This window comes from Photinus pyralis, unplaced genomic scaffold, assembly GCF_008802855.1.
Source record: "Photinus pyralis isolate 1611_PpyrPB1 unplaced genomic scaffold, Ppyr1.3 Ppyr1.4_LG9, whole genome shotgun sequence".
NCBI lineage: Eukaryota > Metazoa > Arthropoda > Insecta > Coleoptera > Lampyridae > Photinus > Photinus pyralis.
The window spans coordinates 8586678-8730856 of NW_022170878.1; the positions used below are offsets into that span (position 1 = coordinate 8586678).

Consider the following 144179-nt stretch of genomic DNA (forward strand, 5'->3'; position numbering starts at 1 on the left):
ATAAAAGTGGAGGAACACGTCCAAGTTAGGAGGTGTTTCAGATGTAACAATTTCGGACACTTAACAGCCAGTTGCCCTGAAAAGGATGACACATGCTCACGGTGTGCATAGAAACAGCCTAAATCAGAAACTTGGGGGGGGGGGGGGGGGGGGGTTTTAATAATGTTTCCTAAATTTCCGGTCTACGGTCCTGTCCTTGGTTCGATCTGTTCTTCCTTAATTCTTCAAGCCAACGATCCTGCCCTTGGCCAAAGTCAATTCCTTATCTCCTCTCGAGCCGATGTGACGATCCTATCCTTGCCCTATGTCCTGTTGAACCCACGCGGGATGTAGTAAAGATTGAAGGACCAAAAGTTACGTCCAAAGGCGAAATAAAAACCTTTGAGTATATCTTTACTACCCTAAGCAAGGGGTAAATTATTGTTGTTTGCACCCGTCCACTACTAAATCCTTGTTTTTGATCAAACATTTACTGTTAGCCGTTTGAAACTAATAATACTAAACTGGTACTAAAGTTATTTAATTCGCCCGATGAAGTGTTCGCAATTAAACTATCAAGAGTCCGTTTTTCAATTGGGAACCAACCATAACTATAATATGTTCGTCAGAGGAATTTTGTGAAGAGAACCGAAATAAATAAACGCTCGAAAAGAATCTCGTTAACATTTCGAAATGAAAGGCAAATTTCCGTCGTCTGAACCTACGTGTAATGAAACCTTTTATTCGACCGGGTCGAGTTTGACGAGAGGAACTTCTTCGAAATGAGCAAACCGAAACAAAGCGCGTGGTAAAAATGTCAAACTTTGTGGGAGAGGGCTTAGAGGCTTTTGCAATTCTAATTAGTCATTCGGCCCAAAAATTTTCCGCATTTAAAATTTTAATTTCCTTCGCGCCCGTTTTGCATCGAACAATCGAGAAACGCCAATTAAAGTGAGAACAACACAATCACAGAGAGATCGCTTTTAATTATTTTCGACGCCACTTTTTTGTGTCTTATTCACGTTTCCGAACCAAACATTCAAATATTGTCGCTTATCAAAGCCAATCAATTTTATTTACACTCGAATGTATTTGCCGAATTGAGTTGCACTCTTGATGAGCGGCACCACACAATTTGTCCGTAAAAAGACAGTGATTACGAAAGTTTTGAGTGAGTACTAGTAGAGGAGTTTGCTACCATGGCGGCGGTCCCTCGTCTTAAAACGAATATTATCTATCACTCAGATATCGACAATTTATAACAGCGTGAACTATTTTTTACTTTGGCGTTGAAATTAGAACTGACCGAAACTCAACTTGATCCACTTATATAGCAAACGACAATTGTTCTAGAATGTTGTTTCGGAATGTCAATTTTCCCGGAAGAATTTTGTGACACCCGCCTTCTTTCTTCATCTCTGATGACTAATACTTCATGACGATTTCTGGAATGTTCGCTACAACACCTGGTTGCCAACCTTTCTTAATTGATTATTCGTTAATTCGAAGGTATTTTTTGGTAATTAAATAAGATTTTGTGCATACGTATACGATTAAACAAATTGCGCACCGCTTCTCTTTTAATTAATTAAGCATTAATTAATACCTGCTTTTATTAATTTTTAATTAAGCGTCTTTTTATGATTAAAATATTAAGCATCGGCACCTGATTGGGCCAATTGCGTCTCGAGTCGTAAAGCTCACAGTTCTTAATCAATGAATAAGTTTGTTACCAACTTTTCATAATTACTTAAGCGTCAATTGGAGGTTGTTTTTGAGATTCGTTTAGCTATTGATCGTCAGTAAGACTCATCTCTTTTAATTAATTATGAATGATCTCATACCTTCAGTTTTACGTTGATTGCCAACTTTTTTAATTAATTAAGCGTCTAGTGGTAGTCTTTATTAGATTAGTATACTTAGTAATGCATCAATAAATAAATAAGTATAGGCGCACTTTCGTTTCTAAATTTCTGTAATTAATTAAGCGTCAATTGAAGACATTTTAATTGAAATTGCAGCATCCGTAGACGAATGGACCAATTATGTATCGAGCCGTAAAGCTCAATTTCTTAATTAAAAATTAATTAATTAGGAACCTTTTTTAAAAGTTGAGTGGAAATTTGTACATTAATTAATGATTGAGCTGAGTGCATATACAATCTTCAAGCGCGCTTTTATTTCCGATTATTACATCAATAAACTGTTGAATCAATAAATAATTTCATGCTTTTGTTAGCAAAGTTTTTTAATTAATTAACGTCAATCGCAGGGTGTTTTTCGTGGTTAAATAAGATGGCCGTGGTACATCTTTGTCCAAATTGTGTATCGGACCGTAAAGCTTACTTTTCTGAAGTTTACACGAAAATGGGGTAGTGTGACGTGTCACCTTTTCTCGTAGTCCTAAGAAACCAAATGTCACAGTACACTTTGCAAGGACTCGAAAAGGACAAAAAACCATTGTGGGACATGTGATCAATACTATCAGCAGATGCAATTTACAATTAGCCTCGCCATGAATACAATCACGCAATTACGTTTGTAATCAAATTTCATTCATCCATTAATAATTATAATGTAAAATTAGACAGCGGAGATTGCGATCTGAAAACTTGATAGCGCAACTACTAATGGCAATTTTTTCCACAATTGAAACAATGTTGCGTCGACTGTTACTGCCGTTGATTTTCACTATGAAGATAGTTAGGGGAGGACTGTGTCTTTTGCAGCAAAACTCCTACCGGGTCGAAGAGGAACGTTTCGACACCGAACTCTCCCACCTGCAGATGCTAGACGTCGGTATTGGCATGTACCAATACCTGGTGGTGGTAATTTCCGATTAGATGCTCTATTTCTTTAAGCAAAAGGTCCGAGATCACTATCACAGCAAGGGAACATTTCGGGAAGCGATCTATCGCGCGTGCAATTAAGTACTAGCAAGTCCTTCAGGACAGCAATTGGGCGACTTTGGAACGATTCAAAGGGTCTCGTTTCCGTTTTTTAAAATTTTATAAGCCCTTTTCAGAGTGCTGTAGGTAATTTTCTGAAATGGGATTTCTTAGACCAGGTAGCAATAAAAAAATGTTTGGAAATTGATTTAGGAGGCCAAGCAGTCTCTGCAGAGCACTTTGACTCTGGAAATTGCATCACTAGGCCCTTATAGAAGTTTTCTAGAACTTAGGTTTTGAAGAATCCTCTGTGCCTTTTAAAACAAGTTATGTTCTCCTCCCGATACAGATATTTAATGAAAAATAAAGTGTTGGAATATTTCTATTGGGCTTACAGAATTGCCTTCTCCTAGAATATGTTCTCCTGGTAACTAGATTCCTAATCTCGTTCGGGTAGCATACTCTCCTGATACAGAAACTCAAGCGGGAATAATCTTTTGGGACGCTTTTGTTGAATTTATGTAACTACTTTTTTATACCTTATGGTCTCCTGGCATCTAAACAAAAGTTACAACAGTGTTCTGGCGGAAATTTGCGCACTATGAGCAGCAACACCACCCCCTAAGTACCACATACTCTCTTGATCGAGCACTTTAGATTTGAATAAAGCGTTGGAACAGTTTTGTTGAGCTTAGCAAAAGGTCTCCTCATAGAATATATAGGACAATGAAGAACACAAACCTTATATTCTCCTGATACAAAAGTCTAAATGAACATTTTATTGAGTACAAATTATGCACTCCTGGTAGACAGACAACATTTATAACCTTATCCGAATAGCCACTAAGACATTAAACAACGGAATCACTTCCTCGCTCATTATGCTGTCCTGATACAAAAATTTAAATGAAGAATAGGGAGTTGGAATATTTTATTGAGCTTGAATTGTGTTTTCCTGGTAGACAGGGAGTATATTCTGCTGATACAAAAGTCTAAATGAACATTTTATTGAGTACAAATTATGCTCTCCTGGTAGACAGACATTTATAACTTTATTCGAATAGCCACTAAGACATTAAACAACGGAAACACTTCCTCGTTCATTATGCTGTCCTGATACAAAAATTTAAATGAAGAATAGGGAGTTGGAATATTTTATTGAGCTTGAATTGTGTTTTCCTGGTAGACAGGGAGTATATTCTCCTGATACAAAAGTCTAAATGAACATTTTATTGAGTACAAATTATACTCTCCTGGTAAACAGACAACATTTATAACCTTATCCGAATAGCCACTAAGACATTAAACAACGGAAACACTTCCTCGTTCATTATGCTGTCCTGATACAAACATTTAAATGAAGAATAGGGAGTTAGAATATTTTATTGAGCCTGAATTGCGTTCTCCTGGTAGACAGGGAGTATATTCTCCTGATACAAAAGTCTAAATGAACATTTTATTGAGTACAAATTATGCTCCCCTGGTAGACAGACAACATTTATAACCTTATCCGAATAGCCACTAAGACATTAAACCACGGAAACACTTCCTCGTTCATTATGCTGTCCTGCTACAGAAATTTAAATGAAGAATAGGGAGTTGGAATATTTTATTGAGCTTGAATTGTGTTCTCCTGGTAGATAGGGAGTATATTCTCCTGATACAAAAGTCTAAATGAACATTTTATTGAGTACAAATTATGCGCTCCTGGTAGACAGACAACATTTATAACCTTATCCGAATAGCCACTAAGACATTAAACAACGGAAACACTTCCTCGTTCATTATGCTGTCCTGATACAAAAATTTAAATGAAGAATAGGGAGTTGGAATATTTTATTGAGCTTGAATTGTGTTCTCCTGGTAGATAGGGAGTATATTCTCCTGATACAAAAGTCTAAATGAACATTTTATTGAGTACAAATTATGCGCTCCTGGTAGACAGACAACATTTATAACCTTATCCGAATAGCCACTAAGACATTAAACAACGGAAACACTTCCTCGCTCATTATGCTGTCCTCATACAAACATTTAAATGAAGAATAGGGAGTTAGAATATGTTATTGAGCCTGAATTGCGTTCTCCTGGTAGACAGAGAGTATTTAGAACCTTATGCTACTTATATTAAGACAATGAACAACAAAAACATTTCCTCGCGCCATATACTCTCCTGATACAAAAGTTTAAATGAACAATAAGGAGTTATTTATTTTATTGAGCTTGGATTATGTTCTCCTGGTAGACAGAGAGTATTTCTAACTTTATGCCAACATACACTAAGACAATGAGCAACAGAATCACTTCTTTGCACATTATACTCTCCTGATACAAGAGTTTAAATGAAAAATAGGAAGGAATATTTTATTGAACTTGGATTATGCTTGCTCTCCTGGCAGACAGAGAATGTTTGTAACCTTAACTGACACTAAGACAGTGAAGAACAGAAACACTTTCTCAATTGGACGGCTCGCACGAAATCCCAGTCGCCTGTTGGACCCCCATGTGCTTGGACGGCGGTCTCTAGCAGGGCAGCTAAGGGTGGTACGCTGCCCGTGGGCTCAGAAGTCTGCACGCCCGCTTGTAGATGGTACTGGGTAGACAGAGAAAATTACAAAGTTTTCCTAGCGGATACTTAGGGAATTAGGAAGAACAAGACCTTGTCATAGCTATCGAGCCCTTTTTCATAGTGATAAAGGTATTTTTAGAGCTCTCCTATCATAGATGCAGAAGCTTCAAATTAGTGTACGCTTTCATAATGATTTAAACCCCTTTGCATCCCCTTGCGTTTTAGAAGTTTTCCAGAACTTTATAACTCCTTGTCGGGGTCCTTTTTAAAACGCGTTGGGATCTCCTGGCCCAAGAAAAGTTTAAGAAAGGTTCCGTACCTTTGAAGGTCTCCGATTTCCTCTTATCCTTTCCACAGTAACAGGAGCACAAAAATGCACGAAGTTAATCAGACTAACAAATACCTTCTCGTTTATTTAAGACATCAATTTAATACATTCTCGTTTATTATGATCTCCTGGTACCAAGTTATGAAAGTGAGGTCTGGGAAAGATTACCAGGAGTGTGAAAAAAGTACTCAGTCATCTTCCATCTTAACCTTGTACTCCAAGGCGACGTACCAGTTGATCGTGGCAATCTGAGTCTTATCGGCCTTAATGAATTGTAATGACAACTTCCACCTTCCTTCGGGCATACCCGGCGGAAATTGACTACTCTCAGGAACCCAATCGCGCATTTTGTACTCGATCTGTAACACTGGCGGTTACCACTGAGGGCTTGGGGATGCGCTCTCACCCCCCTCTGGATCGGCCACTCCAACGGCGGATCGGTGTGGTTGCGCAGCAGTCGACCGATGTCGAAGTACTTGATGCCGATGACGTTCTTGATGGTGTACTCAAACTGCAGGATGTCCAAGCGGTACTGGTTGCTCATCCACTTGAAGCCTCTCACCACGCACTGCAAGTATCAATTTCACTTTGAGTCGTTCGGCGGAAATCGTACCATATCTCGCTCAGTTAGCTCCTCGTGTAATGTGAACGTGATATTAATCGAGTTAGTGGTGCGATTGAACTTGTAGACGCCCGTCGCGACGGTGACCAACTTCGGATCGTAGTATTCCGTGTCGAAGCGTTCCTGCTTGACACGGTAGGAGTTTTGCTGTGGGAAAATCGGTAATTTCCACTCACTTGAATTGCCATACTTACGAAAGCTTCCACTGCGACGATCCACAGCAGCAGAACTGTTGCACGAGCCATTGGAGAACTGCACGCCCAAACTTGAGGGACCTCATTTTATATGGGAACGTAATTACGTTGTTTAATTTGTTTTGCACGATCACATTAAATTCGGTCAGTTTTATCTGATTGTAATTTGTCACGCAATGTGAACAGAAGGTTTTGTTTTTCAGGTCTACTTATGAATGGTATTGGATCCATATTGAAAGGGATCGCCCTATAATAAATTATTCACGTCTCCGTCTTCATTGCTCCGTGAAGAACTCTCACCTCCTTCGCGACTCCTGTCTCTTGTCACGATTTATGTTTGTTCGCAACTCACTTTCCCGCCGCCTTCTTTGTTTTTGTAATATAATATAATATATAACATATTATATTATATTATATTATATTATATTATATTATATTATATTATATTATATTATATTATATTATATTATATTATATTATATTATATTATATTATATTATATTATATTATATTATATTATATTTGTCTTTACTTTACGTCTCCACCCACTGCACCTCTGCTTCTCCTCTAGGATCCTTTGCAGCCTTTGAGCATTTAATGTGTCCCTGTTTCAATGGTTAACAATCCGAAAGGATATCGGTAATTCTTGCAGCTAAAACGGAAACGCTCAGTAAGTAGGTCAGAAGAAACATATCACGTGACCCCAAAACTCAAAATGGCGGCTCTGTATAAAAATCATGTCATGGAAATTCGTAGATTGTAACGAGAGCGATTATTTCCGCTGTAGTTATAGACTCGGGTATGGAGTATGGAATTTTATTGGGCCTTTTTCTTCCTGGGGGATATTCCAGGCCGCCCGGGTCTACATTTTTCCCCAAAAAATCCTTAGCACTTGCGCCATAATTTTTCGGAAGAGCCTTTAAGGCTGCACATTTTGAGGGTGAACGTATGAGGGGCGGTCTGAAAAGTACTAGAATACCCTCTAATGCTCGAAGGTCTTATGCCATTTTTTAATTAAAATTTTTAATTTTTTTAAATTTTTCTTATTAATTTTGGTGACATCTCAATCAAAAGTTGTAGACTAGAAACCAATTTCGAAAAAAAATTCAAAGGGCTGTAACTTTTGAACTAGTAGCCCAATCTTGGAACTGTTTGAAATTATGGATTCTACAGGCCACATTCTATAAGAAAATGTTTTTTCCGGGTCGATCTGAGACAATTTTTTTTTCGGGGCTCAAAAAAAGGCAGAGTATAACCTTCCTTTTTTACCAAAAATCGACTACATCAAAATTTCTCGGGAAAACACTTTTTCTTATTAATTTGGGTGTGTAGAATCCAAATCAATTCGTACTTTTTCGATCAGACTTCTCAATCAAAAGTTATAGACTAGAAACCAATTTCGAAAAAAAATTCAAAGGGCTGTAACTTTTGAACTAGTAGCCCAATCTTGGAACTGTTTGAAATTATGGATTCTACAGGCCACATTCTATAAGAAAATTTTTTTTCCGGGTCGATCTGAGACAATTTTTTTCGGGGCTCAAAAAAAGGCAGTGTATAACCTTCCTTTTTTACCAAAAATCGACTACACCAAAATTTCTCGGGAAAACACGTTTTCTTATTAATTTGGGTGCGTAGAATCCAAATCAATTCGTACTTTTTCGATCAGACTTCTCAATCAAAAGTTATAGACTAGAAACCAATTTCGAAAAAAATTCAAAGGGCTGTAACTTTTGAACTAGTAGCCCAATCTTGGAACTGTTTGAAATTATGGATTCTACAGGCCACATTCTATAAGAAAAATTTTTTTCCAGGTCGATCTGAAACAATTTTTTTTGGGGCTCAAAAAAAGGCAGTGTATAACCTTCCTTTTTTGTCAAAAATCGACCACTCCAAAATTTCTCGGGAAAACACTTTATCTTATTAATTTTGGTGCATAGAATCCAAAACAATTCGTACTTTTTCGATCAGACTTCTCATTCAAAAGTTATAGACTAGAAAACAATTTCGAAAGAAAATTCAAAGGGCTGTAACTTTTGAACTAGTAGCCCAATCTTGGAACTGTTTGAAATTATGGATTCTACAGGCCACATTCTATAAGAAAATTTTTTTCCGGGTCGATCTGAGACAATTTTTTTTTCGGGGCTCAAAAAAAGGCAGTGTATAACCTTCCTTTTTTACCAAAAATCGACTGCACCAAAATTTCTCGGGAAAACACTTTTTCTTATTAATTTGGGTGCGTAGAATCCAAATCAATTCGTACTTTTTCGATCAGACTTCTCAATCAAAAGTTATAGACTAGAAACCAATTTCGAAAGAAAATTCAAAGGGCTGTAACTTTTGAACTAGTAGCCCAATCTTGGAACTGTTTGAAATTATGGATTCTACAGGCCACATTCTATAAGAAAATTTTTTTTCCGGGTCGATCTGAGACAATTTTTTTTCGGGGCTCAAAAAAAGGCAGTGTATAACCTTCCTTTTTTACCAAAAATCGACTACACCAAAATTTCTCGGGAAAACACTTTTTCTTATTAATTTTGGTGCGTAGAATCCAAAACAATTCGTACTTTTTCGATCAGACTTCTCAATCAAAAGTTATAGACTAGAAACCAATTTCGAAAGAAAATTCAAAGGGCTGTAACTTTTGAACTAGTAGCCCAATCTTGGAACTGTTTGAAATTATGGATTCTACAGGCCACATTCTATAAGAAAATATTTTTTCCGGGTCGATCCGAGACAATTTTTTTTTCGGGGCTCAAAAAAAGGCAGTGTATAACCTTCCTTTTTTTTACCAAAAATCGACTACACCAAAATTTCTCGGGAAAACACTTTTTTCTATTAATTTTGGTGCGTAGAATCCAAAACAATTCGTACTTTTTCGATCAGACTTCTCAATCAAAAGTTATAGACTAGAAAACCAATTTCGAAAAAAAATTCAAAGGGCTGTAACTTTTGAACTAGTAGCCCAATCTTGGAACTGTTTGAAATTATGGATTCTACAGGCCACATTCTATAAGAAAATTTTTTTTCCGGGTCGATCTGAGACAATTTTTTTTCGGGGCTCAAAAAAAGGCAGTGTATAACCTTCCTTTTTTACCAAAAATCGACTACACCAAAATTTCTCGGGAAAAAACTTTTTCTTATTAATTTTGGTGCCTTTGGCATTTGTGGTCATTACACTTGAGTATCCGATGGAAATTTTCTCTGGGGAGGTCTTTTCCTAATCACATGAGAAATTTGTCAACACTTTATTTTTGCTTACACTTTCGGAGATTTCACTGTCTCTTTCTAGTCGCAGCAAAAATTGATTACAATTTTGGGTGCTTGAGGAGGTCTCTCCTAATACTGCGAGTCTCGCCTTTGGCTCGCTCGACAACGATACCTTCATCCATGAAATTGATCAAACCGAATAAATCAGCTTTAGCAGAGTCATTTCCGAGCGAATCGAAGGCGTTTTTTCGGGTTACCAGGAGAACATGGTAAACGAGAAGGTCACATGAGAAATGTACTTTATTTTGCCTTGCAGATTCGTGGATTTTCTTGCGTGGAGGTGTTTTGGACCCTAATGCTTTGAGTATCCGATGAACAATTTTGTAAAATGCGTTTTTTTATAAATTTTCTGAATGTTTTTACAGTTTTTCATTTTTCCCAATATTTTTTCAATTTAGCTTACCTACCTACTGAATTTGAATTTGTGCATTTTAAATTTTATGGTTGCTTCCCTCTAGTATCAGGATCACAGGGATCAAAGCAGTTGCAATATTTGTTATCAGACACCTTCTCTTTATTATGTTATCCCGACACCTATTACTCTTTGAAAGATTAGCGTAGCAGGATCACAGAAACGCAAAAAAAAGCGTAATATTATGTTCTCCTGTTATATATCTCCACTTTAAAAATTTGAATAGCAGAATTACAAAAACGCGAAGTGTTCTCACTGATTGAGTTAGTAAGATGACAAACACGTAAATTGTACATAATCGTATTTAATTATAATAACTAATTAAATTAACCGATACAATTAATTAGAATTTAGACGTAATTAATTGGGTCAGATTTTTAGGCAATTTCGTCAGACTCGATTCTTTATTAAACAATGATTTAGATATTAAAGATTTCCTCGTGGGCCTATGATATCATCGCCATTTGGACGTGACATAATTTGGGCGAGAAGCTTTTGTGTTTGTAAATTCTATTTCCGCGCACATGTTTTCCTTTGAAAATATTACGAATATTTAGATTTCATTCTGGTCCATGCATCGGGCGACTTTATTAATATACCTAATCCACTTATTTTGCGCAGAGGCGTTTTCGTCGATGCCAAATTGAGTAAGTGTGATTCTTAAATGAAGTGTCTAATTTAACAGGAGATAATAAGTGAGGACACGGTATTAGGAGAACATGATAAGTAAGAAACATTTGTATCAGCAGTAAGATCGGACCTAACATTAAATTTTCCATCGTATACAAAGTATTAGCATCAAAAATACCTCCTCGCACTAAAACCCCCGAAAGTGTAACCAACAATAGTGTTGACTCATGTGACTAGGGCAAGATTTTTTCGTTTATAATGTTCTCCTGGTCGCCAGAGAAAATTTACAAAATTTTGCGTTGCTTACAATTTTGGGAACTTCAGTTTATCATGTTCTCCTGATAGTCGGAGAAAATTTACCATCGGATACTCAAAATATTAGGATCACAAACACCTCCTTGCACCAGAATCGCCTAAAGAGTAAACAAAATGAAGTGTTCACACATTTCTCCTGTGACTAGAAAGAGACATTGCCGCTTATGATGTTCTCCTGGTAACTAAGATGAGATTCAAAATATTAGGGCAAATGAAATGAAGTACGAAATAGTAACAGAAATTCATAGATATTAAACAAATAAATTCTCTCAGAAAAATTGTTAGTGGAAATCATTGCTGGATTTTGCTAGCGAACCGTTCAGCGAGTCACTACGTCAGTGTCTACTTTTCAATTTCTGTTGCCACAAATCTCACCGTTAGACAAACCAACATGAATTTGCACTTTTGGGGACAGTTTCCGACATGTGAGTGTGCCCTTCCTTCCACTTGCAGCAGCCGTCAAATACCCCGCACATGTGAGATTAATTTCGGCCTCGTCTTGCGTCTAAAATCCTATAGGAAAAAAACCCACCCCATTTTCGTAAACCGAAAGCAAATGTGTACAATGCAGACATTAGCCAGGTGCGTTTTCAGACGGTCATAAGTCACTTATGGCCCCGCCGATGCCCTCTGACCTGCTCTATGGAGAGAGGGCGAGATTTCGGGTGCGACGCAGCTGCCCGGCACGAGACATCCACGAGCGTCTCGCTTCCTTCCTGTGCGAAGAAGAAAAAAATTCGTCCATCGGGTCGAAGATGAAAATTTCCGTGACATGTGCCTAATAGGGCGAGATGCGGTGGCGGTTGCGGTGGAATGAGAAGTAACGCACCGCGCGCACTGAATAAACAAAGCGACAATTGAAGCATTACCGACACCTGCCGCCCGCACCACCTGCCTCCCGCCCGCCCCCACGTGGTACACGGCAAATTTCTTCGGCAGCCTCCTCGCCTAGCAATGAGCAAAATTGAAGACGCGGACATTTAAAGGTATAACCTAGCGGTAATTGGAAGAGAAAGAAATAATCCGGCGTGACAGCTGGCTGGCGGCGGCCACGCGGATCACCGCGCACAAATACACCTGCCCAAACACCCCCCTGACCCCCCCCTCTCTCCGCACCCCAAAAACTTAAATGTTTGCGCATTGCTTAACATTAAATAAAATCAACCCTCTTGCGCTCGATCTACGAGGGGCCAACCGAAATTCTAGGCACGCGCTCCTTACCGAAATGTAAGCAGGGGAATTTACATAATTTACTAAGCGCAATCAAATCTGTCTTGCCGGACGTCCCTAATTTGTTCATCGGTGGAGCTGCTTCCGGCGCCTTCCCCCCGCCGCCTTATATGATAATTGATTAAAATAATCCATTCACTAATGCGTATTTTGCACTTTCATTGTGTTTGGCTTAAATTTATTGCTCTGGCCGCGGCGAAGGACACCGCGCCGTATTTATTAATAGAATATTTATGAGGAGAGAAAATTGTGTAAATTTTAAAAGTGCCTCTCGAGTTGCTGGGATCCTGCTACATCAATCTTGAGAGGACAAAGTTGTATCTGGATAACAGAATGCTCTACTCGTAATGGTGCTACACTTTTTGAAAGAGAGACTTGTATCAGGCGAGCAGAATGCTTGAGAACCTTCTCGTCTTTCTGTAATCCTGCTACTATGCACGTTTTTTAAAGGATAGGATAGGATTACACTCGGTGTTTTCTGTGACCCTACTACCACAATTTTAAAAAGGGAAATTTGTATCAGGACGGCAGTGGACGTTTATGTGATCCTGCTACAACAATTTTTAAAAGAGGAATTTGAATAAGACGAACAACAATCACACACCTTTTTGCGTTTCTATAATTTTAGCATCAGTAAATACAACATTTGCATCATGAGAACATACAAAGTGATAATGCCTCTGACCCCTTTTCAGGAAAGAGGTGTATCAGGAGGACAGAAACCGTGCGAATCAATTTTACACCCTCTTTAGTTTTTGTGATTCGGTCACCATCCAACGAGAAATTGTTATCGGGAGAACATAAAAAGGTTCACAAATTTTGCACTATCTTTCTGTCTTTTCTCGCATTCTTACAAGACGAATAAATTTTAAACCTTCCGTTTCGGTGATGTCGGTACCTGCAAAAGAGAAACTAGGATCAGGAGCATATAATAAATAATCTGTATCTTGTGTTTCTGTGATCCTGCTACCACTATTTTTAAAGGAAAACACTAATCAAGTCTTTCGCAACAAATTTGACGGATTCTTCTGCTACAGCAATTTTTAAGAGACATTCGAATCAGGAGAACATAAACTGTGCGAATGTGTATCACAATATTTTACATTACTTTTTAGAAACGACTACCAATTACGGAGTGTCGAAAATGGGACACCCTGTACATCTTTTTGTGCTTTTGTAATCCTACTATCACAATTAAAAAAAACTTGAATCAAAGGGCATCGTTTATGAGGAGGTCCTTGAGAAAAGTGAAGTTTGAATCAGGAGAGCATACTCAGTGGGAATGTGTCACATCTTGCATGTCTTGTGTGATCCTACTACCGCAATTTTTTAAAAAGAAACTGGTATCGATAGAAAGAGGGTCGTAACAATAAGCTCTGCATCTTCTTGGTTTTCCGTTTCTGTTTTCTGAAATCCTACTACCACTGATTTGTGAACGAGCAATTTGAATCCGAAGAGAAGGCCCGTAACAATAAATGTTACAATTTCTTGAGATTCTGTCGTCCTGCTACCACTATCATGTATTTGTATCGGGAGAACATAATGAGTGAAAACGTGTGTCACTATAAACTTAAAATAAGTCCTTCTAAACTAGATAGTTATACAAAATTCAGAAAATATCTGAACATTCATGAAATACCGTCCAGGAAAACAAAGAATGGGTTTTGCAAATTGCAGATTCTAGAATAGAACTTTGCCGAGGAGAACCTACGAATCTTCTCCCTTTCCTCTTTCCATAGCGTCTTTGTTTCCTGAGGGGCACCACACCTCTTAGCAAAGTTCCCTTTCAGAACCTGCAATCCTCTTCCCCTGGCTTGGGAGTATTTTATATCCCCCACACCTCACTGTACTACATTTTAGCCGTCACTCCCCCCCCCTTCCCCCTCTCCCCGCGTAGCATGATCACAGCAATACAAGAGTCCTGAAGATTTATCAGGACCACAGACGCGTAAGAGTAAAATTTTCAGCATGTCTTCCTGATACATTCCCAGGCGGTATGTTCTCCTGATGCAAATGTGGTGTCAGTAGCAGAGACAAACAAGGATGATTTATGACCAGAAACCGTCACTCCTTTATTCTTTGAAAATGTGACATGGCAGGATCCCAGAAATGCAAGCTTTAAGATTTATCAGGATCACAGAGACGCAAGAAACCGCGAAATATGTGGTTACACGTACACTCCCAAAAATGTTAATTTTAAAAATTGTACCAGGGTCACACTTTGTACACCTTAGAAACAAAGAATTGCATGAAAGTGTCTTCTTCTAAAAGCTGATGTATCAGGAGCATGGAAGCGAAAGGAGTGTTTTTATTAATACAGGTATTCTCCAGCAGATACAATAATGTTATGTTTCTTTACGCAATCACAGAAATGCATTTATTGGTACGAATTTCTCTTTTCGAGATCATTCTATCAGGAGCAAAAAAAAATGGTAAATCCAATATCTTCTGTAAAGAGGCAACATGGCGTATTTTGATGGGTCAACATCTTGCCAAGCTACGTAGGTGTAAAATTGGTACCCACATTCTTCGTGTTTTGTTCTCCTGATGAATGTGGTATCAGGATCACAGAAACGCAGAATGTGAAATTTATGGCCATAGACCTTTTCACATGGAACCGCCTTTCTCGTTTATGTTCTCCTGATTTAGATCTCTTTTTAAAAAAAAATGTGGTAGTAGCATCAGAGAGATGGAGGTCGGACAATGACCGTTGTATTGTTTGTGTTCCCGGTACTTCAGTTAAATTTGTATATGGAGAACATAATATGCATTCAGGGATTCTGATGCAATTTTTAAGACAGAAATGTGTCATCAAGAGAACATAAAACGTTAGTCTTACATTTATGTGACCCTGATACAAATCAGATTTTATTCTGTTTCCGACACTCGCATTTCGATCACGACCGACATCAAATCGACGACGTACCGCAAAAATAAAACGGGAACCGTCCCCCAATCAAGATTGTGTCGTCGCAGGAAAACAAATGATGCGCGTTAACTCGAAATTTATGACAGTAAAAATTTCATCCCCCAAATGTATATTTAATGCGATTTCCCTTGGGCAAACATAAAAACGGCGTTGCACCCTCGCCATGTTATAAATTCGAGTTTAAGTTGATCGCTTCCTGCAATAAATTTGATTGAGGCACGTGCGCGGCGGTGGTTATCACTTATCACAAAGTAGGAAACAGGTAAAATGGCGGAGGAAGATGGGGGTCAACGGGTCAGGGTGTTTCGCCGTCTGCCTTCGTGCTAAGTTTAGAAGATTTCGCCCTTGTATGGGAAAAATAAGGAGCGTCCCTCGTATAGCTTGTCACCTGCCCTTCTGGGACCATATGGATCGTATGTGGGAAATTTCGTCATTCGAGAGCGGCCCGAATTCCTAAATTGAGTTGTAAGAACTTGACCCTCGTTTAGTTCGACGGGTGGTTCATACAATTCGACGTCCGGCTCTGTGTTTGACCATTGGGGTGTGCGAAAACGCCGATGTCGGCACGAAATTGGGTAGCTCGAAGTGGTCAAGCACTGGACCTATTAGGGGTAGCGAACGCCCCCAAATTACGGAAATTAGCCCGAAGAGTTCGGTGTGTATTTTTGGCGTGTATTAAGAGAAGTTTATGGCAGACACCTTGTGCCACTTCCGAGCAGGGGAGTGTTTAGTTTCAGTTTACGATGTTTGCGTTTCGACAGATGCAGTCGCACGCGCCGCCCGACGCCGCCGCCTCCGTCGAGGCATACCTGCACTGCCCAATTTTCTACGCGGCAACGTTTCAGATATAATTTTTATGAATAGGGGATGAAATATTCCTCGCTTAGACGGATGTGGCGCAGCGGCCGGCAGCTGCGTCGTGCAAGGTTCAAGTTACCACCGCCACCGTTAAGTTCGCATTTACGGCAACAATAATCCAATATCGAACGCACAATGCACGCATTTTTCAATACATTGTAAATATTTTACCCGATTGTCGAAAGGGGAACAATAAACCTACGCACATTTTGTTCCCCAATTTCACCACTTTAGAGAATCGCTTAGTATCAGTTCAATAGGACCATTAAACGTTTTCTGTTTTAACAGTTATTTTATCAGGAGCACAGGGAGACAAAAGAGGTATAACATTTAATTGCATTCGCCTGATACACTTCTGTATCAGAGCAGAAGGCACACTACCTTTGCGCACTTTACTCTTTACAAAAATGCATCTTCTCATCTCATTGATCTATGCTCCTGGTACATCAATTCTTCATAGAGAAATTTATATCAGGATCTACGTCAATTTTGAAGAGAACAATTTATATAAGGGGTGTTTGGCCACAAATCTGAATGCTCTTTGCGTTTCTGTGATCCTGTCACATCAATTTTGAGAAGAAAAATGTGTATCTGGAGAACAGAATGACTAAGATGTCTACTCTTTATAAAAATTGCATCTTCTCATTTGTCTATGCTCCTGATACCACAATTTAATAAATAAAGGAATTTGTATCAGGAGGACATAATGCAAGAGAATGTGCGTAGAACATTGTACCATTTGTTACGTCTCTCTGATCCTGATAGATCCTACAGGTTCTTGTATTTCTGTGATCCTGCTAGAAGAAAAATGTGTATTTGGAGCACGAAATGACTGAGAAAATGTCTACTCTTTATATAAATGCGTCTTCTCATTTATCAATGCTTCTGATATCGCCATTTTTTATGGAGAAATTTGTATCAGAGCGAACGTGCGTTTAATCCTGATATATCCTAAAACGTCTTATATGTATGTGATCCTTTTACATGGATTTTGAGAAGAAAAATGTGTATCTGGAGAACAGAATAACTGAGATGTCTACTCTTTATAAAAAATGCATCTTCTCATTTGTCTATGCTCCTGATACCACAATTTTGATAGAGAAATTTGTATCGAGAGGACATAATGCTTGAGAATGTCCGTTGAACTGAACATTGTGCCATTTCTTACGTTTCTGTGATATTGATAAATCCTAAAGCTTCTTGTATTTCTGTGATCCTGCTACGTGAATTTTGAAAATAATTTATCAGGGGAGAAGGTGTCTGGTTACAAATCTGAATGCTTTTTGCGTTTCTGTGATCCTGCTAGAAAAGAAATGTGTATCTAGAGAACAAAATAACTGAGAAAATCTTCTTATTGATGTATGCTCCTGGTACATCAATTATTTATAGAAAAATTTATATCAGGAGCTATGTCAATTTTGAAGAGAGCAATTTATATCAGGGGAGGTGTTTGACCACACATCTGAATGCTTTTTTGCGTTTCTGTGATCCTGCTACATCCATTTTGAGAAAAAAATGTGCATCTGGAGAGCAGAATGACTAAAATACTGTCTATTCTTTATAAAAACGCGTCTTCTCATTTATCCATGCTTCTGATACCGCCATTTTTTATGGAGAATTTGCGCTCTTATGATCCTGCTACATCGAATTTTTAAAAGAAATATGTATATCTGCAAAACAGAATGACTGAGATAATGTCTACTCTTTATAAAAAATGCATCTTTTCATTTGTCTATGCTCCTGATACCACATTTTTATAATAATAATATAATATAGCTTTATTGAGTGATGCAGCAGTTCACAAATACGATTAGGTAGTACATATGTATAGAATTTAAATGATGCAGAAGCACGTATATGCAATAGACTGCAACTACAAAGGCGAAGTTCGGTTGAAGAGCAATACTGAACGACTGCTCTTCTCCGCTCTACCACTTAACCTCAAAATTGCTGCGAAAGAACCCATAACTGACAGAATGTAAATAATATATAAAGGAATTTGTATCAGGAGGACATAATGCAAGAGAATGTGCGTTGAACATTGTACCATTTGTTACGTGTCTTTGATCCTGATAGATCCTACAGGTTCTTGTATTTCTGTGATCCTGCTACGTCAATTTTGAAAAGAATAATTTATATCTGAGGAGTTGTCTGGTCACAAATATTAATGCTTTTTTTCGTTTCTGTGATCCTGTTACATCAATTTTGAAAAGAAAAATGTGTATCTGGAGAACAGAATGACTAACAAAATGTCTACTCTTTATTAAAAAAATGCATCTTCTCATTTGTCTATGCTCCTGATACCACAATTTCTCATAAAGGAATTTGTATCAGGATGACATAATGCAAGAGAATGTGCGTTGAACTAAACATTGCACCATTTGTTACGTATCTGTAATCCTGATAGATCTTACAGGTTCTTGTATTTCTCTGATCCTGCTACGTCAATTGTGAAAAGAATAATTTATATCAGAGGAGGTGTCTGGTTACAAATCTTAATGCTTTTTTCGTTTCTGTGATCCTGTTACATCAATTTTGAAAAGAAAAATGTGTGTCTGGAGAACAGAATGACTAAGAAAATGTCTACTCTTTATAAAAATGCATCTTCTCATTGATCTATGCTCCTGGTACATCAATTCTTTATAGAGAAATTTATATCAGGAGCTACGTCAATTTTCAGAACAATTTATATCAGGGCAGAATGTGTTGGCCACAAACCTGAATGCTCTTTGCGTTTTTGTGATCTTGCTAAATCAATTTTGAGAAGAAAAATGTGTAACTGCAGAACAGAATGACTAAGATGTCTACTCTTTATAAAACATGCCTCTTCTCATTTGTCTATGCTTCTGATACCATACTTTTTTATGGAGAAATTTGTATCAGAGAGAATGTGCGTTTCATCCCGACAAATCCTCAAGCTTCTTGTATTTACGTGATTCTGCTACGTTAATTTAAAACAAAGCATAATTTATATCAAGGGACAAGGTGTCTGGCCACAAATCTGAATGCTATTTGCGCTTCTGTGATCCTGCTACATCGATTTTGATAAGAAAAATGTATATCTGGAGAACAAAATGACTGAGATAATGTCTCCTCTTTATAAAAAAATGCGTTTTCTCATTTGTCTATGCTCCTGATACCACCATTTTTTATAAAGGAGTTTGTATCAGAAGGACATAATGCAAGAGAAAAAGCATTGAACTAAACATTGTACCATTTGTTACGTCTCTCTGATCCTGATAGATCCTACAGGTTCTTGTATTTCTCTAATCCTGCTACGTCAATTTTGAAAAGAATAATTTATATCAGAGGAGGTGTCTGGTCACAAATCTTAATCCTTTTTTCGATTCTGTGATCCTGTTACATCTCATTATAAAAAAAAATTATAAAAATCTTATTTATCTATGCTCCTAATACCCATTTTTTTTAGAAAAATTTGTATCAGGACAACATAATGCTTGAGAATGTGCGTTTAACTGAACATTGTACCATTTTTTACATCTCTGTGATATTGATATATCAAAAAGCTTCTTGTATTTCTGTGATTCTGATACGTCAATTTTGAGAAGGAAAATGTGTATTTAGAGCATGCCTGAGGAGATGTCTATCCATAAAAATACATCTAATTTATTTATGCTCCTGATACCACAAATTTTTTAATAGAAATTTGTATGAGCATGAGATAATGTTTGAGAATGCGCGGTTAACTAAAAATTGTACCGTTTTTTATGTTTCTGTAATCCTGATAAATCTTGAAGTTTATCGTATTTCTGTGATCCTGTGATCCATTTTAAGAAAATGTGGACTTGGAGAACAGAATGACCGAGAAAATGCCTCATAAGTATACACCTTTTTGTTTGTTTATGCTCCGAATACCACACTTTTTAAAAAAAAATTTGTATCAGAAGGACATAGGGTGTTTAAATTATACCGTTTCTTATGCCTCTGGGATTCTGTTCACTCTTAAGGTTTTTTGTATTTCTATAATCCTGCTACATCCATTTTAAGATTAAAATGTGGATTTGGAACAGTATGATTGAGAAAATGTCTACTCATAGAAAACGTCTTGTTCGTTTATGCTCCCGATATAACAATGTTTAAAGAGAAATTTATATCAGGAGTACATAATGCAAATTCGTATGCCTCTGGTATTTCTGTGATCTTGCTACGTCAATTTTGAAACAAAAATTATATCAGGAGAGAAGGTGTCTGGCCATAAATGTTAATTCTTTTGCGTTTATGTGCTCCTGTTACTTCGATTTTGAGAAGAAAAATGTGTATCTGTAGAACGGAATAACTGAGAAAATGTCTACTCATAAAAATGCATTTTGTTTGTGCTCCCGATACCACAATTTTTTGACGAGAAATTTGTATCAGGAGGACATAATGGTTGAGAATGTACGCTCTGATAAATCTTAAGACTTCTTGTATTTCTGTGATTCTGCTACAGCAATTTAAAAAAAAATTTTATCATTGTTTGAGGAAGAATCAAAATATGTAAGGAGGTTCAATATCGTAATAAGACATTTCTATCAGGAGAACATAGTCTGCCAAAAATGAAGAGGTCCAGAGGCATTTGGGTCCATTTTCGCTCCGTCGGAATTTTTCAACTTTCTTTGAAGCCGTTTAGATCGCAACTTTTCCATTTAGCATCCTTACCTCTCGTTCTTCCTGGGATTTTCTGGTTCTCGTTGGCTTCATTCAATTCCTGAATCTCTGTGTTCTTCGTCTGCTTTAGCGGTTGTTCCAAGTCACGTTTTTGAGCTCCCTCAATTGATCTAATAACTACTGCCATTCTTCTTTGATTTTCGAGAATCGTTCGGTTTTTTGAATTCTCCTCTTTTATAACTCTCCAAATTCACTAAATATTAGAATTCAGTCTTGTTCAGATTGGGTTGGATTCTTCCGATCTTCGGATTCTTCAGGTAATTCAGATCCATATTATTTTTTAAATGCTTCCGTTTCGTTGAAATCTTCAAATCTTCGTAGTACACTGTGGAAGCAATAGTAGCAGCGTCCCCTGAAGTTTCATAGAACCTGAGGCTTTTGAAGAATCTGATGGATTTAAAGAGGCAGAAGTGACTGAAAGAATCTGAAACAATCGAAGAAACAGGAGGATACGAAGTAATTAAAGAATCCGAAACTGAAGAATGGGAGTGATTCGAAGATCTGAAAAAGCAAAAGTGCCTGAAGAGAGGAATGTGAGGTTTCTTCTTTATTGTGGTATTTTTTTGGTTTTCTTCAGCTTTCTCATGTTAGTCGCTACAATTTCTTCAACATCATTGCCCTTCTTAGTTTCTTGGGCATCTTTTTATTCTTCTCTAATTAATTATCATTTCATTGCAGATTCAAATGCATTTAAGTGATTCAATCGAGCAGTCGTAAATGCGTCGTTCATTCATTTGTTTCGGTTGGCATTTGTCTTTGAATTGAAAATCGTTTTTTGTTTCAGGGATTGAAACGGTGCTAAAAATGCAGCGGGCAGTCGAAGAAACGTTGTCGCTTATTGGGACCCATGCGAGTTTGTCTGTTCTGGTAAGTTCTGAACTTCTATCGCAATTAAAATCTCGACGAAAAGCACGATCCGCAATCGCGGGTGGGCCTGACACACGACACCCTCTCAAAAACACTCGAAAGTCGACGAGCATCATCATCTTCTGCAACGCGACACCACTAAAGCGCGCCACACACGAAATTCGTACTTGGTTGCCTCAAGGCGCGCTCTCGTCTGTCACGGCTGACGTGCCTTAATTAAAATTGAACATCAGAATTGTAGATTTATACTCGAAACCCGTTGCGTTTGTCCGCGCAAGTGAGATACTACGGCATGATATCAGATAAACGCGCTGAACCCGCACGCGCAGCCAGATTACATTGATATGAACCATTAGACAACTTTTTTTCACTAAATTACCTCATTTATGTAGGCATTCATTTAACAATTTTAAATTGCTAATTTTCTCTCTACAATTTTTAACAACACCAAGTCATTGTTTTGGGTTGTGTCTGTTTTTTGGTCGAAGTTCGAGTACCTCTCGGTCCTTGATCTACTTTAAGCTCCGTTCAATTTTTCGCACTATTCGCGCAAATATTTGTTATAAAACGTCAAAATACATTAGTTCTGTAACGGTAAATAAATTTTTAGATCTTTGAATAGATGAAAGGGGAATCTTTGACATTTTAGAGGTTATTTGAAAGAATAAATTGGTCATCTTCTGTGCAGTGCATTGTTTCTTTTCTATGAGGCTTTGTTTCTTAATTGCCTTCGGAAACTGCTAGAGCCATAAAGTCTGGAATTTGTATCCTGTTGCATCTTTTTTATTGGGACTATTGGGTTACATTTGCAGACTCATCGTGATAGTATTCTCAGCAAACTAAGTAGAAAAGAGAAAATGGCACGAGACATGATTGAGTAATAGAGAGCATAAAACGACAGTGTAAGGTAGGAGAGTGGTGTAGAGAAAGAGTTGCATTAGGAGTGCGCACACGAAAGGCCAAGAAGAGCGCGAAATAGCAGGGGCAAACAGAAGCGAAATTTTTAGCAGGAGGCCACGAGTTGTATGAGACCGCAGAAGAGGACGGCTGGTCGCAAGAACAGAAAGGCCGGGTCAAGAGGCAGGAACGATCAGAGGAGGATAGGCAAAAGAAAGCACGAGATGGCAGAACAGAAAGCAAGGGAGGATCGGAAAACGCTGGAAGGAACAGGGAGAATGTAGAGGGGACAGAGTAGAGCAAAAAGTGCGCGAGGGAGGTCTGGAGAAAGCAGAATATGGCAGGACAACTGGAATTGGCAAGGAAGATTATTGTACGATGGTAATGGGAGAGAGTATGAGAGAATTGGAACTAAACCTCTCGCCAGGAAAGATTGCCGGTCACAGAAGACCTGATCCCGGTCTACAACCTGTGTTTTTCTAAAGATGTGAGCGACTTCCGGGATAGGATCGTGCCAATCTTGAACGAAAAGTCTTTTCGTTCAACATTGCCACGATCCTACTCCGGAAGTCGCTCGCATCTTAAAAAAAACATAGATTGTAATTTGACACAAGGTGTGCTGTGACCGGCAATCTTTCCTGGCGAGAGTTATAGCAAGAAAGTGGGAAATAATGGATTTTGTGATGTCACAAGGGTTTGGCCCAAGACAATCTCCTTTAATTTTGGTCCAAGGTTAATTGAGGCACAAATAAGCTCACCCTAGTTTCAAAACCAGTGCCCTGGCACAAATTGACTTACTAGTTTTATAACCATCTTTTGTTCGAAAAATTAGGAACAGATCTATTTTATTGTCTAGCGATTTAATTAGAATTTCGGCACAAATAGACTCGCCCCATCGGGTATTAACTCTGCCTAGGTTTGTGCCGAACTAGCCTTCGGTTCGCTCGGTTTGTTTTGACACTATTTTTTGTTTGAAAAATCTGTAACGGATCTATTTTATTGTCTAGCGATCCCAGGACAATTTCTGCACAAATAGATTCGCCTCATCGGGTATTTACTCTGCCTAGGTTTATGCCGAACTAGCCTTCGGTTCGCTCGGTTTGTTTTGACACTATTTTTTGTTTGAAAAGATCTGTAACGGATCTATTTTATTACCTAGCGATCGCAGGACAATTTCGGCACAAATAGACTCGCCCCATCGGGTATTTACTCTGCCTAGGTTTGTGCCGAACCAGCCTTCGGTTCGCTCGGTTTGTTTTGACACTACTTTTTTGCTCGAAAAATCTGTAACGAATCTATTTTATTGCCTAGCGATCCAAGCACAACATGGTCACAAATAGACTCGCCCCATCGGTTATTTACTCTGCCTAGGTTTGTGCCGAACCAGCCTTCGGTTCGCTCGGTTTGTTTTGACACTATTTTTTGTTTGAAAAGATCTGTAACGGATCTATTTTATTGTCTAGCGATCGCAGGACAATTTCGGCACAAATAGACTCGCCCCATCGGGTTATTTACTCTGCCTAGGTTTGTGCCGAACCAGCCTTCGGTTCGCTCGGTTTGTTTTGACACTATTTTTTTATTGAAAAATCTGTAACGGATCTATTTTATTGTCTAGCGATCGCAGGACAATTTCGGCACAAATAGACTCGCCCCATCGGGTATTTACTCTGCCTAGGTTTGTGCCGAACCAGCCTTCGGTCGCTCGGTTTGTTTTGACACTACTTTTTTGCTCGAAAAATCTGTAACGAATCTATTTTATTGCCTAGCGATCCAAGCACAACATGGTCACAAATAGACTCGCCCCATCGGTTATTTACTCTGCCTAGGTTTATGCCGAACCAGCCTTCGGTTCGCTCGGTTTGTTTTGACACTATTTTTTGTCTTGAAAAGGATCTGTATCGGGTTATTTACTCTGCCTAGGTTTGTGCCGGACCAGCCTTCGGTACGCTCGGTTTGTTTTGACACTACTTTTTTGCTCGAAAAATCTGTAACGAATCTATTTTATTGCCTAGCGATCCAAGCACAACATGGTCACAAATAGACTCGCCCCATCGGTTATTTACTCTGCCTAGGTTTATGCCGAACCATAGAATCGGGTTATTTACTCTGCCTAGGTTTGTGCCGGACCAGCCTTCGGTACGCTCGGTTTGTTTTGACACTATTTTTTGTTTGAAAAGATGTGTAACGGATCTATTTTATTGTCTAGCGATCGCAGGACAATTTCGGCACAAATAGACTCGCCCTATCGGGTTATTTACTCTGCCTAGGTTTGTGCCGAACCAGCCTTCGGTTCGCTCGGTTTGTTTTGACACTATTTTTTTATTGAAAAATCTGTAACGGATCTATTTTATTGTCTAGCGATCGCAGGACAATTTCGGCACAAATAGACTCGCCCCATCGGGTATTTACTCTGCCTAGGTTTGTGCCGAACCAGCCTTCGGTTCGCTCGGTTTGTTTTGACACTATTTTTTGTTTGAAAAATCTGTAACGGATCTATTTTATTGCCTAGTGATCCAAGCACAACATGGGCACAAATAGACTCAGTCCATCGAATCTTTACTCTGCCTAGGTTTGAGCCGAACTAGCCTTCGACTCGCTCGGCATTGGTTTTAACTACTTTTTTGTTCGAAAAATCTGTAACGGATCTATTTTATTGCCTAGCAACCCAAGCACAACAGGGGCACAAATAGACTCACTCCATCGGGTCTTTATTCTGCCTAGGTTTGAGCCGAACTAGCCTTCGACTCACTCGGCATTGGTTTTGAACCTATTTTTTTGTTCGAAAAATCAGTAACGGGTCTATTTTATTGCCTAGCGATCCCAGGACAATTTCGGCACAAAGACTCGCCTCATCGAGTATTTACTATGCCTAGGTTTGTGCCGAACTAGCCTTCGGCTCGCTCGGTTGGGTTTGAAACTATTTTTTTGTTCGAAAAATCTGTAACGGATCTATTTTATTGCCTAGCGATCCAAGCATAACATGGGCACAAATAGACTCACTCCATCGAGTCTTTACTCTGCTTAGGTTTGAGCTGAACTAGCCTTCGGCTCGCTCGGCATTGGTTTTGAGACTATTTTTTGATCGAAAAATCCAAGGACACTACAGGCACAGAGACACCAGAAGATATCCTGAGAGAGAAATACAGAGCTAAGGATACAACACGAGTAGGAAGGTATCAGGAGTCAACATAAGTGAGCAAACGTCGACAGAGGATAAGAAGAAGAGAGAAGCACGAAGAGGGCTAGAGACGACAGGAGAGAACACGAGCAGATAAGGGTGGGTGATAAAGGTCGGGAGAGAACAGAAACGAAAGAAGGAGAGCAGGATATGTCAGGATGGCAGGATCGAACAGAAGCGAGCAAGCGAGACAGATCGCAGGGGTAGCAGGAGTGAGCGAAAGAGCACGGGACAACAGTACAAAGGAGCCGGCTGGGAGGGCAAGAGATTAAGATAAGCAGAGGGAGAGGTCAGAGGAGGATAGGAAAATAGAGGAGCGAACAAGGGAGGACAGGAGAGAACAAGAACGGATCGGCCTGCAGGAGCGGGGGAATTTTCTAATTTTTCCGAAGGGATGATTTCATTTACTTTCTAATTCAGCGCAAATCGTAATTGCTTAATTAAAGGGCGCTGCTGGCACCTAATTGGAACGTTCAGGAGTGATTAGAATCGATCGCGCGAAACATGCGACAAAATTAACTCAATTCGAGGTAAAAGAGATAAAGTGACTTTATTGGTGAGATTGCCAAGTCATTTGTTGTTCATAAAACACGCTCGCGCGTTTGTCGGAATGCCGTCGCTGTCGTCGTCTATCGCATTTTTTTCGATTTTTTCGAGTCGGTCTGAGGGTACTTAAGCGATCAGCTTAAAGTAGATTTACGAGCGCGCTCGTCCCATAAGCGGTCCGCGACGTCAAAATGGGGAGAAAGAAGAAATTCCCGCGTGCGAGAAGGGCAATTTAGACCGTTTCTGTGAATACCTCGAAGGTGGCCCGCTAAATAAAGAGGTCCGCAAACGAGCACGTCTCGGACGACGACACGATCCCATTAATCTCAGCGGTCCCTCAAATGCGGTAGTCGAATATCGGGGCGGCATTCCTGGACGGCGCACGAAAATGTTTGGATTCCCACCGATGACTTTCCGATACCGGGCAATTGTAAAACCACCCCCGAGACTAATTCCGAATGAATATTCAAGAGCACGTAGCACAGAGCCATTTATTACACGTCGAGGTCCTTTCGAATTTTTTTTGTTGAAGGGGTCGCGAGGGGGGCGCGTAGGATTATTACAGTTTTCAATAAAAATATTTTATATTCCCTTCACGGGACAATCGGCAATAAATTCGTCTGTGCGGTTTCGTGTCAGTGCCGAGTTAAAAGCACGCTGGCTCGATTTATGAATAATAAAATCTAATTTTCCTCCTTCGTAAATATGACCTTTCAGATACCGTGGGAAGAGGTTTGCTTAATGCCAAAATTATTACCCCTATTTGTGATCATAAATTTGCAAAGGGCAGCATGAAAGGCACTTTCGTATCGGTCTTTTACCTTGGGATTGTTATCGGACAGATTTTGTGAATTTGAAAGAATTTGCACGCAATACTAAAGCTCTAATTCACAAATTTTGCTCGGACGCTTCGATGGCTACTTCCTCGAGAATCCTGATGTCGAAAACTGATTGTAAATGTCTCGAGGGACGATCCATCACCAGGTAACCATCTCAGTTTTGTTTTTCTTGGGGGGTATTCCATACCCACCAGAAATACGTTCTCGTTGCAAAGCTGTGATGGGCCCGCCTTTTTGACCTGGAGGGTATTCCATAACGAGAAACGAGAACGTACCACCGGGGAGTCTGGGGGTATGGAATACCCCCCAGGAAATGCAAAACTGTGGTGGTTACTCGGTGATGCATCCTTCCCCTGAGACATTTACAATCAGTTTTCCTTATCATGATTCTCGAGGAAGAGCCATCTCAGCTTCTTTTGGCTGGGGGGTATTCGATACCCCCCAGACCCCCCCGGTAATGTATGCTCCCTTCGTGATATTCACATTCCTCAGTACATGCGATTACTTTTTAGGAAACACCCCCAAGCTACTTTTCCTGAGGGAGATTGGTGTGCAATACTCCTCCGGAATTGGAGCTTCGATAGCTCTCCCTCGAAGATGGTCACCACAAATCTTGGTGGTTATAAATGTTTTGTAACGAGAACGTACCACCGGGGGGTCTGGGGGTATGGAATACCCCCCAGGAAATGCAAAACTTTGGGTGGTTACTCGGTGATGCATCCTTCCCCTGAGACATTTACAATCAGTTTTCCTTATCATGATTCTCGAGGAAGAGCCATCTCAGCTTCTTTTGGCTGGGGAGTATTCGATACCCCCAGACCCCCCCGGTAATGTATGCTCCCTTCGTGATATTCACATTCCTCAGTACATGCGATCACTTTTTAGGAAACATCCCCGAAGCTACTTTTCCTGAGGGAGATTGGTGTGCAATACTCCTCCGGAATTGGAGCTTCGATAGCTCTCCCTCGAAGATGGTCACCACAAATCTTGGTGGTTATAAATGTTTTGTAACGAGAACGTACCACCGGGGGGTCTGGGGGGTATAGAATACCCCCCAGGAAATGCAAAACTGTGGGGGTTACTCGGTGATGTATCCTTCCCCTGAAACATTTACAATCAGTTTTCCTTATCATGATTCTCGAGGAAGAGCCATCTCAGCTTCTTTTGGCTGGGGGGTTTTCGATACCCCCCAGACCCCCCCGGTAATGTATGCTCCCTTCGTGATATTCACATTCCTCAGTACATGCGATCACTTTTTAGGAAACATCCCCGAAGCTACTTTTCCTGAGGGAGATTGGTGTGCAATACTCCTCCGGAATTGGAGCTTCGATAGCTCTCCCTCGAAGATGGTCACCACAAATCTTGGTGGTTATAAATGTTTTGTAACGAGAACGTACCTCTGGGGGGTATGGAATACCCCCCAGGAAATGCAAAACTGTGGTGGTTACTCGGTGATGCATCCTTCCCCTGAGACATTTACAATCAGTTTTCCTTATCCTGATTCTCGAGGAAGAACCACCCAGTTTCTTTTGGCTGGGGGGTATTCCATACCCCCCAGACCCCCCGGTAATGTATACTCTCCTCGTGGTATTCACATTTCTCAGTACGTGTGACCACTTTTTAATTTCTAATGACTATCGAGCCCATTTAAAATATGAGTAAATGTAAGTGCTGTCAAAAGTTCGAAATTGGACTTCAAAAAATATGCTGTAAATTTTTTTAACACAATTGCTCTAATTATTGGATTTACCCCTGGAGAAAGTAATCCACGTGAAAATGCATTTCAATTACTCTAAATTCCGTTAAATTAACGCACATATCCGCATTGACGAATGAGTAACTCAGTTACCTTGCCGATGCTCTATAAAAGTACGAGAAAAGGTTCCCTGCAACTCATGCGGTGAATTATTTATAAATTTCCATTTATTATTATTACGATGAATGGTAAAATAAACGGGCAATTAAGACATTATAACACAACTTTTACGACGCAATGTCATTGGTTTCGTGGGAGTGGAATTTCATTTAAATTACGGTCGTACTATGCTTTTTAATTGTTGCCTATCCAATTTAATTGCCCCCCTTTTCTTGAAGAGTAAGTACTCCCAATTTCACCTAGATTTCTCGTAATTATGTAATTAATTTGTGCAAATTTTTGGATTCTTGCCATTATTGTGTTTAGAGAGGAAGGTTTCTCCCTGAAGATAAAGAGGTAGGGAGGAAGCCAAGGTAAACCGAACGGATATCAAGCATTCAGTTTGATCGATTGTATAATATTTGAATTTTTTTAATTATGTGCTCCTGATAACAGCAATTTTTGAGGGATATTCAATCCTAGAGATCGGCGATTGGTCGATTATGTAATATTTTAATTTTTTAATTATGTGCTCCTGATACAGCAATTGTTGAATGAATTTGACACTTTCGCGCGTTTCTGTGGTCCTAATAGAAGCATTTATAGTAGTGGAACTTGCATCCTTGGTCCTGGTACAAGAGCGCTTGACGAGGAGACGTATATCAGGAGAGCATAGCAAGTGGTCAGAAGCATATCAATCACTTGTTCAGCTTCCTGTTTTCCTGTGATCCTGGTACGTCTATTTTTAAAAGAGAAACTCGTACCAACAGAACATACCACATTTCTTTACAAGAAGATTGCTACCAGGAGAACATAATACATTCCATACTGAGCCTTATACCTCCTGTAAAGTGTAGAATGTGGGAAATTACGATATAACTTTCAATGGGCGTTTGCGATTTAGTAACGTGGTCATTATGGCACCGCTCAGGTTGGGGGGTCTCGCATGAGTAAGCAGCGGACAAAGAATGCGAATGAAAGGTGCGAAAAAGGGATGAAGTTGACAATGGCCCAGCGGGCGTTCCGTCTACCAAAAACATTGCAAAAATGCGATTCTCCAGAAATATTTACGTCTGTCAGATATCAACTTGACGTGCCAGGTACTGGTCTCGATGTTCCCATTTGCAAAACTGATATAACGGTAGGGAAGACCCATCGGAAGATGCTGCGGGACGGGTTGCGGCCCATAATTCATTAAAACAATAACTTTCGGACGGCATTCCTGAGCAGTGCAAACAGGTGTACCTCCGAACGAGATGCCATTAAATATGTCTACTCCAATTTTCGAATTTTCGTTTGTAAAAGTTGCACGTTGTTAGTCGCCGGTAAATTGGGCAATCAAACAATTCAACGCGACTGACTCACGAGAAACTGACAATTGCGTAAATTGGGACCGGCGCTTCACTATCGCACTGACGCCATCGCTAATTTGATAAAAGCGACGTTTCGGACATCACGGATATCGTCAATTTTCGAATTGAGATAACTGCCTCGCTCGCGTTAGCGTCACGTGCTGCAGGTCGTCGTGATTTCCAAAATTTGCGTGCGTCACCGCAATTACAAGGAACACCTGCGGAAATGAGTACCAACTCCCTACTCGTAGTGAGAAACGCTTTATCATCGATCTAATATACCTACCTCGAATTCGATCCTAAGCGATCAGCAGTGAAATACAGCAAAAGGGTTATGTCGAACTCGCCTTCGGTTCGTTCGTTTGCCTCCAAATCTTGCCCTTAGTGGATCTTTATGAGTATTACACATTTCAATCTTAATAATTATATAGCGAAGTTTTTTTTTTCATGCTGCTCTCCTGATACAAATTTCCTTCCACAAAGTGACCTGTGTCAAGACTACATAAACGCAAAAAGTTCAATGCTCATTCATTTCTGTCAGACCTAGGTACTAAAAATTATCAGGATTGCAGAACCGTAAAATGTAAGAGGGTGTCATTGTCAGTGTTAACATTTTTATGTTATGTTCACCTTCTACAACTGAAAACCTTCGGAAAACCTATTGTCAGGTAAAGGCAAATCTTCTACAAGTTATCAAAATCAGGAACACAGAACTGCAAGAAGATCAAAATTAATTGTGATTGTGAATTTCTTAAAAGGTAGGTACTGTATTAGTATCTCAGACATGCAAAAGAATGTAACATTAAAATTTCTCACTTATACTGTTCTCCTGACAGACTTCCATCTACATAGGCAGTGGAAGATCAGGAACACAAATGCAAAAAGATTCAAAATTGATCCTTAGACGTACTGAGGACCTCATAAACGTAAGAGGATGTAAAATTCATTGTACGGCAATAGTTTTCTCCCCTAATGCAAAGTCCATGTCTCAATTTGTGAATACTAGGGTTTGAGAAGCTCAAGATCGTTTAAAACTGATGGTCGGACACATGTTCATGCCTTCTGACCTCCTGGCACCAAGTCTATTTTTTGAAAATGAATGTATTAAAACCACAAAATCGATAAAAGGTGTAAAATTCCTCCTCAGATGTTTCACTAAAATGAATGTCTCATTAAAATTACTATAAAAGGATCGCAGAAACGTGAGAAACTCGGGCAACCCCTTACTTATTCTGTTCCCCTGATACAAACTCTTCTTAGGAAATTTGCAATCAGGAGCGCAGAATGCTACACTTTCTTATAATTTATCTTAAGAATGATTTCGATGAACCAGATTCACAAAAAAAACCGGAGACCATTTTCTCATAACCAAAAAGGAGGCAAAAGTCATTGTCAGAGACAACATCTTGTTTATTTTGCTCTCCTGATACAAAACACCTTCTGCCAGTAACTTACAACCCCGAAAGTGTAAAATGCTGTCAAAATTCATTACCCGACATCGTGCCATTTATTTTGATCTGCTGAAACCTCCTCCTCAGGATTACAGAAACGCAAGATCGTTTAAAATTTGTTGTCTCAAGAGTTATGTTTCCCTGGTATCAATTTATCTAATACGAATTATTGTAAAATTTCCTCAGAAACTAGTGCGGTTTTTAAGTTCCATTTCGAGCGATTTTCGATTGGAAGGTGAAACGTAAATTTGGGGAGGTCATTTTGTCCCAAATTTAGTGACTTCTATTGAAAATTATGTGATCCAACTTTCCTTAAGGATCTTTTAGATTAATAGACTCTTAATGCATGTGTAACATCTTTTTAAGAGCTTCTAAAAGTCTCCAAGAATCTTTTAGTCTTCTTTCAGGGTTGTAGCGAATATTCTAAAATATAGAGCTCCATCCGGGCGCCATCAGGTCGCCACTATGGCGTCGTAAAGTCGATAAATGATTAGTCACCGGCGGATGTGACGAAGTGAAGTGAAAAATGAACATGTGCGGTGTTGCGATAAATAATAATTGCCTTTTATAAATAAATTATCTAAGGGCTCTTACAGATACATAATTAATTATTATGGAAATAAATAAATCACAAAACTTTATAAGTCTGTAAGAGTATCTGATAAACCAAAGTGTCTCCAGGTGCATTTGAGAGTCTTTCAGATTAGGCGTCCTTTACGAATGCTGCCATAGTGGTAATGATGATACTAGGGAAATGGTCAGTGCATTCTCTTTTTACTGGGAGGTATTCCATACCCTCTCGGACCCCCCGGTCTTACATTCTTCCCCAAAACCGTCTGCCAGACCACTCTGATTCCAGTTTTTGGTAAAACGTTAGCGAAACTATCACCGGGGGGTTTGGAATACCCCCCAGCACACGTTGACTTTATTTATATGAGTACACGAATGATTCCATAGTGGTAATGATGATAGTAGGGAAAGGGTCAGTGCATTTTCCTTTTACTGGGAGGTATTCCATACCCTCTCGGACCCCCCGGTCTTACATTCTTCCCCAAAACCGTCTGCCAGACCACTCTGATTCCAGTTTTTGGTAAAACGTTAGCGAAACTATCACCGGGGGGTTTGGAATACCCCCCAGCACACGTTGACTTTATTTATATGAGTACACGAATGATTCCATAGTGGTAATGATGCTAGTAGGGAAAGGGTCAGTGCATTTTCCTTTTAGTGGGGGTATTCCATACCCCCTCGGACCCCCCGGTCTTACTTTCTTCCCCAAAACCGTCTGCCAGACCACTCTGATTCCAGTTTTCGGTAAAACGTTATCGAAACTATCTTTGGGGGGTATGGAATACCCCCCAGCACACGTTGACTTTATTTATATGAGTCACGAATGATTCCATAGTGGTAATGATGCTAGTAGGGAAAGGGTCAGTGCATTTTCCTTTTACTGGGAGGTATTCCATACCCCCTCGGACCCCCCGGTCTTACTTTCTTCCCCAAAACCGTCTGCCAGACCACTCTGATTCCAGTTTTCGGTAAAACGTTATCGAAACTATCTTTGGGGGGTATGGAATACCCCCCAGCACACGTTGACTTTATTTATATGAGTACACGAATGATTCCATAGTGGTAATGATGCTAGTAGGGAAAGGGTCAGTGCATTTTCCTTTTAGTGGGAGGTATTCCATACCCCCTCGGACCCCCCGGTCTTACTTTCTTCCCCAAAACCGTCTGCCAGACCACTCTGATTCCAGTTTTCGGTAAAACGTTATCGAAACTATCTTTGGGGGGGTATGGAATACCCCCCAGCACACGTTGACTTTATTTATATGAGTACACGAATGCTGCCATAGTGGTAATGATGATAGTAGGGAAAGGGTCAGTGCATTTTCCTTTTACTGGGAGGTATTCCATACCCCCTCGGACCCCCCCCGGTCTTACTTTCTTCCCCAAAACCGTCTGCCAGACCACTCTGATTCCAGTTTTCGGTAAAACGTTATCGAAACTATCTCTGGGGGGTATGGAATACCCCCCAGCACACGTTGACTCTATTTATATGAGTTCACGAATGATTCCATAGTGGTAATGATGATAGTAGGGAAAGGGTCAGTGCATTTTCCTTTTACTGGGAGGTATTCCATACTCCCTCGGACCCACCGGTCTTACTTTCTTCCCCAAAACCGTCTGCCAGACCACTCTGATTCCAGTTTTCGGTAAAACGTTATCGAAACTATCTTTGGTCCATACCCCCCAGCACACGTTGACTTTATTTATATGAGTACACGAATGCTGCCATAGTGGTAATGATGATACTAGGGAAATGGTCAGTGCATTTTCCTTTTACTGGGAGGTATTCCATACCACCTCGGACCCCCGGTCTTACCTTTCTTACCCAAACCGTTCTGCCAGGACCACTCTGATTCCAGTTTCGGTAAAACGCTGTAGAAAGTACCATCGGGGTGGTCTGGGCGGGTATGGAATACCGCCCCAGCAGCACGTTGACTTTATTTATTATGGTTATACGAAGCTGCCATTAGTGGTAATGATGATACTAGGGAAATTGGTCAATCATTTCCTTTTACTGGAAGGTCGATTCCATACCCCTCGACCCCCCGGTCTCTACTTTTCTGACCCAAACACCGTCCTGCCGGACCCACTCTGATTCCAGTTTTTCGGTAAAACGCTGTAGAACAGTTACCATCGGGTGGTCTGGGGGGTTAATGATATACCCCAGCACACGTTGACCTTTATTTATATGAGTATACGAATGCCTGCCAATAGTTGGTAATGATGATACTAGGGAATTATGGTCAAGCATTTTCCTATTACTGGCGGGTATTACCATACTTCCCTCGGAATGGCCCCTCCGGTCTTACATTTCTTCCCAAAACCGCTCTGGCACCAGGACCACTCTGATTACAGTCTTCGGTAAAACGCTGTAGAAAGTAACCCTGGCGCGGGCGTTATACTAGGTAGTGACTATCATTGCATTTTCCTTTTCTCTGGGGAAATATTCCATACCTTCCAGACCTTGAGATAATTCATATACTCATATAAAGTATTTGTGTGCTGGGTTTCTTTTGAGGGAGCCGGTGGGCTTAGGGAGTCTTAAGCCTTTAACAGGCCTGTCGTTTTTGAACCCAGTCCGGCCCTGAGTATGGGGAGGACGGAAGATTCAAGAACATTTTTCTATTCATTTTGGTTTATTTATGATCCGCCGTCTGTCTGTCTGTCGGTGCCTCGGAGTGAAAAAATTGTTGCTCTAAGGTCGGTACACGTTTAGAATTCAAGTTAGGACAAAAGTTCAGTTTGCGTCAACCAATTTCCCGAATTCACTTTTATCGAGCCGATTTCGTCCAAATTAAAATACCGAAAGTGATTAGACAAATAATGCGTCCACCTCTCCGCGGTCTCGTCGCCGACGCTCGCTCGCGTTCGTCTCCGATCGTCGTTTTCTATTGGCACGCTGCTCGACGATCGCAGTCTAAGCGTGAAAGTGCAACGCGAGGTGTGTGTCTCTCCGCCCTCGCCGCCGCGTCAAACCCGATCCGCCACTTTTCTTCGAGACTTTCGCCAAAAACCGGCCGCGACGCGCACTTGTGATTATTTTTTTTTTGTGACGATGCAGTGAGGATTATGTGATTCTGTTCGGTTTTTTCTCTGTGATAGAAAAGATGAGAAAGGATGATTTTCGATCGCTGGTAGACACCTAAAAGCCCACGTCGATGTTTTCCAGATCTATTTCATGTAGGTATTAATTCGTGGGTGTCCCCGAATAATAATAATATTATTATTATTATCATTCCTTCTACTACCAGTCGCTCTGGTGGTCCTTCACCCCCCGCGAGTTTTTTGACCGCGCACTTACGTACCAGCTGATTAAAAGGGAAATTGTTGCCATTCAAAATGTACCGACGAAAAAAAAACTGTAAACATTACACAATATTACAAATTTAAATTGTTGAACGGCTGCCAATGAAATTGATCCAAAATTAAAAATAGCCCCTCGCCTCCCCAAAAACAATTGATTAATTTATGACCCATATTCCCCTTTGATCCTTCCATCCTTTACCTGAACTTCTGACGGCTCTTCTTGCGACGCGCATCAGTCACTCTTTAATCCTGCTCCGAAAGAGTCATTGTTTAGGTATTAGGGAGGGTAGAATTTATAACTTTTTACAAGTATCGCCGCCACCGCAGTCGTAATCGAATTTTTCAAAAGTCGTCCTTTATCTCCGAAACTTGTTCCAAGCCGCAAGTCTGGCCACGTAATTAGGCATCTAAAACCTGCCGCCCGTTTCAAGTGATTATTACGGCAAATACAATGCCAACAAATAGAAGGGAAATAACGGTCCCCACATTTCAAATTCGGGCGGCTTGGGAAAGAAATCGTGTTTCTTTTCACCCTCTAATTTTTAAGTTCAAAAAACTCTCAAGACTGAATTAAAAAAAATCGTCATGCAATTTTGAAAATTGGGGCTACAATTTTCGACACGTGAGCGAAGTTTATGTCGAAATTACCTCCCCCAAATTTACTTTTTCACCCTCCAATTTTAATTTTCGAAAATAGCTCTAAATTGAACTTAAAAACCGCACACTTTCCCGTTCATTTCTAAAATTTTGAAAAATGTCGGAAGTTGGGCCACAATTTCCGGCACGTGAGCGAAGTTTATGTCAAAATGACCTCCCCCAATTTACTTTTGCACCCTCCAATTTAATTTTTGAAAGTCGCTAGAAATGCAATTTAAAAACCGCACACGTTCCCGTTCATTTTTAAAACTTTGAAAAATGTCGGAAATTGGGCCACAATTTCCGGCACGTGAGCGAAGTTTATGTCGAAATGACCTCCCCCAATTTACTTTTGCACCCTCCAATTTTAATTTTTGAAAGGCGCTAGAAATTGCATTTAAAAACCGCACACTTTCCCGTTCATTTCTAAAACTTTGAAAAATGTCGGAAGTTGGGTCACAATTTCCGGCACGTGAGCGAAGCTTATGTCGAAATGACCTCCCCCAATTTACTTTTGCACCCTCCAATTTTAATTTTTGAAAGTCGCTAGAAATTGCATTTAAAAACCGCACACTTTCCCGTTCATTTCTAAAACTTTGAAAAATGTCGGAAGTTGGGCCACAATTTCCGGCACGTGAGCGAAGTTTATGTCGAAATGACCTCCCCCAAATTTACGTTTCACCCTCCAATTTTAATTTTCGAAAATAGCTCTAAATTGAACTTAAAAACCGCACACTTTCCCGTTCATTTCTAAAATTTTGAAAAATGTCGGAAGTTGGGCCACAATTTGCGACTCGTGAGCGAAGTTTATGTCGAAGTGACCTCCCCCAATTTACTTTTTCACCCTCCAATTTTAATTTTCGAAAATAGCTCTAATTTGAACTTAAAAACCGCACGCTTTCCCGTTCATTTCTAAAATTTTGAAAAATGTCGGAAGTTGGGCCACAATTTGCGACCCGTGAGCGAAGTTTATGTCGAAATGACCTCCCCCAATTTACTTTTGCACCCTCCAATTTTAATTTTCGAAAATAGCTCTAAATTGAACTTAAAAACCGCACACTTTCCCGTTCATTTCTAAAATTTTGAAAAATGTCGGAAGTCGGGCCACAATTTGCGACTCGTGAGCGAAGTTTATGTCGAAATGACCTCCCCCAATTTACTTTTGCACCCTCCAATTTTAATTTTTGAAAGGCGCTAGAAATTGCATTTAAAAACCGCACACTTTCCCGTTCATTTCTAAAAATTTGAAAAATGTCTGAAGTTGGGCCACAATTTGCAATCCGTGAGCGAAGTTTATGTCAAAATGACCTCCCCCAATTTACTTTTGCACCCTCCAATTTTAATTTTTGAAAGTCGCTAGAAATTGCATTTGAGCGAAGTTTATGTCAAAATAACCTCCCCCAATTTACTTTTGCACCCTCCAATTTTAATTTTTGAAAGGCGCTAGAAATTGCATTTAAAAACCGCACACTTTCCCGTTCATTTCTAAAACTTTGAAAAATGTCGGAAGTTGGGCCACAATTTGCGACTCGTGAGCGAAGTTTATGTCGAAATGACCTCCCCCAAATTTACTTTTTCACCCTCCAATTTTAATTTTCGAAAATTGCTCTAATTTGAACTTAAAAACCGCACGCTTTCCCGTTCATTTCTAAAACTTTGAAAAATGTCGGAAGTTGGGCCACAATTTGCAATCCGTGAGCGAAGTTTATGTCGAAATGACCTCCCCCAATTTACTTTTTCACCCTCCAATTTTAATTTTCGAAAATAGCTCTAATTTGAACTTAAAAACCGCACACTTTCCCGTTCATTTCTAAAATTTTGAAAAATGTCGGAAGTTGGACCACAATTTGCGACTCGTGAGCGAAGTTTATGTCGAAATGACCTCCCCCAATTTACTTTTTCACCCTCCAATTTTAATTTTCGAAAATAGCTCTAAATTGAACTTAAAAACCGCACACTTTCCCGTTTATTTCTAAAATTTTGAAAAATGTCGGAAGTTGGGCCACAATTTGCAATCCGTGAGCGAAGTTTATGTCAAAATAACCTCCCCCAATTTACTTTTGCACCCTCCAATTTTAATTTTTGAAAGGCGCTAGAAATTGCATTTAAAAACCGCACACTTTCCCGTTCATTTCTAAAACTTTGAAAAATGTCGGAAGTTGGGCCACAATTTGCGACTCGTGAGCGAAGTTTATGTCGAAATGACCTCCCCCAAATTTACTTTTTCACCCTCCAATTTTAATTTTCGAAAATTGCTCTAATTTGAACTTAAAAACCGCACGCTTTCCCGTTCATTTCTAAAACTTTGAAAAATGTCGGAAGTTGGGCCACAATTTGCAATCCGTGAGCGAAGTTTATGTCGAAATGACCTCCCCCAATTTACTTTTTCACCCTCCAATTTTAATTTTCGAAAATAGCTCTAAATTGAACTTAAAAACCGCACACTTTCCCGTTCATTTCTAAAATTTTGAAAAATGTCGGAAGTTGGGCCACAATTTGCGACTCGTGAGCGAAGTTTATGTCGAAATGACCTCCCCCAAATTTACTTTTTCACCCTCCAATTTTAATTTTCGAAAATTGCTCTAATTTGAACTTAAAAACCGCACGCTTTCCCGTTCATTTCTAAAACTTTGAAAAATGTCGGAAGTTGGGCCACAATTTGCAATCCGTGAGCGAAGTTTATGTCGAAATGACCTCCCCCAATTTACTTTTTCACCCTCCAATTTTAATTTTCGAAAATAGCTCTAAATTGAATATATAAACCGCACTGAAGTTTCTGTGGAAATCAATCATTCGTATTAAAGAAATTGATACCAGGGAAACATAACTCTTGAGACAACAAATTTTAAACGAACTTTTCTGTGATCCTGAGGAGGAGGTTTCAGCAGATCAAAATAAATGGCGCGCTGTCTGGTAATGAATTTTGACAGCATCTTACATTTTTGGAGCCGTAAGTCACTTGCAGTAGGTATTTTGTATCAGGAGAGCAAAATAAACAAGATGTTGTCTGACAATGACTTTTACCTCCTTTTTGGTTACGAGAAAACGGTCTCCGGCTTTTTTTTGTGAATCTGGTTCATCAAAATCAGTCTAAGATAAATTGTAAGAAAGTGTAGGATAATTCATTTTTGCGATCTGCGCTCCTGATTGCAAATTTCCTAAGAAGTGTTTGTATCAGGGGAACAGAATAAGTAAGGGGTTGCCTGACTTTCTCACGTTTCTGTGGTTCTTTTATAGTAATTTTAATGAGACATTCATTTTAGTGAAACATCTCAGGAGGAATTTTACACCTTTTATCGATCTTGTGGTTTTAATACATGCATTTTCAAAAAATAGACTTGGTGCCAGGAGGTCAGAAGGCATGAACATGTGTCAGACCATCAGTTTTAAACGATCTTGAGCTTCTCAAACCCTAGTATTCACAAATTGAGACAGGGACTTTGCATTAGGGGAGAAAACTATTGCTGTACAATGAATTTTACATCCTCTTCCGTTTGTGAGATCCTCGGTACGTCTAAGGATCAATTTTGAACCTTTTTGCATTTGTGTTCCTGTTCTTTCACTGCCTATGTAGATGGAAGTTTGTCAGGAGAACAGTATAAGTAAGAAATTTTAATGTTACATTCTTTTGCATGTCTGAGACGCTAATACAGTACCTACCTTTTAAGAAATTCACAATCACAATTAATTTTGCCCTTCTTGCAGTTCTGTGTTCCTGATGTTGATAACTTGTAGAAGATTTGCCTTTACCTGACAATAGGTTTTCGGAAGGTTTTCAGTTGTAGAAGGTGAACAGAACATAAAAATGTTAACACTGGCATTTTACGGTTCTGCAATCCTGATGAATTAATTTTTAGTACCTAGGTCTGACAGAAATGAATGAGCATTGAAGTTTTTGCGTTTATGTAGTCTTGACACGGGTCACTTTGTGGAAGGAAATTTGTATCAGGAGAGCAACATGAAAGAACCCATGATTTACACCTGCTTCCGACTTTGAAATTTCGATACAATTTCAAAGAGAGAAAAATATATCCCGGAAACACGATGGTTGCGAAGGTATCTGAGAAATAATTTTACACCTTCTTGTGTTTCTGTGACCCTGGTACATCGATTTAAGATGTGGCGAACATAATGTGTCAGAATACCTCTGTTTCAAGACCAGTATTCAACAGTCGGTTGCCAATTTGCAGGGGAGACTATACCAGGGTAACATAATAAATCAGATGTAACCAGACACTTTCTGTGGTCCTAATCCGCAATTTGTAAAAAAATAATTCGTAAGTACCAGGAGGAAGAATGCGTGAGGTGCTGCCCGACAATGAATTTTTACACCTTCGTACGCTTCGGGAAGCTACTACAATAATGTTAGAATATAAATTCATATCAGGGAAACATAAATCATGGACAGATCATTCAGAGATGTTGCGTTGTAATCAATTAACCTCATTTTTACTCAGACGTAATACCTGAGAAGGTGTCTATTTTTACATTTAGCATTTCTGTGACATCATGGCATCATTATGTAGGTAAAGGTGAGAATGAATTTTAACCTGCTGGTATTTGTCTTAATATTGACAGTTTGTGTTAAGGAGAATAGAAAGGGATATGTTGTTTAACAATAAATTCTTACATTTCTGGGATCCTGGTACCGTTATCTTTAAGGCCGAAGTTCATAGCAGCCTGAGAAAGTAACTGGCATTGCAAATAAATCAATTTTTGAAAAAAAGGGATTTGGTATCAGGCTGACAAAGCGTGCGAAGGGAAGTTTACATCCTGTTACGTTTCTGGGAATAACTACAATAATTCCTAAGAGATAAATTTGTATCAGGAGGGCAGGTTAATGTAACCTTTATAGATCCTTGTGCTCCTGATACATTGATTTTTAAAAGGGAAATTATTATCATGCTTGCGTTAACACTTCGATGCGGTCCTGGACCTAGTCTTAATACTGGCCTGAAGTATGTATCAGGAGAGCATAATCAGAGAGAAGTTGTTTGAAATTAAATTTTATACTCAATTACGTTTGAAATACAATTTTTATCAGGCGAGCGAACCAATTTTACACCTCCTTGCGTTTCTGTGACCCTGGTATTTCATGTGCACTTCTCCGCAATTAAAACGCCATAAAGGTGCAATAAACATCTCGCGATAGTTTCCGGTAAAGTTGCAAACGTGGAATGGCTTTCGTTTCGTGGAAAACAAATTCCCCCCCCCCCCCCCCCCTTCTGTAAAAGGAAGATTCGATCCCTTTGCTACAATCATCATTATCATCATGAGATAATTCGTGTGCCGCTGGGTGCATTCTTTGAGAGAGTTACAAGGAGTTGAATTTATTTTTCGAAATTTCGAAAATCGCATGAAATGGAATTTCAAAATTCAAAATTTCAAAATGTTGCGATTCGATTCTTAAAATTTTGGAACAGCTCGATTTTGACATCGAAAATAAATTTTGAAAAATATCGGAATCGTTAATTGTCGGTTAATTGGGCTACAATAAAATACACATTTTAATTTTTCTTTCAGTGGAAAATTTCGTTGTCTCACTCTTTCTTCGCGTTAGATATTTTTCGGTTAAATTATGGTCACTAATTAGGCTGAAATTAGGAAACAAGCACTAATCACAATAGGGGTATCTAAAGCCATCTGCATATTTTTGCATATTCATAAATTTCCCCGTTGCCCTAATAACCCAATTTTTTTTAAAAACTAACGAGCGATTGTTGTCACTGACATCGCTTAAAAAATAAATCTTGCGCATCACTCTGTATATAGCAGTTGGCACTTTTGGTTGTAAACAACGCGCCGGCCGGTGGGGGCGTGGGGTGAAATTTGAGAATTTGGTACCGACTATACAAGGTGTTTCAAAAAATTTTGCAGCCGTTGGCATGGTTATGGGCCGAAAATTTCGTGTGGTTTGTTCACTTTTCGTGCGTAATTGCGCAAATGTTTTAGCAAGAGTAGGTACATTAAGGTGGCGCTTAATTCTGTTTGATCTTCGAGCAAATATTTTAGGAAGATAAGACGGAACGTTGTTATCTCTCGCGACGTGCGTCACGTCGGAATTTCTCTCACTTGGCGTGCGAGCCTTTTTTTTGCCTCCAAAATGGAAGAGCAAAAAACCTGCAGCGACTCGCGTGATTTCTCACAGACCGCCCTTTGTTTTGTTTGCGTAACCGAAGACCGGACCCGTTTTTTTTTCGGTCTCTGTAACCGTAGATAAATCGTTTAATCGTTTTTTAATTTGATGGGATCGTAATAAGGTGACAATGAGATGTCGATTGTTCAATGGGAACGCCACCGCCGCCAGGCGCCATGTGGCTTCTTTTTCCTCTCGCCTTTTTTTTCTCCCCCGACGGCTCGTTGTAAGTGGGTGGTCGTCTTAATTAATTAATTAATCGAATTAGGCTTTGCGTAATAGTAGAAATTTTGCGTTATGTAAAGATTTACGGCGAGAAACTGTGGAACTGAATGGTACGAAGCCATTCTAATTGTCTTATTATTTAAAAATGGTCGAAATTTATAATGCAAGCGGTCCGCTTTCGCGTAACGATTTTATTAATGTGTGTCTTTTTGTTTGCAGTGGCGCACGTGATGTGGGCAGCATGGGGTTGGGGGCGGCGTCCTCCCGGCATTTTAACTCCCCTGCTCTTCGTGCTACGCTGCCTCTCCCAAGCCCTCGCCACCGGTTTCCATCGTTTCCTAGCCAGGTTTTCAGGTTAGTAACCTTTCGCCTAGATTTCCTTAATTAATTAGCATTAATTAGCGACTTAATTTTTTTGTAGTTGTGCGATACCGAGCGCGCGCGTTTACCCTTCAAGTAAATAACGTTAACCGGTTATCGTCCGCGAAAAAATTATAAGTGAAAGCAACAGTTACCTACGTTCCGCTATTTTGATTAGGCGTGAAACGAACTGTTTTATGAAATAATATTTAATGACGACGGCGGTGGTCGTTAAACTTCTCGCGATTTGGCAACGTCGCGAATACTACGGCTTTACGTTCAAGGACGCCTCCCCCCCGTGTGTTTATTTCCGGAGGTGACATGAAAATTTCGAACGCTCAAAGAGCTACACAAATTCGAATTAAACGCGGCACGCGTGAGCGGTTGCCACCCACTCACGACCACAATTGGACACTTCCTTCAAGAATTACCACGTACGTAAAATACCTACTCATATCCATCCGTGGGACTTTCGAGATGTTTACTTATCAATTGTTTCACTCGCCAAAAAATTGTTTCGTCCAGAAAATGCCAAATTACTACTCAAAACATAGAGCTGCTCGAATTTTGGATTATGGAAAATTTGAGCGATTCGGTAAATTAGATCGGTTGGCAACGTTGCAAATTATTGCTTCAAATGAGTAGACTGATCTAATTTGAGAGTCTGATACCTTAATTAACCAATTAAATTATGGAAAATTTTGTTGCAAATTAGTGCTCAAAAATTAGTACCTAGAGCTGATCTAATTTGGGATTCTGATACCTTAATTGACCGAATAGGTTTTGGAAAATTTGAGCGGTTCAGAAATCAACTAAATTCACCCTTCATAAATTAAAATGCAAATTAGTGCTCAAAAATTAGTAGAGCTGATCGACTTTCGGATTCTGATACTTAATAATGGTAAATTTGAGCGGTTCAGTAATTAATTGCATTTAACTCGTCAAAAATTAAGTCGATTGCAAGTTAGTGCTTAAAAATTAGTAGGGCTGTTCTAATTTGAGATTTTAATACCTTAATTAGCCGATTAGATTATGGACATTTTCAGCGGTTCAGTAATTAATTAAATTCACTCGCTCATTAGTACTCAAATCGACTCAAATATTAGCAAATCTGATCTAATTTGGGATTCTGATACCTGATACCGAATAGGTTTTGGAAAATTTGAGCGGTTCAGAAATCAACTAAATTCACCCTTCATAAATTAAAATGCAAATTAGTGCTCAAAAATTAGTAGAGCTGATCGACTTTCGGATTCTGATACTTAATAATGGTAAATTTGAGCGGTTCAGTAATTAATTGCATTTAACTCGTCAAAAATTAAGTCGATTGCAAGTTAGTGCTTAAAAATTAGTAGGGCTGTTCTAATTTGAGATTTTAATACCTTAATTAGCCGATTAGATTATGGACATTTTCAGCGGTTCAGTAATTAATTAAATTCACTCGTCAAAAATTAAACCTATTAGCAAGATTGCAAATTAGTGCTCAAAAATTAGTAGAACCGGTCTAATTTGGGATTCTGATACCTTAATTGACCGATTAGATTATAGAATATTTGAGCGGTTCAGTAATTAATTAAATTCACTTGCAAACAATTAGTCGAGCTTACCTAATTTGGGATTCTAATATGTACCTTAATTAACAAATTTGAGCGGTTCAATAATTAATTAAATTCATTCACCAAAAATAGGTCGATTGGCAAAGGTGCAAATTAGTTTATCTAATTCAGGATTCTGATGCGTTAATTAACCGATTATGTTATGTATAATTTGAGCGGTTCAGTAATTTATTAAATTCACTCGTCAACAATTACTACAAGATTGTCTCATTGGGATTCTGATATCTAACCGATTAAAAATTTGAGGTCCAGTAATTAATAAAATTTAATCGATTAGCAAGGTTGCAAATGAGTGCTCAAAAATTAGTAGAACTGCTCTAATTTGGGATTCTGATACCTTAATTGACCAATTAGATTATGGAAAATTTGAGCGGTGAAATAATTAATTAAATTTACTTCACAAAAATTAGTAGACATGCTCTAATTTGGGATTTGGTACCTTAATTGACCAATTAGATTATGAAAAATTTGAGCGGTTCTGAAGTAATTAAAATCACTTGTCAAAAATTATATCGATTTAAAAGATTGTAAACTAGTGCTCAAAAATTACTAGAGCTGGCCGAGTTTTGGATTCTAATAATAAAAATCATTTTAACGCACTCGTCAAAAATTTGATCTATTTCTCGTACCTTATTTAACCGATTAGATTATGGAAAATTTTGAGCGATTAACTAATTAATTGAATTCAGTCGCCAAAAATTAGATGGAGGTTGCAAATTAGTGTTCTAAAATTAGTAGAGCTGATCTAATTTGGAATTCGGGTAAGTTAATTAATCAATTACATTATGGAAAAATTGAGCGCGTTAGTAAGTAATTAAATTCACTCGCCAAAAATCGATTGACAAGGTTTCAAATTAAGTAGTACACCTAATTTAAGTTGGGTTTTTGGTACCTTATTTAACCGATTAGGTTATGGAAAATTTGAACGGTTCAATAATTAATTCAATTCACTCGCCAAAAACTATGATTGTGCATTTTGAGTACACTTATTTAATTAAATTTTCTAATTATCCAGCGTCATAAATCTACGTCGTTGTAATTTAATTGCTTGAGTATCGCATTTGAACCTTAAATTTTTGTGTTCACCTCGTATATTATTTATTTCGTCGATTTGTTAAAATAATGTACAATTAGACAGGCAATTAAGCAGGTGCTCAGAGCTGTTGTTTTAGGCACGAATTTCGGATTCTGATACTTTAATAATGGTAAATTTGAGCGGTTCAGTAATTAATTGCGTTTACTCGCTAAAAATTAAGTCGATTGGCAAGTTAGTGCTTAAAAATTAGTAGGGCTGTTCTAGTTTGAGATTTTATTACCTTGATTAGTCGATTAGATTATGGACATTTTCAGCGGTTCAGTAATTAATTTAATTCACTCCACAAAAATTAGTAGACATGGTCTAATTTGGGATTTGGTACCTTAATTGACCAATTAGATTATGGAAAATTTGAGCGGTTCTGTAATTAATTAAAGTCACTTGTCAAACATTATATCGATTTAAAAGATTGTAAAGTAGTGCTCAAAAATTACTAGAGCTGGCCGAATTTTGGATTCTGATACTTTAATTATGGAAAATTTGAGGGAGTTCAAAAATCATTTAACTCACTCCTCAAAAATTTGATCTATTGTCAACTCAAAATTTAGTAGAGGGTTTCACGTACCTTATTTAACCGATTAGATTATGGAAAATTTTGAGCGATTAACTAATTAATTGAATTCAGTCGCCAAAAATTAGATGGACGTTGCAAATTAGTGTTCTAAAATTGGTAGAGCTGATCTAATTTGGAATTCGGGTAAGTTAATTAATCAATTACATTATGGAAAAATTGAGCGCGTCAGTAACTAATTAAATTCACTCGCCAAAAATCGATTGGCAAGGTTTCAAATTAGTACTGCTAATTTAAGTTTGGGTTCTGGTACCTTGTTTAACCGATTAGGTTATGTAAAATTGGAACGGTTCAATAATTAATTAAATTTACTCGCCAAAAACTATGATTGTGTACTTTGAGTACACGTATTTAATTCAATTTTCTAATTATCGAGCATCATAATTAAATGAAACCACGTCGTCGAAATTTAATTACCTTAGCATCGCATTTGAATTGTAACATTTTGTGTCCACTTCGTGTATTGCTTATTTTCCCGTAGAATGTGAATCTGATTCTCAATTTTTCAGGGCGCGTAATTAATTAGCGCTGATAATTTGGGTTAATTTTGTAATTATCCACCGTCATAATGAAGTGAATATATTTCACTGTAATTTAGTTGCTCGAGTATCGCATTTGAACCTTTAAATTTTGTGTCCACCTCGTACATTATGTATTTTCCCGTGGGATTTGAATCTGACTCTGTAATTTTCAGGGGGCTTATATAATTAGTGCTCGTCTTGATGAATTAATTAGCATCTGCCAATGATGGTTGGCAATATAAATAGATTTTGATTTGTTAAAATAATGTACAATTAGACAGGCAATTAAGCAGGTGCTCAGAGCTGTTGTTTTAGGCACTGAGTAATTTGAATTAATTAATTGGAATTGTCAATTATTCGGGGTTATTGCTAGTTATTGCTTAATTAAGTACTGGTGACAGATTAGGTGTGGATAGTAAGGGACCTATTTGGAATACATCGCGTATCGTTGGACAGGATTGTTGAGGAGTGGGGGGGTTGATCCCCCCCCCCCCCCCACTTATCCGAAGAGGAATTTTAAATATCTTTTAAAATTGTGTCACGACGGTCCATTTAAAAACGAAAACGTGACAATCGCCTGAAAATAACACGGAAACAGGCTTTGATGGGTATCCCGATCCTATTAATACAGCGAAATCCGACAAAAGTTATTTTTAGGGGAAATCTTGGAAACATTCCAACCGAATCTCTGATTCATAATTTTCTGCGTGCGTCCGCAATACGCGAAGTTATTGGCCATTTCGCACCTGTTGATTGACGATGCGAATATCGCGATGTAGGTATATGGTGGTGTCGCGCCAGCGGCGTAACGAGCGGGAGGGTCAATTAGTTATAGCTGCCCGTAATTATAAGCGGCCGTCACGTCCGCAAAAATTGCACGCTACACCTAATTAATTATTCTTTAGAAAATCTTCCTCTTTAACTGGATCCCATTCAGATGTCAACCCGAAGACACATCGCCTTCGCGCGTTATTTTCATTTCGTTTGTTTGCGCTCGCTGAATCGGTGCATGCAAGTTTCGGTTGACGTCACCGTTTGGTCCGCTTTTCGAAACCGAAAGTCAACGACCAAAAGGTGCAAAAAAAAGTGGTGCAATTTCTTGCGGAGGAATGCGCTTCACGAACGGGGAGTGGGTGGTCCGCCATCTGTCTAGCGCTACCGGCAAGGACGCGAGGTATTACCGAGTCTAAGAAAAGTGGAGTATATTATGATAGTTGTTTAACAGGTTAAAGTCTCGATCGTGCGTTAGACACACGAGCGAAAAAGAACGGTTTTAATTGTGCAAGAGAAACCGGACATAACCTCAAAAAAAAATGCAACATTGCGTGATATTGCGGATGCGATTGCACTCGCTCAAATTGTGTGTATTTTGAAAGGTTGCGTCATAATCACACATCGTCTTATGTAAGACGTCGCCGTCAGTCAGCCATCTGGATCGACTCGTACAAGGTTGACAATTACAATAAAATCGTCGAATGCCTACCTGATTTACTTCCTACGTCGGAAATTGCGCAATTAGACCAATCGAAACTGGGTTATGTCGAGAAAATCCATACTACGCTTGTTTGTTCTGCATTATTTTTCCATCGTGGGTGACATTTGGGGGGGGGACAACCTGATCGATCGCTTGAGCCTTGACCGATTCTTTTGTTTTCGATCTCCTTCAAAGGTGCGATCCGGTACCCACAACGCGTCCATAAATGACGCTTATCAGAGGTTATCGTGAGATGAGAAACCTCCTTTTTTTTGCGAAGCCACGTTCGTGACTCAGACGGCGAGGGGCCCTCTGGGACGCGGTATTAAAAGAAGTTGACGAAACCGTATCACAGCTGGTCTTCGCATTCTTCAAAAGGCTCAAGATAGTGTAAGCGGAAGACAGAGATGGCCTTTAACATTTTTAAGGCTCTTTAACAGTCCGAAGGTTTTCAAGGGTCGCCTAGAAAACCTTTTAGGATCTTTGAAAGTCCTTAGGTGGCATTCGAGCAAAGCCATTTTGAGATTTTTGACTTTCAAGTTAAAATTTAAAGCTCCTAATAGTCTCTTCCAAGCTTGAAAATTACAGTTTCGTTTCAGAATCACCCTTGAAACATTTATTTGTTAAAAATCGTCGCGAAATCGCCCCTTGAAACTTTTTAGGGGCATTCGAACCGAGAGATTTTGAGATTTTTTTCTTGCAAGTTAAAATTTAAAGCTACGAGTGTCTTCCGAAACTTGAAGTCTGCAGTTTCGTATCAGAATCGCACTTGAAACATTTATTTGTTAGAATCCATCGCGAAATCGCCCCTAAACATTTCTTTAGGGGCATTCGAGCCAAGATATTTTGAGATTTTTAACTTTCAAGTTTAAATATCAAGATCCGAGTGTCTTCCAAGCTTGAAGTATGCAATTTAGTTTCAGAATCGCACTTGAAACATTTATTTGTTAGAATCCATCGCGAAATCGCCCCTAAACATTTTTTAGGAGCATTCGAGCCAAGATATTTTGAGATTTTTAACTTTCAAGTTTAAATATAAAGCTGCGAATGTCTTCCAAGCTTGAAAGTTGCAATTTAGTTTCAGAATCGCACTTGAAACATTTATTTGTTAGAATCCATCGCGAAATCGCCCCTAAACATTTTTTAGGAGCATTCGAGCCAAGATATTTTGAGATTTTTAACTTTCAAGTTTAAATATAAAGCTGCGAATGTCTTCCAAGTTTGAAAGTTGCAATTTAGTTTCAGAATCGCACTTGAAACATTTATTTGTTAGAATCCATCGCGAAATCGCCCCTAAACATTTTTTAGGAGCATTCGAGCCAAGATATTTTGAGATTTTTAACTTTCAAGTTTAAATATAAAGCTGCGAATGTCTTCCAAGCTTGAAAGTTGCAATTTAGTTTCAGAATCGCACTTGAAACATTTATTTGTTAGAATCCATCGCGAAATCGCCCCTAAACATTTTTTAGGAGCATTCGAGCCAAGATATTTTGAGATTTTTAACTTTCAAGTTTAAATATAAAGCTGCGAATGTCTTCCAAGCTTGAAAGTTGCAATTTAGTTTCAGAATCGCACTTGAAACATTTATTTGTTAGAATCCATCGCGAAATCGCCCCTAAACATTTTTTAGGAGCATTCGAGCCAAGATATTTTGAGATTTTTAACTTTCAAGTTTAAATATAAAGCTGCGAATGTCTTCCAAGCTTGAAAGTTGCAATTTAGTTTCAGAATCGCACTTGAAACATTTATTTGTTAGAATCCATCGCGAAATCGCCCCTAAACATTTTTTAGGAGCATTCGAGCCAAGATATTTTGAGATTTTTAACTTTCAAGTTTAAATATAAAGCTGCGAATGTCTTCCAAGTTTGAAAGTTGCAATTTAGTTTCAGAATCGCACTTGAAACATTTATTTGTTAGAATCCATCGCGAAATCGCCCCTAAACATTTTTAGGAGCATTCGAGCCAAGATATTTTGAGATTTTTAACTTTCAAGTTTAAATATAAAGCTGCGAATGTCTTCCAAGTTTGAAAGTTGCAATTTAGTTTCAGAATCGCACTTGAAACATTTATTTGTTAGAATCCATCGCGAAATCGCCCCTAAACAATTTTTAGGAGCATTCGAGCCAAGATATTTTGAGATTTTTAACTTTCAAGTTTAAATATAAAGCTGCGAATGTCTTCCAAGTTTGAAAGTTGCAATTTAGTTTCAGAATCGCACTTGAAACATTTATTTGTTAGAATCCATCGCGAAATCGCCCCTAAACATTTTTTAGGAGCATTCGAGCCAAGATATTTTGAGATTTTTAACTTTCAAGTTTAAATATAAAGCTGCGAATGTCTTCCAAGTTTGAAAGTTGCAATTTAGTTTCAGAATCGCACTTGAAACATTTATTTGTTAGAATCCATCTTGAAATCGCCCCTAAACATTTTTTAGGAGCATTCGAGCCAAGATATTTTGAGATTTTTAACTTTCAAGTTTAAATATAAAGCTGCGAATGTCTTCCAAGCTTGAAAGTTGCAATTTAGTTTCAGAATCGCACTTGAAACATTTATTTGTTAGAATCCATCGCGAAATCGCCCCTAAACAATTTTTAGGAGCATTCGAGCCAAGATATTTTGAGATTTTTAACTTTCAAGTTTAAATATAAAGCTGCGAATGTCTTCCAAGCTTGAAAGTTGCAATTTAGTTTCAGAATCGCTCTTGAAACATTTATTTGTTAGAATCCATCGCGAAATCGCCCCTAAACATTTTTTTAGGAGCATTCGAGCCAAGATATTTTGAGATTTTTAACTTTCAAGTTTAAATATAAAGCTGCGAATGTCTTCCAAGCTTGAAAGTTGCAATTTAGTTTCAGAATCGCACTTGAAACATTTATTTGTTAGAATCCATCTTGAAATCGCCCCTAAACATTTTTTAGGAGCATTCGAGCCAAGATATTTTGAGATTTTTAACTTTCAAGTTTAAATATAAAGCTGCGAATGTCTTCCAAGCTTGAAAGTTGCAATTTAGTTTCAAAATCGCACTTGAAACATTTATTTGTTAAAAATATACAAGAAATCGCCACTTAGAATTTTTTTCGCATCCGAACCAAAAGATTTTGGGCTGTCTAGTTAAAATTGAAAGCTGTAATTTCATATCCCCAGCTACATCTCAAATAAAGTTGTTTGGTTAACGCTATACAGATAATGACAGAAAATCGAAATCCAATAGGAAGCTGTACAGTGGCGTCCGTCTGATTAAAACTCCAATCTCGTGACTTTTATGGCGCTGGGAAGAGGGAATGCGAAAAGAACGCGACAATGAGGTTAAGGGTTGAACTTCGTTTAAGTGAAATTAAATTTATACGCGTCGAGGGTCATCGTCCTGACGCCCGGGAATTTAATTTGCGAAATTTGAACGCGCCACTGTGAGAAACGGCGACCTTTATGAGGTTAAAAGGGTGTGACATCAGTAACTAAATTATATCATTGGAATTTTTTATGGATGCAAATTATCATTATTTAATAGGTCGCCGTGTCACGAAAATGAAAATTGAGGGGCCCTTCCCTCGCATCCAGCCTTGAACTCGGCGGAACGAAAATAGACGCAGACAGACTTTGTGTTTGAATAATTAGTGCAATTAATTTTTTTTTTTGGTTAATTGATTAGCCCTCGATTAGATCAGTTGATATACTTTTACGTAATCACGAAGGAGGCGCCAGAAACTGTTTGAGCGTGGCCCATTTTAAAAAAAGGTAAACGCGATCAGATGATCATCGGGGCCCCTAAGACCTGTTTTTATTCAAATGGGCGCCCACACTTGGAATTCTTTACTCGTGCCGCGGACGAACTTTATCAATGCATGTACATGAATTAAACAATTCGAATTCCAGACCAAATAATTGCCATACTTGGACTGGATTTAAAACGCATCCATTACTATCGTCTTCAAGAGCGAAGAAAGGGGCGCGAATTGCATTTCAAAAATGTCTTCGCTCATCTTTGACTACGAAGATCAACTGAGGCACTACTGCACATCTTAGAGCTTGCCAACAGAATCTTGACAGCCAAAAATCTTAAAATCTCTTGGCTCAAATGCCCCTAAATACATTTCAAGGGGCGATTTCTCCATGATTTTTGGCAAATAAACGTTTTAAGTGCAATTCTGAAACGAAATTGCAGAATTCACGCTTGGAAGACATTCGCAGCTTTATATTTAAACTTGAAAGTCAAAAATCTCAAAAACTGTTGGTTCGAAGGCCCCTAGAAAAATGTTTAGGGGCGACTTCGCGATGATTTCTAACAAATAAATATTTCAAGTGCGATTCTGAAACTAAATTGCATACTTCAAGCTTGGAAGATACGCGGATCTTAATATTTTAACTTGAAAGTTAAAAATTCCACAATTTCTTGACTCGAATGCCCCTAAAAAAATGTTTAGGGGCGACTTCGCGATGATTTCTAACAAATAAATGTTTCAAGTGCGATTCTGAAACTAAATTGCATACTTCAAGCTTGGAAAACACTCTGATCTTAATAGGTATTTTAACTTGAAAGTTAAAAATCCCACAATTTCTTGCCTCGAATGCCCCTAAAAAAATGTTTAGGGGCGACTTCGCGATGATTTCTAACAAATAAATATTTCAAGGGCGATTCTGAAACTAAATTGCATACTTCAAGCTTGGAAGACATTCGCAGCTTTATATTTAAACTTGAAAGTTAAAAATCTCAAATTCTCTTGGCTCGAAGGCCCCTAAAAAAATGTTTAGGGGCGACTTCGCGATGGTTTCTAACAATGAAATGTTTCAAGTGCGATTCTGAAACGAAATTGCAGATTTTAAGTTTGGAAGACACTCGCCAGCTTTAAATTTAACTTGAAATTTACAAATCTGACGATCTGCTTGATACAGACAGACATTTATATAGAATGTAGCAGTTTCGTGTAATCAATAACTTTTAAGCTTTATCGTTGGGGGTTTCACTTTCATTTGGTGGATTCACCCTCGGCGTCTGAAGGGCGAGAAACGAGATAAATCACCTTTACGATGTTTTTAGTCGTCATCTTCAACCATTAAAAGTATAAATGTAAGTACCTAAGCGCCTTACGTAATTTAAATTCGCGATTGGCGGCTGGCCAACTTACTTGCGCCCCGCCATTTTTAAACGCGATCGCGTTTTATGCTGTGCACGTGCAAATTGCGGCTCGAAGGACCATCTAATTAATTTCGTTCTGCTTTGTTTCAGGCCGAAGACGACTGCTGGAGACGATCAATCACAAATCGCCCCCGCCTTGGACACTCTTAGTCTTATTAGTATCTACGTTGTTAAGCATAGCGGGTAAGTCTCCGTGAGATTCGATCTGACCGCAAGACTCCATCTTGGGCTAGTAAAACTCGCGAGCGGTCGCTGAAATCGCGTCCGCGCGGCTTTATTCGAATTGTGTACGGTAAATTTTTCTAAGGATTCGTGGGGCATTGTGTTTCTCTGCCAACGACACGTACGAAGGGGGTGATTGAACAATTCTATGGCTATTAAATCGGGCCGAGTTTGTTTGTTATTGCGTAACCCTCGACTGCTACCACTTAAAGAGCTGAAGGTTTTTTTTTGTTCCGTAGAACTCACTTTTATTGTGCTAATTCCGCCTGCGACTTTCTGAGAGTATCTGTATTTTTCCGCTTACACCGGATGCGTAATAAGTATTAAGAAGTCAAGGTTAGTTTTGAATTTAAATATTAAAGATTAGACATTGGAAGATTTTTTTGGAAATTTACTTATTAAAGGACTTAGGTATGGTTTTAGATCCCAAAACAGTAGGTATCCAAAAATGTAATGTTTTTGACTTTTTTAATGGGAAAACAGATTTTTTTGGTTATTTTTGGATTGAAAAATTGAAGATTAGATCTCGAATTGTTTGGAAAATTCCATATTAAAGGACTGAGGTACCGTTTTGGATCACAAAGGGGCAGATATTCAAAAATCTAATACTTTTGACTCTTTTAATTTGGAAAACTGAATGTTTTGAGTATTTTTGAATTGAAAAATTGAAGATTAGATCTCGAATTGTTTGGAAAATTCCATATTAAAGGACTGAGGTACCGTTTTGGATCACAAGGGGGCAGATATTCAAAAATCTAATACTTTTGACTTTTTTATTTGGAAAAATGAATGTTTTGGGTATTTTTGAATTGAAAAATTGAAGATTAGATCTCGAATTGTTTGGAAAATTCCATATTAAAGGACTTAGGTACAGTTTTGGATCACAAAGGGGCAGATATTCAAAAATCTAATACTTTTGACTCTTTTAATTTGGAAAACTGAATGTTTTTTGTATTTTTGAATTGAAAAATTGAAGATTAGATCTCGAATTGTTTGGAAAATTCCATACTAAAGGACTTAGGTACCGTTTTGGATCACAAAGGGGCAGATATTCAAAAATCTAATACTTTTGACTCTTTTAATTTGGAAAAGTGAATGTTTTGGGTATTTTTGAATTGAAAAATTGAAGATTAGATCTCGAATTGTTTGGAAAATTCCATATTAAAGGACTTAGGTACAGTTTTGGATCCCAAAGGGGCAGATATTCAAAAATCTAATACTTTTGACTCTTTTAATTTGGAAAACTGAATGTTTTGAGTATTTTTGAATTGAAAAATTGAAGATTAGATCTCGAATTGTTTGGAAAATTCCATATTAAAGGACTGAGGTACCGTTTTGGATCACAAAGGGGCAGATATTCAAAAATCTAATACTTTTGACTTTTTTATTTGGAAAAATGAATGTTTGGGTATTTTTGAATTGAAAAATTGAAGATTAGATCTCGAATTGTTTGGAAAATTCCATATTAAAGGACTTAGGTACCGTTTTGGATCACAAAGGGGCAGATATTCAAAAATCTAATACTTTTGACTCTTTTAATTTGGAAAACTGAATGTTTTGGGTATTTTTGAATTGAAAAATTGAAGATTAGATCTCGAATTGTTTGGAAAATTCCATATTAAAGGACTTAGGTACCGTTTTGGATCACAAAGGGGCAGATATTCAAAAATCTAATACTTTTGACTCTTTTAATTTGGAAAACTGAATGTTTTGGGTATTTTTGAATTGAAAAATTGAAGATTAGATCTCGAATTGTTTGGAAAATTCCATATTAAAGGACTTAGGTACCGTTTTGGATCACAAAGGGGCAGATATTCAAAAATCTAATACTTTTGACTCTTTTAATTTGGAAAACTGAATGTTTTGGGTATTTTTGAATTGAAAAATTAAAAATTAGATCTCGAATTGTTTGGAAAATTCTATATTAATAGGATTTAGGTATAATTTTGGACCCAAAGCAGCTAATATTCAAAAATCTAATGCAACTTTTCTTTCTACTTGGCTTAAATCGATGGATATTTAAATATTAGCGTTTGTCTCGCTTTTGTAATGTATTTATTGAGCCGTTTGGTCACGTGACGATACTGTTTTCGGATCGAAGGAACCGAAATGACTTTCTTTTCCCTTCGAAAAAAGTCAACGACACTATTTGTTTGCGTAGAGATATAATCAAAACGAACGATCAAACGATTACGTTTGCTCACGCAACAAACCGTTTACAGGAATAGACGAATTTTCGTGACTTTGACCATGAAACCAGAGCGATGCAATCGTAAGGGCCGTATATTACTGTCATCGGCGGAGGGCGATAGGCACGACAGTCGTCGATTCCGCCCTGCGGGCCCTTCCGTTGAGATTTTCCGATTCTTGCAAGGAAGAGTGCCATAATTGCGTGCGCGGTTAATGTTCAATGACTCCTAGAGATATGCAAATGGCGTATACGGCTCGAGAAGAATGCCACCTTTTTTTTTGTTCGGGAATGCTTCCTTGTTGCCGTGAGATTCGCACGTTTTCCCATAAAGTGGCGCACTTCGCAAAAAGATTAATCGATTAGACGGCCATCGAGGCTTGACACGCGAACGCATTTAAATAACTGTACCCGCGCGCTTTAATGAGAAAATTGACATTCGTACGTACTGCATAAATAAAATTAGACACGTACGAACAGTGATAACCTTCAAATTGACAAATCCATCACCTTATTGTGTCTGGGTGAGCATAATGACTTCGCATCTCCCGACGGCGGCGTTTGGGAATTTGCCAAGAGTGTCTGGAACGTTCTTCGGTTTCTAATTATTCCATTTTGACTCTCTGTACGTAGATGACAAGTACTCAAACCATTTCTATACTGTCTATTGCAAAATTCGACAAAATCGCATAGGGCGTTGAGATCGGAAGAGAAAGGGTATAATTTGGTTCTTGAAAATGGGCATTTTTAGAATGCGCCATTTATATTCCAAACTGTGTTTGCCAAAGCTTTTTTTCCTACTAGGCTTCTCAGATCATGGTAAGGTTTTAATCGACGCTTCCATGCAAATGAAGTGAAACCCTACAACAAATTTGCAGCTGAGATCTTGGAAGGAATTTGAAGCTTCACAGACATTTGTACCTTTAAATTTCAATGTGAAACCTTTTATTTTAAAATGTGAACCTTGAATCGTTAAACAAATAATTTCAGGCTGAGACTCAGGCCGAGATCTTAAAGGAAAATTTCAAAATTGAAGCTTCACTGACATTTTTACCTTGAAATTTCAATGTGAAACTCTTTATTTTAAAATGTGAACCTTGAACCCTTAAAGAATTAATTTCCGACCGAAGTGTTGAAAGGAGAATTGCAAAATTGAAGCTTGACAGTTCTTTTGAGCTTCAAAATACAATGTGAAACCTTTTATTTTAAAATGTGGATCTTGAATCGTTAAAAAAATAATTTCAGGCTGAGACTCGGGCCGAGATTTTAAAGGAAAATATCAAAATTGAAGCTTCACTGATATTTTTACCTTAAAATTTCAATGTGAAACTATTTTAAAATGTGAACCTTGAACCCTTAAAGAATTGATTTCCAGCCGAAGTGTTGAAAGGAGAATTGTAAAATTGAAGCTTGACATGAGCTTCAAATTACAATGTGAAACCTTTTATTTTAAAATGTGAACCTTGAATCTTTAAAAAAATAATTTCAGGCTGAGACTCGGGCCGAGATTTTAAAGGAAAATTTCAAAATTGAAGCTTCACAGAAATTTTTACCTTAAAATTTCAATGTGAAACTCTTTATTTTAAAATGTGAACCTTGAACCCTTAAAGAATTGATTTCCACCCGAAGTGTTGAAAGGAGAATTGCAAAATTGAAGCTTGACAGTCCTTTTGAGCTTCAAATTACAATGTGAAACCTTTTATTTTAAAATGTGGATCTTGAATCGTTAAAAAAATAATTTCAGGCTGAGACTCGGGCCGTGATCTTAAAGGAAAATTTCAAAATTGAAGCTTCACTGACATTTTTACCTTTAAATTTTAATGTGAAACTGTTTATTTTAAAATGTGAACCTTGAACCCTTAAAAAATGATTTCAAGCTGAAATATTGAAAGAAGAGTTGTAAAATTGCAACTTGATAGTCGTTTTGAGCTTCAAAACCCTTTATTTTAAAATGTGAACCTTAAAAAAAATGATTTCAGGCAGAGTTTCAGGGCGAGATCTTGAAGGAAAGTTTCAAAATTGAAGCTTCACAGACATTTTTACCTCTAAATTTCAATGTGAAACCCTTTATTTTAAAATTTGAACCTTGAACCCTTAAAAAAATGATTTCAAGCTGAAAAGTTGAAAGGAGAATTGCAAAATTGAAACTTGACAGTCGTTTTGAGCTTCAAAACCCCTTTATTTTAAAATGTGAATCTTGAACCTTTCAAAAAAATGATTTCCAGCTGAAATCTTGAATGGAAATTTCAAAATTGAGGCTGAACAGACATTTTTATCTTACGATTTATTTTAAAATGTGAACCATGAAGATCTATAAACAAGTTTTGGTGGCAAGTGGAATATTCTTGTAATTTCTACGTAAACGAATTCTATTTGAAATTAGTGTCAAATTATTTGTACGTTTTGTGTCAAATTTGATTTTTTGTACATTGTATTCTGCTTCCTTTAATTTAATTAAATTTGTAATTAGTCGATTCATCGATATTTTTTTATAAGTTGGTCCTAATTACAAACCTAATTGCCAATCCGGCGTAAACGAATTTGTACCATTTGGAGCGTAATACTAACAAATGACTTTGGTCGTTTCGATTAGAAAAAACATAACCATAATTTCGAATTATGCCGCAAAAATGTGTAATTACTTTTTCTTCTGTAGATCAATTGAATTCCATCTTCTTTCGTGAGAACCGCGATTTGCTTTTAAAATTATGCACAGATCTCGGCCCGAGCGTGCGGTGCGAAAGGTTCCTAATTAAATGGTTACTTCGCCTTGTTATAAATTTGTTATACACAAACGCGAGATAATCGGCGCCTTATTTGTGTACAATTAAAATAATTTGCGGGTCGTGCACCTTGCGCAATGTAAACAATACCTACGTTCAGTTTTTTCGCCTTAATTAATTAATAATTTTCGAGATAGAGAAAGCGAGATGCGCGAGCAATTAGGCCCTAATTAACAATTGTCGTGTCGCCCCCCCCCCTCGACCCCCCGCGTGTACAAATTTGAGTGAAACGCGAACGGAGAAAAGTTTTACTTGTTTATAATTAAAAAATTAAAAGCCTGTTACTATCTGGACAATTAATCTCGGTCAATTAAACTTACTCGAAATTAAGAACTTAATGTTTCCTGGTTCCTGAATAAATCAAATCGTTATTTTTCTCCGTTTTTCCGAAATTTGCGTAAGTAACGGTACGCCTCCCCCTCCCCCGCGTTTTCGTCGTCTCCGGACCGAAAAGTGAATTTCGATTCGAGATGCGCGCGGAGATTAATTTTTTTTCGTGCGCCAACTTCGCGTGCTCTTCTCGTGTTGTTAGCGAGACTTTAAATACGGATATTCCTAGTTTCTGTACTTACCGTATCCGGTGACCGTATCAAAATCATACATAATTAATTATCATATTAATACATCGAGCCAGACTTAAGGCCTGATAATATAGCGAGGAGTCGTCTAGCGTGACGCAGATTCCGTCGTCTTGCAAGAAGGTTTTTTTTTTCGAATGTTTGTTTTTCGGTCCCGTTATGTTTTCGCAATCGCGATGCTATCAAACCGAGCCAGAGCCGGCGTCATCGCGTCGACGATAATTGAATCGTAATTGCAATTCTAATTTATGTCAAATAAATTAAGTAATCCGTTGGTTCAAGCAAGAAATCCAATTAATTGTGTTGCAAGAGGAGCCGAAGCGAAAATATTGACCGAAATAGAAAAAGTACTTTTACTTACGAAAAACTGGCAGTATTTGACACCATTTTGTTATCGCCATTTTTGTTTTGGTTCGACAATTGCCACCATAGAATTATCTTTAAAGGTTGCTATCGAAATTCTCACTCGTAGCATCAAAATGTGCGCTCTGTGAACAAAAGTTTATCTTTTTCAGGCATCATTTTTGTTCCACTATGTCAATTTTTGTTAATATTAAATGCGGTTTGACAACAAACATATAGAATAAATTTTTTTAAAGGTCGCTATTAAAATTCCCATTCGTGCCTTCAAAGTGTGCGCTTTTTGAATGGAATTTTATCTTTTTCCGGTACAATTTTTGTTCCACCATGTCGCCATTTTTGTTTATATTTAAATGGTTGAAATAGACACCATAGAATAATTTTTTTAAAGGTCGCCATTAAAATTCCCATTCGTGCCTTCAAAGTGTGTGCTTTTTGAATGGAATTTTATCTTTTTCCGGTACAATTTTTGTTCCACCATGTCGCCATTTTTGTTTATATTTAAATGGTTGAAATAGACACCATAGAATCATTTTTTTAAAGGTCGCCATTAAAATTCCCATTCGTGGCTTCAAAGTGTGCGCTTTTTGAATGGAATTTTATCTTTTTCCGGTACAATTTTTGTTCCACCACGTCGCCATTTTTGTTAGTATTTAAATGGCTGAAATAGACACCATAGAATATTTTTTTTAATGGTTGCTATTAAAATTCCCATTCTAGCATCAAAGTGTGCGCTCTTTGAATGGAATCAGGTACATTTTTGTTCCACCATGTCGCCATTTTTGTTTATATTTAAATGGTTGAAATAGACACCATAGAATAATTTTCTTAAAGGTCGCCATTAAAATTCCCATTCGTGGCTTCAAAGTGTGTGCTTTTTGAATGGAATTTTATCTTTTTCAGGTACAATTTTTGTTCCACCATGTCACCATTTTTGTTTATATTGAAATGGTTGAAATAGACACCATATTTTTTTAAAGGTCGCTATTAAAATTCCCATTCGTGCCTTCAAAGTGTGCGCTCTTTGAATGGAATTTTATCTTTTTTCGGTACAATTTTTGTTCCACCATGTCACAATTTTTGTTTATATTTAAATGGTTGAAATAGACACCATAGAATATTTTTTTTAATGGTTGCTATTAAAATTCCCATTCTAGCATCAAAGTGTGCGCTCTTTGAATGGAATCGGGTACATTTTTGTTCCACCATGTCGCCATTTTTGTTTATATTTAAATGGTTGAAATAGACACCATAGAATAATTTTTTTAAATGTCGCCATTAAAATTCCCATTCTAGCATTAAAGTGTGCGCTCTTTGAATGGAATCGGGTACATTTTTGTTCCACCATGTCGCCATTTTTGTTTATATTTAAATGGTTGAAATAGACACCATAGAATCATTTTTTTAAAGGTCGCTATTAAAATTCCCATTCGTGCCTTCAAAGTGTGCGCTCTTTGAATGGAATTTTATCTTTTTCCGGTACAATTTTTGTTCCACCATGTCGCCATTTTTGTTAGTATTTAAATGGCTGAAATAGACACCATAGAATATTTTTTTTAATGGTTGCTATTAAAATTCCCATTCTAGCATTAAAGTGTGCGCTCTTTGAATGGAATCGGGTACATTTTTGTTCCACCATGTCGCCATTTTTGTTTATATTTAAATGGTTGAAATAGACACCATAGAATAATTTTTTTAAATGTCGCCATTAAAATTCCCATTCGTGGCTTCAAAGTGTGCGCTTTTTGAATGGAATTTTATCTTTTTCAGTTACAATTTTTGTTCCACCATGTCACCATTTTTGTTTATATTTAAACGGTTGAAATATACACCATAGAATAATTTTTTTAAAGGTCGCTATTAAAATTCCCATTCGTGCCTTCAAAGTGTGCGCTTTTTGAATGGAATTTTACCTTTTTCCGGTACAATTTTTGTTCCACCATGTCGCCATGTTTGTTTATATTTAAATGGTTTTGTATGGACTATAGAAGTATGTTTGATTGATCCTGTTAAAAATGACAGCCATAGCATCAAAGTTTTGGTAGTTTAAATAAAATTTGGCGTTACAGACACCATTGTAGTGCCACTACATTCATCATTTGTTTTAATAATTTTATCTATTCGAGAAAAGGCCTATGGACTTACTTTCATTGCCAATTATTAAAATTCGCAATTGTCAAACGTCAAAGTGGCGTGAAGTTCGTGATTATGAGGCACCATTGTGTTGCCACCATGTTCACCATTTGTATTAATAATTTTATTTATTCGAGAAAAGGCCTATGGACTTACTTTCATTGCCATTTATTAAAATTCACAATTGTCAAACGTCAAAGTGGCGTGAAATTCGTGATTATAAGACACCATTGTTGTTCCACCATGGTCACCATTTGTTTTAATAATTTTATTTATTCGAGAAAATGCCTATGGACTTACTTTCATTGTCAATTATTAAAATTCGCAATTGTCAAACGTCAAAGTGGCATGAAATTCGTGATTATAAGACACCATTGTTGATCTACCATGTTCACCATTCGTGTTAATAATTTTATTTATTCGAGAAAAGGCACTGTGGACTTATTTTCTTTGTCATTTATTAAAATTGACAATTGTGAAACGTCAAAGTGACGTGAAATTCGTGATTATAAGACACCATTGTTGTTCCACCATATTCACCATTTGTGTTAACAATTTTATTGATTCAAGAAATGGCACTATGGACTGATTTTCTTTGTCATTTATTAAAATTGGCAATTTTATTGTGAAACGTCAAAATGGCGTGAAATTCGTGATTATAAGGCACCATTGTTCCACCATGTTCACCATTCTTGCCTACAATTCATAATATTTTAGAACAAAACAAGGTACAATGACCACCATAACGTACATCACATCGACTATAGCAATGAATCTAGACTCTAGAGCATACAAAGCTTAAGAAGAATGATACGGTTCCCAATAAAAGGTACCAGGGACATGGGGTACCGGAACTTCGCTTTTTTTGTATAAGACTGTAGGCGCTACACGTGTCGACAAAGTTGAATTCGTAATCTGGGTCATCGAAGGCGCCAAAATGGCATTCCTCGTACCGTCTCTCCATTCTTGAATGAAAACGCGTGTAACTCGTTTATTTTCCGTCGCCTCATCCAAAAATTAACGATTCCCGAGTGCATTATTAAAACGGGACGGCGCTAAATGTAGTTAGGCATAACTTTTTCAAGGTTCCTGGCGGTCGTCCAAGAAAAGCGCGCTTCTTGTTATCTCCGTCGCTGCTCGAAGGTTTATTTAAACGCCTCCCCGTCCGAAGATTGATGCTAAAGGTGTTCGTAATGGCTCGCGAAAAAATGTAGACCAAATTGCAAAAGAAAAGTGCGCGCGCGCGTCTAGACGTCTGCGTCCTTGCCCGAAAATAACCGCGCGCCCGACGCCGGAAGAGCCGCGGCCTCCGTTGCAACATTATAACGCGATTTGCATATTCCTGCAGTTCCGGTGACCGACGTCGCCGCCGCGTCCCCACCGCGTCCCCACCGCCGCCGATTGGCGTTTTATGTGCGCGCCCCGCTCGAGACGCGGGCGCTCAACGACGGAAATCACGGAAACGGTGCCAGTAATAGCTGCACCGGTCTAAATATAAACATCATCATCCCGCAGCAGAGGTGAATGTTTCAATATCAAGTGCACTTAGAAAAACAAACAGCACGTGGATATCTTTACATCTTGAAAACTATCTCCAATTACGTGCCGCAAAGGATTTAATTAGGCGAGACGTTAATTAAGAGCGGCCGTTTAACGGGAAGGCCCGGTTAGAGAAAGAAAGTACGCGCTCGTCGCGAATTTTTACGTGACACGAAAGGACAATGCGGATTTCGTATGTGAATTCTAAAACTTTCGCTTTTCATTCTCGTTGGCGATGAATGAAAATTATGCGCTCAACATCCGTTTCGTCCTTCCGCTTGGATCTCATTCACTCTTTTTTTGTTGTTGCTCGTCGGTGTCGTCTATTTTAATTAACGGCGAGATTTCGAGAGACGTCTCCGTTTCAAGAAAATTGTACATTCCTCGTTGATTGCCTCGGATGCAGTGGGAAATTTATTGGACCACCCTGTAAATGGTAGTCCCAGTGGATATTTTCGTGATTTTAGAACTCAATTGTTTGTAATGAACAGCATTTTTTCTCGAGTTTTTGACGGATTTGGTTCGATCTTTGTTCTGTAATTTTGATTTACAGCATTTTTAGAACCCAATTTTTCGAAGATTTTGTGATTCTTCTCATTCTTTAAATGCGCTTGATCTTTAGAACTCAAAAATTCAACTTTGTTACCTAAATTTAACTACAGCATTTTTAGAACCGAATTTTTTGAAGATTTTGTGATTCTTCTCATTCTTTAAATGCGCTCGATGATCGCTAGAACTCAAAAATTCAACTATGTTACCTAAATTTCACTACGGCATTTTTAGAACTGAATTTTTCGAAGATTCTGAACTTTTTCTCATTCTTCAAACGCGCTTGATGATCTTTAGAACTCAGAAATTCAACTTTTTCACTGAAATTTAACTACAGCATTTTTAGAACCCCCTTTTTCGAAGATTTTGGGATTCTTCTCATTCTTTAAATGCGCTCGTTGATCTTTAGAACTCAAAAATTCAACTTTGTTATCTAAATTTAACTACAGCATTTTTAGAACTGAATTTTTCGAAGATGTTGAACTTTTTCTCATTCTTCAAACGCGCTTGATGATCTTTAGAACTCATAAATGCAACTTTTTCACTTAAATTTAACTACAGCATTTTTAGAACCCCATTTTTCGAAGATTTTGGGATTCTTCTCATTCTTTAAATGCGCTCGATGATCTTTAGAACTCAAAAATTCAACTTTGTTACCTAAATTTAACTACAGCATTTTTAGAACTGAATTTTTCGAAGATTTTGAACTTTTTCTCATTCTTCAAACGCGCTTGATGATCTTTAGAACTCATAAATTCAACTTTTTCACTTAAATTTAACTACATTCTTTAAATGCGCTCGTTGATCGTTAGAACTCAAAAATTCAACATTGTTACCCAAATTTAACTACAGCATTTTTAGAACCGAATTTTTTGAAGATTTTGTGATTCTTCTCATTCTTTAAATGCGCTCGATGATCGTTAGAACTCAAAAATTCAACTTTGTTACCTACGGCATTTTTAGAACTGAATTTTTCGAAGCTTTTGAACTTTTTCTCATTCTTCAAACGCGCTTGATGATCTTTAGAACTCATAAATTCAACTTTTTCACTTAAGTTTAACTACAGCGTTTTTAGAACCCCATTTTTCGAAGATTTTGGGATTTTTCTCATTCTTCAAGTGCGCTCGATGATCTTAGAACTCAAAAATTCAACATTGTTACCTAAATTTAACTACAGCATTTTTAGAACTGAATTTTTCGAAGATGATGAACTTTTTCTCATTCTTCAAACGCGCTTGATGATCTTTAGAACTCATAAATGCAACTTTTTCACTTAAATTTAACTACAGCATTTTTAGAACTGAATTTTTCGACGATGTTGAACTTTTTCTCATTCTTCAAACGCGCTTGATGATCTTTAGAACTCATAAATTCAATTTTTTCACTTAAATTTAACTACATTCTTTAAATGCGCTCGTTGATCGTTAGAACTCAAAAATTCAACATTGTTACCCAAATTTAACTGCAGCATTTTTAGAACCGAATTTTTTGAAGATTTTGTGATTCTTCTCGTTCTTCAAGTGCGCTCGATGATCTTAGAACTCAAAAATTCAACATTGTTATCTAAATTTAACTACAGCATTTTTAGAACTGAATTTTTCGAAGATGATGAACTTTTTCTCATTCTTCAAACGCGCTTGATGATCTTTGGAACTCATAAATGCAACTTTTTCACTTCAATTTAACTACAGCATTTTTAGAACCCCATTTTTCGAAGATTTTGGGATTCTTCTCATTCTTTAAATGCGCTCGATGATCTGTAGAACTCAAAAATTCAACTTTGTTACCTAAATTTAACTACAGCATTTTTAGCACTGAATTTTTCGAAGATTTTCAACTTTTTCACTTAAATTTAACTACGGCATTTTTAGAACCCCCTTTTTCGAAGATTTTGGGATTCTTCTCATTCTTTAAATGCGCTCGTTGATCTTTAGAACTCAAAAATTCAACTTTGTTACCTAAATTTAACTACAGCATTTTTAGAACTGAATTTTTCGAAGATGTTGAACTTTTTCTCATTCTTCAAACGCGCTTGATGATCTTTAGAACTCATAAATGCAACTTTTTCACTTAAATTTAACTACAGCATTTTTAGAACCCCATTTTTCGAAGATTTTGGGATTCTTCTCATTCTTTAAATGCACTCGATGATCTTTAGAACTCAAAAATTCAACTATGTTACCTAAATTTAACTACAGCATTTTTAGAACTGAATTTTTCGAAGATTTTGAACTTTTTCTCATTCTTCAAACGCGCTTGATGATCTTTAGAACTCATAAATTCAATTTTTATGATATAAAAGGAACCACAAATGTTTATTAGATCTAATAAACATTTGTGGTTCCTTTTATATCATAAGAATTTACAACGAACCCAAAATAATGGAGAACTACATTACATATATCATAAATTCAACTTTTTCACTTAAATTTAACTACATTCTTTAAATGCGCTCGTTGATCGTTAGAACTCAAAAATTCAACATTGTTACCCAAATTTAACTACAGCATTTTTAGAACCGAATTTTTTGAAGATTTTGTGATTCTTCTCATTCTTTAAATGCGCTCGATGATCGTTAGAACTCAAAAATTCAACTTTGTTACCCAAATTTAACTACAGCATTTTTAGAACCGAATTTTTTGAAGATTTTGTGATTCTTCTCATTCTTTAAATGCGCTCGATGATCGTTAGAACTCAAAAATTTAACTTTGTTACCTACGGCATTTTTAGAACTGAATTTTTCGAAGCTTTTGAACTTTATCTCATTCTTCAAACGCGCTTGATGATCTTTAGAACTCATAAATGCAACTTTTTCACTTAAATTTAACTACAGCATTTTTAGAACCCCATTTTTCGAAGATTTTGGGATTCTTCTCATTCTTTAAATGCGCTCGTTGATCGTTAGAACTCAAACATTCAACATTGTTACCCAAATTTAACTACAGCATTTTTAGAACCGAATTTTTTGAAGATTTTGTGATTCTTCTCATTCTTTAAATGCGCTCGATGATCGTTAGAACTCAAAAATTCAACTTTTTCACTTAAATTTAACTACAGCATTTTTAGAACCCCATTTTTTCGAAGATTTGGGATTCTCTCATTCTTTAAATGCGCTCGTTGATCGTTAGAACTCAAACATTCAACATTGTTACCCAAATTTAACTACAGCATTTTAGAACCGAATTTTTTTGAAGATTTTGTGATTCTTCTCATTCTTTAAATGCGCTCGATGATCGTTAGAAACTCAAAAATTCAACTTTTGTTACCTACGCATTTTTAGAACTGAATTTTTCGAAGCTTTTGAACTTTTTCTCATTCTTCAAACGCGCTTGATGATCTTTAGAACTCATAAATTCAACTTTTTCACTTAAGTTTAACTACAGCGTTTTTAGAACCCCATTTTTTCGAAGATTTTGGGATTTTTCTCATTCTTCAAGTGCGCTCGATGATCTTAGAACTCAAAAATTCACATTGTTACCTAAATTTAACTACAGCATTTTTAGAACTGAATTTTTCGAAGATGTTGAACTTTTTCTCATTCTTCAAACGCGCTTGATGATCTTTAGAACTCATAAATGCAACTTTTTCACTTAAATTTAACTACAGCATTTTTAGAACCCCATTTTTCGAAGATTTTGGGATTCTTCTCATTCTTTAAATGCACTCGATGATCTTTAGAACTCAAAAATTCAACTATGTTACCTAAATTTAACTACAGCATTTTTAGAACTGAATTTTTCGAAGATTTTGAACTTTTTCTCATTCTTCAAACGCGCTTGATGATCTTTAGAACTCAAAAATTCATCTTTGTTACCTAACCATAATTTCGCATAATTTGCACCATTTTTAGAACCCAATTTTGGAATAAGTCCACTTTTACTTGGATAGTCGAAAGTTCAATTGGGGAGGGCGATTAATTGTGTGAAAAGATTAGGCATCATATACAGAGTGTTGATTGATTCGTGGTCGACGCGTGCGTAAAAGTACATTTTCGTAAAACTTATGAATGACTGCGGGCAGACACGACGGAATGTCATTGAGTAGAACTGACCGTCGACACCTGTGCCGTTTTACTTCCGGTTCTCGTCGAGATTCCCTTTGTCCACTCGCGTTTCGAAAAGTTCAATTTGTCTCCACCGACTTGAACAAAAAATCGTAGATTTCCTGACTGGGCCAAATCACGGACGACAAAACAAACGGCGATGCACATACACCTACGTCACTTCCCGTTCCGGCCGCAGATGACATCCCCCCCCAACGGACCTGCACCTGTACCACCTCGCGTATCGAATCGATTGATAAATTTACGATCGTCGAGTAAATTTGTGGTTGTGGGCAGAGGCGGCGGGTGCCGGGGGAGAAAGCCACAAGGTAACTCTCTGTATATATGCATTTTATGAATAACGCTTTTAAGGTGCATTGGACTCGAACGGAATGTCATTGATGTATACATTCTCTCTTGTCCATTTTATTTGCCAGCCGATCGGCCTTTCAAGGAATTCTCTTTCATTTTATTTAACGGAATTCGTTCATATTTCAACGGTTCCTTTTCATTTTCGTTAATGACAAACATTATGGCCTTTCATGTCGTTTTAGAAATCAACGCACGCGTAAGTCGAGGAAAACGAGCGTTTTTTATTAGTTCGGCCTCCCTTTCGACCTTAAAATTGAAACTGTGGCAAAAATCCAAAGAGGGATACAAGGCCATGCAAAAGTCACACCACACTGTATATCTGTATAGTTGTAATTTTGAAAGACATTTCGCTGCAAATTTTAAAGTGGAACCTTTCATTTGAAATTGTGGGTCATGAAAACCGCATGAAACATAATTTCATGCTGAAATCTTGACACCAAATTTCAAATTTAAACATTTAAAGACATTATTCGCTGCAAATTTTAAAGTGACACCTTTCGTTTGAAATTGTGGGTCATGAAAACCGCATGAAACATAATTCCATGCTGTAATCTTGACACCAAGTTTCAAATTTAAACTTCGAAAGACATTATTCGCTGCAAATTTTAAAGTGGTACCTATAATTTTAAATTGTGGGTCATGAAAACCGCATGAAACATAATTTCATGCTGAAATCTTGACACCAAATTTCAAATTTGAACTTTGATAGACTTTATTCGCTGCAAATTTAAAGTGACACCTTTCATTTGAAATTGTGGGTCATGAAAACCGCAGGAAACATAATTTCATGCTGAAATCTTGTCACCAAATTTCAAATTTGATCTTTGAAAGACATTATTCGCTGCAAATTTGAAAGTGACATCTTTCATTTGAAATTGTGGGTCATGAAAACCGCATGAAACATAATTTCATGCTGAAATCTTGTCACCAAATTTCAAATTTGAACTTTGAAAGACATTATTCGCTGCAAATTTGAAAGTGACATCTTTCATTTGAAATTGTGGGTCATGAAAACCGCATGAAACATAATTTCATGCTGAAATCTTGACACCAAGTTTCAAATTTAAACTTCGAAAGACATTATTCGCTGCAAATTTTAAAGTGGTACCTTCATTTTAAATTGTGGGTCATGAAAACCGCATGAAACATAATTTCATGCTGAAATCTTGTCACCAAATTTCAAATTTGAACTTTGAAAGACATTATTCGCTGCAAATTTAAAGTGACATCTTTCATTTGAAATTGTGGGTCATGAAAACCGCATGAAACATAATTTCATGCTGAAATCTTGTCACCAAATTTCAAATTTGAACTTAGAAAGACATTATTCGCTGCAAATTTGAAAGTGACATCTTTCATTTGAAATTGTGGGTCATGAAAACCGCTCGAAACATAATTTCATGCTGAAATCTTGTCACCAAATTTCAAATTTGAACTTAGAAAGACATTATTCGCTGCAAATTTAAAGTGACACCTTTCATTTGAAATTGTGTGTCATGAAAACCGCATGAAACATAATTTCATGCTGAAATCTTGAGACCAAATTTCAAATTTGAACTTCGAAAGACATTATTCGCTGCAAATTTAAAGTGACACCTTTCATTTGAAATTGTGGGTCATGAAAACCGCATGAAACGTAATTTCATGCTGAAATCTTGTCACCAAATTTCAAATTTGAACTTTGATAGACTTTATTCGCTGCAAATTTTAAAGTGACATCTTTCATTTGAAATTGTGGGCCACGAAAACCGAATGAAACATAATTTCATGCTGAAATCTTGACACCAAATTTCAAATTGAACTTTGAAAGACATTATTCGCTGCAAATTTTAAAGTGACACCTTTCATTTGAAATTGTGGGTCATGAAAACCGCATAAAACATAATTTCATGCTGAAATCTTGACACCAAATTTCAAATTTGAACTTTGAAAGACATTATTCGCTGCAAATTTTAAAGTGACACCTTTCATTTGAAATTGTGGGTCACGAAAACCGAATGAAACATAATTTCATGCTGAAATCTTGACACCAAATTTCAAATTTGAACTTTGATAGACTTTATTCGCTGCAAATTTTAAAGTGACATCTTTCATTTGAAATTGTGGGTCACGAAAACCGAATGAAACATAATTTCATGCTGAAATCTTGACACCAAATTTCAAATTGAACTTTGCAAGACATTATTCGCTGCAAATTTTAAAGTGACGCCTATCATTTGAAATTGTGGGTCATGAAAACCGCATGAAACATAATTTCATGCTGAAATCTTGACACCAAATTGGAAATTTGAACTTTGAAAGACATTATTCGCTGCAAATTTTAAAGTGGCACCTATCATTTGAAATTGTGGGTCTTGAAAACCGCATGAATCATAATTTCATGCTGAAATCTTGACACCAAATTTCAAATTGAACTTTGAAAGACATTATTCGCTGCAAATTTTATAGTGACGCCTATCATTTGAAATTGTGGGTCATGAAAACCGTATGAAACATAATTTCATGCTGAAATCTTGACACCAAATTGGAAATTTGAACTTTGAAAGACATTATTCGCTGCAAATTTTAAAGTGGCACCTATCATTTGAAATTGTGGGTCTTGAAAACCGCATGAATCATAATTTCATGCTGAAATCTTGACACCAAATTTCAAATTGAACTTTGAAAGACATTATTCGCTGCAAATTTTATAGTGACGCCTATCATTTGAAATTGTGGGTCATGAAAACCGTATGAAACATAATTTCATGCTGAAATCTTGACACCAAATTGGAAATTTGAACTTTGAAAGACATTATTCGCTGCAAATTTTAAAGTGGCACCTATCATTTGAAATTGTGGGTCTTGAAAACCGCATGAATCATAATTTCATGCTGAAATCTTGACACCAAATTTCAAATTGAACTTTGAAAGACATTATTCGCTGCAAATTTTATAGTGACGCCTATCATTTGAAATTGTGGGTCATGAAAACCGTATGAAACATAATTCCATGCTGAAATCTTGACATCAAATTTCAAATTTAAACTTTGGAAGGCATTATTCGCTGCAAATTTTAAGGTGACACCTTTCATTTGAAATTTTGGGTCATGAAGCTGAAATCTTGACTCTTGACTTGAGGAATGCTGAAGATCGTAATTTTCAGCGCAAATGTCATCTTTCTTCACGTGGAGAAACAGTTTTGGGGCTATCACCAAGAGATCTAAAAAATCGAGAGGAAATTCGACTGACTGTTCCATTCCAGTTTCGTGCTTACGTAACGCCATTCAAGACCGCTTGGAAGCTGGTTGCTTTTGTCGTTGACTCGGTCGCCTGATGATGCTAAGGGTAATCCAATCAGTTCACAAACCTCGTTTATGGCCCCTTTTTTCGAGGCGGGCAATAAAAAAATTTACATACGAAAAAAATTAGTGAGAGGGCGGCAACATGTGTTCCTCCTTTCGGATAGTACCTGTCTACTGTCTAGTTAATAATGTATCACTTTTTGAACCTCGCGCGTACCGCATCTGTTGGCTTCATTAATAAAAGGGCAGCACTAAAAAAAATGGCGAAGTGACCGCCGCCGCCCGGTCGCATTTCGTCTCGTTTTTTGAATCATCTGTTCCTTGAATAGAATTCGATTAGGTGCGTTTGCGGGCAAGGAAAAGGTGCTGATGATATTCAACACCACCGACACGTGTGCATATGCCATATGGTTCGCGGAATATGCAACAGAAGAAAGGTAGAAAAAAAGGTATCCTGCGACATATGTTGGGTTTATTTAATATTAGCGCCGCCGTTTTTATTTCCCTTTCAGTGTGTAATTAATAGGCCTATCGTATCGTCTCACTTTCCATTTTCGAGCATTGTCCAATTCGATTAGAAACCCCGACAAAGACATTCCGTAAATTCCTCAAACTATTTCTCAAATTGAACCCCGAGTGGCGAAAGTTGAAGAAATTCCCACCTCCGCAATTATGCAAACAATGTAACAATTAAAAGTAATTGCGGCCGTCCGAATTTCGCGACACTCCGACTATTTTAAAACTTTGGTTAGAAAATAGACATCGTAGGCGTTAAAAGAGAGAGGCCAGCGAGAGGAAGCCTCACCGAATTCACGCACCAAATACGGAAATGATTTAATTAAGATTGGATTGCGTCACTTTTTTCGGTGTGAAACGTACTTTTTAAGCGCCGGGGTGCCATAAATTATACGAGGTGGAATTGCGCGAAGGTGTCAATCAAACTATAAATACCTGTAGGTACCATCGACGGGCGGCATCGTAAAATCGGCGTTGAAAAATTGGGTAACCGCACCGACCACCAACGCGCGGGGTCAATTTCGGACGGCGCACCGTCGGCTAATTACAGGGGGGACGCTTTGCAAATAGTATACCAAATTGGGCCTGATGCTTTTCCAAAACGTGCGATAATTTACAACGAACGCCCACCGTCGACGAAATTAACCCATCACTCGCGCAAACGAGCCGAATCACAAAAGATCGGAAGGACCACCGCGATGACACACACGAAGATTAGGGATACCTTCGAGATTACGCGTCAGCTGCGAAAAATAATGACCGATTCCTCCTCTTCGTCTTTGCCGACGTCAATTGAAGAATGCGAGTTTTGGGGATTTACTTCCTTTAAAAAAGGACAATGGCGTTTTCGATTCCTGCGTGTCGTTACGACATTCCTTCACGTTTTCTTTTCAATGGTGACATTTTATAGGTGTTAATGGTTGACACCTTTCATAGCTTCCAGAAATTGCCTTAAATACTTTTTTAATGAACGAAGAAAGAAAAATGGCCGCACAGAATTCTTGCTTTCCAAAAAATCGTCCCAACGTTGAAATTTTGTGCCAAGATGTTAATCAGAAATCATTTTTATGCGGTCTTCATGGCCTTAATTTTCAAATGAAATTTGTCACTTTCAAATTTGCAGCGAATAATGTCTTCTAAAGTTGAAATTTGAAATTTGCTGTCAAGATTTCAGCCTGAAATCATTTTTGTGCGGTCTTCATGGCCCTCATTTTCAAATGAAATGTGTCACTTTCAAATTTGCAGCGAATAATGTCTTCTAAAGTTCAAATTTGAAATTTGGTGTCAAGATTGCAGTCTGAAATCATCTTTATGCGGTCTTCATGGCCCTCATTTTCAAATAAAATTGGTCACTTTTAAATTTGCAGCGAATACTGTCTTTTAAAGTTCAAATTTGAAATTCAGTGTCAAAATTTCAACCTGAAATCATTTTTATGCGGTCTTCATGGCCCTCATTTTCAAATGAAATGTGTCACTTTCAAATTTGCAGCGAATAATGTCTTTTAAAGTTCACATTTGAAATTCAGTGTCAAGATTTCAACCTGAAATCATTTTTATGCGGTCTTCATGGCCCTCATTTTCAAATGGAATGTTTCACTTTCAAATTTGCAGCGAATAATGTCTTTTAAAGGTCAAATTTGAAATTCAGTGTTAAGATTTCAACTTGAAATCATTTTTATACGGTCTTCATGGCCTTAATTTTCAAATGAAGTGTGTCACTTTCAAATTTGCAGCGAATAATGTCTTTTAAAGGTCCAATTTGAAATTCAGTGTTAAGATTTCAACTTGAAATCATTTTTTTACGGTCTTCATGGCCTTAATTTTCAAATGATTTGTGTCACTTTTAAATTTGCAGTGAATAATGTCTTTTAAAGTTCAAATTTGAAATTTGCTGCCAAGATTTCAGCTTGAAATCATTTTTGTGCGGTCTTCATGGCCCTCATTTTCAAATAAAATTTGTCACTTTTAAATTTGTAGCGAATACTGTCTTTTAAAGTTCAAATTTGAAATTTGGTGTTAAGATTTCATCCTGAAATCATTTTTATGCTGATCTCATGGCCTTCATTTGAAAATGAAAGGTTTCACTTTCAAATTGGCAGCGAGTAATGTCTTTTAAAGGTCAAATTTGAAATTTGGTATCAAGATTTCAGCCTGAAATCATTTTTATGCGGTTTTCATGGTCCTCATTTGCAAATGAAAGGCGTCACTTTCCAATTTGCAGTGAATAATGTCTTTTAAAGTTCAAATTTGAAATTTAGTTTTAAAATTTCAGTCTGAAATCATTTTTATGCGGATTTCGTGGCCTTCATTTTCAAATGTCGAGTTTGACATTTAAATTTGGGATTTACAGTATCTTTTAAAGTTCAAGTTTGACAGTTTGTGTCAAAATGTTTTCTGAAATCAATTTTATGATGTCCTCCTGGCTCCAAATTTCAAATGACAAGTTTCACATTTAAATATGGAGCTTATAGTGTCTCAAAGTTCAAACTTGAAGATTTGTGTAAAAATTTTTCCTTGCGGGCTAGCAGGCGTGTTCGACGTAAGCAATGTTGAGATACTTTTGTGTTTTACGTATTCGGTCGAAAGAATGCCATAATTGTACACCTTCGGTAGATCGTTAGATTAAATGAACGAAGACGAAAGTGTAGAAAGGCGCGAAGTGACGCATTAGCCCAAATTAATGACGATCACGATATCTCGTCGGTCGGTCGGGGGGGGGGGGGGGGGGTGTTAATCAAACGGTCGACACGGCATTTCCATTAAAGCGATAAGATCGTCGATTGCTCGATTATATCAGAACGAGTTCGAAATGTCTTCATTCGACTGACGTGCCGATTCATTTTCAGAGGCATGTTCGTCGCGCACCACACCAAAGCCCAGACCGCCGGCGCCCACAGCACGGCCGAACATCACATTCCACACGTACGAGTGTCCGCCGGCGTACGCCGCGTGGTACTGTCTTAACGGTGCCACCTGTTTTACCGTCAAAATAGGCGATTCCCTCGTTTACAATTGCGAGTAAGTGAGCGCCGATCTTGAAAAAATGATAGGACTTTTTTTTCATTTTGGTGACATTTTTGTTACAGATGTACGGAGGGATACATGGGCCCTAGATGTGAATACAAAGATCTGGATGGTTCCTATATGCGTAAGTATTTCCCATCCTCTCTTAGACGCCTGCGTACGGTTTGCACTCATTCGCCCCATCTCATTTTAGCGTCCCAGCGGGGCTTCATGCTCGAAACGGCGAGTATAGCGGGAGGGGCGGCGATAGCAGTATTACTAGTAGTCATCTTATGCGTGGTGATATACGTTAATTATTGGCGAAGGAACAAATCGACGAGGACTTCGGCCGATTGCATCGACGGCTGCGCGAGCGCGCACCGGCCGAACCAGCCGACGTTCGGGACGCGATGGCGAACGACGACGGCGACGTCATCCGATCAGCGCGACGAAACGAAACAGGGACGAGTCGAACTGCACCAAGTTACGACTTTATTGACTTCGCCTAATCAGGCGTCGCGAGTGTAATTTTGTGACTTTAATTAAAAAGAAAACAAACTGATTATTTAAATTAAATAAAGTGATACCGCTTTAAAAGTGTAGACTTTATTATTTAAAAAAAAACGAATTTGTGTAGCACTTGTTATACGCAGCTTCGCTATTAACTTATTTTATTTTTATATACAAGGGGCAGCTTTTCTGCTATTTATTGTCAATTTTTTGACAGCACTGTATAAAATGTTAATACGTATAACATTATTGTGTTTTATTCCCTTTTTTTTTGTTTTAACCACTCCCACTGTTTCCCTTTTGAGTACCTCGCCCGAGGTAGCAATAATCCGCTCACATTCTCTCCATAGAACTGTTACATTCCTCGATCCTCGCATTCACACTAGAAATTTTGCCTTAAAAAACACGATGATACAATTTGTTTGTAAATAGAATGTAGATATGCGGTAATAATATTTAATTAATCTTCCAGTTAGTGCACTGCGACATAGATTAATGATCCAAGATGTAATTATATTGAATACGTGGTTACGTAGTGCGGTTTCGTCCAAACCGACCCGAAACCTCACTACTTATCTACTAATTTAAATATTTCTAAGCACTTTGTTCCTAACTTATTATAGTTATGTGTAATTACGTTCTGCATTACTTTAGTGAAGTCAAGTCTGTGTGTGCCAACTACCAAAAGCGCAAATATCGTCCGTCTGACGTCCTCTTTTTAACAAAATGTATTTTAATCATTTTTCAAAAAAAAAAAAAGGTTTTTAGAAAAATATTTGTGTTTTTGGTGAAGGTACTGTTACCTATGTAGCCAGTTGCGACTTGTTCGCCTTCCCCACTTCTCCCCCACCCAGCAAACCAAAGTCATGAGAGAGAGAGATAGAGAGAATGAGAGAACGTATTTGTACCGCTTGTATGTGGCATGGAAGTAAAAATCGTTAAGCCAAGTCGTACAGTACCAAAAAAAAGAAACGCTTCTTTTTGAGTATTAATTAGCAACTTTCGGTATAATTTTTACAAATTTGGCCTTAAAACAATTTTTAATTATGTTGTCGTAATTTCAATGTACATAGTATCGAATTCACAAGTGTTAGAATATTTGTTTCTCTATTGAATTCCACTTAAGATTTAATATAGAAAACGATATTAAAAAATAAAATTTGTCGTATTGTTTAATTTATTTTTTACATCTTTTTTAGTTTCATATTTTTTTCAAATGAAAAATGTGTATTAGGAGATCAGATGTGCCTTTCCTTCCTCTTTGCGTTATTGAAATGACACAACTCAGTCTCGATGGCATGCCACTACAATTTTCTAATGGAATAGGTGGATACTGTGCCAAGATGGTTGCTTTCAAAGTTTGGTAACAGTGCATGGTGCAGATGTTCCGATTATGTGGTTTTTTCGTACAACCCCCCCAAAATACTATACCCAAACTAGTTATGAATTATGGCTGTGATTGATTTGGAATTTCAACTGTAGGCTTGGATATCCGGCACGAGGGACAGGTTACGAGTCGCAGGGGACTGGCAACAAAACTTTTCGGTTTTGAATCTATGTGCGATGTAAGTTGCAATCCATTAGTCTTCACATATTAATGAATTTCGCCTTTCAAAGCCATGTAATTTTCCATATTGCGTTTAATGGAGGTTTGCAATGACAAATTGAAGCATAGCTTAAAATCCATGGTAACGATTATTGAGACAAAGGTTGCCATGGATTTTAAGGACTGAACATTTTGGTGAAAAATGTAGAACCGGGGGGTATGGACTACCTCCCTGTATACAAAGTTCTTAAGTCGATTGTAGGGAAATTGAACTTTGAATTTTTCACGTTCCTGGGGAGTATTCCAGACTCCCTTACGTTAATTGCCCTACTAACATAAGACCTTTGCATACCCCCCAGATCCGCCGGTTCTACATTCTTCCCCAAAATGTTCAGTAGCTTTAGCACTTTCACAATAATTCTTGGATAGAGCGTAAGAGGTGAAGATTTTGGGGGTGAGCGTAGCACCGGGGGGATATAGAATACCCCCCAGTATACGAAGGTTTTATGTCAATTGTAAGGAAAACAACTTTGAATCTTTTTGTTTCCTGAGGAGTATTCCAGACCCCGTTATGCTCATTTCCCTCCACCTAACATAAGACCTATGTATACAGGGAGGCATTCCAGACTCCCCGAGTCTATACATTCTTCCATAAATGTTCAGCTCTTACACAATAATTTTTGTAAAGAGCTGAAGGTTTTGGTGGTGATCGTAGCTCAGGTGGGTATAGAATACCCCCAGCATACAAAGGTGTTATAGGTATGTTAATTGTAGGAAAATGAACGTAGGGGTGTCTGGCGCGGATATTCCTTACCCCCAGGTGAAATTCTCACCCCCAAAACCTTCACCTCTAAAGCTCTCTTTCCAACAATATATTGTGTATGTGGTAAAGGTAACATTTTGGTGAAGAATGGATAACCGGGGGTCTTATGGAGGTATTCCAGATCCCCGGTTCTACATTCTTCCCCAAAATGGTCAGTACTTACCCTTAGCACTTGCATACTAATTATTGGAAAGTACTGAAGGTTTTGGTTGTGAACGTAGCACGGGGGGTGTGGATACCCTGCAGTATGTGAAGGTTTTATGTCAATTGTAGGGAAATAAATTTCTGGGGAGCATTCTGTAGTCCTCAGGTCCCTTTACGTTCATTTCTCTACACCTAAGATGAGACCTTTGTGTACTGGGGGGTATTTCATACCCCTCCAACCCACCGGGTTCTACATTCTTATACACGATAACTTTTGGAAATGGTCCGCTGAAGGTTTGGGTGTGATAGTATCACTGGGGGTTACCCATTATACATTAACAACTTCTATTGACCAATTACTAAAAAAATGTTCCGGTAGTTATTTGTAACAGGTTGTCTATGTCGCGATCTTTTACTAACAAGGTGGAGTTTATTCTTTGGACGATTGGACAATTAAAGAAATCATTGTAATTGATTTTTATTTCGTAATAACGCCGGCAGTACTTAACAACGGAAGTCGAGTAACGATTGCAATCTTGACTCACCTCATACTCACGATCAGAGCTACAGTTAGTTTCATGTAAAAGTGGACCACCATTATTCTTTTCTCGTTCAAAATAACGAATAAAATTCAAAATAAGCCGCTTACATTTTCTTGGTAAACTCGATGGCATTTTCGAGTTATACAGCTTTTGGCGGAGAATATCGTAGTGGACTAAAAACAAAAAAAAAGCTTTTTACTAAAGGTTTTTTTGCTGTATTTTTTAAATAACGCCCAATTCTGCCTCAAGAACCTATATTTTGTTAAATACATTTATCAATCTAACGTACACACGTAATTCCGATGTAAATTGTAGTTGAAAACGATTTTTTTGAATTTTGTTAATGGCATTTCCCAAAAACAGAATTTTTCTCAAACTAAGGAAAATCCTACTGTAATAATTTTACTTACTTATGCGGTAACCCTTAAAAACCAAAAAAATAGGAATCGCAACCAAGAATGCCTAAAGCCACGGAATCGGAACCATTAAAAAAAATCATTCTCCCTAATTTCATATGTGTTTCAATCTCTGCTGGAAAGTGAAACAATAATATTGAATTGACATGTATGTGTTGTTGAACTTGTAGGCACGTTAGACACAGTGACAAGTGGGTTACCGTCTCCGGTTCAGTAGACACATGCATATTTACATTTAAAACATGAATTTGGAATTACTGGGTAAGTTTCTGTTTATTTAATTAAATTCCTTAATTACGTCTTCATACTTCAGAGTCGTTCGGTCAAAATTATCCAGAGGTAAAGGGCGCATAACGAAAACGGGGGTATAAAACGCTCTCATTGCAGGAATTCGATGGCGCTCTGGACTGTTTATCCATAGCAGTCACTTGCTCCTTCAATAAAAGGGGCACCTTACTGGCGGTCGGCTGTAACGACGGCCGTATCGTCATATGGGACTTCCTCACTCGCGGAATCGCGAAGATAATATCCGCACACGTGCATCCGGTGTGCAGCGTGAGCTGGAACCGAAACGGGCACAAGATAGCGACCGCCTCGACCGACAACACGGTGTGTGTGTGGGACGTGCTGTCCGGCGAGTGCGATCAGAAGTTTCGATTTCCCTGTCCCGTGCTGAGGGTGCAGTTTCAGCCGCGTAACCTGGAGAGGCTGCTGGTGTGTCCGATGCGACATGCGGCCGTGCTGGTCGAGATTAACGGGCAGCATCAAGTTCTGCCCATCGACGAAGATGTAAGTAAAATGATTTAGATACAATAACAAAATACATAACCTCGAAACAAAAAAATTGCAATGTTGTCACATTTACTATAATTTTGAAAATACAACCATGTAATGGAGCAAGTCGATACCATTGATTATACACAGTGTACAATCACGTTCCGAAGTTTTTTATCAGCCTATACCCCCGCACGAGCCTTGGTCATGTGGTTGTTGGCAATTTTCGTTGTGTTCTATATCCATGTATTATGCTAAATAAATACAATATAATACAATATCTTCTAAGGTTCACGTTAATGGCCGATAGGGGCCGCATTAATAAAGTATTATTATTATTATTATGGTCGGTGTTTCTTGCCAGAACTCAGGTCTAGCCTGGTTAACTAATCGCACTGATTAAAATCAAATATTGCTAGTAGTGTTGTTTATTATTATTATTATTATTATTCGCCAAAATCGAGCTATGTCTATAATTCTGTAATGGATTGAGATATCTTACTGTGTTCTATTACAAAAATTTGGTACAAAACTCGGTCTTGATGGCATATCCATATCATTTTCCAATGGAACAAGTTTGGTGGATACTGTGTTGAGTGATTGCAGGCGTGCTTTCGAAGCTTGGTGTCAGCACATACATAACTTCAAGATTCATGGTGCAGTGTGTCAAAGTGAATATTGAAAATAAATACTCCATTCCAAAAAAAAACATAGCTGGCTACGCCGCCTCCCCTCGCGCTGCACAGTGAATCTTGAATCTTCTTCTGCCATGGGAATATTGTAGCACTATTGATATGAGGTTAGATATTGAATTCTCTCTAAGAAAGATAAAAAAAATGACACATGATGCAAACGTTGTAACTTTCATTGTCATTTTATTAGTAGGTATTACAACACTAACTGCATCGTTAGGTAACAAACTCATAATATTGTGTGGGTAAACATGTAATGTGTTTTCTGTATACACTGACAGCACTTTGCGGCATAATCACTACCTTTTATTTATATTCTGCTTGCTCAGTAAAGTGCTTTTTTCATGAACTTAATGGACATTGCATTAGTAATGCGATCGATAATAAAATAGAAGGTCGTCATCGCTTTTATTTATTTATAGTTGTTTTATTATTAAAATAATTAATAACAATTAAAGTAAATAAATGATAATAAAATTTTTAGGGCGACCTAAACATTGTGGCATCCTACGATCGGCGAGGCGAGCACGTCTTCACCGGAAATTCTAAGGGAAAGATCTTGGTGCTAAAGGCGGACACGCTGGAGGTCCGCGCGAGTTTTCGCATAACTCTCGGTAGCTCCAGCGCGACCGCTATCAAAAGCATCGAGTTCGCGCGTCGCGGCGAGTAAGTCGCCACTTTTTGTGCGTCGCATTTAATCGCCCCCTCTGTAGCTGTTTTTTAGTGAACACCGCCGATCGTGTCATACGAGTTTACGATAGTAAGGAGGTGCTCGCGTGTGGAAAGGACGGGGAGCCGGAACCCATACAGAAGCTTCAGGATTTGGTTAACAAGTAGGGGCGGAGAGTGTTGCGCGTTAAGTGAGGGGTGTGCTTTCAGGACGATGTGGAAGAAGTGCTGCTTTTCGGGCGACGGCGAATACATTTGCGCCGGATCCGCCCGGCAGCATGCGCTCTACATTTGGGAGAAATCGATCGGGAACTTGGTCAAAATTCTTCACGGCACTAAAGGCGAACTGCTGCTCGATGTCGCTTGGCATCCCGTTCGGCCAATAATCGCTAGCATCTCCTCAGGTGCGCACGGTGGGCGGGAGTCGTCTTCTACTCGCATTCTATTTCAGGGGTTGTCAGCGTGTGGGCTCAGAATCAGGTCGAGAATTGGTCCGCGTTCGCCCCTGACTTTAAGGAGTTGGACGAGAACGTCGAGTACGAAGAGAGGGAGAGCGAATTCGACTTGACTGACGAAGATAAGTCGGTCGCGAGCGGAGATGACGCAAAGGAAGACGTCGACTTGGAGGTAGATGTCAGCACGGTCGAACCGGTTGCCGCATTTTGCAGTTCGGACGAGGAACAGGAAAACGCAGATGTTCTCCAATTTCTACCAATCGCGCCCGAGGTAAGCAGAAGATGCTGACGTTGTTATTAAATAGATTCGGTGTAGATCGAAGATCCCGAAGAAAATTGGTGCGCCGACGTAATCTCGCAGCCTCCCACCAGCGGCACAAACTCACCGCCCATAAAAAAGAGTAAATATAGAGCCTATGACATTCCTATAGAAAGTACTAGTGACGGTGGTAGGATTTTAATACCGATTTTTGAACTAATCCACTAACTGACTGTTTCTAGAAATACACCCTCTTCTTACTAACAAAATCAAAGAAAAACAAGGGATAGGCGGCGGAAAGAAGGGGACAGGACGATCAAGGAAGTGAGCTTTTTAGTATTTGTAGCTATAGGATTTTTACTGTACGAATAGGTAATTAATAAACCAAACGCATTCTGTTCTGCATCAAACCCTAGCAAGAAGCTTGTGTGCGCTTTAATGTCCAATCAGAGACAGAGATTGGTTCATTCTATGGACATTCAACATTTATACTAAAAAAATCTAACCCAAGAATAGGTGGCTCGTCCCTCGTTGGGGATATTAGAATTACTGACGATTTTTCGAGCAGTAATTAATTGCTGTTACAATTTTTGGTATCTCTACGCTTACGTTGCTGTAAATTAATTGCTCGCGTATCGGATTTGCTCCTTAAAATTTTGTGTTCACCTATATTTATTTTTCCGTAGGAGTGGAATCTGATTGTGTAATTTTCAGGACGCTTTTTAATTAGCGGTAATAATTTGGCTTAATTTTCTAATTATCCAGCGTCATAATTAAATGAATCTACGTCGCGATAATTTAATTGCTCCAGTATCGCATTTGAACCTTAAATTTTTGTGTTCGCCTCGTATATTTATTTCTTCGTAGGAGTGGAATCTGATTCTGTAATTTTCAGTACGCTTTTTAATTAGCGGTGATAATTTGGCTTAATTTTCTAATTATCCAGCGTCGTAATTAATTGAATCTACGTCGCGGTAATTTAATTACTCGAGTATCACATTTGCTCCTTAAAATTTTGTGTTCACCTCGTATATTTATTTCTTCGTAGGAGTGGAATCTGATTCTGTAATTTTCAGGGTGCTGTTTAATTAGCGCTGCTAATTTGGCTTAATTTTCTAATTATCCAGCGTCATAATTAAATGAATCTACGTCGCGGAGATTTAATTGCTCGAGTATCGCATATGAACCTTAAATTTTTGTGTTCGCTTCGTACATTATTTATTTCCCCGTAGCATTTGAATCTGGGTATGTAATTTTGATGACGCTTTTTAATTAGCGATGATAATTTTGTTTAATTTTGTAATTATCCAGTGTCATAATTAAATGAATGTACGCCGCTGTAATTTAATTACTCTAGTATCGTATTTGCTCCTTAAAATTTGATGTTCACCTCGTATATTTATTTTTTCGTAGGAGTGGAATCTGATTCTGTAATTTTCAGGACGCTTTTTAATTAGCGCTGATAATTTGGCTTACTTTTCTAATTATCCAGGGTCATAATTAAATGAATCTACGTCGCGGTAATTTAATTGCTCGAGTATCGCATTTGAACCTTAAATTTTTGTGTTCGCCTCGTATATTATTTATTTCCCCGTAGGATTTGAATCTGATTATGTAATTTTGAGGACGCTTTTTAATTAGCGCTGATAATTTGGTTAAATTGTCCAGCATCTGAAAATTACAGAATCGGATTCAATTCCTAGGGGGAAAATAAATAATATACGAGGCGGACACAACATTTTTAGGTTCAAGTGCGATACTGGACCGGTATCCACTTTTTAGACTTAAATGAATTAATATGATTTTCGTTTTGGACGAGGCAGATAAAAATTGACAGGAGCTAAAAGGTGACAAAAAATATACATGGGGTTCCATTAAAAAAAATGAGATTTTTAAAATGAACTTTTGTAACTTTGGACCTACAAAAAACACCCTGTAAGCTATTTTTTTAATGTTTCATAGTATATTTTACTTTAACCAGGGTAAAATCAAAATTTTAGTAATAATTGTGGCAATATACTGACACTTGCAAATGCCAGAGTTTTCTTTTTTACTTTAAAACTACGAGTTTTTCGGATATTAAAAAATTGTAGAATTAAAAAATGCATTCAAATACAGAGGGGGTTTCATTTAAAAAAATGTACAATTTTAGCTCGCCCTGTATAATTCTAAATATTTTTAAAATGTGGAGAATATTCAACCATATCCATAATATAAAAGCACTCTATCGAAAAATCTTATCTTCAAGGCATTAAGTTACTCCGCGCAATCGTTGACTCACCCTGTACAGTTGATTGTTGCCTTTCAATCCGGTATCAGCGCTGTTGTCTCATGTAGAAATTCTTGAGTATTTCGTTCCCTTCTCTAATGGGCTGTCGTCAATATCTGGCTCTCGCCGTAATTTCGTCCTTGTAAGTTTTGCCACACGGTTTGACTACGCAAGGCAACCAGCAACCAGCGTAGATTCTGCGTCTGACGTTGCCAGAATTCGCAAATATTTATACCCCTTCTCTCAGTATCTACTGTCATTAAGTTTCGGCTATCTCACTACGACGAGGCGTCGAGTAATCGGAGCTCTGCTTTCGAAGTTTGGTAACAGCACATATCTTCAAGGTTCATGGTTTTTGGTAGGTCCGAAGAGAAATACTCTTACAAAAGTGTAAAGCTACGCCGCCTCCCTTCGCACTGCACGGACAACCTTGAAGAAATGGGTTGTCACCAAGTCAACTACTCAATACAGTATATTTTTGTACGTCAAATCCTGTCTTCCAAAACTTAACACCAGGTCAGGTCTTTATGGCTTATGTAGACATAAAAGTAAATCATAGTAGGTACTTTTATTAAAGATTTCAGAACCTCCCTTTGACTAACATTTTAATACATTTTCAGTGTTTGCTAAGTAAACGATGTGCAATTAGTTCTCCAATAAACGCCATTACAGATAATACTAAACCAAAACAGAATACAATAAAAATTCCATTCAAATGCTCTAAAGATAGCGCCACCACTTTTTCTTCTTGCTGTAGTTCTCTTCTTTTGGAGTCTTCGTAAAATTCTCGATCTCTGTCTAGTTTATGGTACAACCCGCTATCGGTCAGTCTGTCGATGATTATATTTAAACTGTCGATAATGGGACTATGTCTCCCAGTTGCAAAAGTCTGCATCAAGGGAGGTAAAATGTTACTATCAATGAAGTAATTTGGAGCGCGCAATCGTAAACTCACTGCCACTGCGTGTAGTGTTTTTAATGGGATAACGATAGAAAAATTTTGACTTGCAGACCAATTTTCCAGTAAGACACGAGAATGGTAGGATTTTATGGGACAGGACCTTAACTTTATCTTGTCGTATATTTCCCTAAATTCTTGCAATCTGTGCCAAGTCATCACGTAGGAGGCAGCAGAATCGAAACAAATTGGAATGTCAGCATCTAGCAGCTCATTCAGGTTGCGAATAGGTTGACTCCTTGGAGGTGAAGTCATCAGGCGCATTAAGTTTGAGACGTACGCTGTTTGTATGTGCACACTGTATATAATGTAGCACAGAATTACGAATCGAAGTCTTGATGATTGGGTAATGCGACTGGTGCTTCCAAATAGCGTGATCCCAAAAGTCTTCAGAACAACTTCACCCAAGCTGGTTTTGAATTTTTCCAAAACGTACCAAGCTATGGTAAAAATGGCAAAAATCACCGAAACTAATATCCAAATCCCCAGATCAAAATTAACTGCCAAAATTTCTAACGCCGAAATAGCATTTGTTGGTGGAACTACCCACACCATGGCGTCCCGTAGATACACGTGACTTCTAAGATCACCTTTTACGACAAGGGAAACTAGCAGTCCATCTCGTACTGTAATCGGGAATTGATTCTTTTGAGATGTGTTTAAAGAGACATTCAATATCTCAACCGCAATGGTAATAGTAAAATCCTTGCGATTAAATTTATACAAATTAGGCGCAAGGGCAGCAGTTAAGAAAACTATGGGACATCCGTGGTAATCTCTTATAGGACGTGGAATTGTGTCAGCGATCGCTTGGTCACAGCTTTGCACATGCATTATGTTCGGAACTCTGCCGCAGTAGTTTCGAGTATCATGCGGATTTGCCGTAAATAACAACGATTTTGCATCTTCACTCCGGTTAATCACCAGAACCGCCAGATATATAAAACCATAACGCCATAATGTACCGAAGATCTTTTCAACTCGCCATACGTAATCGGTTATAACGAGTAATCTTGCGGCGAAGGGATCATATTCACCACCCCATACGCCTATGTATTTCAAAGAATTATAAAGTTTTTTTAAAAAACCTAAATTTCTGATTTCGAGTACGAAATTGTTGGAAATCCCTCTCTTTATGCGTGAACAAGGTATGGAATGACTGGTGTTAATAACAACCCTTGGATTTCTTATATTGAATGGTAACAGGTCACTACTTTCGTTGAAAACAAAATAAAGAGGTTCATCTCTAAAAATCGTTTGGATCACTTTTTCTGTACATACCTTCATGGATGTCTGACTATTTTTCAGTGAAATACTTCTTGTGGTACTTAAAAAAGATACAAAAAAGGCACATGCTGCAAACCGTGTAACTTTCATTGTCGTGTTACTTCTATTTCAATACTCAAACTGAATCGTTAGGTGCTGCATGACAAACTGAACAAACTCATTTGCTGTGCGGGTAAACATAGACTAATGTGTTTTATGTATACACTACCAACACTTTGGGACATAATCACTACCTTTTATTCTATTCCACTTGCTCAGTAAAGTGATTTTTGTTGATGAACCTAATGGACCTGACATTAGTACTGCGATCGATGACTGTTGGAGTGATCTAAAAATAGAAGGGCGCGCTATATCAACAATCCTTCTTTTATTCAATAAAATTTGGAGATTTATAGTTCTTTTAATATTAAAATAATTAATTGCACTATTTTGTCACCAATTTCGTGAGATCGTGCGATGTATAAAATGCAATGGAGTTTCCCAGGTGGTTGCATTTTAAGTTTATGCCAATTTATGCTATAGTAACGTAAATTTAATTACGTGATTGCTTTATGTACAATTAATTACTAATTCACATGAACTAACACTATTAACGAGAAACTAAATTAAAACGGACTTTAAATTCATAAATAACTTTTATTTTATATGCGAATTTGATATCGATGGTGATGAGGAAACGCGCGTCTAGTAGTTGTTCTAGAATCGTAGAAACGTAAGGGATGGGAATGCGACTGAGTTCAACTTACGATGTCCCGTCCTTCTTTGGAATCAAACATATTGGAGATGCCCACCTGTTTTTGGAAGGTTCCCTGAGCTCACATTTTATCAATCTTTTCATGGATGATTTTCTGCTTAACAGGACTAACAGGATAATATCGCTGTTTTAGAGGCAAAAATGTTTACGATCACCTAGCCGTCCCCTACCTTACCTATTTGGGGATTCATCTCAATTAAAGACCAGAGTTCAAAAAGTAAAGCCGTTTAATACCGGAGCAGTACAGCAGAAGATTCGGTTTTCCACCTGCGCCTGAGGGAGCCGATAAATATGATACGCCTTCTAGACTATTCGAGAACGTTCCGTGATTTTTCTCGAGCAAATTGAATTGCATTTAAAGGCAGTTCCAACATCGACGCTGATTTGATGTGTGGTGAAACTCGCGCTCGTATGTAATAAATTTGCATGTTATAAATCAATCTACTTAAGGACTGTTACAAATTCATGAATAAGCTTTTTTGATTTAATTCATCGCTGTGTGTAATGACGTGCGGTCACTACGTCACTCACAAAACACCTGGCCGACCAGCTCGAAACAAAACAACCTTTAGATTCAGAATTGTAATTATTTTCCATGTAGACGTCCGGCTCACGTCACAATGTTGACTTTAAACTAATGATTTAAGAAGACTCAATAGCAACTTCCGAAAATTCCAAAAAAGAACTCACAAATTTCCATTAACACCGGACATCATTCTTGGGCGCGAAAAAATAAAATTTGACATGATAACTCTACCTGGGTCGCACAAGGGATTCGAATAAACACACCATTAATTGACTGACAATGATAGAAATTTATTCCGAAACACGTAAAAAATAACAAAATCCCTGGAAAAAACCGCTTGTTTGGACCTCGCACGCAGGCGATCGATAATTAAAAAAATCTTAAATTGCTGACAGGTTTTTTTCTCACTAATCCAACTAATATGGTCGTAAAAGGTCAGGCAGGCGCACTTATCAATGACACAAAACGCTCGTTGACAGCTTCAGAACTTCATTTTGCTTTAGATAGCTGAATCTAAGATGAGAAATTTTCGGTGGATGCTCGGACGGTAGAAACTTTTAACTTTTAATACAAAGAGAACTTTAAAAAAAAAGGTCTGACTGTACTACAACTTCCTAATTTTTTTCGGTAAACACACAACGCATTTTAGATTTCTCACATAACTTTCGTGAATTTGCTTCTCCGCAGATTTATTATAAAAACATGACGAACTGTGTCTTCAACAAAACAGATAGGAACAACTGCCCGAGAATTTAGCGCAAACATAATAATAATAATTAAATGTAGTCTGAAAATAAAATTTCTTATCGCAAACGACCAGATGTGTCCACGCTTTAACACACAATTCTAGGTTTTTAAATTAAGTACATAAATATAAATCAACAATTTACAAAAGCGATAAAAAATTAAAGAAGTAAATAATATTCAATTACTACACTGAGACAGAAATTCAAATAAAATGATTTAGTCAAAAATTGTAGACGTTGATGGCGGCGATCGTGGGCGAAACGGTGGAACTGGAGTGCTTCAGAAGCTTTCGGTCTCTCTTGCTTCTGGATAAGATGCGGTCGGCGATGGCAACTTCCGGAGAGATCGAATGAAGAACGGCGATCTTCGGAATTCTAAAGGGCAAACGGTGAGCGGCTACTGGTGAATGCTAAAACAAACCTAAAGCGGACAGCACTTTCCCTAAGCGGTAACAGTAAATAATCGGATTAGGGAAGCAATTGCAGGAAGAGAGACAATATTCCCCCTCTTATAGTTAACGAGACGGAAAGTGGCAAAAATCGTGCAATTAACGGAGCCGTAGCCGTTGTTTCTTTACGTGGTATTTGTTAGGTAAAGAATAATACTTAACTTCGTTTTAAGACTTGTTTAATTTGCTTCTACAAAACGCTACTTACATTGTGTATCTATCCACTAGTTCTCAACATTGTTGCCAACTTAACTCTAACTAACTTAAACCTATACAAGGTACTCCAACATCCCCTTTGTTACAGATCTAGCTTCACAGGCGCTTTAACAATTCTTCCGCTTTTAGTAACTATATCCCCTGGAGCTACTCTGACTTATTTTCTATTACATTATTATTTTCGTTCTCAATATCTATATATACTTTAGTAGGCTCTGGTCTTATATCATTCCTATCTACACGCTGCTCACTTCCCTCTTTTCTCATGGTAAATGATGGACAATTGCGTTTGTAATTAATTTTAATGAATTTTCTGTTCCTTATCAAAATAGCGCCATTCTCCATCTTTACTTTGTATGTCCTATTTCTAAGTATACTAACTACCCTGCCTGGTGTCCATACAGTGTTTGGTTTTATTTGTACCATTACATGCATTCCTATGTCTAATTCTGGTAATTTTTTAGCTCTTTGGTCATAGTAATGCTGACTGGTAACTTGCCTCTCATTTAAAATTTAAATTTTTTGATTTCGGTATGTCAACAATGCCATTTGTAAATCTTTATTATCTTCAATGATCTTTTTAAACATTTTTTTAGCAGTTTGTACATTCCTTTCGACCATTCCATTGGATTGTGCATTTGTAGGTGACGTTAAGATATGATTAAATTCCCAATTCTTTGCAAAAACTTTAAATTCATATGATGAAAATTGTGGACCCCCATCAGTTACCAATGTTAATGGAATCCCATGTCGAGCAAACATAGTTTTCAATAACTCAATTATTTTGTTACTAGTTGTGTTTATACCTAATTTCTCTATTTCCAAATATTTTGAATAATAATCTATTACTAATAAATACTTTTGCCCTCTAATTTCAAATAAATCACACCCTACCTTATTCCATGGTATTCTGGGAATTTCGTGACTCTGCAATGGTTCTTTTATTTGTGAGTTGGAATATTTCATACAAATTTCACAGTTTATTATCGTTTGCTTTATGTCATTATTCATGGTAGGCCAATATATCGACTCTGAAGCTATCTTTAAGCATTTTTGAATACCTGAGTGATTGTAATGGACTCTTTCAAGCATTTCTTTTCGCATTAAACGCGGTATTACTAAAGCTGTATTTCTAAAAATTAAATCATTTATAACTGTTAGTTCATGTTTGTACTTCCAATATATTTTAACAGCATCATTCACATACTTAATGTTTTTTGGCCACCCGTTAATAATAACTGATTTTAATAACTGTAATTCATTTTTAATTTTGAATTCACTCATTCTTTCTTCTGTTGCATTGATTTGTGACACTACCAAACATACTTGTGCATTTATTTCTTCCTCAAACTCATCTTTTTCGTTATCGTTTAGGTATGCCCTTGATAGTGTGTCCGCTATTAATAAATGTTTACCCGGTATAAATTTTATTTCAAAATCATATTTTTGAATTTGTAGTAACATTCTTTGAAGACGTGCTGGTGTTTTGTGCAAAGGTTTTTTAAATATTGTAATTAATGGTAAATGATCCGTTTCTACTGTTACTTTTGTTCCATAAATAAAGTCATGAAACCTAGTCAAACCAAATGTTATTGCTAACAACTCCTTTTCAATCTGAGCATAACGACATTGTGTTTCAGTTAAAGCCCTCGATGCATACGCACATGGTAATTTATTTTGCAATAAGCACGCTCCTAACCCTGATTTTGAAGCATCAACTGATATTACTGTATCTTTCTTCGCATCAAAGTATTGCAGTACTGGTTTTTTTGCTTAACGCCTCTTTTAACTGATTGAAAGCCTTTTCCTGATCATCAAGCCAAATAAATTCTACATCTTTCTTTAACAGATTTCTTAACGGTTCCGTTGAACAAGAGAAATTTTTTATGAATTTACTTACATACGTGAAAACTCCTAACAATCTTTGTACTTCTTTTTTATCTTTAGGTCTAGGTATGTTAGTAATTACATCAATTTTCCTACTGTCTGGTTCTATACCTTCCCCTGAAATTATGTGTCCCATGTAATTTAATTTACTTTTCCCTAGCTTACATTTATTCATATTGAAAGTGACATTATTATTTTTTGGTATTTCAAAAACCCTTTTCAGTCTTTCATCATGTTCTTTTTTATCTTTTCCCCACACTAATATATCGTCAATGTATGTAGTAACCCCTTCAATATTAAATATTTCTTTAAATTTTTCCTGGAAAACTTCAGGTGCACATTTGATACCGTAGGGCATTCATTTGAATTTATACAATCCATATGGAGTACCAAACGTACATAATTTTGCACTTTCCTCGTCTAATGGTATTTGGTGGAAGCCTTGAGATGCATCCAAAGTGCTAAAAATCGTAGCATTTGCTAGTTATCGTTTAGCTTATTATCCACTGTTTCTATTTTCCTTATTAAGTTTAACTCAATCCTGGAACTCAGTCCTAAAATCGCTTGCGTATTTGAATTTACCACAAAAAATTCTAACTCATGCTTTACATTATTTTTCTGACATGTCAACATTACCTTACCTATAACCTCTAGATTGCTACCTGTATACGATTGTAATTGAATATTAGTTTTAACAATTTTTTCTTTAGGGACTTTTATATACTCTAACATTCCTATGGGTATAATATTTGCCATTGCTCCTGTATCTATTTTGAATTCTACCACATATCCTTTTAGTTCTAATTTAGTTACCCATTCTCATTTCCTATTGTTAGTATTGCTTACACTGCCCACAAATAAATATTTACAAGTTTGTTCATTTTCATTACTCTCAATCGTGCTCTTAATACTATCTACACTCTGCGTTTGCCTAGTTTTCTTATTTGCATTTTTCTTTTTGTAACACACAGATTCAAAATGGTTTGCTATTTTACAGAAATGACATTTTTTCCCAAAAGCCATGTTAATTTGATGTGACTGCCCACATTTATTACAGTCATTTACTGTTTTTGGCACATACCTGTCCTTCACTCTGCTTCGGTTTACTTCATTTATTTCTGCTGTTGTGGCTCCTGCCCCGGCTGAACTTCCCATAATTTCGCTACGTAGTTTAGATGATTCGATAACTCGACACAGCTCCACTGCCTTGTCTAAATCAAGATTATCTTCCTGGAGTAGCTTTTCTCGAACATGGACGTTTCTAATCCCGCATATAATCATGGTAACAGTTAGACTGTCCTGTAGTTGATCTAATTTACATATGCAAAAGGCAAAAGATTTAATACGGTTAACCACCAAATGCAAAAGATCCTCTCTAAATTAAGCGTTTAATGGAGGAAAAGTGGGAAATTCCAAGTCTGCTGGCACTTACGGCGATCTACATCCAAAAATTACCTTATTTCTCAGACGTCTTAAAAATGCGGGGGCTGTGTCAAAATTCAAGTTTTTTAAGGGCGCAGCTAACGGATGTGATTTCGACTTCATCGGAGACTGTTATCTGTAATTGTAAAGACATATCTCGGTTGGGCCGCGTCCCCTCGTACTGATCAGATCTGAATGGTTCATGTAGTAGAGCGAGACGACACGGTGTGGCCGTCGAAGGCATGCTATGTGCCATAGTTTTGAAATGGAACACTAACACTGGTGAATCTGCTTCTGTTCTTTGCTGAATAGATGATTTGTCATAATAATAATACATTTCAGAACTTTTATTAAAAACTACAAACGTGTTTGACAATAACATTTTAATTCAGTGAGTAATTGTGGATTAAACTACGTTGACAAACGATGGATAATCAGTTCTCCAATAAACGCCATTACGGAGAATACCACTCCAAATAAGTATACGATAAAGATTCCATTCAAGTGCTCTAAAGATAGTGCCACCACTTCTTCTTCTTGCGGTAATTCTCTTCTTTTGAGATCTTCGTAAAATTTCCGATCTCTGTCTAATTTATCGTATAACCCGCTTTCCGTCAATCCGTCGATGATTACGTTTAGACTGTCGATAATGAAACCACTACTCACAGTTGCAAAAGTCTGCATCAAAGGAGGTAAAATGTAATTATCAATGAAGTAATTTGGAGTGTGCAATCGTAAACTCAGTGCTTGTGCGTGTAGTGTTCTCAATGGAATAGCGATAGAGAAATTTGGACGTGCAGACCAAGTCCCCAGTAACACACGAGGATTGCGAGATATGCTGGGACATGACTTTGACTGTATGCTCTTGTATATTTTTTCATGTTCTAGCAACGAATATTTACTTAGCACGTACACGGCACTAGAATCCAAACAAATTGGAATATCAGCCTCGAACAGCTCCTTTAAATTGCGAATCGGTTGCCTTGTTGGAGGTGAAGTCATCAAGCGCGTTAAGTTTGAGACGTACGCTGTTTGTATGTGCACACTGTATATAATGTAGCACAGAATTACGAATCTTAGTCTTGTAGATTCGTGAAAGCGACTGGTGCTTCCAAATAGCGTGATCCCAAAAGTCTTCAGAACAATTTCACCCAAGCTTGTTTTGAAATTGTCCAAAACATACCAAGCTAAGGTAAATAATGCAAAAATCACCGAAACTAATATCCAAACCTCCAGATCAAAATTAACTGCCAAAATTTCCAATGCCGAAATGGCAGTTGTTGGTGGAACTATCCACACTATTATATCCCGTGTATACACATGACTCATCCGATAACCTCCTTTTATACCGGAAACTAGTAGTTCATCACGTAGACCGATCTTGGCTTGAGGCTTTTGAGATTGGTCTAAAGTGACATTCAGCATATCAACCACGATCGAAATTGTAAAAGTTTTGCGATCAAATTTATCCGAATACTGCGTAAGCATAGTAAAATGGAATACTACGGAACATCCGTGGTAATTTCTTATAGGTCGTTCAATTGGGTCAGTGATCTCATAATCACATCTTTGCACGTGTATTGTGTGCGGGACATAACCGCAATGGTTCTGAACATCATATGGATTTGCCGTAAATAAGGACGATCTTCCATCTTCATCTTTGTTAATTACCAAAACCGCCACATATGTAAAGCCATGACGCCATAGTAAACTGAAAATCATTTCAACGCGCCACAGGTGATCGGTTATAACCAGGAGTCTTGCATTAACGGGTTCATACTCGGTCCATATGCCTTCGAATCTAAAAGAGTTAAGAAATTTTTTTAAAAAATCCAAATTTCCGACTTCTAATATGAAATTTTTGGCAACCACTCGATTCATGCGAGGAATGGGATTACTGATGTTAATAACAACCCTTGGGTTTTTAATATTGAACGGTAGCAGATCACTGGATTCTTTGAAGACATAGTGAAGAGTTTCATCTCCAAAAATCATTTTGATCACTTTTTCTGTACACACCTTCGAGGACGTCTGATTATTCTTTAGCGAAATACTAATTGTGGTACTTAAAAAAGATAGAAAAATGACACACGACGCAAACACTGTAATTTTCATTGTCGTGTTACTTCTATTACAACACTCAAACTGAATCGTTAGGTGCTGATTGAACATATATTCTTATTTGTTGAGTAAGTAAACATGTAAGTACGCTAATGTATTTTCCGTATACATTGGAAGCACTTTACGGTGTAATCACTACCTTTTGGTATATGGCATTTGCCCAGTAAAGTGTTTTGTCCATGAACTTAATCGACATGACATTAGTAATGCGATCGATGACAACCGGAGCTCTAACAAAATAGAAGGTCGCCAGTAAAAGCTTTATTTCATAACATTTGGTGGTTGTTTTATAATTAAACTTGTTATAATTACGGTAGCGTTAGTAACGCTCAACGACATATAATAAACGGACTGCGGAGGTGAGAGAGAAGGGAAAACTAAGAAGGCAAGCTGTCTCGTACGGTTACGAATCTGATTGGTTCTTTTAATTTATTTTGAATACGATCGCGATCGCTTCTGTTGAATGAACCAATCAGATGCTTAGCCGTAAGATACAGCTTGCCCTTTTAGTTTTCCTTTCTCTCTCACCTACAGTATCCGTGCTTAGCATTGGCACTCGCAGTCCATTTATTATATGTCGATGACGTTCCTTGCGACAAGGCTTCAACGATGTAGCAGTGATGTTCGTCAAACTATGAATGATTTTCTCCGTTTCGATGCATTCGCTGTCGACTGAAGAATGTATGTGTAGTGTGACCCAGAATCCAATAAAACATCATGTACTGATTTACTGCCCGCTGGTCCGTTCAAAGAAACTTTTAGGCTCTGGAGAAATACATGAGCCCTAGTACTGTTGATGTCGGTATTTTATTTTGATGAATTGGCAACATCCAACGACATGTGGCTTACCACAGAAAACGCACTTAACAGGATGCTTGCATTTACCTCCTGCATGTCCTTCTCGCAGGCACTTGAAGCAAGCTTTTTTGCTGCTTACGATCTTGTTTTTCTTCTTCAGAAAATGCAACTCTTAGCCCTACCTCCAGTGCCTTTATCAGGGCGACGATCCTGGTCCTTAGTCCAAATCAATTCCGTAGTCCTTGTCCTTATTTCCTTCCAAGCCGACGCGACGATCCTATCCTTGCTTTATGTCATTTCATTTCTGCCATGATGGACCAAATGTTACGTCCGAAGACAAAATAAAAAACCTTCGCGAAAGTAAAGCAACGATTTATTTGTCGGCTATATATTCTTTCTTTTCTTTACGTTGACTACCCCCAATGCCTACTACCCAAGTGCGCAACAAGCCAACAAGAAGGGTGACTACTACTAGATTATCACTGTCTGCGTCCATCCAATGATACATATGAGAGGTTCCACCCTGTATATACAACTTACGACGATACATACATTTTTGAGAGTTGGAAACTATGCAATTTCTAGGTGGGAAATAGCTGCCTGCGTCATCTAAAAAGCACGGACGGAGGTTACGTTAGGCATCTTGTCTTGAATGGCGGTCGTGAACGCGCCGCTCCATAAATGTTTGTTGTTATTTTGTGTTATTTAATGCAGGTAGTAATTTTTGCATTTCTTTATATCGTATTTGTGTGTTGTATGCGGCATTTTATATTTTTTGTGTGTTTGAATCTTTGTTTTTGAAATTTACTTGATTTAACCGCAATGCGGAATGATTATCCTTTTGTTTCTAATCGTTTACGTTTTTGGTGTAATGCTTGCTTCATTTACGTTTATTGATGTTGATTACTTGGTTTTGTCCATGAAGTAATAGTCATATAAATTTTGATCATTTTATTTTAATATGTGGAAATTACCGATTCGTTTGATGTATGTATGACTTGTTGTTTGTTGAATGAAGCAGTCACGGGTGTGGTAAAAACTGTAGTCAAAATTGAGCTACGACACCTAATTCCGTGATTGTCTTCGACTTTCAACTGTAGGCTCGAAACCCTGAGACCAGGGGCGGGTTACCTATCTTGCAGGAGCGGGATTACGCTAATCAAAGCTCTTCAGTTTAGAATCTATGTACGATAAATGAGTGGTGATTCAATAATTTCCACATATCTTGTTTTTAGTTAAATTTGCCTACATGGCCATGTAATTTTCCATCTTGCTTTTAACAAAAGGACTTTATTGCACCAAAGATGAGTTACATTCTGTGTATTTCACCCTTTCTTAGAATCTTGGTACATGCTTACCTGACCCATAATTCCCAAAACTTGTTTTTAACCTCTATGTTACCTCTTGAAGTCTATTTGCTAATTTTTGTGATGTTATAATTTTATGTTACGCATCCACATCATTACAAACAATTAATTATTAATTTGACGGCTGGTTTTTTATTGGTAAGTTCTTTTTTTCCCAGCCTATTTCTATTTTTATTCGGTAAACTACCAGTTTCAAAGTTTATTTTAATGTAATTTATTTCGACTTAACTTTCCGAGCTTTCACAATTTTAATAATTGCGATCATTATTAAACAAACTTTTCACAATTTCAGTGTTTTACGTTCCTTCCCTGTAAAGGGGCCCTGCCTTAGATGTTTGATCATGTGCCGCTTTTCAAATTTAAGCGGGATGTTATTTAGTTTTGGAGGGAATAGTCATTCGGGTGGCAATTTTTAAACGTTGCCGGGTTGATTTTATTTCCGAGTTCTTGTAGTGTGAAGTTACCGTAGAACCTGGGGGTTAAGTACACTACCCATATAAATCACATACACAAAACTCAAATGCGATAACTTCTACCTACATATTGAAATGAACATGACCATAAATTGAGCAAACATTTACACCAAAAATGAAAATGATTTCAAACACTAAACGTGAACGGCATTTTTCATACATCACATTTTGCATTGCCAATTTCTAAACAAAGATTGAAAATTATTTTTAAAAAATACAATTTTGTATGAAGAACACAACTAAATTACAAAGACATGCAAAGATTAGTCGGTACCTGCGTTAAATAACAAAAAAACAACAACAAACTTAAACTATACGATAGTCTACCAAGTGGTGCACGGTAAGAGGAACATAGGGATTTAACATGGGAAATTAGTTTTATGAAATATCCTGCTCTACTGTACATTTTACAGAAAAAACTGTAGAGTTTAAAGTTGATCAGAATTAAAAGGTGCATACAAAACTGTTTTTATATTGGTATACTCGCATATTTAAATAGTTATTTATATAACAAGAGCGCGAAGTTCAATTTCGCGCATTGAGACTGAAGGTATTTTGACGAGGCGAAGCCGAGTCAAAATATCAGTCAAATGCGCGAAATAACTTCGCGCTGGCGTTATATACAATATTTTTTCTACAACTGAACCGATTGTTAATTAAATTGCTGTTTAAGTTCAACTTTGTCCCGTGCGCGAAATACTTTTTTTCACTGTTGACGATTTCGCGCACGTTGTCAATAGCAACCTTACTTATTAATTAACCGTTTAAAAATCTAGTACTTCGCGTTTCGAAATCCGTCAGAAAATGACAGGTTTTTTTGACAGTTGTAGAAAAAATAAATTTTAACATTTCTGTTAATACAAGCAATTAATAAAACAACAAAAGTCATGGCTATTGCTACTAATAACAGAAATTTGCGGGTATACCAAAAGCTTAATAAAACTTGTAAAAACAGTTTTAATTCTGAACAACTTTAAAAACTCTACAGTTTTTTTAAATCAAATGTACATAGGGCAGAATATTGCATAAAACCATTGATTCAATGATAAAACTAATTTCCCATGTTTAATCCCTATGTTCCTACTTACCGTGCACCACCCGGTATATCGACGAAAGATCAAACCAAGGTGGATGTAACGAAAGAAAGCGTTGGTGCTCTTGAGACGGTGTAGACAGTTTTCCTCAGCTAAAACCTTTCAAGGTTCTGACTTTTGACCCAAAATCTGTCAAAAAATGTCTTCACTCCATTTTGGATGCAGAGAAACGGTTTCTCATCTTGTTCTTTATAGGCCCAAACTTGACGAATTCGACTGTTTTTTTGGTTCCTACAGAAACTGTTTTTTCCCAATATTGACTTGAGGCAGCTTCTTCGGCCTGAATATTCCCCCTCTTATAGTTAATGAAACGGAAAGTGGCAAAAATCGTGCAATTAACGGAGCCGTAGCCGTAGCAATTACTGTGCAAAAGATTTAGATACGGTTAACCGCCAAATGCAAAAAGATCCTCTCTAAATTAAGCGTTCAATGGAGGGAAAGTAGGAAATTCCCAGTCTGCCGGCATTTACGGTGATCTACATTCAAAAATTACAGTTTATTTCCCAGACGTCTTAAAAATACGGGAGCGGTGTCAAAATTCAAGTTTTGTTAAGGGCGCACCTAACGGATGCAATTTCGACTTAATCGGGGGCTGCTATCTGTAACGCATTCAACTAATTACGGTTAATTATAGTTATTCAAATAGTCGGAATAAAATTTGCAAATTCGGCTTTTGTTCGATGGAATGCGAGGTCAAACGGCGTAATCTGTTAACATGTTGATATTTTTCTTAAACTGCACAATCTTGCCGATTGAATGCTGGTTTTCGTATACCATTAGACAATACACTGGGTAATTAACGAACTTAAAAACCTAACAAGATTGATTCTTTCACTTCTTCCCGGGCATGAGAAAGAGAGAGAGAGAGAACATCTAATAACTGTGATAACCTTTAAAAGGCTATGGTCCCACAATTTGTGCCGACAATGTTCTGCACGGCACCCTCAACTCACTATTACAAAATTGTAAAGACATATCTCGGCTGGGCCGCCTCCCCTCGTACTGATCAGATCCGAATGGGTCGTGTAGTAGAGCGAGACGACACGATGTGGTCGTCGCTTCCGTTCTTTGCTGATTAGATGTTTTGTCATAAAAGTTATACATTTCAGATTTATTAAATACTACAAACGTGTTTGACAATAACATTTTAATACATTTTCAGTGAGTAAAGTGCAAATTGTGGATTAAACTAGGTTGAAACACGATGGATAATCAGTTCTACAATAAACCCCATTACGGACAACACCACTCCAAATAAGTATACAATAAAGATTCCATTCAAGTGCTCTAAAGATAGTGCCACCACTTCTTCTTCTTGCGGTAATTCTCTTCTTTTGAGATCTTCGTAAAATTTCCGATCTCTGTCTAATTTATCGTATAACCCGCTTTCCGTCAATCCGTCGATGATTACGTTTAGACTGTCGATAATGAAACCACTTCTCACAGTTGCAAAAGTCTGCATCAAAGGAGGTAAAATGTAATTATCAATGAAGTAATTTGGAGTGTGCAATCGTAAACTCAGTGCTTGTGCGTGTAGTGTTCTCAATGGAATAGCGATAGAGAAATTTGGACGTGCAGACCAAGTCCCCAGTAACACACGAGGATTGCGAGATATGCTGGGACATGACTTTGACTGTATGCTCTTGTATATTTTTTCATGTTCTAGCAACGAATATTTACTTAGCACGTACACGGCACTAGAATCCAAACAAATTGGAATATCAGCCTCGAACAGCTCCTTTAAATTGCGAATCGGTTGCCTTGTTGGAGGTGAAGTCATCAAGCGCGTTAAGTTTGAGACGTACGCTGTTTGTATGTGCACACTGTATATAATGTAGCACAGAATTACGAATCTTAGTCTTGTAGATTCGTGAAAGCGACTGGTGCTTCCAAATAGCGTGATCCCAAAAGTCTTCAGAACAATTTCACCCAAGCTTGTTTTGAAATTGTCCAAAACATACCAAGCTAAGGTAAATAATGCAAAAATCACCGAAACTAATATCCAAACCTCCAGATCAAAATTAACTGCCAAAATTTCCAATGCCGAAATGGCAGTTGTTGGTGGAACTATCCACACTATTATATCCCGTGTATACACATGACTCATCCGATAACCTCCTTTTATACCGGAAACTAGTAGTTCATCACGTAGACCAATCTTGGCTTGAGACTTTTGAGATTGGTCTAGAGTGACATTTAGCATTTCAACCACCATCGAAATTGTAAAAGATTTGCGATCAAATTTATCCGAATACTGCGTAAGCATAGTAAAATGGAATACTACGGAACATCCGTGGTAATTTCTTATAGGTCGTTCAATTGGGTCAGTGATCTCATAATCACATCTTTGCACGTGTATTGTGTGCGGGACATAACCGCAATGGTTCTGAACATCATATGGATTTGCCGTAAATAAGGACGATCTTCCATCTTCATCTTTGTTAATTACCAAAACCGCCACATATGTAAAGCCATGACGCCATAGTAAACTGAAAATCATTTCAACGCGCCACAGGTGATCGGTTATAACCAGGAGTCTTGCATTAACGGGTTCATACTCGGTCCATATGCCTACGAATCTAAAAGAGTTAAGAAATTTTTTTAAAAAATCCAAATTTCCGACTTCTAATATGAAATTTTTGGCAACCACTCGATTCATGCGAGGAATGGGATTACTGATGTTAATAACAACCCTTGGGTTTTTAATATTGAACGGTAGCAGATCACTGGATTCTTTGAAGACATAGTGAAGAGTTTCATCTCCAAAAATCATTTTGATCACTTTTTCTGTACACACCTTCGAGGACGTCTGATTATTCTTTAGCGAAATACTAATTGTGGTACTTAAGAAAGATAGAAAAATGACACACGACGCAAACACTGTAATTTTCATTGTCGTGTTACTTCTATTACAACACTCAAACTGAATCGTTAGGTGCTGATTGAACATATATTCTTATTTGTTGAGTAAGTAAACATGTAAGTACGCTAATGTATTTTCCGTATACATTGGAAGCACTTTACGGTGTAATCGCTACCTTTTGGTATATGGTATTTGCCCAGTAAAGTGTTTTGTCCATGAACTTAATCGACATGACATTAGTAATGCGATCGATGACAACCGGAGCTCTAACAAAATAGAAGGTCGCCAGTAAAAGCTTTATTTCATAACATTCCGAAGTCTCTTACATAAAGTGCATAAAATAAACATCATTAATTAGCCAGACCTCCTCCAATCTAGCAGGTATCTAAGATCCTGGATACGGTAACCTTAGACTAAAGTTGTCGTTCGAAATACATGCCGCTAAGTATCTTTATCACTCCGGCATGTACCTCTGCAAGGGCGAAACGGTTAATTACACTCAAAAAAGGCTAATTCATACACAAAGAATTGAAGTCGCTAATCAATCTAAATGGGTTCAAAACAAACACATGAAAATTGGTAACTGGCCAATCTTCAACAAATCAAACAAGAACCACTTTTACATGAAAGCAAATTACACCAAATTCAAGAATCACTTTACCCTGCATTACAACTAGCTGAAGGCGACATAATCTACAATATAAATCAATTACAACTAAGTACATTACCTTTCTGTTACAATGAACACCACACTACCTGACTACCCAAAGCAAAGTGAACTCAAAGAAAAAAATGAACCTGTGCGAACTCGAAAAGCTAACTCGGCAAAAACTAAATCTATCCACCATTTCCTCCCTATACAGACTACTATTGTTATAATTGCTGACATTGAAGACTGAATACATTGTTGAATAATAACCCTATTGTTTTTTCATGGGAACGCTATTGAATTGTGGCTCGGTATCTGGCAACGGTAGCTTAAACGGTGTCTCAATATACGGTAACGGAACTTCTTGTTTGAAATTTGAAAGCAGACATCTCAATTCCAAAGGTGACTCGACAGCAACTCATTTTTGATCGCATTGTACATATGGCAGAATATTGCGTAAAGCCATTGATTCAATGATAAAACTAATTTCCCATGTTAAATACCTATGCTTCTACCTACTGTGCACCACCCGGTATATCGACGAAATATCAAACCAAGGTGGATGTAACGAAAGAAAGCGTTGGTGCTCTTGAGACGGCGCAGACAGTTTTCCTCAGCTAAAACCGCTCAAGGTTCTGACTTTTAGAATCCATGAGCCAAAATCTGCCAGAAAATGTCTTCACTCGATTTGAGATGCAGAGAGACGGTTTCTCATCTATAACTCTTGTTCTTTATAGGCTCAAACTTGAATCCGACTGTTTTTTTGGTTCCTACAGAAACTGTTTTGTTCCCAAAATTGATTTGAGGCAGCTTCTTCCGCCTGAGTGTTGAGGCAATTTTTCTATTAATGAAAAGATTCCCATTGCTTTTTTTGGATTCTATAAGCCCAAATCCATGGTCAATGCCACATCTGAATTTCCGGTCCATTTTGAGACCGCTTTTGAATTTAGCTCTTGATTTTTAATAAATGTGAAATTTGCGTTTTGGCAACGCAGCCAACTTCACTTCATAGTACTTACTTAACCTCTAAATGGTTCTTGTTTATTACACACTCGCCCCTTTAAACTATAATCAGCCCTAAATGATCGTAAAAGGGGTGCAATTTGTGGTTGAAGAACATGTTTCGTATTATTAGGTCAAACGTACTGAAGCTTCCGAAACCTCCCTAGCATTTTTAGAGGTGGTCAAAATTAAGAGATGGAGTACGATTATGTTAGTTTTCGTTCCGAAATGGACTTTCACAACAAGTGCTGCGGCGGAATGATTTGGTGTATCCGCGATATTTGCGGCATCATCTGCGCAATCCTGACGTGGTTTCTTATTCTTTACGCCGAATTCGTCGTGATGTTTATTATACTAATACCGACGTCTTACAGCCTTTACAGTCTAGCAAATATGATCATATTCCAATCGTGCACGTTTCTCGCGTTTACCTCACATTTAAGGACGATGTTTACCGATCCGGTGAGTAGCACTCTTTCTTTGCTTGGCTGATCACTTTGTACGCTAGGGTGCCGTGCCAAAAGGTAACGCGACCAAGGAGATGATTAAACAGATGGGATTTCGGGAGGGGCAGGTTATTTTCAAGTGCCCGAAGTGTTGTAGTATCAAACCGGAAAGGGCGCATCACTGTTCCGTCTGTCAAAGGTAAGATTAACCACCCCCCACCTACTATACTTTTAAATACCTCATTCTAAGTGTCTTTATTGTCAGATGCATACGCAAAATGGACCACCACTGTCCATGGGTCAACAATTGCGTGGGCGAAAACAATCAAAAGTACTTTGTGTTATTTACGGTAAGCCACCCCCTCGAATCCGCCATCACGCCACTTCGGTCTCGTTGCAGTTTTATATCGCCGCCATCTCGTTGCACTCCCTATTTCTCGCCGCCAATCAGTTTCTTACCTGCATTCGGACCGAGTGGAGGGACTGCACGGCGTACTCTCCACCGGCGACCGTCGTTCTGCTTCTGTTCCTCATCTTCGAGGCGCTGCTTTTCGCCATCTTCACAGCGGTCATGCTCGGCACGCAGGTGCAGGCGATCTGGAACGACGAGACGGGCATCGAGCAGTTGAAGAAGGAGGAGGCGAGATGGGTGAAGAAGTCGAGGTGGAAAAGTATACAGGCGGTTTTCGGACGATTTTCTATCGGATGGTTCTCGCCGTTCGCCGGACCAACTCCCAAGACTAAATACGAGAACTATTTATATTCGGTTTAAGTCAATTCTTTTTTAATTTATATACCTACCGCTACTGAGAATTTTTTTAAATGATGTACTGAATGTGGTCGATCTAATACATTTGTTTAATTTAATTAATTTCGCGGATACTGGGGCAGATAAATGACTGAAAATGCTTGAATCGTTCAGATTATGATACAAGCATGAAATTGGGTATGATAATGCTCTTTTATATGAAAATGGTGGCCACTTAAGAAATTCAAAATGGCGGCACAGATCCTGCCAATATTATTTAACTATTATTAGTGAATGTTTGCATTGGTAGCCGTTTTCATATAAAATAATACCCTTATCGAAGCGTTCATACCAAATTTCATTGTAGTACATTGTTTGAAGGACGCTTACCACTAATAATAGTTAATATGTGCCGCCATCTTGTAAAACGGTGGCCATTTTAAATTTTTGAAGACACCCTTAGGAGCATTCATACCGAATTTTGAAAGATTATATCTTATCATTATCCGTCGATACCACCTAAACCCATGTCCTGAAAAAAAAGCGAATGTAACTTCAGGCTGGTTTTATACCAAACGAAATTGAAAATACCCATTTTGTATTTAGTTACTTTCATTGTGAGACTCCCTGTATAGCCTTTATCTTCGTACGTACCTACCTTCGTGTTGTTGCCGCCATCAGCTTCTTTTTTATTGGTCAGTAGTTCAGAGGTACTTAGTTTTAATTTGATAAACGTTGTTGAATTTGTGCCTATGCTTAAACAAGTTGAGAGCGAAAATTGATGAATGCAATATTACACACCCAGAAATTTTTTGCAAATCCTAATCTTAACGATTTTGATCCAAGTAGGCTAGAATGAGTAGCTCACTTGTCTCGACGGTACACGAGCCACAGTAGCTAAATTTTCATTTTTGAAATGTTGTTAAGTATTACATAATTTGATTAAAAAAACACTTAAATTAACAATAAAATGGGTAGCGGTTCGAGTAGGACAAGAAAGCTAACTTTAGATAACGAAGACGCGTCGAATGTAATCAAAGTTTCGGAGGATGTCGTTCAAAGATTGAAATCCGGTTGTACCCCCTTGAAGTTTCCAATGATCAATAATCGAACCCCGTGTTTTTTCCAGATTCGCAGGTAAGAAGTGTTCAAAGGCAAGAGGTGATTGCGGCTGTTCCAAACGGACCGGCCCCGATATACTACTATGAACCGCGGTTAACCTCTCTACAATTCCAACAGGAGAAGTCTGAAGCGTTGAAGAAGAACGACGAGTATTGGGAGAGACGTATTAAGGATTTAGAAAGTTATCACATGGAAATGCACAAAGTGATGGAGGGCGAATATAATAAAGCGGTAGTTTGTAATTTTTTTGGCAGGACGATTAATCGAACATCTTTTAGATAAACGAGATGAATACCAAGGAGAAGAAGCTGTACGCGTGCGATACGCCCCCATGCCAGATTAGCAAGGCGCGAGTTCTGGAGTGCTACAAGAGGAATCCGAATCAAGCGATGAAGTGTCTTAAAGAAGTCGAGGCGTTCACAGCTTGCGTCGACTTGCAACGTTCCATTTTGATTGACGCGAAAGCCGCCTCGTAATTATATGATCTGTAAATTAGTAAATAAAAGTCGAATTTAGCGACGGCTCATTTTTTATTCCACGTTAGTAGTACAAGAACGGTCGACCAGCCGTAGACGTACGGCGGCAGGTCTTTCTTGCGTCTCTTTTTTGCCGAAGGTAGTTCTTCGGTGGTGGTGGAACCGTTGCCCGTGTTCCACCCGATTTCGCCGTTGACGTCCATTCCGTACAGGACGAAGTCGGGGAAGTGGCGCCTGATGATGTCGCTCTCGTCGACTTTCCACGTTTTCGCCTTGCAGCAAAATCGGAAGAGGACTCCGTACTTGTGAAGCACTAGTCCCTCCTTAAACTAAAATCAAATGCATACTTAATTCGAAGCAGTTTGAAGTTTTATATAAAAAATTTTTCAGGCATGCGCAGTGTATCGTGGACGATTTAGACAAACGTCAACAGGGCTGGACTTGCGTTAAGTTACCTGAACTAATTCGTTGACGAATCCAACTTCGTCTTCCGTTTCGTTCACGATGACAACCGAATGGGCAGCGAAGTTTGCTTCGGCGCCGTCGGCTTGCAGGAACGCCATGCAAAAGATTTCCGAGTCTTTGAACCGTTCGCCTTCCGGCATTTGGAGCGATTTTTTATTGTAAATGAAGCCGCCGCCGAGCGCAACGCTTTCCGGCCTCTCCGCAGCGAGATAGGCGCGCAGAAACGGTTCGAGTAAACGTACCGTACTTCCGCTGAATATAATGCAACACTTCACGCGCAGTCTGGGCGCCGCTCCGGACCTGAACGTCGGTGCGGACTTCGCGTTCGACCGGAACATGTGCGTCTCAACGTGCGGAATGCGTGGAACGAATAGACCCTGAAAGCCGACCGCGAGCTGGTCGGCGCTGGTCGACGGTACGATCGGTGTCAAAGACGGGCACGCTATTACGCAATAGCGCAGTCGCGCCTCGGTAATCGACTCAAAGTACTCTGCAACTAAAGAGAATTGCTGTCGGGCACCAAAAGCATGTGGACTAGAGATTGAGGCCCAATAAACAAATTCACAGTCTTACTTTCACTCTACAGAACCTTCAAAAGTGTTCAGAGCCTAAGAGGCGCTAAGCTTCTTCCAAATGTCTCCAGAACCGGTTTGTCAAGAATTTTCCTGCGCATGCGCAACGTATGGAATTCTGGACGATTTAGACAAAACAAGTTTTCAAGTGTCTCCAGGACCGGCATGACATATGACAAGCCAGTGGAGTAACCACAAAAAAATCTACATTTCTTTGACAAAAAAAGGAGCTCAAAATATTTCAAGAATACTCTCCTACTCCATGCACGATTTTATTAGGCCTCAAACTCGAGCCCACGCACTTTTTGCGCCGTCGTTAATACTGCGGGCGCATACTAACCGTACCGCTCATCTTCGTTTCGTCCGACAAACCGTGCACGCACAGCGTTCCGTCCAATTTGACCAGCTTCGGATTGTACGCGAATATTCCGAAAGACACATTCGTATAACTGAACCCTCTGCTGCATGTCAAACGGCCGTTAGGGTAGAACGCGATCCACGACGGCGAAATTCGTTTGTTCAACTCCTTCGTGGCCAGCTCGTTCCATATCGTGCACGTACAACGGGCGCACTGCAAGCTCGCCTTGTCCAAATATGTGAATACGTGCTCCAACAGCGGATGGTACGATTGGAGGGCTTCGCCCAGGCTAAAGTCGTCATCGTTCCGTTCGACTTGGGTCACCAACCATAGATGAATTGCCGAAATGCAGGAAGGTTTTGTGGTGTGCGACGAGGAGTCCGGAACCTACAAATAAATCGCAATTTTCGTGAAAGGGTTTATTCATGATACCTTCAGTTCACGGAAATCTAAATTCATATTTTTAATTGTTTAGAACAATTCCAAATCGATCTAATGATTGAGGTTATGTAACTATGATATTTGTAAATAAACAGTGTTGCCAACGATCATTGAAATAAAAGACTACCCACAATACAGACAGCATCATGGTGTTGCCTAATACAAATAATGCACAGGGTACTTCAGATACTTTTTCCTCGGTTTAGGGTCAAGATCAAAAGTTACTGGTCAATTGACCATAACTTTTGATTGAGAGGTCTAATCAAAAAAGTACGAGTCGTTTTGGATTCTACGCACCAAATTTAATAAGAAAATGTGTTTTCCCGAGAAATTTTGGAGTAGTCGATTTTTGAAGGGCGGAAAAAATTGTCTGAAATCGACCGAGAAAAAAACATTTTCTTATAGAATTTGGCCCGTACAATCCATAATTTCAAACAGTTTGAAGATTGGGGTACTGGATCAAAAGTTACAGCCCTTTGAATTGAACTGGCCACATTCTATGTTTTTTTCCGGCCTCAAAAAAAGGCAGTGTATAACCTTCCTTTTTAACCAAAAATCGACCACTCCAAAATTTCTCGGGAAAAAACTTTTTCTTATTAATTTTGGTGCGTGGAATCCAAAACGATTCGTACTTTTTCGATTAGACGTCTCAATCAAAATTTATGGGCAAAAAACCAATTTCGACAAAAAATTCAAAAGGCTGTAACTTTTGATCTAGTAGCCCGATCTTGGAACTGTTTGAAATTATGGATTCTACAGGCCACATTCTATAAGAAAATATTTTCTTCCGGTCGATCTGAGACAATTTTTTCTTCGGGCCAAAAAAATAGGCAATGTATAACCTTCCTTTTTTACCAAAAATCAACTACACCAAAATTTCTCGGGAAAACACTTTCTTATTAATTTTGGTGCGTAGAATCTAAAACGATTCACCGAAAAAAAAAACATTTTCTTATAAAATTTGGCCCGTAGAATCTATAATTTCAAACAGTTTGAAGATTGGGCCATTAGATCAAAAGGTACAGCCTTTTTAATTTTCTTTCGAAATTGGTTTCTAGTCCAGGTATAACTTTTGATTGAAAAGTGACGCGCGAGATCCTTGCGTGTGCCTGGATGTTCTGCCGCTGGAATCGCTGATAGGATGCATCATCGACACCAAATGCGAGGAGGGCCCTACCAGGCAGAGAAGTGCCTCTGAACTTTCATGGCCTAATAAGAGAGACTGTTCTCTCCAACCAGTCCAAGTTGAAGAATGACACCCTGCGGATTCCAGCAACACCCTGCCAGCCGAGGAAATCCATCCGCCCTCCATCCTTTTGACAACTGCATTCAATGCAGCCATAATGCAACTCGACTGAGGCTCAGTCGTGTCCACCTCCGGGTGTGATACCGGAGCGATGTGCACCCTGAGCCCCTCGGGCAGCGACTTGATCATAAGCTCGTGGTGTACCCGCACCTATGGGTGCTCCAGAACCTCTAGGATTCATCTCAAGGTATCCTGAGCAAAACCCTGAGGTTGGTATCAGGAGAATATAATGTGCGAGGAGATCGATGGTTAAAATAAAATTTTAGTGAGGTTAGGTTAGCGTGCTAGTTAGGTTAGCTCAGAAATCTGGTATCAGGAGAATATAATGTGCGAGAAGATCGATGGTTAAAATAAAATTTTAGTAAGGTTAGGTTAGCGTTAGCTCAGAAATCTGGTATCAGGAGATTATAATGTGCGAGGAGATCGAAGGTTAAAATAAAATTTTAGTGAGGTTAGGTTAGCGTGCTAGTTAGGTTAGCTCAGAAATCTGGTATCAGGCGAATATAATGTGCGAGGAGATCGATGGTTAAAATAAAATTTTAGTGAGGTTAGGTTAGCGTGCTAGTTAGGTTAGCTCAGAAATCTGGTATCAGGAGAATATAATGTGCGAGGAGATCGAACGCTAAAATAATATTTTAGTGAGGTTAGGTTAGCGTGCTAGTTAGGTTAGCTCAGAAATCTGGTATCAGGAGAATATAATGTGCGAGGAGATCGATGGTTAAAATAAAATTTTAGTGAGGTTAGGTTAGCGTGCTAGTTACGTTAGCTCATAAATCTGGTATCAGGCGAATATAATGTGCGAGGAGATCGAATCAAATTTTAGTGAGGTTAGGTTAGCGTGCTAGTTAGGTTAGCTCAGAAATCTGGTATCAGGAGAATATAATGTGCGAGGAGATCGAAGGTTAAAATAAAATTTTAAGTGAGGTTAGGTTAGCGTGCTAGTTAGGTTAGCTCAGAAATCTGGTATCAGGAGAATATAATGTGCGAGGAGATCGAAGGTTAAAATAAAATTTTAGTGAGGTTAGGTTAGCGTGCTAGTTAGGTTAGCTCAGAAATCTGGTATCAGGAGAATATAATGTGCGAGGAGATCGAAGGTTAAACTAATATTTTAGTGAGGTTAGGTTAGCGTGCTAGTTAGGTTAACTCAGAAATCTGGTATCAGGCGAATATAATGTGCGAGGAGATCGATGGTTAAAATAAAATTTTAGGCAGGTTAGGTTAGCGTGCTAGTTAGGTTAGCTCATAAATCTGGTATCAGGAGAATATAATGTGCGAGGAGATCGATGGTTAAAATAAAATTTTAGTGAGGTTAGGTTAGCGTGCTAGGTAGGTTAGCTCAGAAATCTGGTATCAGGCGAATATAATGTGCGAGGAGATCGATGGTATAAAATTTTAGTGAGGTTAGGTTAGCGTGATAGTTAGGTTAGCTCATAAATCTGGTATCAGGAGAATATAATGTGCGAGGAGATCGATGGTTAAAATAAAATTTTAGTGAGGTTAGGTTAGCGTGCTAGTTAGGTTAGCTCAGAAATCTGGTATCAGGAGAATATAATGTGCGAGGAGATCGAATGTTAAAATAACATTTTAGTGAGGTTAGGTTAGCGTGCTAGTTAGGTTATTAGCTCAGAAATCTGGTATCAGGAGATTATAATGTGCGAGGAGATCGAAGGTTAAAATCAAATTTTAGTGAGGTTAGGTTAGCGTGCTAGTTAGGTTATCCCAGAAATCTGGTATCAGGAGAATATAATGTGCGAGGAGATCAATGGTTAAAATAAAATATTAGTGAGGTTAGGTTAGCGTGCTAGTTAGGTTATCCCAGAAATCTGGTATCAGGAGAATATAATGTGCGAGGAGATCGAAGGTTAAAATCAAATTTTAGTGAGGTTAGGTTAGCGTGCTAGTTAGGTTATCCCATAAATCTGGTATCAGGCGAATATAATGTGCGAGGAGATCGATGGTTAAAATAAAATTTTAGTGAGGTTTGGTTAGCGTTCTAGTTAGGTTAGCTCAGAAATCTGGTATCAGGAGAATATAATGTGCGAGGAGATCGATGGTTAAAATCAAATTTTAGTGAGGTTAGGTTAGCGTGCTAGTTAGGTTAGCTCAGAAATCTGGTATCAGGAGAATATAATGTGCGAGGAGATCGAAGGTTAAAATCAAATTTAAGTGAGGTTAGGTTAGCGTGCTAGTTAGGTTAGCTCAGAAATCTGGTATCAGGAGAATATAATGTGCGAGGATATCGAAGGTTAAAATAAAATTTAAGTGAGGTTAGGTTAGCGTGCTAGTTAGGTTAGCTCAGAAATCTGGTATCAGGAGAATATAATGTACGAGGAGATCGATGGTTAAAATAAAATTTAAGTGAGGTTAGGTTAGCGTGCTAGTTAGGTTAGCTCAGAAATCTGGTATCAGGAGAATATAATGTGCGAGGAGATCGAAGGGTAAAATAAAATTTAGTGAGGTTAGGTTAGCGTGCTAGTTAGGTTAGCTCATAAATCTGGTATCAGGAGAATATAATGTGCGAGGAGATCGATGGTTAAAATCAAATTTTAGTGAGGTTAGGTTAGCGTGCTAGTTAGGTTAGCTCAGAAATCTGGTATCAGGAGAATATAATGTGCGAGGAGATCGAAGGTTAATATAACATTTTAGTGAGGTTAGGTTAGCGTGCTAGTTAGGTTAGCTCAGAAATCTGGTATCAGGAGAATATAATGTGCGAGAAGATCGATGGTTAAAATAAAATTTTAGTAAGGTTAGGTTAGCGTTAGCTCAGAAATCTGGTATCAGGAGATTATAATGTGCGAGGAGATCGAAGGTTAAAATCAAATTTTAGTGAGGTTAGGTTAGCGTGCTAGTTAGGTTAGCTCATAAATCTGGTATCAGGAGAATATAATGTGCGAGGAGATCGATGGTTAAAATCAAATTTTAGTGAGGTTAGGTTAGCGTGCTAGTTAGGTTAGCTCAGAAATCTGGTATCAGGAGAATATAATGTGCGAGGAGATCGAAGGTTAAAATAAAATTTTAGTGAGGTTAGGTTAGCGTGCTAGTTAGGTTAGCTCAGAAATCTGGTATCAGGAGAATATAATGTGCGAGAAGATCGATGGTTAAAATAAAATTTTAGTAAGGTTAGGTTAGCGTTAGCTCAGAAATCTGGTATCAGGAGAATATAATGTGCGAGGAGATCGAAGGTTAAAATAAAATTTTAGTGAGGTTAGGTTAGCGTGCTAGTTAGGTTAGCTCAGAAATCTGGTATCAGGAGAATATAATGTGCGAGGAGATCGAAGGTTAAAATAAAATTTTAGTGAGGTTAGGTTAGCGTGCTAGTTAGGTTAGCTCAGAAATCTGGTATCAGGAGAATATAATGTGCGAGGAGATCGATGGTTAAAATAAAATTTTAGTGAGGTTAGGTTAGCGTGCTAGTTAGGTTAGCTCATAAATCTGGTATCAGGAGAATATAATGTGCGAGGAGATCGAAGGTTAAAATAAAATTTTAGTGAGGTTAGGTTAGCGTGCTAGTTAGGTTAGCTCAGAAATCTGGTATCAGGAGAATATAATGTGCGAGGAGATCGAAGGTTAAAATAAAATTTTAAGTGAGGTTAGGTTAGCGTGCTAGTTAGGTTAGCTCAGAAATCTGGTATCAGGAGAATATAATGTGCGAGGAGATCGAAGGTTAAAATCAAATTTTAGTGAGGTTAGGTTAGCGTGCTAGTTAGGTTAGCTCAGAAATCTGGTATCAGGAGAATATAATGTGCGAGGAGATCGAAGGGTAAAGTAAAATTTAGTGAGGTTAGGTTAGCGTGCTAGTTAGGTTAGCTCTGAAATCTGGTATCAGGAGGAATATAATGTGCGAGGAGATAGAAGGTTTACAAATAAATTTTAAGGTGAGGTTAGGTTAGAGTGCTAGTTAGGTTAGTTCAGAAATTTTGTATCAGGAGATCATAATGTGCGAGGAGCTGAAGGTTAAATAAAATTTAAGTGAGGTTAGGTTAGCGTGCTAGTTAGGTTTAGCTCAGAAATCTGGTATCAGGAGAATATAATGTGCGAGGAGATCGAAGGTTAAATAAAATTTAAGTGAGGTTAGGTTAGCGTGCTAGTTAGGTTAGCTCAGAAATCTGGTATCAGGAGAATATAATGTGCGAGGAGATCGAAGGTTAAAATAAAATTTAAGTGAGGTTAGGTTAGCGTGCTAGTTAGGTTAGCTCAGAAATCTGGTATCAGGAGAATATAATGTGCGAGGAGATCGAAGGTTAAATAAAATTTAAGTGAGGTTAGGTTAGCGTGCTAGTTAGGTTAGCTCAGAAATCTGGTATCAGGAGAATATAATGTGCGAGGAGATCGAAGGTTAAAATAAATTTTAAGTGAGGTTAGGTTAGCGTGCTAGTTAGGTTAGCTCAGAAATCTGGTATCAGGAGAATATAATGTGCGAGGAGATCGAAGGTTAAAATAAAATTTAAGTGAGGTTAGGTAAGCGTGCTAGTTAGGTTAGCTAAGAAATCTGGTATCAGGAGAATATAATGTGCGAGGAGATCGAAGGTTAAAATAAAATTTAAGTGAGGTTAGGTTAGCTCTGAAATCTGGTATCAGGAGAATATAATGTGCGAGGAGATCGAAGGTTAAAATAAAATTTAAGTGAGGTTAGGTTAGCGTGCTAGTTAGGTTAGCTCAGAAATCTGGTATCAGGAGAATATAATGTGCGAGGAGATCGAAGGTTAAATTAAAATTTAAGTGAGGTTAGGTTATTAGCGTGCGTGAAATCTGGTGTCAGGAGAATATAATGTGCGAGGAGATCGAAGGTTAAAAATAAAATTTAAGTGAGGTTAGGTTAGCGTGCTAGTTAGGTTAGCTCAGAAATCTGGTATCAGGAGAATATAATGTGCGAGGAGATCGAAGGTTAAAATAAAATTTAAGTGAGGTTAGGTTAGCGTGCTAGTTAGGTTAGCTCAGAAATCTGGTATCAGGAGAATATAATGTGCGAGGAGATCGAAGGTTAAAATAAAATTTAAGTGAGTTTAGGTTAGCGTGCTAGTTAGGTTAGCTCAGAAATCTGGTATCAGGAGAATATAATGTGCGAGGAGATCGAAGGTTAAAATAAAATTTAAGTGAGGTTAGGTTAGCGTGCTAGTTAGGTTAGCTCAGAAATCTGGTATCAGGAGAATATAATGTGCGAGGAGATCGAAGGTTAAAATAAAATTTAAGTGAGGTTAGGTTAGCGTGCTAGTTAGGTTAGCTCAGAAATCTGGTATCAGGAGAATATAATGTGAGAGGAGATTGAAGGTTAAAATAAAATTTAAGTGAGGTTAGGTTAGCGTGCTAGTTAGGTTAGCTCAGAAATCTGGTATCAGGAGAATATAATGTGCGAATAGATTGAAGGTTAAAATAAAATTTAAGTGAGGTTAGGTTAGCGTGTTAGTTAGGTTAGGTCAAAAATCTGGTATCATGATAATGTTCAAGGAGTTGATTAAAGGTTAGGTTAGACTCGTAGTTAGGTTAGGTGAGATTAGTTTGGGCGTTTTAAATTTTTACAAATCTTGTATCTAACCTAACTCACATGGAACAGAACTCTCATGTCTTTAAAATGATCGCCGATTTAAAATTCTTATTTATTGCGGCGTACTCTTATGCCGATTTAACTCGTGTGTTGCGAACAGATACTTTATTAAAATCGTCAAAAATCTAGGTATAGGTACCAAAGAGGTATAGGTACCAAAGAGGTATACGGACGGCCGTCCGTTTACCCGCCCTGTCCTTTGGCATTCCAAAAACGCTATGACGCAAAGGAACAGCCTAACAGGCTATAATACCGGAGCGAAATGTTTAATTTTCGAGTTTCGTGGTTTACCTCCTTTGACAGCGAGAGGCACAAATCCCAAAATATTTATAGCCTTGCCTGAGTTTTTGGTTAATATTAAAATAATCAAAGCAGAATACATTGTGCTGACATCTGTCTTTATTATTGGGAACTAAAATTTTATCGCTAAATGCAGGATACTTATTACCATCATTATTTTAGTTGGAACTTACACATCAAAGATGTCGCCACACTAATTTTGAATTGTACTTTATGGAACTAACGTTAGATGTCAGAGCGTAGTTTTTAAAAACCATAGATATATGAAATTTTAACCTCAATTGCATAATGAATGTTTGTTTATTTTATAGTCAAAAATTAAACTTTGTTATCATTCCTTTCTCGCTTACAGGTTTAAATTAGGGAACTGGCTACTGGGAGTGACAGGAAGGCGGCTGACTCAACCTTTGCGGAATATGATACTGTTCGCTCTGGGTCGTGCAATTGAAGACATGTAGAGTTCTCGGTGGATGAGAAATGTTAGCATTGAATTCAGACAACACAAATTGAAAAGGGAAATGCTTTGTAACCAAAACAGGAGGACACCGTGGAGAACCCGCAGAAAACCCATTCTAATGCAACTCAAATTTCTCAAGGTTAAAATCGGAACGATTACATGATTGCAGCAGCTGGCGATGGTGCGAAGCTATTCTTTAAAGAATTGAGCCTAGAGTTTATTTGATAGAACTACAGTTATAGAAACGGTAGTGAAATTGGCAGCGAAATAAGGCAAAAGTGTTACGCAGTTTGCAATCACGAAAAAATGTGTTGTTTGTGCGATCTTCGTGTGAAAATTGTTGTAAAACGGTTCAGTTTAATGTACCTGTTATTGAAATTGTTCTTCCAAGGGCTTTAAATAAACTCCTATGCATAAGAAGTTACTAATTGCAAAAATAAATGTTTTCTGTTCATTGAGCATGATGTGTTGCCTACAAACCAGGCTACACAAATATCCAGTGCCCATATTCAAATTATTGATTTGCTTGAATCTCCCCAATCTGCTGTTTTTATTGAGGGTAAGGAGGGCCTCCACGAACGAATGGCCCAGGGCCCCGAAAGACTTAAAAACGGCACTGCATTTAATGAATAATAAGTGCAACGTTGCTGTTAATAGCATAAATTCAAATAAAATTTTAAAAGAAGTTGTATACGTGGCGACATCTCAACTAGACTTCTAAAACTATAATTGATAGAAAGTGTATCGAGTGCCAAGGAGATGGCGCACTAGTACTTGATGTATAAATTATCTATTCAAAAACCGGACGTTTAAACTATAATTGCTCTACAGATCTTGCAAGACTCCGTACATTTTGAACTGCCATTTATTCAGACTTCTCAATAAAAAGTTATAGACTAGAAACCAATTTCGAAAGAAAATTCAAAGGGCTGTAACTTTTGAACTAGTAGCCCAATCTTGGAACTGTTTGAAATTATGGATTCTACAGGCCACGTTCTATAAGAAAATTTTTTTCCGGGTCGATCTGAGACAATTTTTTTTTCGGGGCAAAAAAAAGGCAGTGGTTAACCTTCCTTTTTTCCAAAAATCGACTGCACCAAAATTTCTCGGGAAAACACTTTTGCTTATTAATTTTGGTGCGTAGAATCCAAAACAATTCGTACTTTTTCGATCAGACTTCTCAATCAAAAGTTATGGACTAAAAACCGATTTCGAAAGAAAATTCAAAGGGCTGTAACTTTTGATCTAGTAGCCTAATCTTGGAACTGTTTGAAATTATGGAACCTACAGGCCATTTCCTTAAAGGGCAGTTGATAATGTACAATTTCATGTACGATTTGTAGAGCAAATGTACTTCAATGATCCAGTATCTGGAATTGTCTTTTGTGTATTCAATTGGTACAATTGCGCCATCTCTTTTGTAATCCCTATACTTTTCCAAATGTAATTCTTGTAATAATTGAAGCAGTTCCAATGAGATGTCGCCAGGTACGACACTACCTTCACAAGAACATTTTAAGTTATGCACTTAATAGCCACGTCCGACTCAATTTTCCTTAAAGGGCAGTTGAAAATGTGCAATTTCATGTAGGATTTGTAGAGCAAATGTACTTCAATGATCCAGTATCTGGAATTGTCTTTTGTGTATGCAATTGGTAGATTTGCGCCATCTCTTTGGTAATCCCTATACTTTTCCATGTTTTTTCTTGTAATAGTTGAACCAGTTCCAATGAGATGTCGCCACGTACGACACTACCTTCTCAAGAACATTTTAATTTATGCACATAATAGCCTCATCGGACTCAATTTTCCTTAAAGGGCAGTTGAAAATGTGCAATTTCATGTAGGATTTGTAGAGCAATTGTACTTCAATAATCGACTACACAAAAATTTCTCGGGAAAACACTTTTTCTTATTAATTTTGGTGCGTAGAATCCAAAACGATTCGTACTTTTTCGATTAGACTTCTCAATCAAAAGTTATGGACTAAAAACCAATTTCGAAAGAAAATTCAAAGGGCTGCAACTTTTGATCTAGTACCCCAATCTTGGAACTGTTTGAAATTATGGAATCTACAGGCCATTTCCTTAAAGGGCAGTTGATAATGTGCAATTTCATGTAGGATTTGTAGAGCAAATGTACTTCAATGATCCAGTATCTGGAATTGTCTTTTGTGTATGCAATTGGTACATTTGCGCCATCTCTTTGGTAATCCCTATACTTTTCCAAGTTTTTTCTTGTAATAGTTGAACGAGTTCCAATAAGATGTCGCCACGTACGACGGTACCATTGAATCAATGACGGTACCTTCAAAAGAACATTTTAATTTATGCACTTAATAGCCACGTCCGACTCAATTTTCCTTAAAGGGCAGTTGAAAATGTGCAATTTCATGTACAATTTGTAGAGCAAATGTACTTCAATGATCCAGTATCTGGAATTGTCTTTTGTGTATTCAATGGGTCAATTGCGCCATCTCTTTTGTAATCCCGATACTTTTCCTTATTTAATTCTTGTAATAGTTGAACCAGTTACAATGAGATGTCGCCACGTCCGACACGACCTTCCCAAGAACATTTTAATTTATGCACTTAATAGCCACGTCTCAATTTTCCTTAAAGGGCAGTTGTAAATGTGCAATTTCATGTAGGATTTGTAGAGCAATTGTACTTCAATAATCGACTACACCAAAATTTCTCGGGAACACTTTTTCTTATTAATTTTGGTGCGTAGAATCCAAAACGATTCGTACTTTTTCGATTAGACTTCTCAATCAAAAGTTATGTACTAAAAACCAATTTCGAAAGAAAATTCAAAGGGCTGTAACCAGGCTTTGGATATTTTTCAGAGGTTTATTGAAGAGATCAAGCATTTGCAATTTCCCCGTTTTGTTTTATAATGCATCCTAAAATGAACACACGCAATGCAGTAATACTTTGGTTGGGAATAGGGTCTTGTCCATTTTTTAAATAAGTTTGTAGTGCAAAGACAAAAAATTTTGCTGCCAATTCTAAAACACTTAAAAAAAATAATAACTTTTATTATACAATGAGAGAAAGCAATGACATATGCATACAACTAATTTAAAATTGTGTTAAATATAGATATTTATTATAATACATAAAAATCAGTCATGTACACAGACAATATATAAATGAATAGTTTAAACGTTACTCCTATATGAATGTCTATGCCTTTACGGAGTAAGCAAAGCACTAAATAGAGCAATTACTAATTCACAGTGATATGCCTAACTCTCAAACTATCGTAAAATTGCGCAATTTTTTCGTGAGCATTCCCAGATATTAAGATAGCAGGTTGCTTATACTCCTTAAAGGCACAAGATATGTGAAGCGTAGCATAAATATACTGCTTGTTATTAAACGAGATGACAAAATACTTCGTTAACGTAAAAGTAAAACTCTAGCACACCGCATAGTCAATTCAAAAGTCCCAATGAAACCACAGTAGTATACTTACTGGCGCAGGCTGCGAATAACAATAATGTAACGATCACTTAAAACCCAAATTGGCATAACTGAGCATAAAGTAATTACACATACACAAAATAAAAAGATTATTTCCTATATAACTATATTACAAGTGTCTACAAGAGTAGACACACGTATCTGACAATAACTAGCTATGAGCGATTTATGTACAAACATTTCAGATTAATGGTAAAAATTCGCAAGTATAAAAACGATACCTAAAATTAAATAAAACGACTAATAACATTGTTTTATGTATTCATTCATCGTGAAACTAGCTACACGTAAAAGGTTAAAAAATTTAGTGAGCACATGTTACATTGAAAAATGGCCAAATTGTCTATACGCTTTGATTTTCAAGTCACAACCGAACAATGGCAATGTTTCGCATACACACCTGTTGCCCATAAATCACGCGAGCAGAACTAATATCAGAAGCCTTCCTCGATGACTCGATAGTCAATTTTCTATATAAATATCACACCAAAAAGTGACTACTTTTGTTAAGAATGGAATGATTAGACTATAACAACATTAGCATCACATTATGTTTATATTACATTGATTACAGTTAAATACGCCGTTATTCAATATTAAAATTGACCCTAAGTATTATACAATGTTGTTTCTATGTACGAGGTCGGCACAAACCCTTCTTCGCAATGGCCATTGAGACGACGCACTCTAGTCCATCCGTCACCTTGATCTAATTCTATTAGATGTAATTCCTCATTTTCCGCCATGGGAATACTGCCTTCGCTTGTTGCTAAAATTAGAAAATATTAGACCTTGCAGTTCTATTAAACGCTTTACCTTCAAACGCATATAAGGCTTTACACATTCCTAATGACGGTAGCACATCATAATACTCGCTCTCGTTTTCGGCCGGATGTCCGTCGTACTGATCCTGATCGGAATCTGCACCGGGTAACGACGTCCTCGATGTACCGAGGCCGCTCTCTGGACTGTTGGAACAACTACATCAACGTGAAATTAATTTCAATTAAAATAAAATGTAATAAATTAAGATGGTGTCGGGAATTATTTAAAAATAGTGCTCTCGGAGGAAAACATTAAAAAGCGTAAATAAATGAAATAGGGGAAGGGTACAAATTTATTTTATGTTGATCTAACAAGCATTGGTAATAGGAAAACAGAAAGACTTTCGCATTATTTATCCATTTTTTTTTTGTAAAAATTATTGTCATTGTCTTTGCACGAAATTTCAAAAGTTTATGTATCACTAGGTACACCCTAGTCACTAAATATAGAAAGTACCGCAATCCATTGGGCTCGTGTGTTAGAGAGAGAACGCATGATTTTTGCCCAAAAATGGCGGAAGTTACCAGATTCTAGTAACTTTAATGTTAGGGATTGTTCCACCTGTTTGGAGATATCTGTATATATTTTTGTAAAACATGACAGTACTATGAAGTTAGGTTATAAAAAATGACAGCTATTCAGATTTTATTTGTCAATTTTTTTAAGTTGGCAGCAAATTTGCCCAAAAATGGCGGATGATTGCGGTACTTTCTATATCTAGTGACTTTAGTACACCCTTTCCAATTTACACACAAATTTGCATATATTTTAGAAGATTGGAAATACATTTAATGGTGTTTTTTATGACATTGCGCTTTGGAATAGAATTATCAAATATAAAAACTGGTCTTATTTCAGTTTAACCCCTTCCATCTCCTACAAAAAGGGATGATTATTTAGAATTAGTTGATTAATGAAAAAATAATTTACTAATCAATATTTTATGTTGTTGTGTAAACAGCAGAGGATGGTCTCGTTTCTCTAGGTTGAAATAATGATGAGAGCGAGTCCCCCTGCAGTTGAAAATTTATGTGCTGTAAACCAAATTTAGGTATAGCATTAGAAATTTCAGGCGGGATATCCTGTACAATGTTTTAATTTATGTGTATAATAGGTTGGGTTGGTAGAGCAGCCTTGGCTGAAACTCCGCCGACTCAAAAATAAAGATTGTAATGTTAGTTTTTTTTGTACTGTAAATTTAGAATTTTTGTAAGTCATTTAAGCATTGTTTTTGTATTTAATGAGTGTCAGAAAATCAAGGAACGCATAAATAAGGAAACAGTTAATTTTAAATAGACGGAAAAAGAAGAGTTTGATCTGGACAAATGTGTGTGTGTCTGACAAATTAATTGCCCGGGTCTGATAAAATAACACCTGCATGATAAGCGTATGCATATGGGCTTCAATTTAGCGACGGAGTTGGCTGTTCGTTTTTTGTTATGTCAATTAATAGAGTGGAGGTGGTGAATGCTTAAATAAGTCATTTTTACAGTAAATTTTATACGCTTGTTGTTTCAATTCGATTAGAAAAACGCAGTCGGTTTATTAACAGTTTTTCATCTCTCATGAGCATTCCTGCGTATTATATTTCAAGTGGTCTGGTGGAATAGGAAGCTGTAAAAAACACAAAAACCAAGAGAAAAAGCTCTGTAAAAGACTGGATCTAAAAAGATGTAGCGTGTCCCTAAAAGCTTCAACCAAGCAATATTGAAAGGCCCAAATTATTCATGAAGCCTCTGGGAAACACTAAAATAGATTTTTAGAGCCATCTAGCGCTTTATAGGCCATTTCCTAGAGTGGACGTGCCTTGAAAATTCGAAAAGTTCTTTGAAAAAATTGTATTTGATATTACTTTTTAGTTCTTTATTTTCGCACTAGATGTTGTGCAGATGTAGTTTCCGATACAGTGACTTTATAGAGACAGTGGCGACAGACTATGAAACAAAGGGGACTGATAATATCCTATCAAAAGCAATGCTGCGCGTTGAAACTGTGGTGGCCATATTCTTGGTGCACAAAAACTGTTTACTTTTTGTTTATTTCATCAGCTGTTTCCGTTTCATTGCCTCCATTATAATTATTGTATAATATTATAATGAATGTAGGCGGCCATGTTTTGGGTGCACAAACAAATCCTCTCACATGCACATGCAAATTAAAAATAGGCAACACACAATACATGTATGACATTATGTTGACTCGGTTACGTACATTACAATACAATATTATATTTATACTCGATGCAACATGGCCGCCGATTTCAACAACCAATCAAAAATTATTATCACCACTGTCTCTATAGTCACTGTAGTTTCTAGTACAGTGACTCTATATACACAGTGTGGTCATATGGTGGTGTTATTTTCTATTGGTAGTTGAGAGATCCGCCATGTTTTGACCAAATACACCGAATTGGTAGAAATTAATCTAGAAACCATGGTCATCACCTTGGTTTCCAGTTTCATTTCTACCAATCCGTTATATTTGGTCAAAACATGACGGATTTATCTTGATGGACACAATTGTGACAACATTACTGTAACCATAGCAAAATCTACTAACTCAGTTAAACCAACCAGATTGGAAAAAACATGGCCGACATGGGGCATTATGGTCCCACTGTCTCTTTATACAGCCACCTCAAATTCTGTTACAGTGACTCTATACAAGACACTAGCGACAACAGGTGTCTCATTTTTTTATTGGTTGCTGAATCACATGGTACGTGGCCGCCATTTTGTGGCAAACTTTTTAATTATATATTTATGGCATGTCATGTCATGTACAGTGACAGTCACTGTAATGTCATGTATTCTTGGTAATTACAAATTTTCATTTTGTTGATGAAAAGTTTCACAAAAAAGTAGAGATCGCGAAAACGGCAAGTCTCTATTTTAAAAATATGTGAGATACACTGCAGTCTCCACCAAAATAAGAAACACTGTACACTGCCAAAATTTTAACGAAATCAAAATAACCGTTTTGCCAAAAAAATATTTTAGTTTTTTCACTTCGATATTTTCTTTTCTCCATTTTTTAGCATAATTTTTGTAGATTGTACACAGAAAAAAAAGTTCATCATTCGCCGAAAACCTTTGTTTATTTAGTTTTTATTTCTTATGTTTCAGAATAAATTCTTGTCACTGTCAATCAATTGTGTGTTTATTCGAATCCATTGTGCGACCCGGATAGAGTCTTCATGTGAGATTTTTTTCGTATTCGTGCCCAAAATTCATTTCAAGTGCTGATCAAAATTTGTGTAATATGTAAATTTTCAGAACTTGAGACCGCCTAGTCTCTCAAATTGACAATTATTAAGTCAATATTGGGACTTTTCTTTATAGCAGATGCCAGAAGTGTACGAGGAGAGATTATAAATTTCTAAGTTTCAAGTTTGATTTGTTTTGAGCTAGCTGGACAGGCGTTTCGTAGTGTATGCTGGTATGAAAAAAAATTATTGCAGATCTGACATAATAAGCTGCATTCATTATAAGAAGGTAGTAGATGGCACGCACAGGAAATATAAAAAAGGGCATCAAATTATTGTAAAGTGCGAACAGAAATAAATCAAGCGATTTCACCCTTGGATCTTTGACATTAACAGCTAATATATAGGTATAGTATAGAAAGAATACCAATGAGCATTACATGAGTGTGCGACCAATCCAAGATGGCGGATTTCGTGACTAATAAAATGGCGTTTGATCCAAAATGGCGGACCACGCCGCTCATTGGCTGTGACGTCACAGGGGGCGACCTCTAAAGGCTCCGCCTAATGTATCCCATTGGCCAAGGGGAGGGGCATAGGGGGGCGTGCTGGTCTCTGATTGGCTGTGGCGTCACTTCCTGGTTCAGAACATATATAGGTCTTCTAATATGGAATACACAACTAAAAGCGCTGATGCCATACATGCGTCTTTTGAGTGGGCTAGTATCAAGGGGTGCGTTCAGCTGGGCCACTGCTGTAGTAGTGGTACAATTGAACGCGCCACTGTCGTTTCGCGCTTAATAGTGGCCACCATTTATATGATGGTATACCTAATAGGTATAAAATATGATGCAATATCCAAAATGCAATATTCACGGTGCTTCAGCAATCTAATCAACTTTACCAATTCAAGCGTATTTATGATCACAATTGCGTTATTCATAACCACAATTGAATTTGGTGGTAAATTTGATATAAGTTGCTTCTCTAACGCTAACCAGTTTTCTATCTAAACTCATTATGTAGGGCTTCTGAAACAATTTTTAGCGCATTTTCCAACTCATGTTGGAAGGCATACCATATAATATTGTAAATCCAAGCTATATAAAATACGAGTTTATATAAAACTTGAAACGGAAAACGTAAAATAAAGCAAATACAAGAAGCGAAGTGCAAACGTGAAGCGTGAACTGCCAAAACATAATTTTAGCACAGAGTGTACCACGTCGTTTTGGAGGCCAGTTTGGAATTTAGCTCCAATATGGCGACCGGAACCAAACACCAATCAAAAACGAGATACCCTGTTGTCGCCACTGTTTTAAATTGAGTCACTGTAATTGCTACTGTCAATGTCTCTCTCATATAATGTTATTGGGTTTCTTTCTAGCTTATTGTTATTAGGTATAAGTATACCTGTATATTAAAATTAGGTGGTGGCAATCTAATTGGTTACTACAAAATAGTGAGCATAAGAGAAGAGTCGCTAACTGTTAATTGTCGCGAGCGTATTTTTAGCGGCTACAAAAAATTGGGGCGAATTAATCGCGCAATACGAAAAAATGTAGGGCAAAAGTTTCTTAGGTTTTATACGCGAGTGGCTTGTGAATCTACCGATATCTCAAAGGACAAGAATGCGTTGGTGAATCAAATGATAAGTTATCAGTTAAAGAAACTTTTGGGAAATTCCAACGACTATTAATAACGCGTCTTATCTGTTGAACTTGGGATTATGATAACAAATTGCATTCAGAATTAATAATGAAGTTCATAATTTCGGTTCTTTTATTCGCGAGTGCCTCGACTATTGTCAAAAGTAAAGAATATTGCGATTTCGTATTTAATTTAAATGACGGCACGCTAACTTTAAATTATTTAAGTGCTACCCCGCCTCAAAATGACAACGATCAGTGCATAACGCCTTCAACGACGGTTACCGAAAATGTGAATTACGGTCGAGTGTACAAAATACTTTTTAGTAACGTACCCAATAATGTACCGACATTATACAGAGCAGCTGTAGAAAATTTTGGCCATTTAGTCCATTTGGATTTCAAACAGATTGGGATTAAAACAATTAAATCTGCGGCTTTTAAAAATCTAAGTGAACTGGTAGTGGTGAATTTGGAAAACAACAAAATAGAACAAATTGAGCTGGGAGCCTTTCAACGAACTCCAGATGTTGAATTTATAAACCTAAGAGGTAACAGGCTGAAACAATTAAGTGCAGATTGGCTACGTGATTTACCTAAACTACGAGTGCTCAACGCATCCTACAATTCGATTACCAACTTGGACAGTGCTTTTAGAAACGTCGTCAATATTGAAATCCTGGACATATCTCATAACCGTTTAACTGCTATTCAGTCGAGAGTCTTCAATCGACTAAGTTCTCTAAGAAAGCTGGATTTGGGTTATAACTTGATTCACAAGATCGAAACTGGCGCTTTTGTGGCGACTCCTAGACTGCACTTACTGAATTTGTACAACAACAACATTACCTACTTATCACTAGACACGATGAACAGCTTGTTATCGTTGCACGACTTAGTAATTTTACATAATCCCGTAACATGTTTGTGTTTGCAACATATTACGAAATGGCTTGCAAGTAACGGAATAATTCTTAACAAAGCTATAAGCTGTGAAGCTAGAATCGAAGATATACCAATCTGTATAGACACAGGCGAAACGGCATGCTCGAATAGTGATGACCCATCACTCTACATCGATCTTCATTCGAGTACTCAAGACCACAAATGCTATTGCAATTTTGATGTAATTGTGTAAATATTGTACGCAAATAAAAGCAAAATAAAACGAAAATGCACCCACCCATGGTTATTAAGCTGAGGTGTGCCAGGTGCAGATGGTTTGTTATGGTTAAGTGTGGGATTAGCAACACTGCTGTCACTGCCAGACCTGCTCAGTGATTCCTCGTCGTGTCCGCTGCCGCCGGAATTTCTGTGCTGCCGCGAGCCGTTAACTAACCTAGGCGAGTTATTTTGCGAGTGCGAGTTTTGAACGCCGGTTTTAGTCGCGTCTTCCAAATATCCTTGGTATCGCCGTAGATCTAATTGAAGTTTCTCTAATTTATGACTACATTCGTTTAGTTGACCTACAACACAATTCAATAAATCAAAAATGCAAAGTATAATTCCTACCTTCAACGGTCATAGGATCGCCTAACGCAGGATTCGATTCATAAACCCCTTTCATTTTCATTAGCCCATCTCTAGTTGCCGTTTCTTGCGTAACTTTCGTTTGAAGTTCTTCTACTTTCTGTATAAGTTTTTTTCTTCTTTGATTTGGCGCCAGGTCACTGTAGTCGTCCTTTCCGTCGGCAATAGTCGCATTCTAATGAATAAATCCTCTTATCAATTGTATTAATACAAGAATTAAAATAATTACATAAAACCCCCCGAGCTATCAGCACAATAAGAAATAATCGTGGCATATTTTAGTGGTTTTATTTAACAATCAGACTGGATTGACCCAAGCTGTGGTTCCCTACAGTTAGTACATCAGCAGGTATTATGAAAATAGCATGGCAGTATGATAAAAAATTTCATTTCTCAGTATTCAGCATGAAACCTTGTTAAAAGTTTTTAGTTTGTTTACTTACTGTATTGAACTATGGGCTAATTATTCTGTGAATGGGGAATTAATTATTTCTAAAGCCATTAATAGCAATCAAGAAACAATAGACGCATAATTAGTGCCTTTCCTTGCCAAGAATTTGTGTTGAACAAACTGAACTGAAATATTCAGTAGCAACAAAAAAATAATTTGTTGTCAACTCTAAGCCCAACAAGTTACTCTATTGGGGGGAGGAACAAACTTAATATTTCAACGATCACTGTAATAAAATGGTAATTACCATTTTAAAAAATTGGTCCATTCAACTAACTGTTCAACCTTCAACAAAACTAAAACCACAGCCGATTGGGAGATGTCAGTGAGAAGTGTCAAATAGCCTTGCGGCTTCACAGAATCCTCCGCTGTTTCCCGCCTTTCTATGTAGTTTGTCTCAGAACAAACGGACAATGTAACAGAGGCAACATAGGCAAATTTCCACATGTACCGCTTCACAGCGAACGTGAACGAAAGAATGTATGGCGATAACAAGAAACGTATTGCGTAAAACGAGCGAGGTTGCCACGATCTCTAGGAACCTAAAAGTTTCGTTCCGCTCTGTTTAAAGCCAAGCATGTAACAGAAATGCGAGTTTTCTATTGTTTGTTCGGGCACGCCAGTAGAGGTCATGTGAGTGCGTTTTCTGTTTTTCTCAAAGGCGAAATAAAGGGAGAGTGAGAGATCGAAAACGAATTCTCGGGCTGTATAGTTGGCGCGCCAAAACGAACGTTTTGTCCTCCAGCTCAAGATTACTCGAAAGAGTAATATTGTAACGCATCCCCCGCCCTATTCTCAATGCTATTCCTGATCACCAATTTTGGTTTCACAATGCACACTCTACAACACAACAATGCCACAGAATAAGTAGTACATGAAATTAATGAAGCCATTGAAATCATCATAACAGACGGGTATTTCAGAACAAAGGTTAATGATGACGTTTCTCAGCTCCAACCCATCAAATCTGGAGTCCCTCAAGGCTGTGCGTTAGGGCCAATATTATCTCTGTCGGCAACAACTGGCACGTTTACAGATGACTGTTGTTTTAGCTATCCATGAAGACCCAGTAATAGCGTCTGCAAACCTTCAGAACCCCAAATAGAGGAATGGTTGATAAAATAAGATGGAATATAAAAATAAACGAAAGTCTCAACATATAACCTTCAAATTAAAAAAAGAAAAATGTCCCTCCGTGTACAGGGTGGCCAACTAAGAATGCGAGGTACTGTATCTGAGAATCTATCCATCGTAGAGGCTTGCGGTAAAAAAATTTATTACTAAAACGGCCACGAGCAAAACCTGGAAAATATTTTTAAGTTTCTGAAATGACCGCTAGGGGGCGTAACTGCAATCTGGAATCTAAAAAAGTGATGTTTCTGTGAATTCCGCTACCCTAACAAAAAATGTCCGGTCTTTGAAGTTGACGATAATCTGAACAATTTTTGTTTGACAATTTTTCCTCTCTAAAAATGAAGTAGTGGGAGGTATTCAAAGGTTCCCGTAAAGAACACCCTGTATCTTCGAAACGGCTGAGCCGATTTAAACAAACTCGGGTTAGTTCAAAAGAGCTATTCTTCAGCTACAAATATTATACTATTTGAAGTTTTGTTAGTTTCACATATCACCGCTTGAGGGCTTTTTTCGACATTCTGACAGAAATGGTTAATTTTCTCAAAAAAATTAAATGCATTGGTTCGATTTTTTTTCTTGAAAAAGTAGCTAAATGATGTCTAAACAAGCTTGCGAAAATAGAATTTCGATATCTTGAGATATATATTTTTATATCGTGATGGCCAGCATTTCGAACATTTACGGCGGCATTAAAAGCTTCCTTTTTTAAATAGATCTACCTTAGGGTCACAAATTATATAATAAAAATAATTCCGGAAAAATTAGCTTAAAAAAATAAAATTTTGAGGGTATAAAATTTTCTTTGGCCTAAATTCTAGGTTAAGAACAAGATATCGAGATACGGTTTTCGGGAGCTTGTTTAGGCATCATTTAGCTACTTTTTCATGAAAAAAAAATCAAACCAACGCATTTAATTTTGTTGAGAAAATTAACCATTTCTGTCGGAATGTCGAAAAAAGCACTCAAGCGGCGATATGTGAAACTAACAAAACTTCAAATATTATAATATTTGTAGCCGAAGAATAACTCTTTTCAATTAAACCGAGTTTGTTAAAATCGGCTCAGTCGTTTCGAAGATACAGGGTGTTTTTCACGGAAACCTTTGAATACCCCCCACCACTTCATTTTTAGAGATACAGGAAAAATTGTCAAAAAAAAGGTTCAGATTATCGTCAACTTCAAAGACCGGACATTTTTTTTGTTAGGTTAATATAGCGGAATTCACAGAAAAATCACTTTTTAGATTCCAGATTGCAGTTACGCCCCCTAGCGGCCATTGCAGAAACTTAAAAATATTTTCCAGGTTTTTCTCGTGGCCGTTTTAGTAATAATTTTTTTTACCGCAAGCCTCTACGATGGACAGGTTCCCAGATACAGTACCTCGCATTCTTATTTGGCCACCCTGTACATTAAGAACACAAAAACACTAGTGTCACAAAATTAGCAATAGCTAATGCTCCATGGTATGTAACTAATCACATGATTCATCAAGACCTTCGTATCCCAACAGTCCAACACACAATTCAAAAGAGAAGTCAAAAACATCACCGGAAACTGGAAACATACACCAAAATTGTATTACAGCCATTAGTACAAGAAACGAGCCACACAAGGCTGAAAAGAAGAAGCCCAGTAGACCTGATATGAGGGATGTAAAGAGGGGTCTTCAATGGAGACGGCTCCTCCGGACATAGAGAGACCTTAATCAGTCTCCTAGTCAGATAAATAACTTATTCTGATAGGCTGTGGTTCGATTTCGAATTTTTTTTTTTGTACTTTATATATGTATGGATTCAGTTATAATGTAGCTAATAAAAGACATTATTATTATTTTTATCAGGACGACAACAAGAAGATCGGCGAAGAAACCTAGAATCTTAAAATTCGTGACTTGATTTTCTTTTGCTTTTGTTATCTTTGTTAATTTAGTTGTGTATTTGGTGTGGTATGCCAGGGTTTTTGTCCCGACGAAGGTTTCCCTGACATCGGCTGAATGTGAGCGTAATTTTCCACACTTTAATACCAATAACTATTACTTGTTCTTGTCTTTTCTTACACACAAAATTATGAGTTTTTATTCAATTTCCTTTCCCATTCCCTATCGACTGCTATCCAGATTCGAAAGTGGATGGGAGAAGTCAAAATTGCAGTGGCTTCTCCACTTCTGCCGCTATGCTGGTGTTAATTATTTTTTAATACAATTTGGGCTTGATACCGTTTGATGCCCCACATTTCCCTATAACCAGCATCAAAGGTGATCAAGTTATTCAAAATTTTTGACGTTTGACCCTTTTTCTTTAGGGCCCTTGGTTTGAGTTTCAAAAAGTCTTCCCAAATCAACAATACTGACGTGATGCTACATGCGAATGATTTAAATTTTGATCACCCTTCTACAGGGTGTTTTAAAATTAATGGTCAAGTTTAATAACTTCCAATCTTAAAAAGTTGATTTTTTCAAATGAAACTTGCTTTATTTTTAGCAGTTTCAAATTTCGAACAAAATTCTACATCGATCAATTATTACATTCTCTATACCTATCTGTAATGGTTTTTGTTTTATTTAAGATTTTTTAATGTGACCATTATATTTTCTTAGGAGGCCTTGAAATAAACGCGTTAGTTGATGTGACTGTGACAGCACCATCCTTGAAAACATTACCTGGGGAAAACTAATGGTTTCAACTTGACGGAGCGCCGGCTCATTCTATCCATGATGCCTATATGTTTTTGAACATTTTTTAAGACAAGTAGATTAGGCCTGCAATCCGCGCTATTGGTCTTCTAGATCTCCTATATAACGCTACTGGACTTTTATGAGGTCCCACAAGCTAGCAGAGCCATTTTAGAAAAATGAAGAATGAAATACATCAGAATTATAGGCTGATTATAGGCCCTTTTTGGACACTTGAATAAATTTTCAGGCGGCATCCTTTAAAGAAAAAAAACTATGGCTCTGCTGGCTAAAGACGAAGCTAGCTGACCACTTGTGAGATTTGCTTCGAATGCGAAAATTCAGATTACAAAATTATAGGCTATTTATAGGCTTTTTTTAGACACTACAACAAATTTTCAGGCGGCATCCTTTAAACAAAGAAACTATGATTTTGCTGGCTAAAGAAGAAGCTAGCTGATCACATGTGCGATATGCTATGCGCATGCGCAAAATTTTTGCCTTGTAATTAATATCGATCCATTAACAGTGACTGTATAAAGACAGTGTGGTCATATGCTCTATATCCGCCATGTTTTTCCCATATTCTTCATTGAACTGATCGGTTTAATTGAATTGGTAGATTTTGGAATTTTTCCATGGTTACAATATTATTGCCACAACTGTTTATGACTTGATCACCTTGGATTTCAAGTTAATTTCCGCCAATCCGATTTATTTGGTTAAAATATGGCGGATATCCCACCTACCAATAAAAAAACAATACCAAAGCACAGACAACATATACTATTGTCTGTGACCAAAGTATGACCAAACTGCCTCTATATAGTAGGTGTACAGTCACTGTAGATTCATTATAAGTCACTAAATATAGAAAGTACCGCAATCCATTGGGCCCGTGTGTTAGAGAGAGAACGCATGTTGTTTGCCCAAAAATTGCGGAAGTTACCAGATTCTAATAACTTTAATGTTAGGAATTGTTCCACCTATTTGGAGACATCTGTCAAGTAGGTATTTGAAATTTGAATTTTCTTTTACTAATAAATCAAATATATAGCAAGTTGTGTTTCAGGTTTTAGTAATGTTAAAAGTGTCTTAGTTGTCTATGCATCTTCTCTTGTATTATAGGAGAAGAAAAGTTGAAACGATATTCCTGAATTGGAAAGAAGTACAACAAAAAATTAAAATTATTCGTCTCATTATATTATTAACGAACCTCGAGATCGTTTATAATTTTGTATTGCTGTCTGCCTGTGTGTCTGTCTGTCCGTCTGTCTGTCAGTGTGTACGGTAATTTTGTGTAGAAACGTCCGATCGCTTTAAAAATTGATATACACATGTTCACCAGGATATAACAAAGTGCGCAATTGTTTTTCAGCTACGTAGACCAACGGGCCAAATATTTACAGACCAAAAACTGCGCAAACCTCCAAAAAGGGTTTCTAGCTCTTGTTACAAAGCACATATGAATGTCCGGTTTTCTGTGTTAGTAAATATTCCTTAAACTTCAGGCAACTATGCAGATGCAAACAAATACTGCGCATGCGCATAACAACTTTTGTATTTGCGCAATCCTAATTTTTTATTTGTTAATATATTTATTTCATACTATCTAGTAATCGCCGCTTTCCCAGACTGATTTGAGTCTGGTAAATCGTATTTTACCAGACTGAAAATTTTTACCAGACTGGAAATTTTGCCTAGCAACCGCCACTGACATCCATCTAAACGTGATATTTGATTGATTGATTGATATTGATATTTGTCAAACTACTGTCAGATCAAACAAATCAAGTGATCGACTTTTGCTTTTATTTTAATGTGTACCTACAACATTCTATAATCAAAATGGTATTTTAATAGAAATAGAGCAGTATGAAATAAAATGTTTTACATTATTTGTATGTTAAATCAGTTAACGTTACTCGTTTCGAAATTCCTGCCTCAGCTACGCTTCGGCAGTAAACATCTCACTCGTTAACGTAAACCTTGATTTACCATACTCATATGTAAATAACTATTAAATGAAAGTCTGTATCTAGGCACCTCCAATAAAAGTCAAACTGATGCCTAATCAAAAAATTTGTTTTGCGCATGCGCAGTCGGTTTTCTTTTATTTGTTAAGATATTTAAATAAAATGTTGTATACAGGCACCTCAAATAAATGTAAAACTAATGCCATTTCAAAAAATTTGTGTTACAAGCTATGCTGATCAGGTAGGACAGAATCAACCCCTTAGGCCCCTTAAGGTGTATTGTAAAAATGATGTATGTGTGAAGATCTCGAGGATCGTTCGGTATTCAGTTGTATCGGATTTTTGAAATATAAGTTAGAGTTTAAATAAATATATTAATTGGGCGAAAGACCGTTGAGGGCCCAGAACAAGAGAGGGACAATAAATAGACAATAAATAAATGATTTTTCTTTATCCACTACATCAAAATCAAACTGATCTGAATGATAGTTTTTTTTGTTTAAAGGATGCCGCCTGAAAATTTGTTGTAGTGTCTAAAAAAAGCCTATAAATAGCCTATAATTTTGTGATCTGAATTTTTCGCCTTCGAAGCAAATCTCACAAGTGGTCAGCTAGCTTCGTCTTTGGCCAGCAGAGCCATAGTTTTTTTCTTTAAAGGATGCCGCCTGAAAATTTGTTCAAGTGTCCAAAAAAGGCCTATAATCAGCCTATAATTCTGATGTATTTTGTCCTTCATTTTTCTAAAATGGCTCTGCTGGCTTGTGGGATGTGTGGCGTCTTGATGAAATGGAGTTAATTAGAGAATCAGAGGACGCCATAATGAATTGAAAAAAACCTTAATTGATGTTTGTTTCTTATTTTGTCATTTGTTATCGCGACCTGTTGCTAACGCGTTTATTTCAAGGCCTCCTAAGAAAATTATGCATATAACGGTCACAAACAAAAAGAAAAGCAGTCAAACGTCAAAAATTTTGAAAAATCTTGAATAACTTGAAAACCTTTGATGCTGGGTATAGGGAAATGTGGTATCAAACGATGTCGATCTTCATGTAGATTTCGAAAATGGCATAAAATATAGGGTGTTCTATTTAAAATAAGAAAGTTGCAATCCACATCCGTTAAAACCAGAAGTGAAACATCATGATAATATTTTCTTTCGATAGATCATGAAAATCTATGTTGGTATGCAAATTTTCAGATTGAAATTATTAATAGAAGTTTAAATACTTCTAGGTAGCTTTTTGCGTGAAACAGCCTGTATATTCTACTTCAAAAATCACTTCAGTAGATGAGATCCTTCACACTAGAGATCATAAAATGGGCACCCTGTATATGTTTCACCTAATCGGATATCTACAATTAAAAAACTGTTCTAAAATAAATTTCGTTAAATTAAATTCACAACGCTGCCATACTATTTAAATTAATACGTACAATAACTTGCATGCGGGAATATAACAAAGCACACTGAACCACACAAAGCATATAGCAAGGCACAAACTACTCTCCTACATTATAAATTGTGTACTAATGAAAGCTGAAGCTACGTACCTTGATTGCAACACACACTTCTGTAAGCTTCTGTTAGCATGAAAATAAGACTGCAATTTAGAATCATGCAATTGTGTGGGAAGGGCGACGAAAAAAAATGTCAGAATGTGTTTTTCACCTACTGGTCTCATTAATTTCGTTAAAGTTACGAGCAAAAATGAAGTTTACATAAAATTATTGTCTCGAGTAGCACCCTCATTAAATACAAAACCAAGGAAATACAGTGTCTCATTAGATTAAAGCAATGATCTCTCTTGGTTAATGAGCGCTTCACACACACAGATGAAGATAGCGTTAAAAAGCGGTTTATTTCTGTTTAACATTCGCAAGCCAATAATTAAATTTACTTACAAAAGGCAGCAAAGGCCAGCGTCAGGAACACGCGGAAGAACCAATTACCAAAGAAATAAGAAAATTAAAGTGAGATTCCAAATTAAAATTACGGTGAAATAAAAAAACAAACGGAACTTACCCCACGACTGCCAAAAATATTTAGTATTCCCGCTCGTTTTTTAATTTTCGAGCCGGAAAATGTCCCCTTCACCGTAAGCCCGCCGTCTTTCAAGCGAGGTTGAATCGAGTTTACATTTTGAAGGCTACCCGGATTACTGCCGTTGCTTTTCGACAAATCTTCAAAGGGATAATCTTCGGGAGGGTTGAAACCCGATTTAAACCTCTCTATTACCAGTATGGTATCCTGCAAAATGTAACTTATTAAACGCAAAAGAAAGCGCATCGTAATTACTTGTTTTTCATCTATAATGTCGGCGGCTTTCGTAATGCCGTCCAAGCATTTATTAATAATAGGAAATACGTTTTTTTCAGTTTCTACTGCACTATAAATAAAGTTTTTTATATTTTTTATCCTCTTCTCGTCCAACTCTTGTAACTGTCTAAATACTTCAGGTAATCCAGATCGGTAGTGTTGTCGTTGTAATTCGTTTGTGCGCTGTAATTGATCCGCGTAATGATTTTTTGCTGTGTCGCATGCCTGAGACTTATATGACATGTTTAATCGTTGTTTTTCAACCTGGAACACTTGTTTATAGTAACACAAGAAGAAGAGTTACAGAATTGCAGTAGAAAATCATTTCAGTGAGAATGAACAACCTCACCAGGAAACGATCCAGCAAGGCATAGTTGTGCAGGTTTTCTTGACTTCTTTAAAAAAGGTCTATACTCAACAAACAAGTGATGACAAAGAACCAAACGTGATAATAATTATTGGAAACTTCACTTCAAATCATACTTTATTGGCCAAGACATAGACGCCATTTTTTTTAATGCTAGTCAGACTACTTTTTTAAGGGTTCGCTACAAAACTGTAGTTAGGGGTTTGGAATTTCATTGTAACGCACTTTTTAATCTCAAATCAATCACGAAATGCAAATTTAAGGGAGCTTTGTAACTTGTTCCTATCCCTGAAGCTGCATGTTAGGTAAATTCACCTAATAATAATAATATTTATTATACCGTTGTTTGTGTGGGTACACTTACGGTCGTCATTACAAAAATATTACAAACAAAATACAAAGGTACATTTAAAGAATAACTAACAAAAGAAGATAACAGAATAAGATTTTACATAGAGGGACAGTTTTTAGTGAACTCTTCCTGGCAATAAAATGTTTTTGAAAACATTCCTCAAACACATTCATTTTTATCTTAAATGTTTCTTCGAAAACAAATGAACGCCAGCGCATTTTCGAAAATGTCCCGAAAATATATAAAAGTAAATGATAATATGAATATAAATATGACAATTTTAAGTTTTTTTTGTCATTACTTCGCCATTTGTAGAGCTGCAAGAAACTTTCAAAGGGAAAATTAATCATCAATTTGCCTATTTAAGCGGCTTTGTATCTCGTACAGTTTCCGAGTCCCCATAGTGAAAAAGAAAAAACTCACCCTGTATAAAAACATGTAATTTTTTTTAAATAAATACTTTTTTTGTAGTAAAGCAGTTCTTATTTTTTAATCGGGGAAGGGGGCAATTTTACTTTTCAAAAAGAGGGCGCCAGGGGAAAAAGTTTGAAAACCACTGGGTTAGTGGAAACCTATTGAAAAATTCATAGATCATTCAATGTGGAAGAATGCAAAACTAGTGCATTTCATTCTTAATCGATTGTGGCGAGGCCTACGATATTTACAGGCCGGAGCGCCCGAAAAAGTCACATGACGTTAGGAGTCATATGAAATACATTACGGCTTATGGAAAATCCGTGCGCGGCTCCACTATTTATTTTTTTACTCCGGATCCGTGCAACATAGAGCCCCGAAATTTCAATGAGAGCTTCTCAATAGTACACACAATCAAATTATGGTGTTCGTTAATTTTTAATAACACTAAAAATAATCAATTTTTAGGTTTAAAGTATTGAAAATAAAACGATGTTAGTAAATCCGCGTTTTTCTATCTTTACATCATCATATTTCTTTTTCTAGGAACTATATCGTTATAATCCTTTCGGTGCCTTAAACTAGAATGATATGCGCCTCCAATTATGCGTATTTAATGCCTTATCTGGTATTAGTATAGTTTTAACAGGCCCTACAAAATCGCGCATTTATTATCCGCGCAGAGAAAAATTCACCATGCGAAAAACTTTTTTTTACTGCTATAATTGTATCACATATATCGAATGAATTGTGGCCAAAGGACACAAAAATGTTCTTCAGAAGGAATGTTTAAGAAATGGTCTCTTGTTTCCTTCTTTTAGCAGCTGAAGTAAATAGCGCGATTTTAAGAATAAGTGAACGCGCAAAGGAGTTATTATGTTTCAAATAATTGTTAGTAGGTAATCGATTATCAAATTGTGTTTGTGAGATTTAAATTTACTTTAAACTTATAAAATGAAAAATATTAAGCTTATTGCGCTTAAAGTCGCATTCAAGAGGATTATTTTTCATCAAAGATTTTGTTTCGTCGTGTAATTTAGCAGAAGATGAGGCGATGTTAAAAATAAGTATTGAAATATTTCAAGATTTAGAAAACGACAAAATAGTTACTTCTGAAAACGATGTCAAGGTACTCATATTTATTGGAGGATATATCATACAAAAACTGTTTGGAAGATATTGCACCTGTGTCAAAGTAAATTTGCTACTGAAAGACCACTGGAAATTGATGATTTCAGTAAAACAACGAAATTAGAATACATATGATGTTTAGATAGATGTGGTTTGAGATATCCCACTGATAGTTTCCTGAATTTTTTTATAATAGCCTATAATATTTTTAAGCAACTTATTTCTGAAAGATACGAAAAAGATTTTTTGTCATGCGATGACCAGAAATTATTATTAATAAAAATATTTTTGAAGAATTTAGAAGTAGATGATGAAATTTGCGACCAATCTCAGAATAGTTTTAAATACTACATTTCAAAGAGTTTGCAAACATTTACCAACATCCTACTAAATAATTATTCAAAATGTAAGAATAACAATTTAAGGGGCAACACTAGGACAACAAAAAATTGAAGAAACTGATGTCAGTCAAATAGGCACGTTTATATTAAATTAAGAGTTGATTGTTGGATTTTGAAATATGACTGTGTCTATATTCTTAAAATATATTAATTTTATATTTGTAGTGTTTATTGAAATCTAATCTAGCGGCCTGGGCCAGTCCGGCACTGCCTATTCCTTAGCTGTACTTTTTACTAAAACTGCTGTAAGTTGGATAGAAAAAGTTATTTTTTAAAACTTCCTTATTCAAAAGGTTATTTTTATTTATTCATAGAATGAAGATGAAAGCCTACGATACTTACCAGGCCTCATTGGCGAACAAGACAAATTTGCCATTTCACTTTCACACGAGTAGGTATACCTAAAATGCTTTATGTACTGCAAAATTCATATTAACGAAGATATAAGATATACTCCATACTTTTGACTGATAATATCTTTAATTTTATAAGTTTAATGTAAATTTGAATCTCACAAACAATTTGAAAATCGATTACTAACAATTATTTGAAACATAATTCCTTTGCGCGTTCACTTATTCTTGAAATCGCGCTATTTACTTCAGCTGCTGAAAAAGGGAAACAAGAGACCATTTCTTAAAATTTCCTTCTGAAGAACATTTTTGTGTCTTTTGGCCACAATTCATTCGATATATGTGATACAATTATAGCAGTAACAAAAAGGTTTCTCGCATGGTGAATTTTTCTCTGCGCGAATAATAAATGCGCGATTTTGTAGGGCCTGTTAAAACTATACAAATACCAGATAAGGCATTATATACGCATAGGTAATTGGAGGCGCATATCATTCTAGTTTAAGGCACCGAAAGGATTATAATGATACTAGAAAAAGAAATATGATGATGTAAAGATAGAAAAACGCGGATTTACTCACATCGTTTTATTTTCAATACTTTAAATCTAAAAATTCATTATTTTTAGTGTTATTAAAAATTAACGGACACCATAATTTGATTGTGTGTACTATTGAGAAGCTCCCATTGAAATTTCGGGGCTCTATGTTGCACGGATCCGGAGTAAAAAAATAAATAGTGGAGCCGCGCACGGATTTTCCATAAGCCACAATGTATATCATATGACTCCTAACGTCACGAGACTTTTTCGAGCGCTCCGGCCTGTAAGTATCGTAGGCCTCGATTGTGGGCGTTATCCAAGGTGGTCGACTTTGTGGATGTGTTTTGTACAGTCCACTGTTGCCAGATTTCATACTTTAGTATGGTCTTCAATAAGTAATAAGATGTTCCAATCCACATTATATGAGAAAAATTGTCCTATATTCAGATTTAAATGACCGGTATGAGCTTTACATGGTGTTCTCGAAACTCCTATAACTCTTTGGGGGGGGGGGGGGGGGGAACAAACTGTACCTGGGGGGTGGCAGGGGGGGGGGAATTTGCCCTTAGTAACGCACATGATGTGGAGGCTAGAGATTCCATCCATACCTGGAGGCTTACACAAATGGAAAATCTTCACTGCTCACCTAGATTTAGTTAGGCTCACTATCTGTCAAGCCAAAACCCAATCTCCTCTGTTTCTCGTGAGAAGTGGTTTCGGAGTAATCGGTTCGCGCGCATCTTTGAACCCGGAAAGTGTGATTGAAGTCTCCTTTGCAGTCTCTGTGTAACCTCAATTTTCTTCAAGGAACCGATTCTACCCGTTGTTTCTTTTTGTAAGGCTCTTTGGAGTGTGGCACCTTCCGGAATTTGTTCAATTTCCTCGCGGTACCACCTCCACGAGTCACGTTTTGCGTTTCTCATGACCTTATTGTATTCGGTGAGTGTAGTTCGGTATGAACCCCACTCCCTTGTGTATTTTGCTCTATTAAAAAACTTTCTAGTCCGGCAACCAAGAGAGTCCCTCGTGCCACCAGGCCCATTGCTCGTTTTAATCTAGATGGTTGGAGTCAATGTAATGTGCCTCATTTCCACAGCCACACGTCCACTTTCAATGAGTTTTTTTAAATTTTCTAATGGGTTTTGGCGTGGAGATAACAGACATAGATATTGGGTTTCAGCCTTTTTAATGAGTATATCGATTTAAATCAGTAAGCCCATCCTGAGAAAAATTCGTAGCGTAAAAAAGGTTCTTTTGAATTGCGTGGGTTTAAAAAACGTTTGGAATTGGTAACGCAAAAAACACTAACCAATAGAAAAATTAGCAGTGGCTATTTTTTCAAATCATAAGTACTTACCTGTATTTAAAGACCGCATACCATTGCACACAGCAATATACTTACTGTTTGAGAACTAACCCCAATTAAAGAGAAAGAAATAAAAAACCAAATACACAACTTTACCTTGCAAAGTGAGACAAGGAGTAAAAATGTTCTCACCTCCGCCCTTGAAAGATTATAATCAGCATCAGCTTTTTGAAAATTTTCTATCGCCTTTTCTGATTCTTTAAACGCTTTATCGTATGCCTTTTTCGATCTAAATAATTCATCTATTTGATTTTGTAACGATTGAGTTAACCTCGATCCTTCATATAATTGCCTCTGTAATTAATGTTGATTTTACGTGTCGACTCTTACCCTTGACACTTACTTTACGTTCGTCCCTAAGGTCCTTCGTCAGCGCCGTTAATTCCTTAAGGACGTTGGCTAGTAGATTTTCGGCGACAACTTCGTGTTGTCCCGCTAGGTCGTTCACTTCGTCCATTAGTAATTTGAAAGCTCTACATGAACTATACCTGCAAACTTGGCTGTAGAAATTAAGTGGAGGGGGAATTACACTTACTGGTATTCTTCTTCATCTTTCTTCTTAGGCTGATAACTTTTTGCTAATTTTCTGTAAAAGAGAAATTATTTTAGTCAATTTGACACCAAAAAATAGTGGGCTGGGAATGTTTAACAAATTGACTATTGAAAGGGGTGTCATCAACTAAATTTTTTTTACATTTTCCAGGGGAATTCCACCAAATTTTATTGAAAATGGTAAAAACCAACGCGAGCAATTTGAAAACGAACCTAAATTCCGTTTAATTACAGCGCGAAGTAATATCAGTTCATATTGGACAATGTGGGGCCCAAATTGGAAATGCGTGTTGGGAATTGTACTGTCTGGAACACGGGATTCAGCCAGATGGTCAACTACCATCCGATACATCAAGTGGTGACGACAGTTTCAGCACATTTTTTAGTGAAACTTACGGCGGGAAGCGTGTACCGAGAGCGATAATGGCGGATTTGGAACCAAGTGTCATTGACGAAGTTAGAACGGGAACCTACCGACAACTGTTTCATCCCGAACAGCTTATATCTGGTAAAGAGGACGCCGCCAATAATTACGCCCGTGGTCACTACACAATTGGAAAGGAAGTCGTAGAGCTAGTGCTGGATCGGATCAGGAAATTAACCGACCAATGCGACGGTCTGCAAGGATTTATAGTGTTTCACTCTTTCGGAGGTGGTACGGGCTCCGGGTTTACTTCGCTGCTAATGGAAAGGCTGTCAGTGGACTATGGAAAAAAATCCAAGCTGGAATTGGCAGTCTATCCGGCTCCTCAAATATCTACGTCCGTCGTGGAAGCCTATAACTCTGTACTGACAACTCATACGACCCTCGATCATTCCGACTGCGCTTTTATGGTCGATAATGAGGCAATCTACGACATTTGTCGAAGAAACTTGAACGTTGACAGGCCGACGTATACGAATTTAAATCGAATTATAGCCCAAGTAGTGAGCTCGATAACGGCATCGCTTCGGTTTGACGGTTCGCTCAATGTCGACATAAGCGAATTTCAAACGAACTTGGTTCCCTATCCCCGAATACATTTTCCACTGTTAACTTACGCACCGATCGTCTCGGCCGAACGGGCTTTTCACGAGCAGCTCACCGTCTCGGAACTCACCTACAGCTGCTTCGAGCCCGCAAACCAAATGGTCAAATGCGACCCTCGCCACGGCAAGTACATAGCATGCTGCTGCTTGTATCGGGGGGACGTCGTGCCGAAGGACATAAACGCCGCAATTTCCGTTATCAAAACGAGACGAACGATTCAGTTCGTCGATTGGTGTCCTACCGGTTTCAAAGTCGGTATAAATTACCAGCCACCCACCGTCGTTGTAGGAGGCGATTTGGCCAAGGTACAACGTGCCCTGTGCATGATGTCGAACACTACCGCAATCGCCGAGGCGTGGGAACGTTTGGATCATAAATTTGATTTGATGTACGCGAAACGGGCGTTTGTACATTGGTTCGTGGGGGAAGGGATGGAGGAAGGCGAATTTTCGGAAGCACGAGAGGATACGGCCGCGTTGGAGAAAGACTACGAGGAAGTAGGTCTTGATACTATCGACGAAGGCGAAGGGGAAGATTTCTAAATTTTACGTTGTACCTTTAGTAGTTTTAAGGATAAATTAAATTTTGCAAAGTATCTGGGTAACAATTAATGATAGTAGATACATATTGCAGTGATACCACGCATAGTTTTAGTCGTTCGAATATTGGAAAGGGCGAAAAGAAATTTGATTCGGCTCAAAGGACCAATATCTTGATTTAAAAAAAGCACGAAGGGCGGAAATGTGCTCGTACGACACAAACTGTGCATTGATAAATAAGGCTATGGGAGTATTTTTAAAATCCCCATAACTAAATCTATAAGATAAAATCGAAAAAGCGACGGTTTCACTATTTTTGATTTATATTCCAAATTTGAACTTAATATCTCAAAAACTGCAGAAAGAAAAACTTCAAAAATCATGAAATTATAACACCCTGTAGATCGATAACGAAGAATTTTCGGACCTTTTAGTCATATTTAGTAACACCCTGTATACAATCGTCTACAAATTAATCATCGACATATAGAAATGACCTGCGCGTGCCAATGATAAGCACGGATACTGTAGGTGAGAGAGAAGGGAAAACTAAGAGGCAAGCTCTCTCTTACGGCTACGCATCTTATTGGTTCCTTCCATTTAATTTGTATGCGACCAACAGAAGCGCGATAGAGGGCTTGCCTCTTCGTTTTCCCTTCTCTCTCACCTGCAGTATCCGCGCTTTGTATTGGCGCGTGCAGTTCATTACTATGTGTCGATGGAATTAATTTGAGTTAAAAAAAATTACCTAGGAAGCTTAAATCTCTGTCAAACATCCCCATTTTAATTTTCATAAAACGAATTCGAGTGGGAGTGGTTGTTGCGGAGAAACTGATGGGAGATGTGGAAGGGGAAGTGAAAGAAGAAATAGAAGATGACACGAAAGAAAAGTTTGATACCCAAGGAGGACAGGAAATTGCGAGGGAAATTGAGAACGAAGTGAAAGAGGGCGTGGAAAAGGAAGTGAGTGTCGAAGTAGAAGGGGAAGTTGGGGTAGAAGAGGATGTGGAACGAGAGGTGGACAAGCAGTGAGAATCGCAACAAATTGAAGAAGTGCAGGCCGGAGTTGAAATAAAAATGGAGCTTCAAGCCAAAGCAAGGATTGATAAAAAAGAAAACGAAGAGGTAATGGAAATATAGTGAAAAGTTAAAGTACAAGTGAAATACAAAATGGAAGCAGAAAATAGAACGAAAATGACGGCATTAATGAACGAATGCGAAAGTGAAAGATAGAATGTGAAGTGGAAGAAGTATAGATCAAATTTGACAATAAAGAGAATGGGAGTGGATTGGAAGAAGTGAAATATAGTCGGTGAGAGGATGTGTAAGGGAACGTTCAAAAGAAAGAAACTTCAAGAAGTAGAACTGGGGAAGGTGCACTAGAAAAAACACGGAAGAGGAAGTAGAAAGTGTGAATGAAGTGGAGAACAAACTGGAAAGGGAAGTAAAATGAGTAAAGTAAGCGAAGGTAGACCAAATGGTGACAGAAGTAAGTGGAAGTGGAGTAAGTTGTAGAAGGAGCGGAAAAGGACGTGAAAGGGAACGAAAAGGAGGCGTAAGAATAGGTCGTTCTGAGTAAAAATGAAAGGTTAAGCGGAAGGTCGTGGACGTAGAAAAAGGAGGTTTAGTTAAAATAGAAGCGCAGGGGAAAATAGAGCAAAAGATGAGGTACCTACAAACGTACATAGAGTTTGGAGCGAAAAAGAAAGTGCAAGTGAACGCATAAATGGAGCTGACTGGAAAAAGAAGTGAAAAAGGAGAAAAGTGCTAGAGCTAGAGCACGTGGAAGAAAGTATGAAAGGTAAAGAGATGGTGAAAGAGAAGAGCGTAGACAGAAGCATGGGTTGGTGCGAAAGTGACAGATTGCGCGAATTGTGAAGCGAAAGGGGCGGAATATGGAGGAAGGGGAGGGGGAGCATTACGACTTCGTTGCGTATCACATGTACGGTCATTGACAAAAGTAATGTTCGCTTAATGGGTAAACTCTGCAGCATAGGCAACCAACATGCCTATCACTAAATTAATTTCTCCGAATTAACGTGAGATCAGGGTTCGCAACTGATTTTAGTAAAAAAATAGAGACTTCGTCTCTAATTAAATATTTAAAAATAGAGACCTTCGAGAACCAATTTCCATACAAAATTAAGCAAAAAATATTTATTTTGTAATATATGAGATACATAAACGGCAATATATCTAAACAAGTATAAATTGTGCACAACTCTTGTGAGGATAAAAAGCATTTTTTTTTACCCAAATAGCTTTTTTTTGACATCACCAATGGATATATTTCTTGCAGACGTCCCAATGGCCCTTTGTGAGTACCCTCTTCCGACAATCCGTTCTCGAGGTATAAGGGAATATACCCGATCGCGATAAGAGGTCGAAGAGGAGGGCTATGGTTGGTAGAAATTAATTCCTTTCGTTGAGACCAATTGGTTGTCGTATGTAAAAGTTCTGCACTTTTACCTACTTTCAAAAACAGCATCTCAGGAAATAATTCGTGGGGGGGGGGGGCCTTTTAGACAACGAAATTTAGTGGCCGTCTGGCACACCTTCAAAGTATAGGCTACCTACGCCAAAGAATTCCAGGACTACCTACCATTCTCCTAGAAGTAGTTCCAAACTGCAGAAGTGGGTCCGAACGGACAAAACGCATTTTTTTAATTCTTAAAAAATGCGCTAAAAATGTAAAATTTCTGCGGTTTACCAATTATGAATTATACTTTTTTAACATGCAAAATTTAGAGACTTTAGAAACCAAATATGAAAAATAGAGACTTTTAGAGACCAGCATTGAAAAAAGAGACCAATGTCTAAAAAAGAGACCATTTGCGAACCCTGCTAATGAG

General features: G+C 37.7%; 8 protein-coding genes across 17 annotated transcripts; 5 read left to right on the plus strand and 3 right to left on the minus strand.

Moving 5' to 3' along the window:
* Positions 1–5855: 5855 nt before the first annotated feature.
* LOC116180196 lies at positions 5856–6631 on the minus strand. Its single transcript, XM_031500068.1, has 4 exons — positions 6581–6631; positions 6378–6533; positions 6171–6332; positions 5856–6123 (listed from the first exon to the last, which is right to left on the minus strand). The coding sequence occupies exons 1-4, from the start codon at positions 6629–6631 to the stop codon at positions 5953–5955; spliced, it is 540 nt and encodes a 179-aa protein (XP_031355928.1). The 3' UTR covers positions 5856–5952.
* Positions 6632–21667: 15036 nt separating this feature from the next.
* Positions 21668–76757, plus strand: LOC116180880. Of its 3 annotated transcripts, none has more exons than XM_031501056.1 (6): positions 21668–21756; positions 42967–43101; positions 53610–53702; positions 74932–75103; positions 75172–75233; positions 75303–76757. In XM_031501056.1, exons 2-6 carry the CDS (start codon positions 42978–42980, stop codon positions 75614–75616), a joined length of 765 nt encoding a protein of 254 aa, XP_031356916.1. In that variant the 5' UTR covers positions 21668–21756; positions 42967–42977; the 3' UTR covers positions 75617–76757. The 3 variants fall into 3 exon arrangements, with proteins under 3 accessions (XP_031356916.1, XP_031356915.1, XP_031356914.1); XM_031501055.1 differs by lacking the exon at positions 21668–21756 and adding an exon at positions 35371–35624; XM_031501054.1 differs by lacking the exon at positions 21668–21756 and having other exon boundaries at positions 42894–43101.
* A 2496-nt stretch (positions 76758–79253) lies between these two features.
* LOC116180886 (retinoblastoma-binding protein 5 homolog) lies at positions 79254–82316 on the plus strand. Its single transcript, XM_031501064.1, has 9 exons — positions 79254–79330; positions 79383–79408; positions 79457–79858; positions 81020–81201; positions 81249–81368; positions 81415–81608; positions 81656–81930; positions 81976–82108; positions 82161–82316. Exons 1-9 carry the CDS (start codon positions 79312–79314, stop codon positions 82244–82246), a joined length of 1437 nt encoding a protein of 478 aa, XP_031356924.1. The 5' UTR covers positions 79254–79311; the 3' UTR covers positions 82247–82316.
* Positions 82317–102792: 20476 nt separating this feature from the next.
* On the plus strand, positions 102793–104112 carry LOC116180363 (palmitoyltransferase ZDHHC3). Its single transcript, XM_031500316.1, has 4 exons — positions 102793–103261; positions 103308–103444; positions 103511–103595; positions 103646–104112. The coding sequence occupies exons 1-4, from the start codon at positions 102995–102997 to the stop codon at positions 104015–104017; spliced, it is 861 nt and encodes a 286-aa protein (XP_031356176.1). The 5' UTR covers positions 102793–102994; the 3' UTR covers positions 104018–104112.
* Positions 104113–104767: 655 nt separating this feature from the next.
* LOC116180364 (MICOS complex subunit MIC19) lies at positions 104768–105636 on the plus strand. Of its 2 annotated transcripts, XM_031500319.1 has the most exons (4): positions 104768–105066; positions 105123–105130; positions 105233–105346; positions 105394–105636. In XM_031500319.1, the coding sequence occupies exons 1-4, from the start codon at positions 104964–104966 to the stop codon at positions 105589–105591; spliced, it is 423 nt and encodes a 140-aa protein (XP_031356179.1). In that variant the 5' UTR covers positions 104768–104963; the 3' UTR covers positions 105592–105636. The 2 variants fall into 2 exon arrangements, with proteins under 2 accessions (XP_031356179.1, XP_031356178.1); XM_031500318.1 differs by having other exon boundaries at positions 104853–105066; positions 105123–105346.
* LOC116180362 lies at positions 105627–107551 on the minus strand. Of its 2 annotated transcripts, none has more exons than XM_031500315.1 (4): positions 107419–107551; positions 106974–107373; positions 106047–106546; positions 105627–105920 (listed from the first exon to the last, which is right to left on the minus strand). In XM_031500315.1, the coding sequence occupies exons 1-4, from the start codon at positions 107443–107445 to the stop codon at positions 105639–105641; spliced, it is 1209 nt and encodes a 402-aa protein (XP_031356175.1). In that variant the 5' UTR covers positions 107446–107551; the 3' UTR covers positions 105627–105638. The 2 variants fall into 2 exon arrangements, with proteins under 2 accessions (XP_031356175.1, XP_031356174.1); XM_031500314.1 differs by having other exon boundaries at positions 106047–106552.
* A 10575-nt stretch (positions 107552–118126) lies between these two features.
* On the minus strand, positions 118127–139783 carry LOC116181103 (formin-binding protein 1-like; the record flags this gene model as incomplete). 6 transcript variants are annotated; one of them, XM_031501376.1, is given in 10 exon segments in its annotated part: positions 118127–119289; positions 119337–119488; positions 125473–125668; positions 125715–125907; positions 133516–133545; positions 133988–134212; positions 134261–134545; positions 139339–139500; positions 139550–139694; positions 139742–139783. In XM_031501376.1, coding segments are annotated over 10 exon segments (1591 nt in total), but the record flags the coding sequence as incomplete, so codon positions are not given.
* A 43-nt stretch (positions 139784–139826) lies between these two features.
* LOC116181104 (tubulin alpha-1C chain-like) lies at positions 139827–141383 on the plus strand. Its single transcript, XM_031501377.1, has 2 exons — positions 139827–139938; positions 139993–141383. The coding sequence occupies exons 1-2, from the start codon at positions 139936–139938 to the stop codon at positions 141328–141330; spliced, it is 1341 nt and encodes a 446-aa protein (XP_031357237.1). The 5' UTR covers positions 139827–139935; the 3' UTR covers positions 141331–141383.
* Positions 141384–144179: the final 2796 nt, after the last annotated feature.

Bases quoted from the DNA above. Each gene is read 5' to 3' on its own strand.
- LOC116180880 (XM_031501054.1), top strand. From the start codon at position 42,909: ATGCAAGCGGTCCGCTTTCGCGTAACGATTTTATTAATGTGTGTCTTT. The intron at 43,102-53,609 runs GTTAGTAACCTT...GCTTTGTTTCAG, and splicing joins TTTCCTAGCCAGGTTTTCAG to GCCGAAGACGACTGCTGGAG. The intron at 75,104-75,171 runs GTAAGTGAGCGC...TTTTTGTTACAG, and splicing joins TCCCTCGTTTACAATTGCGA to ATGTACGGAGGGATACATGG.
- LOC116180196 (XM_031500068.1), bottom strand. From the start codon at position 6,631: ATGGCTCGTGCAACAGTTCTGCTGCTGTGGATCGTCGCAGTGGAAGCT. The intron at 6,333-6,377 runs GTACGATTTCCG...TGATACTTGCAG, and splicing joins AGCTAACTGAGCGAGATATG to TGCGTGGTGAGAGGCTTCAA. The intron at 6,124-6,170 runs GTGAGAGCGCAT...CCAGTGTTACAG, and splicing joins AGTGGCCGATCCAGAGGGGG to ATCGAGTACAAAATGCGCGA.
- LOC116180363 (XM_031500316.1), top strand. From the start codon at position 102,995: ATGGAGTACGATTATGTTAGTTTTCGTTCCGAAATGGACTTTCACAAC. The intron at 103,445-103,510 runs GTAAGATTAACC...CTTTATTGTCAG, and splicing joins CACTGTTCCGTCTGTCAAAG to ATGCATACGCAAAATGGACC. The intron at 103,596-103,645 runs GTAAGCCACCCC...GTCTCGTTGCAG, and splicing joins AGTACTTTGTGTTATTTACG to TTTTATATCGCCGCCATCTC.
- LOC116180886 (XM_031501064.1), top strand. The intron at 81,369-81,414 runs GTAGGGGCGGAG...GTGTGCTTTCAG, and splicing joins CTTCAGGATTTGGTTAACAA to GACGATGTGGAAGAAGTGCT. The intron at 81,609-81,655 runs GTGCGCACGGTG...ATTCTATTTCAG, and splicing joins AATCGCTAGCATCTCCTCAG to GGGTTGTCAGCGTGTGGGCT.
- LOC116180364 (XM_031500318.1), top strand. From the start codon at position 104,964: ATGGGTAGCGGTTCGAGTAGGACAAGAAAGCTAACTTTAGATAACGAA. The intron at 105,067-105,122 runs GTTGTACCCCCT...TGTTTTTTCCAG, and splicing joins CGTTCAAAGATTGAAATCCG to ATTCGCAGGTAAGAAGTGTT. The intron at 105,347-105,393 runs GTAGTTTGTAAT...AACATCTTTTAG, and splicing joins AGGGCGAATATAATAAAGCG to ATAAACGAGATGAATACCAA.
- LOC116180362 (XM_031500314.1), bottom strand. From the start codon at position 107,445: ATGAATTTAGATTTCCGTGAACTGAAG. The intron at 107,374-107,418 runs GTATCATGAATA...ATTTATTTGTAG, and splicing joins TAGATTTCCGTGAACTGAAG to GTTCCGGACTCCTCGTCGCA. The intron at 106,553-106,973 runs GTACGGTTAGTA...AATTCTCTTTAG, and splicing joins GGACGAAACGAAGATGAGCG to TTGCAGAGTACTTTGAGTCG.